We start from the raw sequence: 120170 nt of genomic DNA, 5'->3' as shown, positions 1-120170 counted from the left end.
ATATCTTATTAGGCTTATATGGCTGCTTTTGCATGCTGGTATATTGATTTATTTGAAATTTATGCAAAGAAATCTTAAAAGTTTGATTTTGACTCAAATATATCTTGAAAGTTTCATTTAATGGTGCAGTTGCTCTTACTTTTTACGTTCGGAATTTTAATTGCAAAGAGATACAATTTCATTTTGAGATTTTTTTTTTTTTGGAATCGCAATTATTGAATGAAATGTAGTTTTAAAACTTTTAATTGACGATTGGTCGGGGTAAGTTGTTTTCTTTCCCCTAAAAGTGCAAAGAAGATTATTTAATATTTTCGATAGCTAATATTTTTAACTTTTTTTTTTTTTTACCCTCGCTGTACTTATTCATTTATTTATTTATTTTTAGTTTAGGAAATTCGAAGTTTAAAAAAAAATGTCATGTACTGAAAAGATTGTCTGGATTATGCTTAGTTTGATGAATTTTCTTAGTGTTTTTCACTTGTTACTAGTAGCTATATTTTAAATTAATTGTTCTTTTAATCAATTTACGACAATACCTTAAAGATTTTAGCTGTTTATGTCTAGCCTGTCTCATAATTATTTGTTGTTTTAAGTTTTAAGCATTATTTGTCATTTCATTTTTGTCATATTTGTCAGAAGAAACAATTTGAATTAAACATGTACCTTCCTGGACTGTGTGTGTGTGTACAATAAGTTAATATTTAGAAATGCACTTTAACTATGCAAAGTAATGCATCTTTATTCTGAACATAGTTTATTTTTTAAACCATTTATACTTATATTTAAATTTTGGCATGCAACTGTTGCCCATAGCCAGATAATATATGTAATATATATATGCATGGTCATGGATGCATTTGCTGCTGCGTTGACACATTTGCTGTAGACATGTGCATTGTACATCACCAAATAATTGGGAATTAATATTAAACAACGAAAAAGTAGATTAATGAAAACAGTTCACCTTTTACTTTCATCATGGATTCATGATTAAAATCATAAGTCATTTGCACTAAATACCTTATTGATTTTCATACATGCAGGTAGTTTTGAGTTATGTGTACAGATACGTTGTATTTTTATCTTGCTATGGGCCATTCCACCGTAACTTGTGACTTTTTACACTATTTTTTCTTTTCAAAGTTCTTTTTCATTAGTTCAGCATTGAAATTTGAAGCTTTGGTTAATATTATCTTGTTTAACATTCTTTTATTAAACAATTACATGCACAGTATAACTATTCTCGGTTTTTTAAATTAAAAATGAATCATAAAAGATTGAGAATTATATTGTGCATGTAATTGTTTTGTAAGAGTACTAGCCAGGATTTGCACATATATATATATATATATATATATATATATATATATATATATATATATATATATCAGTCGATAAAAATGATAGGAGGAGATAGAGTGTGTTGGATCACAAGGCACATTGGAACTTTCTCAATAATTTTAATACTATTTACATTTTTTTTTTTTTATGACCGACAAATAGTACCACCTATGGTTCTACAAATACTGCAATGAAATCACATGATGGTACAGTTATATTGAACAAATTTTATTCCAGAAAGTGTTATTTTTGTAGAGTAATTTTCAGAAAACTAATTTTTTTTTAATGGTTTTCGTAAAGATTGTGGAGGAAAAAATTGAACTCCTTTCTTAAAGTAAGTTCCTTTAGTGCATAATAATTGGCAAATTTTTTCATTTTTTGTCTAAAAGAAAAAAAAATATGACAGCACTTTTTTCAGACCAAGAAAATGGGGTAGGCTGGTCCACTCTTGGTGGGGCACGTTAGACCAGACCAACCTACGCCATGTAATTTAAAAAATTTCTTTTTTCCCTTAAATCTCAATAATTATAACAATATTCTAAGTGTTTGTGTATTATACATTCATTTCATGTTACATACGTTTCGAAATAATAATCAAAACTTAGGGCAAAAAAAGCAAAGATATGTTTTATAATGAACAAAAATTATACTATAAAATAATTTTACCAAAAGATTTATTTCATATCTGTGCTTTTTTACTATTTATATTTTCAAATATACTTTTAAGTTTTTGCAGAAATTGTTTTCTAAGAGTAAAATATGCAATACATGCTGTAATAAAATCCCCGCATCAAACTTTTTTTTTGCTAAACAAGCATTCTATATAGAAACAAAATAATTGATTAAAGGAATGCAAAAATATACTTTTACTTAAGACTATTTAATTTTGATTTTGGAACACAAAGGTATGCTAACTTAAAGCTGCCAATTTTGTTGTACTTTTTCTTTGAAATGTATGGTATTAGCATAACAAGATTCTTTTCTTTTTAGAGTTGTTTCACACAATGCAATGAAGAAAAATATAGCTTTTTTTCCCTAACAAATATTGATGTAACTTTGCATAAAAGTAACATGAATTATCCTTCCAAAACCCAGTCCAATAAAAGTGCTACTTCCGAAGCTCAAGAAGTAGCACTTTTGTCTTCCCAGATATCATTTTTATTTAACATTAATCTGCATTAATTGTCTCGTGAATATTCAATAATCGATTTTTCTTTTGATTTTTAAAAAATAATTGTATACTAATGGTGAATGCTTATTGCTGTTTTTAAATAACATAATTTATCAATTAAAATCAATTTACTATGTTATATTGATCTTTAAATGTTATATTTATCACTCTACACACAACAGAGAATAAGACACCTACAAAGTTTGATAGTATTTATCACTAAAACTATAAAAAAATATGTTGTTTGAGTTATGCGGTCCAACATGCCCCACCAGGCGGACCAACGTACCCCATCCATGGGACCACTTTACTAGGCTCTGTTAAAAAATTAATATAAAAAAACGTTTATCAATTCAACACTTCCAAAAAAATCTGTGGTGTTGAGATGTGTTTAGTGAAACTTAGTGTAGAAAATCGAACTGCTCATAAAATTTTTTGATGAGATAAAAAATGATAAGTAAAAAAGCGGACCAACATCCCCCACCTCCCCTTATATATCACTATTATATCCTATATTTATTTTTTCAACTATGGTGTTTTCAATATAAAAATTGTATTAATCATATTAATATTGTTCATTTATTATTGAAAATAACCAAAAAGTTATGTACTTAATATAATATTCCTTTTACTTCCTTTTACAAAAAAGGAAGGATTGTATTCGCGAAAAAAATTTCGCTCAAAAATCGACCTTAATTTCTATTTCACTCAGCCCCGAATGAATATTGAGTTTTTTTTTTTTTTTTTTCCGACTCGACCACACGTGGATAAGTGCCTAAGAATGTATAGACATGCAAAATATCCATAATGACGATTCCTGAGTTAATTACAACGAATTTTCTCGTGATGTCTGTATGTAGGTACTTATGTGTGTATCTATGTCGCATAACTCAAGAATGGTAAGTCCTAGAAAGTTGAAATTCGGTACGTAGACTCCTAGTGGGGTCTAGTTGTACACCTCCCCTTTTGGTTTCATTCCTGTGTTCCTAAAAGGCTCTTTTGCACCTTTTCGGGGGGAAATCATTGTTAATTTCGATGTAAACTCAAGTGGTGCTATAGTTTGGCGAACACTTAGCGATATATCGGCAGTCTTTTGGTCGCCAACTTGGCGACAAATTTGGCGATTTTTTAAAATCTGTTTGTGATGTTTAGAGAGTAAACTATTGAATCACATTAAAATTGCCAGTAATGGGGAAATTATATTAAATTGGAATAAAAGGAAGTCATGTGATGCACACAACTCTGTTTTGTAGCATCAAAAGCTTCATGCAAATAACTATATAGCACAAATATTACTTGTAGGTAAAGTAACACCAGACTTTTGGTCACCAAGTTTTATCCCCAACTTGGCGACAAATTTGTTGATTTTTTTTTTTAAAAACATTTTTAAATCTGTTTCAATTTGGCCACTGTTGGTGATATTTAGGGAGTAAATTATTGAATCACATTAAAATTGCCAGTAATGGGGAGATTACATTAAGTTGGAGTAAAAGGAAGTCATGTGATGCACACATCAGCTCGTTTTATTTTATATTCGTAAAATTATTTGATGGAACAATTCAGGGTTTCCGCTACGGTCGCATTTTTCGCATAATTCGAAAACGCTATCTGAATTGCGAAAATAAAGCAATGTATTTTCGCTTTTTTGCTCAAATAAAAGATAAATTAGTTTTTTTAAATAAAGAAGAAATGTATGATCCTAGAGAGGAAGCGTGCATGGCGATAATGAACTTAATCTTTTTTAAATCTTAGCTAAGATGTTTAAACTACAATTAAGTTCCATAACTATTAGTCTTATCCAGCATTATGTCCCCCCAAAAACTGCTTTATTAGGAGGAGGGGACTGCAACGTTCTAAGCACCAAACATGTTTTCTTTTTTTTATTTTATGTTTTAAAAAAATTGCTGTTGTACTTATTTCTTCAAGGATGTCACAAATGAAATATGAATTTTATTTTCAACTGGAGATGAAACACACTGAGGCATATATAAATATATGAGAATGTGTAACATTTTAGCTTTTATGCTAAAGAACTTTTGAACCCAGCTTAAACCCTGGAACAATTTTGATTTGCATTCAAAGTGCTTATTGAAATAGTAAACGTTGGTCAGAAAAAAAGAAAATGTCTTATGACAGTGCACCAACTAATGCATATATTTTATTTTTGAATCATACAACTTTCTAAACATAGCAAACAGAAGAAAAATGATTAAAACCAATGCTAAATTAACTCTATAAAATTGATAAAAATGTAAAATCAAATATTAGATATAACACATAAATAATGAAAAAACCTTACCTTATAAGTCTACATACTGTAATAATAATATCTTACATAAACTGAGCATATGTACCTACCAATGTCATAGTTTTCCTGCAATCAATTTCATTTTTTTTTTCTGCCAAAATTATTCATGGTTGTTCTTCAATGTATGATTTAAATTTTTAGGAATCTTACTACATCTGAAAAAAATCTGCTTTAGTAGTTATTGATTTCTCTAGCATGCCCTTTCCCTACTGTTTAAAAATCCTTCCTTTATTTATTTTTTTTTTTTACCCTGTGACATTTCTTCCTTGGTTCAGATGTCCTGGCTGTTTTTGATGAGGTAACGGTTCTGGTTCCGGCCACTTCTAGTTTATTTGTTTATTCTATCTTGTTCGGTTTTTATTTGTACAAGGATACAGGTCGTACTTTTATTCATTTCATTGTACAAAATTTTTGACTGCTTTTTTACAGTGTAAAATACTCATGTGTTTGAGAATAATAATTTTCTTTTATAGAAAATGATTTTATAATAAAAAAAACCATAGTAATAAAAATTAAATTCATAGCCATAAATTAGCTCATAGCCATAAATCCATAGCTCATAGTCGAAATTCAGCAAAAGGCTGAGAAATCAAAGTTATCAATTTTATGCCTGAAACTAAATTTTATCTACCAATTTTGAAAGATTGAGTTGATTGCTGTAATTCTCCATAATTGATTGCAAATGTTCATCTGTTAATTTTCTCCTTAATTTTTTTCTTGTTAATGTTCATGTTCACAAATAAAATGAACATTGTAACATACATGCTTGCTGTTTCCCCTGAAGGTAAGGATTTGTAGAACCAAAGCCCCAATTCTCAGAAACTTTATCTGCATATATTTTAGAAGACATATTGACTTGCAGATTCAATTGTATGCTTCCAGGGGCTTGATTAACAGGGTCTCCACATAGTTTCTTTTTTTTTTTTTCTAGATTAAAAATATATCCATTTGCCACAAGCTAGTGTAGACAAAGAGAGGATTAAAAAAAAAAAGTTTGTAAAAATATTGTAACCTGAATGTCAACGCTAAGATTGCTGAAAAATTACAGATAGTCCCTAACATTACGCTCGACACGTGCCATCAAAGAAACGCATAAAAATGTGCCAAAATTGCTTTTTTTTTTGCATGTGTAAGTTGAGTAATCTTTGTTGGAGAAGCTGCTTTTCTTTTATTTTTTCTTTCCTGCTTTCTGAGCATTTCTTTTAAAAAGAATTATGAAAAAAAATTTTTTTTTTTTGAGCAATCATGATTGTTTATTGTCCTCACTTGACCGTCCTTGGCGTTGTGGTTCCTTTTTCAGCTTGGACCAGGGGCCTCTGCAGCACCGCCGTCCTCTGCAGGCGGCGCGGCTGCTCCGGTCCTGAGCTATCCACTTCTCCTGGTCGGAGGCGTCCATGTCCTACACACACACTCACATACACTCACACACGCCTACGTGCATACACACAGGCCTACGCACACACACAAGCCTACATACATACTTACACCCACAACTATGCACATGTAACCGCCCAGGACGAGAGGCAGGCTTGGGAGACAGGAGCCGTTTCTAGAAACAATAACTCCAATAAGTAGGGTCCTGTTGCAGTTCGTGATTGCGAAAAACATAACTTGAATTCAAATTCCAGAATTGAAATTAATTTTCTTTTTTTTTTTTTTTTTTTGAGCAATCACAATTGCTTATTGTTCTCACTTGACTGTTTTGATGTCCTTTGATTTTATTTTCCCACCGCCACCCTCTGCAGCATCACCGTCGACCGGGTCCTCATGATGCTGCTCCTATAGCGAAAGCCGTCTCCAGGTTGCATCCATGTCCTACACACACGCGCATACATACACAACTAAACACGCATGCACATACACCTACGCACACACACATTCATGCCTGCACACAGACACAAACACATATGCCTACACACACATACACATACCCCCCCCCACACACACAATACATTCATATACACAACTACCCACACACTTATGCCAGCACACAGACACAAACACACATGCCTACATATACATACCCCCTACATACAAACACACATACCCCCCACACACAAACACACACGCCTACATACACACACTCGTGATTGCGAAAAACATAATTTGAATTCAAAATGTCAAAATTCAAATTAATTTTTCTTTTTTTTTTTTTCCATTTTTCAGTTAAAGAAAGTTAAATGCACTCACTTGCTACAGGTTGTGCACCTCTAACAGGGGTCCATCCAGTTCTAAATTGGATCTTCTCAGCAGTCCCCTCACAAAATTTCACATCTTAAAAGTGGCCTATTCACAAAAATTTGCTTCATACAAGTATCCATTCAACCTAGGAGACTAATTTTATTCCATGGCAGAATTTTCCCCTAATATTTTGGACGATTTATTTTGCTTTAGTATGATTTTGAACTTCTTAATGAAAGAACAACATTAATTTCAAAATTAGTAAGTGATGCCATCGTTCTAAAAAAAAAAAAAAGCCAGGGTAAAGAAACAAGAAATGGCAAAATTATGTACTGTAATATTGTTTTGAAAAGTATGCAATTCAGTTTAATTATTGAACTATACTTTTGTTTATATACTGATTTTTTTTATTTTTTAGAATTTTTCCATGCGTTTCTTGGAATGTATATTTAGTTCTGTTCATATTGACATTGCATGAAAATTTAAATTGTTCATCATAATGAGTAAGTTGTAATATTTTATCATTACAAATTATAATTATCTTGATTTTTCATGCTTTTTTTCTGTACAAATGAGTTTACTTTTCACATTCTTATGGTCAAAGGTTTAAAATTATCAGTAGCTGCCAATGGCACCCAGTGTTTTTTTTTTTTTTTTTCCAAAATATTTTACATGGTTGCAATTCCAAATTATGTATTAGATGCATAAATCAAGCAAAGATTTATACAAAGCTATATGTATGTCCTTTCACTACTCGGCTAAGTTACCAAGTACCAATTATGTTTTAAGAAGAAACACCGACACACATGTGATGAATTTTGAACTTGTTGGAATAGTAGTATAGACCTCCTTGTCCATATAATAGTTTTTAAAACTAAATTCCTGCTGAAATTTAACTGAGCATTATTTCAAAAATTTTGTTTATGTCAAAAATTTTACAAAAGAATTATTTTTGAAATTAAAAATAAATAAATAAAAGGTATGATTAATCAAGTTGGAATTAAAACAAATTATACCAATCTATTATAGTTCTAGTCTGCCAAACAAAAATAATTTTTAAAAGCAAATAAAACAAATGTGCAGGAACACTGCAGACACATGTTTCTGCAGTGGACGTCACACACTTACAAGGAACGTCTTTTTCAATGCATAAAATGTGAGCTAAAGAATGTAAAGACATTCGACAAAAAAAAATCAGACTTTTGTCCAATGCCTTTAAATCTACGAACTCACATTTTGTGCACTGAAAAAGGAATTCCTTGTAATGCCAAAACACGTGTCTGCACTATGCTTTTGACGTTGTTTTATTTCCTTTTATTGTTTAAGCAAAGGTATTTTTATATTTCTAAAACTAATTTTTGTTTGTAGCAAAATTCCATTTTTAACATAAAAATTCCATATTTTCTATACTTACCTTTTTTGCACAATTTTTAACAAAAAAGTTATGAACTTTGAGGACATTAAAATAAAGATTTATTCCATTGAAGCATTACAAGTTTCATTATTCTCAAAATTTAAGTTTGACTTGTAAATTTGAATTGTAAATGATTGCAGAATATTATATATGCTTGCGCTTTTTTTATAAATTTTAATATCTGTCTTGGACAATATTCAATTTTTTGTAACTACTTGGTATTGGCCGAGTATCTGATCAAAATTTGGCCGAGTTCTCGGTACGTCTCTAACTTTAAAGTAGGGATTGCAGTACTGGACCATAAATTCAATTCTGGTATTCTGTATTTTTAAAACGTGATATCAGAGTACCGGTATTTGAAATTTCTCAAAAAATGCTTGAAAACATTGTTTTGTTGCCACATTTCATAATTTTGTACAAAAATTATGTTATTTATGAAGACGTATCGGGAACAAATATAAAATGAATGAACAAATGTCATAATAAAAAATCAATATTAGAAAAAAAACAATGCATCTATTGAATTGTCTCTAAGCCGGGAACTTATTTGGCGCTCAACTTTCCTATAGTTGAAAGTACTTTTTTTGAATTCATGCAGGTTGGTGGTGATGTTAACAATGCATGATACACCTCCTCTAATTGTCTAGAAGTCCTTTATCTTCAAATAACTCGGTCTCTTGCATGTTATTTTTGGAAAAATCCTTTTGTGTGTGTGTTTCTTTTGTATTGTGTGTACTATTATAATAATTTTTTAGAAGAAATAGCTAGTTATAATTTCTTTCTGAGAGGCAATACTTTTCCAATATTAACATTATTTTCTCTTGAGCAGGAAAGGTTTGTGTTTGATTTTTATTATTAGCCCTTTTTGGTTTGAAATTTATGATAAACTTGACTAAAATTGGTCTTGTTAGTTTCTCTTATTCATTTTTGCATTCTTTTTAAAATTCTTTAATTATAACTGTGTAAATATCTGAAAATAAGTTTCGAATGATTATGCTTAACCTTTATGCAAATTTTCTAGTCACTGTATAATTTTTAAATATTATCTTCTCAAGTCTAAAGCGAGACATGAAAACAAACCGATACCAGTGACAACAAATTACCATTTGTTTTACAAACAAGAAAAAGTTTTTTGTCAAAATTCAGTTCAGTTAAAACAAATATAAAGAAAATATCGTAGAGTGTTACCGCAATTGATGGTTAGAATAAATTATTCATAGAACAAATATATTCAAAATTACACTTGAAATTAACTTTCACAAAAGGGGAAGTAAATGATCAGGGAAATAGAAAAAATAAAATCAGGGCGCACAAAGATACGATTCATCTAGTTATGAAAATATCATTTTTCAATCTTTCCACTATTGTTTAATGATATTCAATTAGCTCGTGCTTTTGAAGCCAAATTTTTTCATCAATTGATTTCTTTTTAAATGATACGGAACTAAAATCATTAAGTTAAATTGAAAATTCTTTAATTGAAACTATAATTTTCAACTAATACTGAAAATACAGTATTTTCGTCAGCAAATACCGGTATTACAAAATTGGTCGAAATACCTGTATTTGGTGTACCCGTATTGCAATCACTAGCTCTATCCAAAAGTTCATGAATCAATGAAACGGCACCACCAGACTTAGATAAAATGAAAAGCTTTCTGCGAACACAAATCCTAACTGGAAAATTTTCTGCAAATAACTATTTTGCCTTATTCACGCTTTTATACAAAAATATAAAAAAGGGGGGGAGGGAACTTTATTTTTATTTATTTATTTATTTATTTTAAAATAGCATATAGTTTATGCTTACTTTTCATTAACTGAAGAAAACTGCTTAAACTATTATTTTTTGCTCAATATCAATCACATGATCATTATTATTACTTTCATTTTACAGTGAAAAAGTTCATGTAGATCTGATAAAACATGAGCTACCTGCTTTTTACTTGAAAATTTTATGAAGATATTTGATTTTGTACACAAATCAACAAAACTACTTATTTGTTTGAAATTAAGTATTTCTGCAAAAATAAATACTGTATTTTCTGCATGTTATCTGTCAAAAAAGTTTTAAATTAGTGCTCCCCCCCCCCCCCCCCTCTTTCTACGCCACGCATTTGAACTCAATTTACAGCGGGAGTGATCATTCCGTAGTCTGTAAAGTTGTTTATTTTATGCATTTGAATTTTCCCCTTACGCGATCCAGGCTGTGTAAAATAAAAAACTATACAGTCATAGTAGGAGCGGTCTCGACTTAATTTGCAACTGTTGACTCCTTTGTCTTTTAAGTAATTAGCGTACTATAATCGCGATTTCAAGAAGAAATAATTATTTTTTAGATTAATTTTGCATAAGATTTAGAAGAAACAGAAATAAAATGTGGGGTTTTAAAAAAAAATTCATTTTTTTTTAATTAACGTTAGTAGTGAAAAATAAATTTCTGCAGAGCCAAAAATTTTCTGCGAACGCCGTTCGCGCGTTCGTCTATATTATGCAAGACTGGGCACCACAAACATTTGCTTTCTGTAACAACGAAAGAAAAAGCCAGACCTGGAAAAACCAGCAGAGCTTCATAGAATACAGAAAAATCCTCAAAATGGCTCTTCCGTCTAGTACCCCCCCCCATTGCCATAAGTAGAATTATTCCATAATCCCGAATATAAGCACCCCTCCAGCCTCCATGTAATTTTTTCCATCCCATTTCCATAAGCTTTGGATTCTCCCATCTGCAGGTTATTTTTTTTTCTACCAAAAGAAATGAAGTAAGCAATAATTTAAAATGAAATGAAAAACAAAACAAAAAACTTGCCAAATTATGCAAATCATCGGTTTCAGAGATTTATTAGATCTACTTTGTCTCGACGCCTTTTGATGCTCTGCAATGGCATCAAATTGTTTCTTTTTTGCTTATACTTTTTGGGGAGTAAAAAAAGAAAAACAAGATTTTGACTTATACAGAGCAAGAAAACTTTGACGACAGTCATGGAATAAAATTTCGAATATTTTGACCCAACGAAATTCGTCTTATCGGAAATAAATAACATTAATTCTCCATTCAGTTAGACAGGAATAAATATTCAATTCGACTTATCAATGTTTTTGGATCATTGAAGCTCGACTTACCAAACTTTCACTGTATTTCTTCAAATCTTATTTTTGCAATGTCCTAATTTTACTCATCCATCATTCATCTGTAAGAAAAAAAATTTAAATGCTTAATGACTTTTAAAGGTTTATTATTATTATTATTTATTTATTGATTTTTTATGTGAGAGCATTAGAAGATATATTTTTCCATGCAATTTGAATGTAAAACTTGCATCAAAATATTTGAAAACTTTTTAGTTTCTGATCATTTTATCATTTGAGTGTGTAAATACATTGTTCAAATGTAAAACAAAGTTGTTAGTGAAATAGGAAAATGATTTTTTTTTTCTTACATACTATTAACATTTGTTTAAAAGTCTGGAAATTGCCCACTTTTTCATCATCTAATGTTTCAGTGAATGAATTTCTTGTGTATTTGTTTCTTCATAAAAAAAAGTGGCATGTTTTTCGGAACAGTTTATGATTTTTTTTTTTTTTTACAGAGTTCATGAATTTTTGATCATTTTTTAATCCATTTTGTCTTTTAATTTCAGGAAAAAAGTTTATCCATGCTCACATCTTTACTAGTGTTAAAAACATGACTTTAGATTATCATAGATAACTGAATTATTAATCGATAAAAGTAAATCACATATTAAAGTAATCATGCAGAACGGTACTTATCCCTGGATGGCATCTTCTTCTTTGACTCAGAAGAGCTGGCCACCTGGTTACCAGGCCAGCCTTACTGATCTTTTCTTGAAGAAAAATCCTTTGCATTTTGGATCTGGAATATCGCAATTAGCAGCTGCTTCAAATTATATAGAAAAAATATCAACAATTAACGAAGCTCCTCCAAAATGCCCACACCCTGATGCCAAAGATAAGCCATATCCATGTGATATCTGTCAGCAGTACTTAAATTTGTGTAATAGTCTTCGAAATGATGGTGCATCAACAAATGTAACAAGACCTTGTAGTAGTCCAGTAATGACAAATTCTCCCTCGGAAAGAAAACCGATGAACCTTATGCCAAATCCCAGTGCTCCTCCTCCCAATATTGTACCAACCAGTGGAATTCATCCTTCAATGAGTGTTCATCCTGGGGCTGCTATGATGCAAAATAATAAGCCTAGACCAATACCAACTAAACAGTTTCCTTGCCCTGTGTGTCATAAATTATTCACTCAGAAAGGTAATTTAAAAACTCATATGATGATTCATACAGGAGAGAAACCATATGCATGTCACGCATGTGGTAAAAGTTTTACTCAAAAGGGCAACGTCGATACTCATATGAAAATTCATACCGGAGAGCGAGAGTACGGCTGTGAAGCTTGTGGAAAGCGTTTCACTCAAAAAGGTAATTTAAAGACTCATATCCGAAGTGTGCATACGAAAGAGAAGCCTTTTGCATGTGGTTTATGTGGGAAATGTTTTTCCCAGAAGGGTAACATGCAGACTCACTTAAGAACACATAATAAAGATGATAGATTTCCATGTACACTTTGCGGAAAAACATTCTCCCAGAAGGGCAACCTAAAGACTCATATGGCTCGTCATGCTGGACAAATTCCAACAAAACGTCAGTTTGGTTCTCGTCTAGCAAATAGAACTTATGTTGGGCAGTTGGTGAAAGCTGGTCAGCCAACAGTGCCTCGTATGCCACCATTTCCAATCCAGCCATCTCCTGTTTCTTCTCAAGCTTCTACAACATCACCATTAAATTCACCAACAACACCACAGCCTATGCCCACTCCTAATCAGAATAATCATCCAGATATACGTAGTCCGCATCAAAGCATGGGCAATCCATATTCTGAATCTCCAATTGATTTAAAACCTCCTTTGAACTGTCATCTACCACTTTCAAGGCCTTTGTCTTGCAATCAGCCTCCTGGAATGAATAACAATTCACCTAGTCCGCACCCATCTCACCTATCAAGCCCTTCCCCCGAGGATGAACCAAATTCCCGACAATTTATACATAGTAAATTATTTCAGCATTCAAACGCTTTGCATAGTCCAAACTATATGAATGATCAATTGCAGGAAATGCATCCTAATAATAATTTGATGCCTAATTCTCAGCAGTCTAGGATAACTAGCCCATTACCTATCGGAACTCCCGGTCATGATCAAAATCATGAGCGTGATTCTCGACCATTTTATTCTGCTCCACCTACACCAGTTCCAGCTCCCATGACTCCGGTCTCAAGATGGCTTCCCCATGGCTCAGCTCGTCATTATGATTCTTTTCAATCTCATGCTGGTCTAGGTTGCTATAGTTCAATTACTCCACATACCACACCGCTATCTCGATTATCTTTACTGGCATCAGGCTCTATGAATTCTCAAAATGGCCCTATGAATTCTCAAAATGGGCCTATGAATTCTCATTCTCAGAATGGTCCCATGAATTCTCAGAATCATAATAACCAGCCACTTGAAAATGGTGATGAAATGGAACCCAAGGAAGCAGAGTCGGTTCAACAACATTCACAGGAGCATTTTCAATCTCCAACAAATCCCGATTTTTCTCAATTGTTGGACTGAAAATATCATGGTCTATAATAATTCTTCAAGCTTCAATGACTCCAGTTGTACAGTGTAAGTTATTAGTATTTATAAACTTACATGTACAGAAGTTTTAAAAATGTGATGCTTTGTCAAAAAAAAGAAAAAAAAGTTTTGTTTTTAACTGCTATATGTTTGAAACTGAAGTGCCACTGGCTTAAGCGTTATAAGTTTTGCTTTCCTTTTTTATAAAATAAAGGCAAATGCATTACTATGAACAGTGTTTGGCATGTTTCAGGCATGATTAAATTGGGTAAACTATTGATTTATAGTGCTTTTTGATTGGAAAGTTATTGCTGTTATTAAATGAAGTAAGTGTGGAATAGAAGCTAACTCATTTTTCCCCTCATGTTTTCCCCCTTCTTATTATTGAAATTGTAGTTGCTATTTTAAACCTTTTATTGCTTTGAGTAAATATATATTGTTTCCTGTATGTCGAGAAAGCATTTTTTTCCCTCTCAAAAATGAAATCCAATTTCTTTAAGAATCTCAGTATAGCCATTGAGTTCTTTTAAATTTAGTACAATAAGTCCTTTTAAATTACATTTAATATTAAATATGCTTACATTTTAACATCTTGCTTAAATAGGACTGGGTGATAATTGAATTTCTTCATTATGGTTTCTTGTTAATCCAAATACATAAATTAATTTTAATGTGTCGTAGTTTTTAACATTGTATTTTTTTCCATTTATTTTTATGCAGTTTTAAATTTTTAAATAAAAGACTATCATAGAGATAAATATGCTTGAAGGGAATTCTCTACTATGAACCCCGTTAATATCAGTAGTTTACTGAAATGCACAAGCTATTTAAGTTATTCAATTTTTGAACCTCACAAGAAACAAACAACATTTAACAACTTAGCTTTGTATCTATCTTATCACTTGCTCAATTTGATTTTTTTTATTCAAATTTTTTAATCAGACACTGCAATCTGCAAAGAAATTCTTTTGATAACATCTGTTGATCAGTTTTATTCCTCTTCCATTGAAAAGTTGACTTTTTCAACAACTTGGTCTTGTGTTTTTTGTGCTTCTTGTCTGTCTGTGTGTGTGGGTTTTTTTTTTTTTTTTTTTTTTTTTTTTTAATGGTGTTCCTCACTCCTAACATTTTTTTTTTTTTTTTTTTTGTCATTTTATTTCAATGTTTTGCATTCATAGATCTTCTTTGCTTGCGACTAAATCCAATTTAACCAATCAGTTTGCAGTTGAAATTTAGTTTAAAATAAGGATTCATGCTTGTTTACTCAGTTTATCTCCATGATACCTAATCTGTAAGATCTGTGATATTTCATACATTAAATGTGCAGGACTACTGATGAGATGTAATTTATACTTAACACTATATAGTATCTTCTTTGTTGTCAATTTGTCAGACTATGATATGATATATTCCCCAGTCCTTTTTAGTAACATCATTTTGAGGTTAGATTATAATTGTTAGATGTATTTGAAATTTACATTTTTTAATTTATCTTCTTGATCTTTGTTTTGTGAAACTATTTTTTTTTTAAATATTTCTAATTAGTTGAATTTTGTGAGTTTCATATTTAAGGTTTAAATGCTTTCACCCCAAGCCTATAATTATGTTCCTTACTAATGTTTGCCAAACATGTGATTACATGCATTGTTATGCTTTTGTATAGTTAAAAAATTGTAAACCTACAAAAAATTACGTAAATTATTTGTTAGCTTTACTTTTTCAATTTTCTTTTGTTTTAAAATCATGCCTGATGCTTTGCCCCATTTCGTGATATACCGACGAAATATATCATCCAGTGAAATATAAGCGTCTAATTTTGTAGATATTTAACCATAAGTTAGCACATCTGTAAATTGTTGTGTAGTCACTTAGCTTCTACTTAAGTGATTATAGTAATGAATACTACTATATCAAATATTTACTGATGTATAAAATATTTGAAATATGTGGTTAGCCTAATGAAATATGCTGGTGACTTCATTAAAATAGACGTGCTAACTTGAAATCTGGCTTCTGAGTTCCAGATATTTTTATCATTTTTGTTATTGCTATGGTGTGCTTGTTTCTTTTGCTTATCTTCATATTTAACAAGCTTTTAGTTCCTATTTAATATTTTGAATGTACATTTCATAAATTTAAAGGGTTTTATCATTTTGGAAATGGTTTATGTACTATATAAATATATACATACATATACATACTTATATATATTAATTGTTTTTTATCATGCTTCTGAGCTTTGCTTTAAGTAGTTGTTGAAAATGTTTTTAAATCATACATGTAGTTAATGTTGGATTTTTTCAGTGAAATTAGTATTTTGGAAGTGGAAATGAAGTGTATTATTACCTGTAAGGTATCTGCAATTATGAGTTATGCATGTGATGTAAAGATCAAAAGGAAATTGGAACTCTATGTAAGTTTTAAGCTTATAGAGTTAGCAGGGTATAATTGTTTATTTTACGTAATAAATTTAGTGGCTATAGCAATCTAAATTTCATAGGTGCACATGATGTTTTGAGGCACATTAATCATTGGATTAGAAATAGAAAATTTAAAAGTTTTAGAATTGCTCTAGAAAAATCATTTTAAATTCGTGTAAATGTTTTACTGTCAGTGATATTATACTGCTAAAGAATTATAATTGCTTATATTCTGCAAGTTTTTAAAATTGTTATCTTATGTTAAATTTGCACTTATAATATCACTGACATTAGTGTTTATGTGTGCTGTTTGTATATCTGATATTAATGATTTGAAATTAAACCTCTGTGATGTTTTGACAAAATCATAGTTATGATGCTATGACAGTTCTGATCGCATTACATAATTTTTTACAAGTTATGTAGAATTGATTTGTGAGACAGTTATTCATTTATGCAAGAGATTTTTATTATGTATCATTATTTGTACAAAAATTCTTTCCAAATATGAATTTAACCCTTGGCACTAAATTATCAATCAAAATTTTAAATATATATATATATTAATATTATTTTCTTTAATAAAATTTCATAATTTTTATTGTTCAGTATTATAACTTTTGTTGTATTGATGTTTTTAAATGCAGTTGTTTTTTGTTACTCTAAGCTAAACTTTTTAATCAAAATATTATTTAAAATCCTACCTTTTTGAACAATCAAATCTTCGTATGTATCATTTTTTGTTAACTTTTGTTGCTTGTTTTCTATAATTTTTTTTTTTTTTAATTTTGCAGGTTTTTCCCGCATTAATTTAGTTTCTTGATTCTAGTTCTCTTGAAAATTAAATACTCGATTGCAATAAATAGTTTCACATAAACTTCTGTCCCCCCCCCCCCTCTTTTTTTCTTCTTCATATCATTGAAGTGCAAACAACATTTCAATTTCTTAAAGAAAAGTTTGTTGCAATATTCAACAGTTCAGCTTGTAAGGCCTCTATTTTTACAACCGATAGTCCCAAATGCATACTTCCAATTGTGAAAATGGTCAAAATAAAGTGCAGAGTTAAAGTATTGAAAGTTTGAAGGAAAAAAGAAAATTAGTGAAAAATCTAATTTTTTATACCAACCCCAGGTCCTCTAACTTATAATTAAGGAAAAAGCTCCTTAGGAAGAAAATTCCAACCGAAAAAAAATTTGAAACATTTGCAGCCAAAACTCAAGGAGATTTTAGAGTTCAAAATTTTAAGGAACTACTCGGAAGATGAGATTAAAACTTATTACGCTTTCAGAAGAATAACAGGTTGTCAAAGTAGTAAAAAAGAATAGTATTCATACTTTTCAATTATGTTTTTTATGTATTGCAATTGAAAAAAAATGCAAATGTTATGCTATGATACACAAAAACACACTGCAAAAGCTCTTACAGTTAAAAAAACACATACAATTCAGGGGTGCCCTCCCCCCTAAATATTGCAAGGATTCCCCCCCCCCAAAAAAAAAGTAACAGCCACCCCTGAAAATGAGAAAAATACCCCTCAAAACTACCAACCCGTAAAATTCAATGACGCAGTCTGCACCATGACAAACCCCTTGGTGGGCACCCCTATACAATTTTAAACCCTTATTACCCGCTATATTTCCCTCCAAAAAGTGTTATTGAAAGTCAGTGTAAAGTGGTGTTAGTCACAAAATGCTGTGTCCATAGGCAACTGGTGCTCCAAAAAAGCAGGGAATCAAAAGAGGTGTGGGAGTTAGAGGGCTCCTCCCCCCCCCCCCCCAAAAAAAAAGTTGATTCTCCCCCCCCCAAAAAAAAGTTGATTCCCCCCCCCTTTTTTTTGTAAAATTCAGCTTTAATTTATTTGATTTTCACATTACTGATTAAGTGACCTCGAGAAAATGGAAATTTGCTAGAAAATTGGGATGGATGACCAACGCAGACTCCCTTCCAATTCTAAGTCCCATTCTTATGAAATAACATGAGAAAAGCTCATTTATTTGGAATTTTTAGTTTTTATTTTCGTAAAATCAATTAAACTATCTGTTAAAAAAATTCTCAATCATTTGTTACAACTCTGAAAAGTGAGGGGTAGTTGTCCCACTGTACGAACCACTATGGCTGTGTTTCATACTTCGGTGAATATTGGATATTGAGCATACCAATGTCAAACTTAATGCATTCAAATTGCTTTTTCATCTTTTAGGGGAAATGGGGACCATTTAAAAAGTTAAAATTTTGTACTTTTTCACTATTCTTTTTTTTTTCTTCTCTTTAGACTTTTAACATTTTAACTCTTTCTCATTTTGACCATTCTTGCAATGGGAAGTATGTATCTAAGACTGACAGTTACAAAAACAGAGGTACTTAAAGGTTTTTTTTTTTTTTAAGTGCATGCATAATTTAATGATATTTTCTCTGCTAGCTTAATATTACCCACAATTTGATTTGCATGCTCCCTCTTATTTCTTTCACTATGTTTTCTGATGTTTTACCTCCGTCCCCCCCCCCCCAATCCAGCAACCGTTTATTTGATTTTTTTTTTCCTCCTGCATGGTGTGCAATTTGATGAATTTGTAAAAAAAAAATTGTTGAGTGTTCCGAAATGCACTTGTTATTAGCTACCACATCTTGATTGCTTCCAAACATTGTTTCATTCAAGCCGATTTACTTTGTTCATTCTGCAGTCTATACCAAACATTTGAATTTAATTACGTTTTTATTGTGATATTTATCATTAAATGAAATTAAATGCTAACTTAATGCATTTCTATATATTCTTGGGTATGTATCAAAAGAAGAAAGGATTTACTATATCTCTGCTGTAATATTTTTAAGTTAAAAAAAGTTAATTATTGAGAGTAAACTGCATTTATGAAAATATTAGTTAAGTTTTTCTGTAATAAAATCCACTCGAATATTTTATCTAATATGGAAAAAAAGTACAGAAAAACAGTATTGTTTTTTATACATAGCTTTTATGCATCAAAATTATAGTTAAACATTTCTGAACTAGAGTTAAAGTGTAAAAAAAAAAATGTCTTTATTACACTCATTATGCAGCTATAAAGTTCATTTGTAGCTAGTCATCATAAATATTATAGCATTTAATTATTTCTTTAAATTTCTTTTATAATTTTCATTGCTTAGCATGGCTATTTTTACCCCTCGCTTTTCCACTTTGCTTTCTTTGATTTGAGTATAATATTTTGATCATAAATATCAGAAAAGTTTTTTATACATTCTACTTATATAAATAAATAGTTCAACTTCCTGTTTGCATCAAATAAATATTGATTTGAAGTAGTATGTTTTTTCTCCAAGCTGAAAATATTGCTCATATCTGAAGCTAAATTTATATGCAGGCTCCTTCCTTGAATTCCATTTTCTTTCTATTTTTGGTATAACTGTTAATCTGAATATTTTGTTTTCAGTTGAAAATCGAATGGAAATGCTAAATTATGAGCCCGAATTAAGACTTTCTCATAATGTGTGGAGAATCTTATGCGTGTCGGTTTCTAAAACATTTCACTACAAAAAAAAAAAAAAAGAACTATTGCTTTGGCGGCTTTTGACAGAGGATGGCTAGGATACAGGGTTGTGCAATTCCCACTCAACAAAAATCCTTTTGTAAGTGGTTCCCACGTAAGTCCCATATAACATTTTGGTCTTGGTGGAAAGTCCAGTTGTGGATATTTCCCCAGTTAAAACATTGTATAGGTTTAACGGGCTGTTAGTTTGGTTCAACAGGAGTTCAACTACCCTATATGTTATTGGCACTACATCTGGCGTCTAAAGAACTATAGAAGCTGTACACATTTCATTATTAAATATAGTATTATATTCTTTGTATTGGTTCTCATAAATTACTAATGTATGTGAATGATTTGTGAGAAAGAAAAGAAAATTCAAATTTGGAACATTTTAAATGTTGATAAAAATCACGCTTTTTTATGCTGATTTAAATTATTGAAGTCTGATTTACATTGCCAGAGCCGACACTATGACTTTAAAAGGCAGCAGATCTCGACGATTCTGCCCCCCCCCCCCTGATATTTAGTAAAAATGCTAGTAACAACTGAAATTCAAAATAAATTCCTTTCAGTAATTCAATCTCTTTAATAAAAAATTTTATATCTTCAAATTCTTTGATTTTATCTTTTCATTATTTTTTTTTTCCCCTTCTCCATCTTTATATCATTTTGCATATTCCTTTTAGCCGGTGATATATAAATGGCAAAATCTGTACCTCAGAGCCAGAGGGACGCAAGTCCAAAAATTGCGATTTTCTGTTTATTAGTGCATTGTATGTAGAAGCCTATTCCTCATCAAGCCGATGTTAACGAAATTCTTTTTAAAAAATGTTTTCAATTTTTTACCAGTCCTGTGTATGCGCCAGAAAAAAGCTTGTCCTCTCTACTGTAAAATTACCATAATGTGACTTACGTTCCTCTGGCTCTGAGGTACAGAAATTTCCGCTAGTTTTTTCACCAAATTTATAGAATTAAAACTTCAGAAAATATTTAAGTATCTAAATAGTGCATTTTAAAATTTTTCTTGATTGATATCATGTTTTGAAATGTGTTAACAAATTAATGCTCTACAAATTTGTACAGTGTGAACAAATAATTGAAAAAAACTTGTTATAAGTATATTTTTTTTTAAATAATTTGTGATGCTTTAAAGGTAGTTTGACTGTTTTTAGTGATATATTTTTTTATTCTGTTATATTTTGCATTTGCAGATGTATACTTTTTAATTGTAACTATTAATTAGTCATGGTTTACTTGCTACACAAATATCTTGTGTTATATCTGTTTTTTACTTTTGCATTCTGGTGTTGTTACTAATTATGTTAATGCATTGGTCTCTTTCCCTGTGATTTGTGTGCCAACTGTACTAGTCTATGGTATAGTTCCATTTGTCTAAGTTTTTCTGGAACAGAAAAGTACTAAATTTACAAACTTAGTCGGGATATTTAAAACTGGCAAATAGTTTGAAGTGGCCGATGATGATGCTTAATTTCAAGTGATTTTTCATATTACAAAATTATTAAAACAATGTTAATGTGTTTACATAATATTTTGTGTGTCCAAAAATACTTGTGAAATTAAAAACAAAAAAATGTCCTCAAAGAAAAACAAGATGCAAAGTCTCTTTAAACTCCTAATTTTGCCATTTATTGAGAATTTCCCTATTTTGTGTTGTAAAATATAGCTTGAGTTGGTAGTTGTCGATTCTAATGTCTGCATTTGAATCCTTATGAAGAGAGAATTTTATTTTTACTATGTGTGTTTCAGTTTGTACTTGTAACAACTAAAATTTTACATCATTTCAATTGTTTAAAATAGTTTTTAAAAGCATTAAAAAAAAATTGACCAAAATATATGTAGTGTTTTATTCTAACATTAAAAGTTTGAAACGATACTCATTTTACTATGTGCTGTAAAAATGTTCAACTAAGCAATGCTCAAATTTTAAAGTTGTTAAATATGCTTTCTATGCAGGGTTCAAATGTATCATGATATTTTTGAAAATATCCAATATTTTGATATGTATCGGATATTTTAATATATATATCCGATATCTTCAATTAGCACTAACTTAAGTCTTCAAAATAGTAAATTCATCCCCAAATCACTCTTTATCTTATATTATAATTACAATATATGTAGACTTCAAATTAAGACCTTTCATTATTTATGTGTAATATTTCATTTTAAAATTTACATCAATTTTTATGGAGTTAATTTAGAATTAGCTGTTTTTCATCTCATTTTTCTTTTGTTAGCTACTTTTATAGTTATATGATTCTTAAATAAATAATATGCATTAGTCGGTGCACAGTCATAAGACATCTTCTTTTTCTGAGCAATGTTTAATATTTAATTAGGCGCTTTTAATATGAATCAAGATTGTTACATTACTAATAATTTTATGAATATAAAATAAAAGTATAAAAGGGATATTATATTACTTTGTTATATTGTTGATGTATTATACTACATCTCAAAAATCTAGTACACAACTTTTTGGCTATTTTTAATAATAAATGAACAGTATTATTATGGGTAATATACTTTTTATATTGAAAATATCATAGTTAAAAAAATAAATATCAAAATATCATGATACTTTCAAAATAAATATTGGATATATATCATGATATATATCGGCAAAGCCTGTATGTATGGAAATTATTTAATCTTTATTACTTTATTAGTTTGAGTGTTTGGCAAAAAAAATAACGCTAAAATTTCAACAATTTTAAAAACGTTCATATTTTTTTATTTGTGGCATGCAACTTTAAAACTGCAAGATAAGTTCAATCATGTGTTGTAATAAAATACGCTTCTAGAGTTTGTAGTTAGGATAATAGTATCTCTTAGATTGAAATTGCTACTAATACTCTTGTTTTTGACTTGAATTAATAAATGTCAACAAATTATACATAATGGTTTGACTTGAAAACATTGCATTGATTCCAAATAGAAAAATCCCCCCCCCCTCCCCCCATCAACCTTAGATTCTCAGCCATGTTTCTAATCCTGCTACAAAGCTTTTATAAAATTTTAAGAGCCAACAGCACATGGTTTTAACTTTTTTTAATGTTTAATTTGACCTGATTTAATCTTTTGTTAAGGTCTAAATCATGCATGTAGTCTATGAAAAAAAAATCATTGAAATTTTTTTTATTAAATATTTGAAAAAAAAATTCTTTATATAGCTTATTAAAATACTTGATTATTTACTTAAATTTTAGAAATTTATTTCATAAGTGTTGGGAAAAGTTTTGGTGATAATGATGTTTTTAGGACATTAGTGTTTTCAAAAATATAGAAATGTTTTATTCTTGGAACAAAATGGACATAACATAGAAGGATCTGATCTGTATGTATATATAAATGCGTGGCAGTTGACTGTACAGTTTGACATGTAGATAATTGTCCACATTGGCAGTTTTTTAGCGAAGTATATTAATGTTTCTTCTTGTACAGTTCAAAATGAAGAAATGAAACTACAAAGTAACATCCAGCAGTGCCAAGGAATTTGTTGCAGTGTCTGTGATTTATCCGCTGTATGCTTCTTCAGTGTCAAAGTTTTTTGAAAAGTTCCTGTGTGCTTTTTTCCCCTTGTTTCTGGATTGGGTAAAAACAACTAGTATCATTTTATTTATCAGCTATTTTTGTGAAGAATGTGCTTGCCTTGTCTTTGTGATTGTGGTGTCTTTTACATCAGAAGCGATGTAGATATTGTTATGCATTGGCTGATGATTGTTAGAGGTGTACGATGCTATTGAATTGGTTTATTAGGTTATAAATTAAAAAAGTTCAACCTTAGTGTGTGTGTTTGTGGTTTTTTTTTTTTTTTTTTTTTCTTCAGTAATTTGAAATTTTCACCAACTGAAATGAGACAGTGAGAAACAAATGGGTGTTTGTGCCAAAATTAAAAATTTGAAGATAACCAGTATAAAGGGAAGGTGAACCATTCCTCTGTTTTGGGGGCAGTGGCTTAGCTAGGAGGGGCGATCCACCCCGGGTGGCATATTTTTAGGGACGGAGATTCAGCACCTGTTATGTTGATAAAAATATATATAAATTTGGGAATCATACTTGAAATATATTACTGGAGGTAAAGGAAAAAAACTTCTTCAAAATTTAAGGCTTTGTTGTCAGGCACGTAACTAGAGGGGGGCTGACGTGGCTTGTGTCCCCTTGCGCCACATTTTAGGGGCGCTAAACTGGCAAAGTAAATGCTCAAATTAATTTTTGTAAAAAAGAAAAGAAAAATTATATTACAAGTCCAAAAAAAAAAACTCTCAGTGCAGATGCAGGCAGAAAGTTTGCATGGTTTAATGTGGATAAAGACTGGTAATGATAGACCGAAAGAGAGTGAGGCGGGCGCAGTCAACAGCATGAAAGTATTTTCTTAGAGTGACTAGTACTTGTTATATCTTATTTAAAGAACCTGCCTCTCGGAGGAGGAATATAAGAACAAAGCTATGGAAAGTACGAAACAGCAGAAATGCTCAAATATCATTTTCTACAATTAAATGTCATAAAGCTGCTCACTTGATGTCTTCCTCTCATAGAGCTTGTCTACCCCACTGGCCTAAGGTAAAATAGTTACTGTTCCATTGGCCTAGTTTAGTTTACAATTTTTCTCATTCTTGGTGATAATGAACTACGCACTATAGTAATGGAGATTCAATTTAAAGTGCGAGAGGCTGCCCATTTTTCTTTAGAAAATCCTAAGGTTTTTAGAGATAAATTCAGCTAAGATGAGAAATTTTAGACTTAGTTTAGACATATTTTTGCCACCCACACAATATTTCAAATATGCTTAAATCATCTACTTCAATTAACGTGTTAGAAATCAACTATATTTTACACCTCTCAAATTTTGCTTTGATACTTTTGATGCATATTTATATTTATAGTAGAAACTCTTATCAGGCTCCCGTTTATCCAGACCTCCGGCTTATCCGGATCAAATTTGTAGAGTTAAAAAATATATTCACTAAAATGATAATTCTAAATTAATGATATTAAGAACGAAATTATAAATGTGCCAAATATTCGTTTATTTTGATTAAATGCACAACTGCTATATATAGGTCGTACAATAAATTATAGTCATCTAATGAACTACGTGACACATTTGGAGTGTCAGTCTGACACCACTGCAGCTGAACTATTAATGATCAAGTATTTGCGAGTAACAATCCTATGTAATTTTGCTCCAAAAGATCGTTTTTTGCTGCTAATAAAAGATAAGTCTTCTTATTTGCGAATTAATTACTGCTTATTATCCGTACTATCTGGATTTTCATTTATTCAAATTGCCTTCGGCCCAAGTTAGTCGAGATAAATATGGTTGTACTGTAAATGGAAATAACCTGGAAAGAAACTCACTGAAAACTAATGTTAATATGCTTAAGATTAGTATTTTTTTTTAAAAAAGTTAATAGAAAGAGTTTTAATATAAAGCACATTAGGTATCTGTTTTTCTAAAAATGTTTTTCAGATGTATGCTAAATACCAGAGGTGGGGAACATGCGTCCTTTATAAAAATTAACTCTTTTAGTTATTAATATTTAACTATGCTGATTGTGACAATTAAAAATGTTGCATATAAAATTTTCAAGGTAATGTTTAAGTAAGACAATCTATTCGATTCAAGCTATTGTAAGTTTTCGAATTAAAGTCTATATACTAAGTAGTAGAATTAATTTCAAGTGAGAAACAAAAACAAATATCCCATTTAATTTTTCATCGCAGTTAAAATTATTTCTCACGTTATTGCAACATATTGTTGGAATACTGTTATTTTTCTTACAAATTTCTTCATAGTAGTATAATATAAATACTTAAAAATAAATAATTGAAAACATTTCTGTTCTTTTTTTTCATTTGAAGTGGTAATTTTAAATTCGCATCTTAGTACTTTTGAAAAAAAAGTAACGTCAAAGAAATTGTGAAAAGATGCATGTGGCGGGCCTGCGTCCAGGAGACTTCAGAGCACCTACAACCTTAAAATTTTGTACAAAATTACTTCGAGCCCCAAGGATTTGAACCTGGGGTTGTTTACTTTAAATGTCTAATTAGTTTTTTTTTAATTAATTTTTTAAGCTAAAATTTTGTATAAATTGCCTTTAAAGGGATGAAAGATTTCTCACATCCCTTAATATTTCATGTTGTTCCAAAAAGATTTTTTCTGAATCAAATAAAGTTTGTAACAATTTTATCATTAAATTAGAACAGCAGCTATAAGGGTTTCTATTTAAGCGAAAAGTCCTATGCTCAGTCCGGAGCTGAAAAGCAAAATATATTACTACAGACCACGAACTTAAAAGCAGTTTTTCAAACGTACAAAACTGCCGTTTGGCAATGCTCCCCCTTAGTCCCTTTAGCACCAGCAGCTACAGCTGTGCAATAGGGTGGGGCGAAAAATGAAAAGTTTTTCCGATCAACTAGTAATAGTTGCCAAAAGTTGTCTTATGTGATAGTTAGCTAATGTGCAAAATTTGACGAAAATCGGTTAATATCTTCAGGGGGCGCTGCGATCGCAAAGTTTTAACATTGTTTTTTTCCTATAATATCATGGTTTCAATGTAAAAATCATGCTTTTTTCTAACTTTAATTTCACCTTTTTCAACTCTAAAGGACATGTATGTATTAAGAACATATAGAATAGCTTCCAAAAGAAATTTGGTCACTAAACGTTAGCATTAAAAGAAAGCAATGCATGGTTTTGTTGTAAAAACTCCGTAATTTGAAAAGACACTGCCTTCGAGCTCTTAGAATCATGTGAAATGCCATTTAAATACGTCATACAACCTTTAACTCTAACCGAGAAAAGTTCCAGACGTATTTCTACAGCATCAAGTGCACAGCACAGTGTATGTTTATATTTTCAGTGCATTGAAACGCCATCTCTAACACCATAATGAGCGGAAAACATTCGAAGGATTATTGTGCTGAATCAAAAGTAAAAACAAGGAAAATGTTAAAAGATTCCATTTTCGGAACACCAAAAAATTTGTCTGATTCTGTGTTACCTACGTATGAAGATGTATTTAAGTATTATTTATTTCTTGCACACGAAAAGAAACAGTTTAGTTCTTCCAAAGAGCCCACAGTGACTGAGATAGCAGAAGACGTAGCCACGAAGTTAGAAGAGATATGGCATCGTTCCTCTATTCCTATAGTTTCACATAAACGAATCGTTCAAATGATTCGACATTTTCACGGCAAATATAAAAACCTGAAGAAAACTATGAACAAAAAATCTGTTAAAACAAATGCGTTTAACGCAAAGATGCAGTTATTTTCATCCGAAGCTCGAGAAAAACTTTTCGACATCGCTTGTTGTAAATGCCGTTTCAGTGCGTGTAACTGCGACAAGACTCGCAAAGTTCCTTCCAAAGAACAACTTTTTCTTTTTGATCAGCGTGGTGATAGAAAAATGTTTATTGGAAACACTGATATTCAAACCACAAGAAAATTAAAACTGAGTTTTGAACGAAAAAAGAAAGAAGAATCAAGAGCGAAGAGGGAAAGCATAGTTAATACCCGTGAAGAAGGTTCTGAAGAAACAGAAATTGATAAAGAATATTCAATAGAAGGTACGGACGAAAAGGATCCTGAATTTATAGTTATAAATTATAAAGCAAGCACTTCGCAAGCAAGAGTCAGTTTGAACAAATTTTCTAAAACGTGTGACCGATACGGTGTTTCGAATAGATCAGCAGCCGCGTTGGCATCATCCATATTAGAAGACGTGGGCTTAATTTCTCCTGAAACATCTTCAAATATAATTGATCCAAGCAAAGTGAAACGAGAGCGTAAAAAAGTGAGAAAAAATCTGCAAGCTCATCACCAAGGGCCAAAATGTGCTGATGTACAAGGTCTGTACTTTGATGGCCGAAAGGATAGTACATTGTTCTTGGAACAATCTGTGTCCGGCAGTTGTCATCGAAAAATAATTATTGAAGAACATGTAACACTGGTTATGCTGCCAGATAATAAATACTTAGGACATATTTCGCCAAATCGATCAAACGCAGAAGGAATTGCAAACGGCATACTGGATTTCATTGTCGAAAACAAAATTGATATTACTCAGTTGTGCGCCGTCGGATGTGACGGTACTGCAGTAAATACCGGAAGAAAAAGTGGCGTGATTTTACGCCTTGAAACATTCTTTCACAGACCATTGCAGTGGTTAATATGCCAGCTTCATGGCAACGAATTGCTGCTTCGCCATTTAGTAGAATACTTGGATGGACCAAGTACTAATCCCCGAGGATTCAGCGGTCCTATTGGCAAAATGTTGATAGGCTGCGAATCACTACCGATAGTGAAATATAAAGCCGTTGAGTGCAATATTCAAAACATGCCAACTATCGACCGAGGGGACCTAAGTACTGACCAGAAATATCTACTGGAAATATTTGAAGCCGTTATTAGTGGCAACTGCTCCGTACACCTTTCTGAAAGAGTACCTGGTTCCTTGAGTCATTCTAGATGGCTCACGACAGCCAGTCGGATTTTGCGTTTGTACATCGGCACAGAATATAAAACAGCAAATTTAAAAATGCTTGTTTCATTCGTTATTAAAGTTTATACACCTTGCTGGTTTCTAATTAAGAGCAACTCAGCATGCAAGGATGGTGCACGAAACTTGTGGCACGTTATTCATCTGTCGCGTTATTTGCCAGACGACCTGTTACATGTCATCGATCCAGTCATTCAGCGGAACGCCTTTTTTGCACATCCTGAAAACATCTTGCTGGCGATGTTAAATGATGATCGAAGGCATGTACGGCAGTTAGCTGCTCGTCGGATTTTGAGAGTACGAGACACTAATTCTGTGAACAATAATGATATCCGTACTTTTACCATCCCTGAGCTTAACTTTTCTTCTTTCGACTATGTCGACTTGATCAATTGGCAGTGTGAAGAAGTGCTTATAACAAGGCCTCCTATAACAAATATACTAACTGAGGACGAGCTACATGACTTAGTGAAAACCGGAGATGTTCCTCATTTTCTTCAAAACATGTGCAAATTTCCTTGTCATACTCAATCTGTGGAGCGCTGCGTAAAGTTGGTGACGGATGCATCTCTGACCGTAAGTGGAATAAAAGCCAGGGATGGTTTCATTCGTGCACGTTTAGAGGCTCGAAAGGAACTGCCTTTCTTTGAAAGTAAAAAAGACTATTTTCGTAAAAGCTCTAACTGTGACACATAAATTTGTATCACGTATGTAGTGTAAATTTTTACAGATTTTTGAAATTGTTTATTATTGTTTCAATAGTGCTGTTTAATTTTATTTGCCTAATGTATTTGCATTTTCATAATTTTTGTGTCACATTTTGTAAAATTCATCAGTTTTTACTTAGTATTGTCCTAAAAGTCACTATTTTTTACTTTTTTGTTTCTTTTTAAGATGCTGGAAATATAAATAAATAACACAAAAGAACTTTCATTGTTTATTTCATATGCTTTCAGTGCATAAATAAATCTTATGAGTAAAAAAATGCCATGATTTAAGTTAACAGCATTATTTTTCGTATTTTAACCATGAAATCCGGGAAAAAATCTATAATAAAACTTTGTGACCACAGCGCCCCCTGAAGATATTATCCGATCTTCATCAAATTTTGCACTTTTGCTAACTATCACCAAAGACAACTTTTGGCAACTATTACTAGTTGATCGGAAAAACTTTTTATTTTTCGCCCCACCCTACTGTGCAAGTTGGTTCAAGTTAGTTTGAAACAAGGAAAAATACTCTTCAAAGCATTTTTTTTTTTTTTTCAAATATCATCTCATTTATGCATATTTCTATCAAATTATTTTTATAATTTCGGGGAGGAGTGGAATTGTGTTCAAAAAATTAGTTCTTCACTTAAACTCTATTTTCTATGGGAGGGAGAGGGGAATTTTCACTTGGTTCCAAATGGAACTCGTAACGTGTTTTTCAACCCGATTCTTTCTGACAGACGATTTAAATCTTCGCGAATCAAATAAGGATGCAAAGCAATCCTCGGGGGTTGGTAGCGAGCAGGGAGCAGAGCCACCTGATAAAAAAAAAAATAATGCAACAAGTTGTTAATTACTCCCTTGTGAAATACAAAATAGTTTTCCTTGAAAAACTTCGTATGTAAATTAATAAATAAAATATTTAATTATTTTTTCCCACTATCGAAATTTTAAAAAATGCAATCCAGTGATAAAACTGTATAAAAATTTATAACTACGTAAAATTCGCATTTATAGGCTTATCAACACATGCGGCCTTCTTATCTCTGCCTAATTTAAATTTATATTTTTTAAATAATTTATTTTTTATGGGGGGGTCACCGAAACGAGGTCTTGCCCCTGCTCGAAAATGACCTAGTTACGTCCCTGTTTGTTGTGACTACAACTACTGTTCTCAGTGTTCAAAGTTGAAATATTTCCGCGGTGAGCACCGATTCTTCCTCATTCCCTTAACGTCCATTAATAGACTTAAATTGTTCTTTTAAAACGTAACTTTTGGAAAATATTCGAGAAAAGAACCTGACTTCCAAACATCACAAAAGCTAAAACTGACATCAGTTTTGATGAAGATTCGGGAGAGAACTCCATGTCTCTAAACGTTACTCTTAACTGCAATTTTTGATGTAAATTTAGAACATTTCTTCGAGATAGGCACCTAACATCCCTAGCCCTTCCTTCGTTAGGAAGAATATGGATTAAATTAGTTCATTTTCTTCCTTAAATGAAGTTTTAAATTTGTTCAATAATTTTTGATGGTTTAATGTATTAGATATGTCTCAATGAAAGGGTGGCAAATAGAGGAACCGCCCGGGCGGCAGAAACTATAGCTACGTCACTGTTGTTACTAGTATTCCTGGTAGATGCATATATAGAGTACCAGTGCTTAATACAGAGTGATTTAGGAAAACTTTTCAATGAAAGCCCACCTAGGGCCGGAATTTTGAAGGCATTTTACTCAAAACTTGAAAATGTTCACTTACATCCATTTGCTTCACACTGCATCAAAAGTTAAATTGCACTCTCCAAACAGCCTTCTTTAAATACACTGAAACCTGCAAATTGAACCCTTGCAACACAATACTTTAGGATCAACTTATAGAGGTTGATGTAAAAGACAAAAGTAGTCAACTTTACAGGTTTTACTGTACTTTAACAGCATTATCTAGCCCACAAACAATTCAATTGTTGCACCTTGGATGAGTTGCCCAGATAGTACAGAGTAGTTGTAAATAGTTGTAATGTCATGCTCAGTTATTCTTTGAAATGACAGAGGAAGATTAGTGTAGCAGTTTGACTAAAAAGAGGGATGACATTCATCATTCATAGCTTGTTCTAAACTTAATTGTTAATTCTACTGCTAGAAATCCCTGTGGTTTCTCAAGTAGTGGCTGTAACTGACCAGTGTTTCTTAAATTACGTGTTGTTTTGTTTTTGGTAAGATATAATGTGGTCTATTGGTTGAGACTGCTCTACTTCACTGGAATTCTGGATTTGATCCACATATGGATCATAAGAAAGTGGTGCCCCAGCCCAACCCCCTAGCATCATTTTGGTGATCATTCGGGAAAATTCTACGCAACTAAATGTGCAACAGTACTAAAACATAGCAGACCAAATTTGCTGATTGAGGAAATTTTTCGAAGGTCGCAGTGACCCCCCCCCCCCCTTTCTATGCAGAGAGCAAGGAGTACCACAGCAATGGGGAAGCTGTGAATGAGAAGAAAAAGGTGGTTAGAACTTATTTTTGTATACCTATTAGAAAAAATGGGAATGGCTCTCAATATGTAAAGCAATGAGACCAAAAAAAGAGGCGTCTATAAATATACATAATTTATTAACTAAAATTTAAAAAAAGCTGCTCATGGAAAAGCATATCTATTTAAGAATACCTGTCAATTTTCATAAGGCTGCCACAGATATGTTAAAAAAGGGGGGAGGGGATCAAGTTTGCTACAGAACATACTACTGTTATAGAAGTTTTAAAAATACTGTTTTCATTGCAAAAAAGCAATTTTAAGTTTCGCCACCGGCAAACAAATCAAGTCAAGTTTCGTGATTCATTTATTTTAGCCAAAAACCTCTGTATGATTACTTCTGGATTTTTCAAAATACTTTTTAGCAAATGCAAGGCCATACAACAATAGAATATGAAACGATTCAGATTTAAATTATTTCAAAAAAAGGGAATGAAGTAAAAATTTCGAAAATGCTAATGATGAACTGAAGAAATCCCCGATTGAATTTAAGAATAAGAAACAAAATTAATCATAATTGCAAAAATAAAAAAATGATTTGTTATATTTCTGTGACAGCCTTGTACATAACATACCCAATACAGTACACATGGTTCTTAACTTTAAAAGTTTTTAATGAACATTTTAATAACATTGCACCATAATAGAATATTTTGTAAATTGTGTGTTAATAACAAACACCAGAACGTAGTTTAAATTTTGGTTTTGATTATTATGGGAGCAAACACTGCGTGTGAAATAAAAAAAATTTTGAGTTTTTTCAAGAAAAAAAATGTAGCTAAGATAAAAATTAAATTTTGAAAGCATTCACTTAAAAATATATAATAAGTTATAAAAATGACACTTAACATCAAAAGATAACAGCATTTTTAAGTTTTAAAAATAGCAATGATATTTTATGATTTTTTTTTTTTTCTTTTTTTTCGTATTGTAAAATAGTCAAAAATAGCAAATTAAGCTCAATAGAATTCTTTAAAACTTGGTCAATGACAAAAATAAGTTTATGTTCTAATATTTTTTTACAATAATAAGAACATTGATATCACATGAACAACATTTTTGGAAAAAAAAAAAGTACAACGCTTCTGATTTAGGAATGGTTTTAGAATTTATACTTTGACAGCATCCTAATCCTTGATGATGATGCACAATACATGCAAAAAAATATACATAATAATCTAAGATTATTACACCAAGCAATAGTTTTCAATTTCTTAAAATATGTGAACTGCTAAATGAAAAATTATCATATAAGCTTTGTGCTACAATATGATTAAGGTGAAAAAACAACGTAAATAAAGCACAAATATTCGAGAAAATGCAGCATATAGCTATTTCAAGGCTACAATGGAGCCTCTTCAACAGTGCAAAAAGCTCACCAACACAACCAGAAGTTGCGAGAGAACTGAACCAGTCTCTCGCAACTTCTGGTCAGTTCTCTCGCAACTTCTGGTTGTGTTGGTGAGCTTTTTGCACTGATGAAGAGGCTCCATTGTAGCCTTAAAATAGCTATATGCTGCATTTTCTCGAATATTTGTGCTTTATTTACGTTGTTTTTTCACCTTAATCATGTGAACTGATAGAAAATATTAAAACAAATACATGGTCATCAAATTATATGTGCATCTTTAAAGCTTAAATTTTAACCCTAGAATATTAAGTTCATAAGCATATTGACTTTTTCAAAGAAACTAATCACTTAAAATAACACACAAAAAAAAAATCAGAAACAAAGATTCAAATACTGGTTTTAAAATTTGATTAAAAAAATTTCCCTATTTATTTATGAATACTAGAAGCATCAATTTTTCAATAATTTGCTCCATGTTTAATACCGCTTGTTAACACCTTTGCTTGCTTGCTGGTGTCATTTCGAATTTTTGTAGGGGTGAGCCAAAACGTGTATACCCAATGTAAATTATACCAAAATACAACAAAACCAAGCCCAATTAAATAAAAGAAGTTTGATGTAATTAGAACAACACTAACTGTGCTGACTTCCGTCTGCTAGTGTAAAGTAGCATTTGTGTACTAACCTTTTTTTCTTTTTCTTTTTTTTTTTGAAAATATGAATTTCAAGCTGATAAAAATTGCCTTTGTAGCTCACATATACCACAAAAATATTAATCAAAATTTAAAAAAATATTTAGATGTCCTGTATGCGGCATAAAAATTAGTTTTCTTCAAAAATTGATTTTTTGTGCATGTTTTTTTCAATCAAATATAAATTTTAATAAAATATAAAGTTCAAAAATATGTTAGAGAACAAGTTTTCATTCAGAATTTGCAACTGAATAATAAAATAATAAACAACTTTTTATCAACTTGAAATTTTGAATTTCCAAGTTTCTTTTTTTGAATCGACCTAGTACCGAAGTGCTACTTCACATTTTCAGGGGCAAGTTGGGAAGGGTTGCTGCAGTTCAAAAATTACCTAAAACCAATTATTTTCATATAAAATAAGAGGTATAAGAGAAAAAGGAAAATATGTATTCATTTTTCTGGAATACCCTAATCTACATATCTGCATGGTAATAGTTATTTAAAACCCAATATTTTAAAATTGTAACTTGATTTGCTATATTTATTTAGATGCAAACAGTTTTGACAAACAATTGTTCTTTTTCATTACAAGAGATCAGATGAAATGGTAAAAATCAAAACTGTCATTAAAAGATAACATAAAATAATCAATAAGTATAATTACACTTGCAAAATTCATTCCATAAACATTTGTAGCTTGTAAAGAAGAATACATTGGATAATTAATACTCTAGGGCTAAGCACACGCAACATAATAAATTTTGTAATATGCATAATTCTATATGTATGATTGAAACAGAATAATAAAATTTATTCGTTGTAAAGGAAAATGTCAACTAAGAATTCTGCAAATTATGATTTATGTACATGAAATTTAATGGGAATTAAAAAGATGCTTTTAGCACTAGAATGAAACCAAAGTTTGATAAAAAGAGTATCTTGATTATGATGCAGAATGAACTAAACTATATCACAATAACAATCAATAATATTTAGCAGTATATCCTGTTACATAAGACTTAGTGTGCCCACAAAACCAGTAAAAATGTGGAAACTTTCAAAAGATTAATTATTTGGGAAAAAAAAAATTTCTTCATCATATAACTAACTATTGTTGTAGTGCATTATCCATCCATTCTGTGAGAGGGTGATTCCTTCATTGACAATTAAATTAGCAAGACAAAATTATCATGTCCAATTACACACCATTATCACAAAGAGAACTCTTCTTTATGGTTAGATTAACTATGGAAGATTTAAACTAAAAAAACTCAAATTGTGGCTAGACCTGTATCTGCGCACCCGCAGTGAGGGGGAGGGGCACATCCCTAAGAGTCCCAGCGGCCCAAGAAATTAAAAAAGCAAGTGAAAACAACCAGAGTTAAAACTTATTAACATTGCAAATATACACTGATGGCCTATGGGGAGAGTCCCCACAGATTTGTTGCAGAAGGGGGCTTGATTATGGTTCACATTTTTAATACCCTACAGTAAAATTCTACAATGAAAGCATTACTTTTAATGAAATTCGTTTTTTTTTTTTTTTTTTTTTTTTTTTTTTTTTTTTTTTTTTTTTTTTTTTTTTTTTTAAATGTATTGGCACAGAAGTTACTTAGATTATTTTGTCACTTAATGATTGTTTTATTTATTTTATTTTTGAATGGCACACTTTATCTTTTTGCATAGAAAATTCAATTTAATTCTTGAATAAGTTATTAAATTTAGAATTTAGATTAAGTTTAGAAAAGTAGGAAAAAGGCACCCCGAGTTTTATTAACAACTAGCCGGAAAAGTAATACTTTCAAGTTCACATAGCTTCTTTGGAAAATTCAAGACATAAATATTTTGTATCAAGAAAAAAGTAACAAACAAATGGAAGGAAGAAACAATAATAAAAGAACAAACATGCCGAACAAGAATCAATATAATGCCCATAAAAGACTAAACATATAATGCCTAACAAGAAGGGTAAATATAATGCCTGACTTTAATGTCAAAACTCATACATTAAACTCGGAATTTGTGCAGGTACTCAAAATACTTTTTTGATTTATATCTTGATGAATCAGTATCAAAAATTATTGTTTTCAGCACTTGATCACTACATTTTTATAGCATTGATTTCTATGTATTGATAAAAAGAAAAAGGGGCTAGGTGTTCATTTTGTACAACAGACAATTGAAGTACCTTTGCTCTTTCCCCTTCAATTGTTAAGCTTAAGAGGAAATAGAAACTTAAATTAGATTTGAGACTTGTATACGAAAGTTCTCATTTGCAGGAAATTTAGATGAATTATTGACTAAACAGGCTCATCATTTACGGAGGTCATCTCACCCCTCAACTTCCCGCTTTGGAAAATGTATATTTCCATGTAAATTCGCATGATTTTTGCAGTTTTTTTGGTATAATTTGAGTTTATAACCCTTTGTCCCCCCCCCCCTGGAAAAATTTTAAATGTTGGACCTGCCAGCCAAATAGAAAACAAAATTGACATTCTTATCATGTATTGCATATAAATGTGGGAAAACGACACGCATCAGTTTATAAATGAGAAATCATTTCTAAAACTCAGTTGCAAAAATCCAACTGCACAAATTTAATGATGATATTTCTTACTTTTATAAATCTCGGACTCAAGCTTCTCATTTCAAAATTTTCCAGGATGGGGGAGGGGAGCAAAAGTTAGGTACGTGATCTAATTATAAGGAAAAAAAAAAGCAGTCAAGGCCATACCCAGAAAATATTTCTGGGGCGAGTCCCACATTGGAAGGGAAGTATGTAAGAACAAATACATAAAGGAGACAATATAATCCCTAAAACAGTTTGTTTCACGTCAGGGAAAGTCTGGACCCCCCCCCCCCGTGTACTGCTTTGAGTGCAGTAACTTCTCCAAGTCAGGAGGCATGTTCCTCTAAAAGTACCTGCTGCATTTAGAATTTGAAATATTTGATAAAACAAAATAAATGAATTTCATAACACAGTCAAATAAATCCTTGTCATAAAATTTGAGAATGACATCAGAAACTCATTCTTAAAAATATTGCATTAATTCTTGTTAACAAAAAGTTCTTACATTTCATTCAGCATAAACAATTTAAATGGTTGGTCAGAGTACTTCTATTTCAATGTATAACAGCTAGAATGAAATAAAAGGCTGTAAACTAAAAACTTGACAGGCTAGGGAAAAAAAAGTATTTTTAAATTTGGGAACCGTCTCATACACTTGGATATTTTTATGTGTTTAATACTGAGAACAAATGAATAAAAAATACATAGAATACGGTTTATGGCTAAAAAAAGTTGTTTATTTTCATTTTAAAAATAAAAACTAAACAGTTTCAATGAATAAAATAAAATTCATCATAAACTTTGAACTACATTTTTTGATAGAAAAAAAGACATTTTTGAAAATCAGATAACATTTTCGAATGTAAAAATATTTTTTTAAAAAATCACAGTGCTGATCTGTATACAATTATTGAAAAAATATCACAAGGTATACCAAAAATAATAACATATTGGAGATTGCGAAATATATTTGAATTATTCCAGATTATAGGATACATAAACTAATGATTTTAGCCTCCTAAAATTTCAGTTTAAAAGGCATTGAATTAAGCATGCATTTAACTTATTCTCTGAAGAAGTATAATTATTGAATTTATTGAAATACAAAGTTTTACAACAATGTATAGGAAGCAAAATTATTCATTATGAGTCTCCTACTCATGCAGAAATATGATAGAAAGAAATATGAGGCTATATGCCTTAAGGACATGTGGAGATTATTAAAATTGATACTCTTAATTCAAAAGTTGATGCTGTGGATGATTCGATAAAATGATAGTAATATTATGTTAAAGAATTTTTAATGGCAGGGGTGGGGGGCATGGCGCAGACTGCACCATTGAAATTTTTAGGGAGGGTATTTTAAGGGGTATTTTTCTCTTTTTGGGGGGCTCTTTGTGTTATTTGAGGGGCAGGGTTTGCGCCCTTTCTCTTGGGGGGGAATGGGCGCCCCTGTTATTGGAATACATCTTTTCTATAAAAAATAAAACTTATTTTGTAAGTACTATAAAGAAGCATATTTTGATCACGTTCACATGAATATCCTTATTTATGTCAAGGTTTTTGAAGAGAAATTGCATTTATCAGTGTTAGAAATAAGCATTTGTTACGCCCATTTTGTGTCAAAAAGATTTGATCTGATGCCAGTGATGCCTAGATTTCCAACCTAAAAATGCCAAATTTGATATCTTTAGTTTTGGATCACATTGAAACGTGTTTCCCTTGACTCATTGAAAATGAGACGTGATTGACCTGAAGGATAAATTTAAAAAAGTAATTTTAAAATACGACCAATTTCATCTGCAAGAAAAAATCATTTTCTCTTGTATAATTTACATATCTTTTAAAAAATGCCATCTGCACCATGTAACATTTAGAAGGTTTTTTCAACATTCAGATACATCATAATTTAATTCACTAAAACTGGTACCTAGATTGTTCATTTTGGTTCCTTGAAACTTACACTAGGCATCACCATGACACCTAGATTTGAATTCTTATTTCTAACACAGCCATTTATGAGAGGGAGAAACAAGAAAAGATGATAACTACTTATGAGAAGTGATCACCAGCACCATCTGAATTAATTTTGAAGAGAAATGCTTTGAAAAAGTTCTAGCGCATTCCTTTAGCTAGAAAAAACTCCACTACCATCAAATTTGGCCAACTTATAAATAATATGAGTATTTTTTTAAAGGAATAGAAAAGAATGACAAATGTAGAAAAATAGAGAATTTTCAATGTAGAAAAAAAAAAGGGGGAGGGGTATGTGCAACACTAATATAAATATAATAGTGAACTATCAATAACTTGAAGACTCAAGGGACTGGTTAAAAACTTCGAATTATGGGAAATTTCTACAGCCTTCTCAAGAGTTTGAGACCCAATAAAAACTTTTGAGATAAAAGAATATTCAGGTTATAAGACTTCAAGTCATTGCGAGTTAACTTGTATTAATTTATCATATAAAAATATTCAAAAACAAGGGTTTCATTTTAGGAAGAATTCAATTCATTACAGTTTAATTTTTTAACTAATTTTTAACTCACCTTGTGTGACTTGATATTAAGGTTGCCACTACTACAGAAAGGGGCAGTTAATGCCAAGTTAAAACATGAAGAAAGGGGATTGATAATGGTTTTATTTTAGTCTGATAAAAAATAAAGAGAAAGTTATTGAAATGAAATGGATACTATAACAAAAGATGCAAAGTTAATAAAGTTTAGCATGTCACATTTAGTCTTTTTTTTTTTTTTTTCTTTGTAGAATTATGTCGTTTTTTAGGAATAAAGTCTTTGAGAGAAAAAAATAGAGACAAGGAACCTTTACAAAAGTAAAACCAAACTCCAAAGGGCTACTGTGCCCCCATCTGTTTTTGTCGTGGCATCTGATAATCCTGTTAATATGTCAGCCGAACGTGGAACCCAGTGTTTAATTCCCAAGCAAGCTTAGTATTCATTTTATTGATCCACTTAGGAGGTGAAAGGCCGAGTCGACCATGCCTGACCCAGGAATTGAACACAGGTCTGTTACATGAAAGCATGAAGCACAACCAGTAAGCCACTGATCTTCCATTACAATAGAATAAAAATGTATCTTAATTGGCCCAGGCTCCAAGTTTTATAATGCATTAAATGTCACATCTTTGTTGAATTTTATTAAAATCTATGAAAAAATTCTTATTATGAACTAAATTGGCTCTTATCTTATATATTTTCATTTTTTCTCTTTTGACTGTTACTGCAATATTAAATACAGTAGACTCTTGTTTTATACGGGGGTTATTTTCCACGGAAATCAAAACCGAGTAATTGAGACCTAATAATAGGGTTAAAATAGGGGTTAGGTTCAGTAGATTAAAAAAAAATACTTCATTCTAGTGATGACTAATTAAATAATAAGTTTAATGTACATTTACATCTATTTTTATGCACAACATGCATAAAGAAAACATAAATTAATTTTGTGTTGTTTATACAGAGGAGCTGGCTATAATAGTCTTTTGTCAGTCATTCAGAATTTTTCTCTGTAATTCTTTGCAGAGCATTAACACACCCATAATCACTTGCCTCATTTCCACCATAGAATCTTCCTTCACTAACAAATCAGAAAAATCATTTCTATTGCCTAGGAATGGCTCAAAAATTTCAATGTGAACGTTTTTGGTTGTGCATCACCGACGTCGGTATCCTCGTTGGTTTTGGCCTCCTTGAACACTCCTAAAAGCTCTTCTTCCAGTGAGTTCTGAAGTGTGTGAGTTTAATAACTTTACATCTGGAAAGAGCTCTGGAAACAATTGCATAAAATGTCTCCAGTGGCCCAAGCTCGATTATTAGCACGCCAAAATGCAGTTTATTATGTGTAATTTGCAATCTTTAGGAGTTTGGATTTTGAAAGAGGAAAAAATGTTATCTGTATGCATTAACGCATCCGAGTAAAATAAAATAAAAGTGTCAAATCTTAAACCACGTATAGTCAAAACCACATAAAATAAACCCGCGTAAAATGAGGGTCTACTGTACTCTTTATTTCTAACCTTATGTATCAAAATTTCTCGTTTGAACTTTAAAAATTGGTATTTACAGCATTACTACAATTTTTACATCAATTTTTTTCTTTATATGCTGAAGTTTCAACCACTAATGGAGGTATTGATCAAAGCATATTTTAAAGTTATTTATCTGATTTCTTGAATAAATGCTGTAAAAAATTACAAACATTCAGTTGACTGGCAATAATTGCATTTTTATAATGTACTTTTTAACATGCGGAAAATATTTTTCATATTATTTAAAATTCATCATAAAATAAAAAAATTTCATATCTCTCATTTCTTAGCTTCTACCAGGTAAATAACTTATCAACTTCTGTTGGCTGCCATAGGCTCAGTCAATGAATATTAGGGAGGGGCTCAAAGACAATGAGTAAGTAACCTTGCTCCCAGGTGTGTAAACAGAATCTCTCGGGAAAGGGTTAGTTCATAAAAATCCTATGACTGGTTACATTGCATGAGAGGAAGGGGATCCTGAACCCCATTGGTCCCCCCCCCCCCTTCTCCTCCCACCCACTAGCATAAATTTTGTTTGTAGCAACAGAAAATTTGACATGGGCAATAAAAATTTTTGCATTAGTAAAAGAAAAATCCCAGCCAATACAGTTATGTTTTTGCAATTTTCTGACAAGATAAAACAAGGGACTACAGTGCACTTTATATCCTCCAAGGTCTTTTATTTATTTTATGTATTTGATAAAAAACTTCTTTAAAAAAAATTAAAAAAATAGGATTGCAGTTTGAACTCAAAAATTATTTCAAACAGGTCTTCAGGAATCAGTTTTTAACTCAAAATAATATCTGTTTTTGGGTTTACACCACTCATGCTCAGTATGTAATATGGAATGATTATTACATTGTTAAGTCATAATCTCTGAATGCACATAGTCCTTCTTAATGAGTCTTTTACTGACTAGTATATATAAATCAAGAGACTATATTGCATAACTACTATATTGAAAATGTGTCTAATAGTATTTAACATATAATTGTCGAAATAAATGCTTCATTTAAAATGGAAATAAAAATGAATTACACTTTACATAATGTTTCAAAAAGAAAACTATCAGATCTGAATAAGATGAAATGCAATAAGTATAATAAAAAAGAACAACTTTTTTGATAACTACAACAACATTTAAATAACATTGAGCATCATAACCCTCCATCGAATTTATGAACACACGAGATTTTGTTAACAATAACATGACCTTAACAAGTCAAACATTTAATATAAAAATTCTAACAATGAGGATAAAATCATTTCATCATATGAACACATAATAACACATATAGCTGCTAAATTCAGATCATGAATATATAGTTAAAAACTAAGTAAAACTTGGATTCACAACTGACAACAACCATGCGTTTTAGCTTATAAACGTAAAAGGTTACTTTTGTGCCAAACGTAGATTTCATGACCACATAAGGACACAAATTTACAATGGACACTGCAGACACATATGTGTTAATTTTAGAGATTCTGTTGTTCAATATGTAGACATGGAATTGAGAGCAAAGCAGCTTTTGCACATTCTACAACATAAAAAATGAGTTTGAAATATCTTTAAAAGCTCAAAATCAAAATTAAAAAAACAAATAGAAGTAAAAGTTATAAACATATTTTGATGATAAAGGATCCCCTCTTTCAGTACAAAAGATCTGAACTTATCAATTGACAGATGTCTTTTTCTCCCTGAGCTCAGTTTCTGTATTGAAAAAAGAAAAGAGTTATTAAGCCCAAAAACACATGCCTGCAGTTTGTACTGTGCTAATCCATAAACTTACATATTTTGGACCCAAAAATTCGGTTTCCTGTGAGCTCAAAACATGTCTGTAATTTTGATTGTGGTTTATATCTAATGTTGATTTAGATCCCCGCAACGTGTGATTGACAACTTCTTACTTACTGTTTCACACAAAAACTGTGGGCATGTTTTAATTAACATGTTCACAAATTTCCTGCTTTCATTACAAAAAAATCTCCTAAGTTTTTCCTTAAGTGCTCAGCAGCAAAAAATGACCATAAAAAACACATTTACTATTTGAAATGAGATTGAAGGACTTGGTATTCAAAAGGTACATCAACACCCTTATAGCTAGTAATTTGCAGCCAAAAGAAGAAAAAAATTGAATTTGTGCCTGAATATGTTATGTGTCATAAAATCTACTTTAGTTTTATTGGGAAAGATAAAATTATTTGATTTCAATTCTCAATAAAAAGGAATTTAAGAAGAATCAAGCTTGAATCACAGCTCTGAAGGAACATCAGAAATACTCTTCTGTAGGAGATATCTTCAAAAAAAAAAAAAAAAAAAAACATTGCTGTAAACATTGCAGTCAAGTACACAAATGGCACATAACATTTCACACATTTTGGATGATTTTAGCAGCTGATTGGATGGTAAACACCAAAACGGAAAAATGAGCTTTAATTAGCTCTAGAGATTCAGCATCCTGGGGATAGATTTCAAGGTTTGAAAATTCATCAAGCAGACCAGGAAAAATACCACTATGTGATAAGTAACTTTCACTGGGTGACATAATAATATGCTTTTTGAAAATATTTCGAGGCAGTCCATTCGGATCTAGAAAAGCCCTTTCTAGCAACAGCAACTGATCATTTATGCCCCGAACAGTCATAGGGTCAGACAAATCCACAGCTTCCTGAGCAGAGTGAAATTTCATAGCAGCATTTGAGAAATTTTTGATAGCAAATTCAAGGTGATTCAAATCGACAGCATTATGTTCAACAATACCTTTCAGTTTCAAGCTCAAATTTAAGTAAAAATCTTGCAAGATTTGAGCGTAATCAAACAAATTAAAAGGTAAGAAAAGAGAGTCAGACAAATCTCTCAAGAGTTCGCCTAAAATTTTAACCACAGTAGCATGATACTTAAAAGTTGGATCAATAAAGTTCTTTACAAAATCAAAGTTATCAAATTCAGTATGGTGTAATGGATAGGATGAGCTGGACAGTGTGGAATCATGAATATACGATACATCAACGGCTGGGATGCCAGCATGAAGAAAGAACGGAGCGTAATTACCTCGCATGTCCATTTCTCTTATTTTTGGCCGAACCAACTGCATTGAACTTTTGATATAACTTTCTAGAAGGGTAGAATGATTATTGTGAGTCTGAGGCGGTTTGAATTCCATATCATCATAATCCTCAATTGATATTAATTTAGAAAATTTTGGATACAACAAATTTGACACATTCCTCTTTTTAGGAAAAGTAGCAAGCCATGAATCATACACAGTTTTAAAACCTTCTATTTTCTCATGTTCATTTGGATTGGAAACTTCTTTAGTAGCATTGAATATTGCATTGTATAAAAGTGGTGATGCAACTGCCCTAATGGAAGCATTGCCTGCTACCAAAATATCAGCGTTAATGTAAGCTACTGCTCTGCCATGCAACAATTTGAGATTTTCTTCAATCCATTCTGTTGAGCCAATCAAATTATGCTCTTCAGCACCCCAACTACAAAACAAAATGGTTCTACGGGGTCTCCACCCTTCTTTCAGAAGACGGCCATACACTCTGGTCAGTTCAAGCAATGCAGACGTTCCGCCAGCTGCATCAATAGCACCATATGCCCAAGCATCACGATGGCTGCCAATTATGACGTACCTATCCGGCTCGGTCTTGCCTCGAATTTTGCCGACGACATTGTAAATGGTTTTGTTAACGTATTGATTGTACACCTGCATGTGAATTTTCCATGTGGAATCCTTGAAGGATGGACCAATTTTATAAGTGAAATTAAATCCTCCCTGCCAGTCCTTTGGAGCATCATGATCCCCTAATGAACTTAACAGCTTATATGCATCCGCGTAACTTACCGGCTGCACTATCAACCCAGGAAGCAAAGCCGATGAAAGAGACAGACGGTTTGCGTCATGTCTTGCCGGATATCCTGGAGTCAAAGGGTCACCCGCTCCATTCCATAAGACTGAATCAGTTCTTGCTACATTTGGTGGCAGCCACCAGGTTTTGGGATATGGATCTGATTTTAGTATTGGAGGATTGTAATTTTCTGGATCTGGATATAAAATTAAGCCTGCGGCTTTGACTTGTTGTGCATTCCACACTATCTCATCAGCCGGCAATTTCCAATGCCTAGCAATGAAAATTTTCCCTTCAAGAGGAATACCTAATGCTTTCAAATGCTGAAAATCAGATGTTTGACCATAATTAACATATAATAAATTTCCAGAAACATTGCCAGGTTGTGAGTATGCACTGAATGCAGGATTTAAATTCTTTTTGCGAGGTGTATTGATAACAATTTTTTCTTCATTCAAATTGTCAGTAATCTTAATGACATTTGTCTTATCTTTGTGTGGATAACTTAGTAAAACATCATATTCAACAATATCAACAGAATCAACTCCATGATTAAGCCATTCTTTCTTTATATTTATAGCAAATTGCCGATCTGTAGAGCTGCCAGCAATATGTGGCTCCATGCTGTAAAATTTCATGAATTTTTCAATTTCTTGATTATTGATCATTTGGGAAATTTTCCTTCTCACATATGGATTAGCCTCCTGCACAGAGTGAAGTGCAACAGAAAGGGAGGGTACACATTCACTATGTTCAGAATGTGCAAAGTATCCAACAATTAAACCAATAACAGCCCCAATTAGTCCTATACCGACACCACCAATAACAAGATTTCTGTTAGAAACAACCCGTATGTCTTCGGTAGTTCTTTGGTAAATTTCGACATCACCTACCTCTTGATCCCCCCATGTTACTTGTTCAGCTTCCATACCGTCTTCGTTACGATATGGTCTATACTGCGCTGTCATCTTCATGAGCCTGAAGTCATAAATAAAACAAGTCGCCCAACAATGAGATGATACAGCATTACTAGTATCAAATAAACCGTTATATTAAATTAATATTCTACTTTACAACAACAATAGAAGTTGTTTCGTGTTGCGGGCGAAACGAGTTTTACTTGACAACACTATTTTACCTTGTTATCAAGAGAAACTACCATTTTAAAGACCAAATCGTTATTTGCCTAGACGCTCAAAACAAACTGACAACAACCGTCATTCACAGAAAATGCAGCTTTCACAGAGTTAAGTTGAGTTGACTACTGCTTCTATCGGATATATTTTCCCGTGCTTTAAACTAGATGGCGCCACTACTTAATTATTTTAGTTTTTAATTATTATTATTTATTTATTATGCTAGGCTTGGGCAATTCATTATGTCGCTTCCAAACACTTGATGGAGCCATAGAGTTTAACGCAGTTTAAACAGAGTTAATGATGTGCACTATTTCAGAACTTGTCCAAAGTCAATAGCACAAGAAGAGTCGTTTAAAAGAAAAATAAACTTAAAAGCAGGGTCGACCATAGTAAAATGTAGTGGTGGTAGGTGGTAGGTAGGTAGGTAGGTCGGAGCGACCTACCTACCTACCTTCCATGACCGTCATTTTCTAAAACCAATAATATAGAACTGAAGGAATTACTAGCTATCGCTACTAATTTCAATCAAGTACATTCCACGAATTTGCTTTAAATTAAGTTTAGACAGTTAGTATAGTCGAGGATTTACAGCATTACCCACTTTTTGATTTGAATTTAAGATCGCCCCTCCCTCCTTTTTGGAACTTTAATAATGTTTATATTTCTGTATGTGTCTTCCAACCATTTTCTTCCATGAACTACACTATACTGGTATTTATCGAAAAAAAAAACGGACATGCTTCGTTTCTTAAAGTCTCTTTTTTTTAAATTTTATTTTTATTACTCACTCCCCCGCCCATATAATGAATTAGTTATATCCTCCCCCTCCCCCATTATTGTAGGGATACACCCCTGACTTGAAAAATCAGACGCCCCCAAAATGGGGCAGCCCAGCACGGGCCTAGCTGTCTTCGATGATGAAGTTTTGTTTTTAAAACAACAGATAAAATTCTACCTAGTAAAACATATTTCAGTGAAATCTTGGAATTTTCTCTTTAATCGTATGAACAGAAAAGTTTGTGGACATTTTAAATGTCAAGAAAATTGGCGTATTTGATCTCGTTTTGTAAGATCATCTAATTCGGGAGAGTTCCTCAAGTGGCATAAGGCAGCAAACAATCAACAGCAGCGGAAAACCGTTGATTATAGTTTAAAGAAATTTTTTAAACATTTCATTTGATAAGTGACATATTTTGACCTTTTAGCCAAGATTATCCAAGAAAATTACATACACATTTTGGAACTTTCTTCAGTGCAAGAAAATTCAACCATGCTTTTGAACTTTTCACCTCTGTAGCCCCTTACAAAGTTGCTACCGGTCAATACAACACTATTTTTCCATGAAAAATAAAATAATGGATATGAACTGTTAAAAACTGAAAATAATTGGAGGTGCTATCCCAGAAAGTGGTTAGGTAGTGAAGGAAAACAGTGATCATGATTAGAGACCTATCCAAATTGCATTAATGAATTGATATTCAAACAATTTTGTTTGAAAATTTAAGGTAGGTAAGCAGTATTTTAATATTCAAAGATACCACCACGCACTTGCGAATCTGCTCAATAGATGGCAGCACTAAAAGTTTTGATTTTTTTTTCGCCTTACTTTCCCGTAAAAGTAAAAGAAAAAAAAATCATCTTAAAAAATGTAGCAAAAAAATAAATAAATAAAAAAGTCAAAAATAATTAAAATAATTAAATATTGAAAAATTAAAAATTGTAAAGAAGAGTTTTGAAACGTGGAAAATGTATCTCGATCTGTCGGTCTGTGCTGTCCCCCCTCCCCCCTTATAACTTTTGAATGAATAGTCCGATTCGAAAAAACTTTTCTTGGTCCAAAAGACCTTGGCATGGACCTCGCTCTCAAATTGCACTTTTTGATTTGAACAATTTTTTGGTTCAATCTCGAGCAATTTAAAAAAACTTTAAGGCAAACAAAGATCCTAAACTTAAAGGCGAATTTGCTTAAAACAAACTTGGTTGCAAAAAGATCTTGATGTTAAAGAATTGTAGAAAAAGTTTTCTTAAAAAAGGTATTTTTTTTTGAACAGTTCAAAAAAAATTAACAGAAGGAAGACGCGAAAATTTATTTTTTGGCACCAAAAAATTGAAAAGAAGAAGAAATGTACAAATGCGGGTGCGGTGTCGGAGGGGAAATGGGCAAGTCCCTACTCCGTCTCTAACTGCAAGAAGTGCTTAGTGTCGTCGACTTCGACTCCTGTACCCCAAAATCAGGCCTTTTTTTCCCGACTGCGCAGATTTGGCAGAAATGCAGACTCGGAGGGACTCCGACTCTTAGAATTTTAAAGTCTTCAACTCCCGACTCCGACTCCGGTTCCTTTATCCCAAAATCGGTCCGACTCCAACTTGGCGGCCCTGTTTCTTACCAGAGCTGTAAAGTCGTAGAAAAACCGACTCCAGCTCCGAGTCTGGGAATTTTAAAAACTCCGACTCCTTTACCACAAAAACGTCTCCGAATCTGCAAGCACAGGAAAGGATTCGGACTTATGAGGTAAAATGTCGACACCGACTCTTGGAATTTTTAAAACTTTGATTCCCGACTCTCACTCCGACTCATTTACCTTTTAAATTTGTCCGACTCCGCAATCCTACTTTTTACTGTGAAATAACCACTGCTGGTATGATTTGTTTTTATTTTCATTCTGAAGTTTTAATTTATTTATTCTATTTTTCAACGGGAAACAAAAAGGAAATTCGGAGTTCTTTATGTGTTTCTTACACGCAGTAGGAACCCCCTTCTACCTCCCTGGTTTCTTAACAAAAAAAGCAGTGCAGACTATTTTTTTATGGAGATTTTTTTTTTTCGAGCTGACATTTTATTACATATTTGTATATTTTCTAAAGTGTATCAATTTACTTTTTCTTTAATTTTTGGTAACGGGGGATAATAAAATCCAATACGTTTTATTTTAATCTAGAAAAAAGAGCTCTCTTTTTTTTAATTAAATTTATTTATTTTGATAAGCTTTTTATCTTTCATTCCTATTTTTATTAATGAAAGCTATTAAAGAACTTTAAATGGAAATAAATATATTAGTTGCATTGTTTAAAAGGTGCTACTACTTTATTTTTTCGTTCATTAATTTTTACATATCAATTTCTTCGGATGAGCGAAGCACATTTTCATTTTAGAAAGTAGGCTCGTTTAGTTCTAGACGGAACTTCTTGTTTTTCCTTTTGCATCTTTTTTTTTAGTTACATTCCTTTTTGAAGCCATTGTGATCAGGGCCAGATTAAGGCATGAGCATAGGGCACCAACGTTTTGGGAGCACCAAATCTGCGGGCAAAGTTTTAATTGGCAATTTTCATATTGCACTATAACAAGAAGTAAAAATTAAATCCAAAAAAAAGAAAAAAACCTTAAAATTTTAATCTCTTTCGCAAATCACAAAACCACCCCAAGTTTCGTGTATATTTACATAGTTATATAATAGATAATTTTGATATTTACGGCTTACTGCTATGAGCAAAGTTTGACGATGTGTTATGTGTAATTATCGTATACTACAGGGTTTAGGAGCGGAAACTTCCTTTTTTGAAAATGAAATAAAATATTTTATGCTATGTAAATGCCTAAAAAATTCTTTATTATTTTTTTCCTGTCACACATAATGGAAGATTATGCTTTGCACTGTTTTGAAAACAATATCTTGCTAGTGATATTGGCTGTTTCGGCTCGGATGCGGTTCTTCAGGTCCTCCAGGGTTTGTGGACGATCGTTATAATCCCACGATTTCAGATAACCTCACAGGAAATAGTCACCGGGGGCTAAATCATACGAGCGTGCAGACTAAGTCCCCAACCCATTCCGAACGAGTGGGTGTTAGAAAAACACCCCTACACAGTAAAAGCGTGATGCTGTCTCGACCAAAGCATGATGGCAACTGAAAGCGTAATGTAACAATACTTCCTTATCAGATATTTCCGTTGAGCCTCTTTCCCTCTGTGATGCTCCACTTTTTTTGCGCACCAAATTCAAAAAAGGAAGTTTCCACGCAGCACCCTACTGTGAAATACTTCTACTTTTTAAAATGAATACAATTGTAAAATAATGTCGCCAAATGTAGCATGGCTGTGTTAACACGCTAATATCAAAATATTTTGCTGCTTCGCTATGTAGAATAAGTGGAGGGGGAGGGAGCACCAAATCAATTTCGTGCCCAGTATCTTCCAAAATCATAGTCGGGCCCTGATTGTGATTGTTAAAACGTCAAGGACAGAATTAATAACATATTTCTGGACCCTTTAAGCTCATTACTAAGTTGCAATCTGATTCTGATTTAGATACCACTTCTGCTGCAGATGCATTCCTAGTCAGAAAGATTGCATAATCATGCTTTATAATAAGATCATAAATTTTTCTAGGGGGTTTCAAAAGGCAAGGTATCGATTACTGTGCCGCAGATACTCTGTATAAATAAAAAATCGCACTGACGGCAACAAAGATGATAAGAGCTGGAACCTCCGTGGCTCTGTGTTAGAAGCTTCGCCTGAAAGGCGGAGGTCGTATGTTCGATTCCCACCGGTGCCCTGGGTAATATTTCCTTCACGTGTGAAGTTAACCTTTCCAGCGCGTTTGGTCCTCTATGTATGTGATGATGTTAAAGCTCTGAATAAATAAAGAGAAAATGATCAGAGCTTTCAAACGGTTGATGGAGCTGGGTATCCATTTACAAGAAAAATATCAGTTAGAAGATGACTGCGTTGACGTAAACATGTAGCACGTCCCGCCAATGAAATAAGAAATGTGATACGGTTTTTGCGTTGGGAGGAATTTGGACTCCCTCCCCCTCTTTGATTTCCCGACTACGCGCCAAGTGATTTCCATCCCTTTGGATTTTAAAAGAAAAACTTGTGTGGTCAGCAGTTATGAATCAATGCTTCGGTTCAGAATGCCATCTTGAAGTGGTCGTTAATTTCATTCTTGACGATGCATTTCCTCCATGCCGGACTTCCCAATATTTCTTTTCAGGTGGAAGTTACTTGGTGCGAGATCGGGTTTGTAAAGCAATTTGGCGCCTTTGGATAGGCGCACCGGGCATTTGCCCAAATGCACACATGGCCAGTCCTATCTTCTGACCTGTAATATATGTAAGAATGAATTTTGAAAAATGCCACTGGTTTAACAAAGCATTTTTAATTTTCAGTTATAGGAACATATATCGCCCATTTTGTGGGGACAGTCCGTCAGCTTCCATTTTAAACGATTTGTCCCCAATGGAGTATACAAGGCGATCCAGGCGATCTAGTTCCATCTTTTCATTCAAAAGAAAATTCTAATAAACAAAACTATTAGTTTGTTAAAGGATTTTAAGCCGGTGTCCTTGCTCCAGGCGACAGGTGGGGGAGGGAGGGTGGCAAATTCACACTTATTTCTGTGTTTTTATAGTTGAACCTCAATATAAAAACAAGAAAAATGATGAGTGAGGATTCAAGATTTGCCTCGGCTAGAAAAAATTGTAGATCTGGCCCTAAATTTATTGCTCTCATTTCTAAATAAAAAAAATCCAGGAGCAAAAGGGGGAAAAAATCTTTTTGCTTATTTTACATAAATATTAGCGTCTGTAATGGCAACAGGTGAAGTAAAGTTATTTATTTACACATGGCGCCGAAGAAATTGCACGTGTGTGTAGAGAAATTGAAAACAATTCTTGTTATAGAAACTTTTAAATCTCTTATTTCATACGTTTTGTAAAGTTATTACTTGATTTTAATTCGCATCTCAATCGTGTTTGTTAAAATCACCTTAAACCCAACTGTTACATATAAAATAACAATATTTTTTGCAAACAGTTCAGGTTGCTGTAGTGGCAAATTTAAATTGTTGAAAATTTAGTGAATTTACCTTCTTGGTTTCTTTATTTTGAAAAAATAGTTTTGTATTTTGCTTGCATTGCAAGGCAAATCAGATTACTTTTTTGAAAGTGCTCAAGGTAAGTGCGTTTTAAAAGCTTGTGCAAATATTCTAATTTTGGAAACTTTCTTGTGTTAAAGATTTTTTATATTGAGCTGCTGATTTTATGATCAGGAAATAAAATCAGAAATACAGAAACAGTCTTAAATTCATCATAAAAGCAATTAATAATATAATTAAAGCTTATTTTTGCGAACGAAGCGTCAGTTTTAATTTAAATGAAAGTTATTATTTTCAGAACTGTCAAATATTAAAAACAACTGTCAGAGTAGGTAATGTAATTGTAAGAAAAGTAACTACAAGGGTTGGTAAGTTTGACGCAGGACAGTTTACTGTAGTTTGAACCCTGAAGAAATGAAAAAGTACCTAATGTGAAAAAGTAAAGGAAAATATTAAATGTTCAATCGCAAAAATTTGCACACTACTGTAAATCTAACATATTGAACTGTTGTATCTGCGATTGTCGTAAAATTGAAATAAACTCGAGGGAGTTTAATCCATTAATGCGGGTCGGTACAAAAATATATCAACTGGGAATTTTTTTAAAAATTCTTTGTTACAGGGTGCTATCAGCCCAACAACCAGAGTCAGATAAAAGTATAAAGTATCTGCGCACGAAACTCAAAAGTATCTGCAAGCTAATCATTGTCTATCACGTACAAAAAAAAAAAAAAAAAAAAGAAACAGGGAGCGGGGGGAGTGTCCGGATTCCAAAAAAAAAAAAAAATAATCATAAGAATAAATACTTGCAGGTATATGCTTTGAGGTTATAAGGAACTATTTTTCATGCCAATTATGTGAGCCTATGGATGCAAAGACCTAAGCTAAATTTCAAAACTTTAAAACTAAGCTTCTTTTAGCAGTCTATATTATCTAGCTATGAATACTACATTTTACATTAGCAATGTTAATTTTAAACAAATTAGAAATAAAGAAGGAAAACCTGAGTGATTGTCCCGAGATGCCCGTGCTCGCAACAAATGTATCCGCACAGCAGCGAATATATTCGCCTTACGCGCTTGCGTACATACTAACTATTAGTAATTTTTACAAATTAATTGAATAATATCAGTTTAAAACAAATTAAAAGTGAAAAATAAGAACTTGAACGATTATCGCAAGATGTGCGTGCCCACAGCGAATGTATTCACCTTACGCGCTTTCGTATATATTATCTATTTATAACTTTTACAAATTAATTTAAAATATCAGTTTTAAACAAATTAGAAATAAGCAGTAAGAATTTAAACGATTATTGCGAGGTGCGAGAGCACACAGCGAATGTATTCGCACAGCAGCGAATACATCCACCGAATGCGCGGGTGTACTATATACATCTTGTAATAATTTTTACAACCTAAATAAATAATATCAATATTAATTTGAAACGAATTAGAAGTAAAGATATTGTCTTTACTTCTTTTTCGTTTCAAATTGATCTTCAATTGATCTAATCTTTATCTTTTATTTAAGACTTTTGTACGATTATCGGACGATGTGCAACTCCACGGCGAATGTATCCGTACGTCAGCAGATGTATCCATGCACGGCGTGCGTCTACATTATCTAGCTCTGCCAACAACTAGGCATTTTACATAGCATTTATTTTAGCAATTTCAAAGTTTTAAAATTGTGATATAATTTAACAGTGTATTTGATTCAAATATACTTTTAAAAAGTTGTTTTTATATATGTTTTGTGTTGTATATTCACTTTTACTTTCAATGGTAGAAAATTGTACCAACCAGCAAATATGTAGTGGGCAGTTCTCAAAAGGTGGGAACAAAAAAGTTAACTTTGAGCAATTTCAAAAATTTTCGAATTTGACATCAATTTTGATTTTATTCTATAGTATGCATACCTAGAACACAATATATGAACATGAAAAGACAGCAGGTATTTGTAAAAATTGTTAATTAGCAAATTAAATCAGCAATCGGTAGTTAACAGATTTTGGTCATTGTTTTCCTGTAGGTAACGGATTTTGGACATCATCTTAACGTAAGTTTCACCATTTTTGACAATTGTTAATCTGATTTTTAACTTTTCCAATGAAAATTTTATTTACTACTTTTTAAATTTTGCAATTTAATAATAAAGAGGATATTAATGAAACACTTGAATGGCTATACATGCTGCTCCTTACATTTAATAAAGTTTTGGAATGATTTTGAAGAAATTGATGCAAGGTTAAAAAAAAAGCTTCAAATTAAAAATAATTTAATTGTAAAAAGTGACATCAGTTTTAATAATGAATATTTTTTCTAATGTCATAAGAATTAAAATGATGTCTAAAAGGTGATAAAGTCGCCAAAACTGGTACAGCTGACGATAAACTACATTTGTCAAATTGGAATTCCCCTCTGGTAACGTTTAGCTTATCGTATACTGTGTTGTCGCCAACGGAGGTTTGCTTGGCGATTTTAGCGCAAAATGGCTTTCGGTTCGATCATAAGCAGCCATGTTTCTACTGTAATTTATGTATTGTTCAATGTGTAACATATTAATTATGCAGAATACCAATGGATTAAAGAAGATAACATTATAATAACATTTTTTATTGAGGTTAGAAGACAGTAGATCATCAAAAATTATGAATAAATGGACAGAATTATCGGCGTCAAGATCATAACGCCATTTGGACATCTCACATGTATGTTGAAAAAAAATTATTTTTCTTCTAAGATACTGCATAAAAGCTTATGAAAACACTTTTAAACAATTAAAAATTGATTCCGAGGCTCGATAAACACCTTTAAAATGAAAACATCATATACTTAGTTCTCAAAAAATAGCATTGTAAATATCGTAAATTTTGGACATGCATCAAATTTCAAACTTACTATTTTCTAAAATCGTTTACAAAGTGAATAATCTGTCTTTACTTTTGTTATTTGTGTAAAATATTAACAAAAAATTATTCAGTGTAAGATTCATACCTTTAAATTTTTTTTGAAACATATGGAAATAATTTAAAAAAAATTTTCTTTAATGGTACATTTGCTCAGTTAACGTTTTGGTATGTCCAAAATTGCGCCTTTTAGCAAAGAAAATATTTTTTTAAGGGCATTTAAAGAGCATTTTTTCCATAATTTATGTCAATTCTTGTCTCTATACAGTATTATAATTTAACTCAAAAATTTTTGAGTTAATTAAAATGAAAGTTATTTGGTGTTGAAGCTTCAAAGTTGAGGTCTGTGTTTGCTCCCACCTTTTGAGAACTGCCCTAGTCTCAGTCTTGCTTCTGGGGCAAATGAACTGTTTGACCTAAAATGTGTACAAATAAGTGATACATTTTAAAGATTTTATGTATTTTAATATTTTTGCCAATTTGATTTTCAAAGTGTGTATTCAGAGTAAAACATTCAAGACAACGATAGCTTTTTCTATTTTTTTGAAGTTCGCTCCCCGCTTGAGCCTTTCAATAGAGCTGCAAGTGTTTAGAAATCTCAGAATATGTCATTGTAAATGAGTCGATAGTCCTTTATTTTGGACATTATGGACGCAAAAAGTTGATAAGAGGAAATTCTATGTGATTTGGATGTAAGCTGTGGGTTTTATTCTCATCATATAGACTTTTATTTCATGCGGTATCATATATTGCAGCGCCTAAACAAATTGGTTTTGGCTGACCTTTCACTTGGATTTTTTCAAAAGTACTAAGTACCAGAGGAAACTCATGTCATCATGGGCAATTTTTTACTTTTGTTCTTGTGCTAAAAGAACTTCCTAATGCTCATGGGATATGCTTTCAGCTTATGCATTGAAAGAGAATATACAATTAGATGTCCATTGAGTCCAAGAAATGAAGTGAAGAAACACACACACAATCAACCAAGACAGGCATAAGATGATGTGGCAATGTAGATAATGTTGTAAAATGGGAACAGTACTGCTGCATCAGTTACAAGTAATAAAGTATGCACGACATGATGTGAATCATTCAGTAAATAATGGGACTTATGAGAAAAATAATATAATTTTTCCTATGTCAAAGCTATTGAAAACACAGGAAAATGCGTCTGTAGGGCAGACCTTTGTGATCTGTAGATGAATACAGTATTATAATGGGGGGGGGGGGGGAGGGTCAGAAAAAAAAGTAGTGGTCATTTTTTTCTTAACCAATTTGTATAAAGTACTGTAAAAGTGCTAGCCCATATACTAGAATTTATGAAACAATGATTCACGGCTCACCCCAAATTGATTCTAATGTATAAATATGCAGTTTGAAAAATATTTTTAAAATGTAATTACCGTATTTTCGGGAATAAGCGCCGCATCGTAATATATTCTCAAAGAAAAAGGTTTTTTAATGTATGCGCCACATACGGTATAAACGCCACACCTTCCATAAGTGCGCACCCAGCATTAAACAACTTAAAAGCACAATCAGTAGTAAAGAAAGCTGGATTAAATGTAAGTAAACATTTTTTTTTATTTCTCATTATTTTTAGTTAACGATATAGAAATATTTTCAAAAATCCCCATTTTGCACTTTTGGCCTTCGGCATCCCTCGATTAGCCATCACTTTCAATGGTTAATTTATCCAATTTCCAACGGCAAACGCATCTCTCGTCAATGCCAAAATCTCTGGCAGCAAAATGATTTCCAGTTGCTTATGCCTTTATTACCTAAAACTTAAAGGCTGCAGTATAACTTTTCAATTGCTTAGGAGCCATTTCAAAAGCAACTCTAAAAAAAAATCGTAAAAAAAGATAAGCACGAACGACAGCAAAATATGCAACACGACAATGTGAGTGAATAATAAAATTAGAGCTAGGAGACAAGTTTCCCAATAGGTTGGTTGACCAAGCAACCCATTTTTGTGAGGGAAGTGGTAAATTCCCTTTACACAGTAAAAATCCATCCTTATCTCTTACTAGTACTTTTGCTGCCTCCTCTCCCAAACCCCTTCGCTCCGACGTGATAAGGCTTACTTGCCCACGTGTTTAAGCGTTTCTCTCCTCAGTGAAACATGTGCAATCGCTGGCTCACCTTCCCTCCCCCCTCTTTGCTTTACTTGTCGCCCAAGGTCGAAGGACTTCCTGTCCATTTGCTCCGACGCGATAAGGCTTGCTCGCGCATGTGGATCAGCATTTCTCTCCTCAGTGAAACACGTGCAGTCACTGACTCACCTTCCCTCCCCCCTTTTTTTTTCTTGTTGCCCAAGGGCGAAGGATTTCGCAAAATGAAAGCAAACGATGTGGTGCCATCTGTTAGCAGCATTTTTCAATTTTTTTTTTAACTTGAAAAAAAAACACTGTATCCGCCGCACCCGTTATATGCGCCCCACCAGCAATTTTTTTACTTTTTTTTTTGTATGTGCCACGGCGCTTATTCCCGAAAATATGGTACTGTTTTTACTATTTTTTAGTTTTAAATTTTTCTCAGTTCATATTTCATAACATTTTATTTTATAAATTGATCACAAAAATTATAAATTTTAAATAATTTTATTTATTTAAGTGCAAGCAATATTTTACAATAATAGATATTTATAATCGATAATCAATACAATTATTGGAATCAAACAGTAAATTTAAAATTTGCACAAAAAATATGTTCAGACTGCACAAACGCCGGTTGGTAGAAAAATCTACCATAAAAATAAAAATAGAAAATTCAACTAGAAAAATAAAATTAATATATGATGTGCTTACTAGACATAATATGAACAAATGCTAATAAAATTATCAAAATTTATTGTTTTTTTCGAAACCAACATTAATGGGTTAAGAATTCCACTGGAAAGTCAACTCTCCACAGCCAGCTTATTTACTTCTCAAGTTTGTTAGGGGTTTAAACCAGGAGGGCGAGGTTCATGATGCAAACTGCAGAATATATTTTTTTTTTGGGGGGGGGGGTGCAATTTGATAGGCTTTTTCGTGAGGCAAAGTCTGCAGTGGAAGGAAATCTCCAAAAGTCTGGAGGGGAAAAAAAAGAGAAAGAGATTTTTTGATGATTGTACAAATAAAATGACCATTTATTTTACCAATTTTAGGCGTTTGCAAATGTATATTAAGAAAGTAATAGTGCCCTTTTAAAAAATTGTTTATGGCAGACAAAAACAGAAATGAACACAAACAATTTATGCAATTTGTTGTATCCTTCCTTATTCATCTTAGTTGGAAGGTGGTGCGTGGGTTTACTTAAGTAACGAACATCGAAACCGCTTACGAACAACAAATACTTTACTCGCACAAGCACACAAAATTACATACATCCTAACAAAAAGTGAAAGCACTTTTCTTCCCAGTTACAGTTAGATCTCGATCCAGTTTACATTCTCATACAGTCACAGTTAAAGTTAATAGCATTAAGACACTACATCCCTCCCCCCAAAGTCCTTATAACTACAGATCAAGTCTCTTTGGAGGCTTTCTGATTCGAGTTGACCGTCGAAGCACTGGAGTTAGTTCAGCAGCTGGCAAGGGCTTGGGATCTGGAGCAGTTGTAGGCATTATTGTCTTTCTGGATGGACTTTTTGGATCGGGGTACACCACAGGTGAATTTGGACAAACATTGGAGCTAGCGGGTTCATCAGAATCTCGGGAAGCCTCGCAAACAGACTCCCTATTTGGCTCGGATTGAACCGTGGACGATTCCTGTACCCTGTATCTAGGGACTGTACTCTGTGACGTCTCGGACTCGGATACTGCAGTGTTGCGTATCTGGTCGATGTGTCTCTTCCATAACTGTCCGTTAACATCTATGGTGTAATGCAGGTGACCCTCACTACTGACGACTGTACCGAATTTCCACCTTCTATCTCCTTGGCGATAATTCCGTACGGCGACTCGATCACCGGTATTGAAAAATCGATCTCTGAAACAAATATCTTTTTTTCGTCTTAGATCTATCTGGTGTCGAACATCGGGTATGAGCAGATCAATTAATGTCCTTATCTCTCTCTTCATAAACATGAATGATGGGCTTTGTTGGGTAGTCATGTTTGGAGCTTTGCGATATTGCATTAAAAACGTGTTTATTTTTTGACGAAGGGAACCTGGGAAGTCAGACATCGCCCTTAGCGATTGTTTAACGGTATATACATACCTCTCTGCCTGACCATTACTAGATGGCTTATAAGGAGCACAAGTTTTATGTACAATACCATTGCATTTCAGGAATTTTTCAAGCTCTTCTGATTTAAGCTGCGGTCCATTATCACTGACAAGGGTAATGGGTAACCCATATCTCGAAAAACACTCTCTTAGGCATTCGTTGGTGTTTTCAGAAGTAATTTTCTTCATAGGAAATACTTCAAGCCATTTGGAGTACGCGTCCACTACGATAAATAACATGTGTTCGAAAATTGGGCCAGCAAAATCTATATGAATTCTCTCCCAGGGTGCACTTGGATATTCCCAGTAGTGTGTTTTAACTTTTGGGGGATCAGCTTTATGCTTTGCACATTCTGTGCAGCTTCTTACCATCTCTTCAATATCCTTATCAATATTCTTCCAATAGATGTATGAGCGGGCTATGCCCTTCATTTTCACCATACCCAGATGGTCTGTGTGGAGATCTTCAAGTACTCTTCTTTGGTAGCATTTTGGAATGCACACCCTGGATCCACGTAAGATGCATTCATCTTCTACAGCAAACTGGGCAGTGTCATCTCCCTTCCCTCTTACATGTTTCCCTGATTTTAAGGCATGATAGATGGGCTTTAGCTCTTCATCAAGCTTGGATTCTCTAGCAAGATCCTTTGAAGTAATTGGCAAAGTCTCAATTTGGCACATTTGAAACATAGATATTTCATCTCTCAGATCTAAATCTTCTGATTTTAAAGGAAGTCGTGATAAGAAGTCTGCATTACCATGCTCAGCAGTGTTCCGATATATAATGTCAAATTGGTACGCTTGTAAAAATAATGCATAATGCAATAATCTTGTTGCTGACAATACAGGAAGACCTTTTTTGCAACTAAATATGGCAACAAGAGGTTTATGATCAGTGACCAGAGTAAATCTTCTACCTTTTAAGTATAAATAAAATTTTTTTATTCCCCAAATAATTCCCAAGGCTTCCTTATCTATTTGAGAATATCGCTGCTCGGTTGGGGTCAATGTTCGAGATGCAAATGCAATAGGATGTTCAGATCCGTCGGGAAATTGGTGCGCAAGGACGGCGCCTAAGCCAACAGGTGAAGCATCTGTTGACAAGATAACTGGTAAGCTAGGATCGTAATGAGCAAGGACTCTGTCCGAACATATTTCTTTCTTGATTTTATCGAATGCTTCAGAACATTCCGCATCCCAATTCCATTGAACCCCCTTACGGGTCAATTGATGCAACGGATATGCCAATGTTGCAATATCTTTCGAGAATCGACCATAAAAATTTACAAGTCCCATAAACGACTGAATCTCTTGAACATTTTGGGGAGTTTTTGCCTTCATAATAGCTAAAATTTTGTCATCTGTTTTTGACAAGCCCTGAGCATTGATTTTGAACCCGAGGAATTGTATTTCACTTTGAAAAAATTTGCTTTTTTTATTATTTAACTTTAGGCCATGTAGCCGACATCTTTCAAAGAATTTTTCTAACTTTTCGCAATGGGTTTCTATATCGGGCGTAGCAATGCGAGCATCATCAAAAAATACTTCTACCCCATCTAAATCCTTAAATACAGATTCAATGTAGCGCTGCCATACCGCTGGTGCGGCATTCACCCCATACATTAAACGTTTACAAATGTAGAGGCCTTTGTGAGTGCTTATTGTGAGGAGTTTTTGACTCTGTTCGTGCATTTCCATCTGCAGATAAGCTTGACTAAAGTCAATTTTAGAAAAAACTCTACCCCCACTGAGTGATGAAAAAATTTCCTCTACTCGCGGCAAGGGGTATTGCTGGACTTTAAGATTTTTATTCAGCGTGACTGAATAATCAGCACATAATCGTATGCTGCCATCTGCCTTAACAATTGGTACTATTGGGGTCGCCCAGTCACTTGTTTCTGTTTTTTCTATAATGCCTTCCCTCTCAAGTCTATCGATTTCTTCTTCAACTTTATTCTTAAGAGCGAAAGGTACAACGCGTTGTCTGCAAAAAATAGGTTTTGCATCCGGCTGCAGCTCTAATTTGCATTTATAATTCTTTATTTTCCCAACACTTGAATTATCAAAAATATCTGCATACTTGTTAAAAAGTAATTTTAAACGATCATTTTCAGCTCCAGTTGTTTTGACATGTTTGATGCCTGCCCAGTCAATATTAATTTTGTGTAACCATTCTCGACCAAAGATTGTGTCTAAATCTTGTTCTACTAGGTAAAGATTTAATTCCTGTTGCTGATTATGATATTTAACATCTACTGTTACGTATCCCAGAGGTACAAGAGAATTTCCATTGTACGTCTTAAAAACTAAATTAGTAGGAGAAAGTTCCTTTCCAGAAATTTTCCGGAATTTTTTTATGCTCATGACTGATACAGTTCCCCCTGTGTCCAGTTCCATCTGCACTGGTGTATCATCAATGGAAACCGAAATCATTATTGGAGGTTGTTTTGGTTCCTCCTTTAAGTTTGACTTTAGTGTCACTTCGTACATGGGTACGCTATTTATATTGTTTTCCCCCACTTGCTTCTGTTTTACAAAATTCTTTTTGGTTTTGGGTGTTCTCTGGGCAGCAAAACAAGCTACTTTAATATGCCCTATTTTCCCACAAAAAAGACATTTTGCAGTCTTAAATTTGCATAAATTCGGAGAATGATCCTTCGAAAGGCATCTATAGCACGGTTTTTCAATTTTCACTGCCGAGTTTTGAACTTTCGTTTTGTTTACGGGCTGTTTCGTATAACTTTTATTTGAATGTATTACGTTCAATTTCGTACCAATAATAGCATTTGAGCTTTGAGAAGCTTTTTCCATAGCCGAAGCAATAGCTAATGTTTTAGATAATTCCAAATCATCTTCTTCGAACAGTCTATCTAAGGTTGTTCTATCCCGTAACCCACTTACGAAAACGTCTCGGAGCATTGTATTTAACATGTTTTTATCATAATTACAAGGTACCGCTAGCGATCTTAATTCCGCTATGTAAGCACTTATGCTTTCCCCTTCCTGTTGTTTTCTGTTTAAGAACATATGTCTGCTTGGAATTATGAGCGGTTTAGGATTTAGATGTTCCTTAAGAATATCAATAAGAGTATCGAAATCTTTTTCAGCAGGATTTTCTGGAGCAAGCAAATTTTTTAGCAAATTATACAACTTAGCCGATAGGCTAGAAATCAAGGTTTTACCTCTTTTAATTTCCGCAACATTCTGAATATCTAAAAATGCTTTAAAGCGCTCAATAAATGAATCAAATGATTCTGACGTTTCGTCATATTTATCAAACTGAACACCAGTTACTTTCGATTTTGAATCTGGTTGTTCTTTCGTTTGTAAAGCTTCCATAAGCATTTTATTTTGCTCAATTAATTGCTGAACTAGTTGCTCCATGACAGATTTTTCTCAATTAGAAATATATCAGAATTAATAATTCCTACCTTGAGCTGTCTTCAGTTTAATAAACCTAATCCTTACTTGATTTCGCACTCTTTATACTCTCAAACATCGTCGCCAGTTGTTGTATCCTTCCTTATTCATCTTAGTTGGAAGGTGGTGCATGGGTTTACTTAAGTAACGAACATCGAAACCGCTTACGAACAACAAATACTTTACTCGCACAAGCACACAAAATTACATACATCCTAACAAAAAGTGAAAGCACTTTTCTTCCCAGTTACAGTTAGATCTCGATCCAGTTTACATTCTCATACAGTCACAGTTAAAGTTAATAGCATTAAGACACTACACAATTTTTAAATGCTATTTGAATTAAATTTGCTTTATTACATTTAGTGTTTATTTTTAATGAGAATGAAATTCTTGGCAGAGTTTCATACATTTTATATTCGAAATCAACATTGCTGTGCAACAGAACTGTGATTTGCAATTTAGCTTTTTCGTAACCCCTTTCTACGGGTGCATTAGGCCCTGGGCAAACAGAAAGTATATTAAATACTTGTGCTGCAGGATTTAATTTATTGGTATGAAAATGCTTAAACAGCTCTCTATACAATGATTTTCGATTAAAGCATTCAGTGTTCTGTTAGTTTAGAAAACGGAACATTTCAGTATATATGCAGTAGACTGTTCCAAATTTTTTTTTCCAAAATCAACATGCATACTAGTTAAAGTTGTGCCAAATGACATTTTAAAGGTACGGTAAAAATTTGGACCAAATATTTTAAGATTAACAGACCTCTCATGAACATCCAAAATAATTTTTTGCCCCTTTTGGACACAAAATGGGCATGATGCAATAAATATTAAACAAAAAAGATATTTTTGTTGTTCATTAATTTGTACATCTAAAGCATAATAAAGTTTAAAAAGTAATGTTTTTCACATTAAAAGCAATCAGTTCTAGTTAATTTTAGTATTTTCAGAACTCTGAACCTCTTAATTTTAACCGCCGTCGTATGTAGCAGAACATTGTTGTTTTGTTCCTGACTTACTGTGTAGCACTATAGTTAAAATTGCATGTAAGCATTTTGTACACAAACTAAAGCTTATATTATTTTCATTTTTTATTAAGTTTTAATTATTTTTTAATTTTTTATAATTTAGTTTCATTTTAACTTATACAGCCTGAGTAAAAACTTTAAGGCCAGTAAAAAATATTGTGAATAATATGAGAAAATGGAGTTGAAGGAATTTTAATATTTTTGAACTAGCAATCATTAATGTTCATTTGAAAGTGTTGGATATAATTTTAGATGTTATAGAGCTAATAGCCTACAGCTAAGCTGAAAATTAGGCAACTCATTTCCAACTGAAAATTTGAGGGAGTGGTCTGCCCGAAGAAAATAAAACATGAATCATTCTTTACACTGAAAAACATTTATTTAACATGTATTATAAAATGGTTACATTACAATAGTCTGGTCCTCCGAAGAAAATTAAATTATGTTAAATCAAGAGATCTTACAATAAGTTCATGCAGGTGTCAAAAAGTCCTGTCGATGTTCCATAGTGAATCCCCACAGGTAGAAGGACGGCATCACAATCTCCCCAGAATTGCACGCTGGTCAGTTCACACCTTAGGAGCCAAGTTCACCATATCAGGGAAAAATATCGAAGATGGACACGATGCTTTTTCTTTGGAGACCAAACGATCCACTTAAATTGGACTATAACTTTTCACTTTTATGGACGTCATGGCAGCACGCGCTTCCAAAACTGAAGACATCAATAGCGAATCATTCAGAAAAGATCAGACCTCACCTGAGAGGCCAGTAGCAAAACTTATGAGGACATGGACGAACACATTTACAAACACAAACAACACAAGACGAGGAGACAAGTGAGAGAAAAAAGTAGCGATCGAGCTACGGCCGGTCCGAGTATTTATAGCCAGATCCGACCTTGCTCGTAACAATGTGACGTTACCTTATTTGCATATTGCAAGAACAACTCAACCCAAGAAAAACGCAGCTTGCAGGTTGCACAATTCTTATTTAATTTGACATTCAGCACCCAACACCTCAACATGGTTTTCTCATGTGATCGACATGTGCTTTGTCGGAAGTTTACCGACATCTGCCGAATGACGGCAACCAATCATAGCGTGCCACATATTTTTCCGAACACTTCCGATTCAAACTCGGACATTTAAGTGTCGGTGGCAGGTGGATGGGATTTCCCGGAATGGCAAAAGGTAAGTTACAATTCTTTTTTTTTTTTTTTTAAACAATATTGGTGAAATCCTTCAAGAAACAAAAATAAAGGCATTTAGCCCAACAAGTTCCCCCCTCTTGAAGGAATTTCATCAAAAACCACATTATATACATTAAAAAACACTTAACTACATTCATATTATATTTACAAAAGATACATTTGAAAAATAGTTCAAAAATTTGATACGCCCCCCTCTTTTAAGTTAATCCCAATTAAATATAATTTTACAAAGCTTATTTAAACAATTCTTAGATAGGGGTTTAGTGAAAATGTCCGTGATGTTTACATTTGTCCTCACATATTTAATCAAAAAAATCTTTTGCTCAATTAAATTTCTTAAAAAATGGTACCTTTCATCAATGTGTTTTGTACGGGAATTCTCAATGGGAGACTTAGAAAAATCAATTGTTGCAGTGTTATCACAATAAATGACTGTATCCCTAAGCTGGAGGTTTTCAATATTTAATTCACTTATTTCTGTAATTATCCTCTTCAGCCAGACCATTTCTTTTGCAGTTTCACCAAGTGAAATATATTCTGCTTCCATTGAGGATAACGCAACACATTTATGCTTAAATGTCCTCCAATTAATTGGGACCCGATCAATACACAAAATTGATCCACCCATTGAGACTCTATCTTCCCGATTAGCGGCGTAATCGGAGTCGGAAAATCCCCGTAGATCTACACTACTGATTGAGCTTAAATTTAGTTTGTATGATATTGTATATTTTAAATATCCTAGCAATCTTAATAGAAAATCCCAATGCTTCCTTCCGGGATTTGCTTGAAATTGGGAAAAAGTATTCACCGCATAAGAGATGTCAGGCCGGGTCTTTCCCGCTATGTATGCCGTACAACCCAACAAATTTCTGTATGGGAGCTTTTCTGCTTCCCTTTTCTCTTCCTCAGTTTTCGGGCAGTCGTCTTTCGACAAAACTGTACCCTTTGAGATTGGGAGGGTTGAATTTGGCACATAGTAATTGGAGAATAACCCCAAGACCTTCGAAATATAAGAACTTTGGTAAATAAAGAGGTTATTTTTATCTTCCATAAATTCAATCCCCAGTAGCTTTCTGGTTTTCCCCATTTCTTTAATATCATACATACTTTTAATTTCATTAATTACCTTTTTAATTAAATTTTCATTTTTTGCTAGAATTATTATATCATCTACATAAATAAGAAGAAAAGTGTCTTTGTCTCTATGATATACACAATTACATTCTTTTAATTTTTGAAAACCAAAACCACAAAGAACACTGTCTATTTCTAAGAACCAGTTTCTTCCGGACTGGTGTAGTCCATAGAGATACTTCTTCAATTTAGACAAAATTAGGGTAACTTTTACTGACAAAACCCTCTGGTTGTCTCATGTAGATTTGTTCCTCTAAGTCAGCATATAGGTAAGCAATTTTTACATCAATTTGCGAGTGACACCATTTTAAAAGACATATAAAAGTAGAAAAGAAAACTCTCACAAGTGAAAACTCAATTACTGGGCTAAAAACTTCAGAATATGACTCAATTGATTGACGGTCCCCCCTTACAACCAATCTGGCCTTGTATCTTACAATTTCACCCCTGTCATTTACCTTGAGGTCGTAGACCCACCTATTTCCCAAAATTGGTTTCCCCTCTGGTGGGGGTACAAGGTCCCACACCTCTCTTTGCTTAATGACATCTAATTCAGACTCCATGGCCAGTTTCCAGTTGTCCACCTCGGGGGTAGCGATACATTGCCTATACGAATTCGGTATAGAAATTTCCACTAAACTTGCTTCTTCACCTTCTCCCAAACTCTCACTCTCGTCACAGATTTCCCCTACTGTTGGATTTTTAGTTGAAAAGTCAAAAAGTTTTGGTTTATATTCTATTTTATTTTCACTACAATATTTCAAAACCTGTTTTAGTAAATTTAATCTTTTATTTTTACCGGCAATTGTATAATAAATATCAGTCCTATCCCCGGTCTTTCTCTTTTTGGCTTCTCTAACCCATTTAATTTTTTCACAGGGAGTCTGCTCAAAGCTCTCCTGGATTTCCTGTTCAAGTTGAACTTCACTTATAGGCCTGATAAAGTTAAATTTTCTCTCATTTTTATTTTGGACTTTTAATTCCCCCCATTTTTCATTTTCATTGAACTTTACGTTAATAGTCTCTGTGACTGTTCTGGTTTCAGGATCCCAGATTCTGTACCCTTTGGTACGTAAGGCGTATCCGACCATGATCCCCTTGGTAGCCCTCATATCTAACTTTTTTAGTTTAGACTTAGGCTGACCTACATAGGCAGTACACCCAAAAATACGTAGGTGCCTTACTGAAGGTTTACGCCCAGAAAACAGTTCAAAAGGGGTCTTGTCCATATTTCCTATTACTGTCCGATTCCTTACATAATTAAAACAAAGAGCGGCTTCAGCCCAAAACTCATCCCCCAATCCAGAATCATTGAGCATAGACCTCACACCATTCATTATGGTTAAATTGTATCTTTCTACTACTTCGTTCATTTGCGGGGTGTAGGAGTTGGTCCGCTCTATCTTTATTCCCTGATTGGTGAGATAGTTCTCAAAATCTTTGTTAACAAATTCTGTTCCGTTATCGGAACGGATAGCCAAAATTTTTGAGTTCAGGAATCTTTCAGTCCTTTTTTGAAAGTTGACAAAAACACTAAAGGCCTCACTTTTTGCTCTTAAAAAGAAAACATATGATTTTCTTGAGAAATCATCTATAATTATAAAAATATATTTCTTTCCCCCCAAGGACTCGGTCTGAAGGGGTCCCATCAGGTCCATGTAGAGCAATTGAAGTGCAGAGTTAGTACGTCTTTCTGGCATAGATTTAAACGAGCACTTCCTCATTTTTCCCAATTGACAAGGGTCACAATTGGGTTTTTGCCCCTTCTTAATCTCTAGTCCCTGGACTGTACCAAGTTTACTCGTTTTGGTGATACTCTCCATATTTATATGGCAAAACCTTCTATGCCATTTTTCCATATCAACACTGACCATATTGGCCCCTTCAGACGGGTCCTTGGTCTTATAAACTTTTGTATAATTAACATTTTCACAATCAATATAAAAATTTGGTTTAACATGATAAAGTTTATTTATTAAATTTGCTGTAAATAGTTTAACATTTTCTTGATTAAAAACACAGATCTTTCCGGGCAACCATTTGAGCTTATAGCCCTGTCTGTCTATACAAGAACCAGAAATTAGGTTGCGTCGCAGTGTTGGAGCATAGAAAACGTTATTGAGGGTGATGGTAACTAATTTTCCATCTGATTCAATTTTAAAAATTACTTTCCCAATGCCCTCCACTTGGCTCTTCACGTTTCCTACAGCTACCTCCATTTGTGTGTTTTGTACAGGCTCTAGCTCGGCAAACAATGACTTATCTCGACAAAAATGAGATATACTGCCGCTATCCAATAGCCATGTATCCTCACATTTTGGGTAGGTAGTGTTTGCAGAAATTTCGTTTTCATTTACTGAACAAAACATTCCTGCCTGAGGGTCTTCTTTGGTTTTGAATTTAAAATTCTTATCCTGTTTTACTTTGTTACGGCTCCAACACCTCGACGCAATATGCCCTTTCCTTTTACAAATGCAACAAACTTTATTTTTAGCAAGAAATTTACTCCTACCATTTGCCATTCCGGAGTTTCCGGGTTTTGAAAACATTGCCGAATTTTCTACATTAGGCTCTTCGGCCAAATACCTAATCCTACCTTCCTCAGCCAGTAGTTCGTCTTTTACTTTAGAGAAGGTAAATCTCCCTTCTTCCCATCTGTAGATGGCTTGAACAATACTGCTGAAACTTGAAGGTAAATGCCGTATCAATTGAAAAGTTCTGAGTTTTTCTTCCATAATATATCCATTTTCGACTAATTGGTTAAAAATTCCCCCCAACCTTGCAGCGAATAATCCCACCGTTTCACCTTCTTGCAATTTGCAAGAGAAATAGGATTCCCATAGTGCGGCTACTCTGGCCAAAGATGGGGGTTCAAAATTTGTCTTAAGGGCTTTCCAAGCTTCACTAGGATCTTCCAAATTATCAATTAACCTTTTTATGTCCTTTTCTAAATTTAAATAGATGATGGCTAAAGCTTGGCCACATCTTTTTCTGTCAGCACTAGTTAATTCCCCTTCTGGTTTCTTTTGGGTAATCTCCCATAAATCCCTTTCTATGAGCACCATTTTTATATCTTTGGACCAGGTAGCCCAATTATGGGAGCCCAACTTCTCAACATTTCTATAATCTTTCTCCATAATAAAAAATGATTCGATTTTCTCCGGGCAGGTCAACCACATGACTCTGCTACCACTTGTTGGATATAATTTTAGATGTTATAGAGCTAATAGCCTACAGCTAAGTTGAAAATTAGGCAACTCATTTCCAACTGAAAATTTGAGGGAGTGGTCTGCCCGAAGAAAGTAAAACATTAATCATTCTTTACACTGAAAAACATTTATTTAACATGTATTATAAAATGGTTACATTACAATAGTCTGGTCCTCCGAAGAAAATTAAATTATGTTAAATCAAAAGATCTTACAATAAGTCCATGCAGGTGTCAAAAAGTCCTGTCGATGTTCCATAGTGAATCCCCACAGGTAGAAGGACGGCATCGCAATCTCCCCAGAATTGCACGCTGGTCAGTTCACACCTTAGGAGCCAAGTTCACCATATCAGGGAAAAATATCGAAGATGGACACGATCCTTTTTCTTTGGAGACCAAACGACCCACTTAAATTGGACTATAACTTTTCACTTTTATGGACGTCATGGCAGCACGCGCTTCCAAAACTGAAGACATCAATAGCGAATCATTCAGAAAAGATCAGACCTCACCTGAGAGGCCAGTAGCAAAACTTATGAGGACATGGAGGAACACATTTACAAACACAAACAACACAAGACGAGGAGACAAGTGAGAGAAAAAAGTAGCGATCGAGCTACGGCCGGTCCGAGTATTTATAGCCAGATCCGACCTTGCTCGTAACAATGTGACGTTACCTTATTTGCATATTGAAGAACAACTCAACCCAAGAAAAACGCAGCTTGCAGGTTGCACAATTCTTATTTAATTTGACATTCAGCACCCAACACCTCAACATGGTTTTTCTCATGTGATCGACATGTGCTTTGTCGGAAGTTTACCGACATCTGCCGAATGACGGCAACCAATCATAGCGTGCCACATATTTTTCCGAACACTTCCGATTCAAACTCGGACATTTGAGTGTCGGTGGCAGGGATTTCCCGGAATGGCAAAAGGTAAGTTACAATTCTTTTTTTTTTTTTTTAAACAATATTGGTGAAATCCTTCAAGAAACAAAAATAAAGGCATTTAGCCCAACAGAAAGAGATAACGCAATGTTTAAGTTTTTTAAAGCATGCTTTTACCAGAAAAGTAGTAATATATTCAAAGTTAGCATTTCAGCATGAGCAACAACTTTAAGGCCACCAGTATTTCTTAAATACTAAATGTAGATTTTACTGGAATAAATATCACAGCAGTTAATGAGATTGTAGAAACCCTTCAACTTGTAGTTTTTTCATTAATTTCTTTGAAGTTTTGGTGCTCTTTGTGAAGATGTCCAAAGGTAAGAAGTTAACTGATTGTGAAAGAGGGCATATTGAAGCTTTTTTCCAACGGGGATGAGTAGCCATACTATTGTGAAAAAAATAGGAAGATCAAAGACTGTGGTCAATAATTTATTGAGATTGAAAGACAATTATGGTAAAAAAAATCCTGGTGGAAGACCTAGAGCTTTGTCCTTGCATGATGAAAGAAGTGTTTGCAAACTTACATCAACTGGGAAGTACTCAACCAGGAAACTTATTCAGGCGACAGGCTTAAATGTTTGTCAAAAAACGATATATAACACATTTAGAAGGTGTGAAAATTTTGTTTATGTGGCAAAATTGGCTAAGCCACAGTTACTGAATACGCACATAATAGAGCGTTTGAACTTATGCCAAAAAGTCATGACCTGGGATAACCAATGGATACAAACATTTTTTTCGGATAAAAAGAAGTTGAACTTGGATTCACCACATGAATGGAAGTACTATTGGCATGATTTACAAAGAGAAAAAGAAATATCCTTCTAGCGCCAATTGGGTTAAGGCTCTATCATGACTTGGAGGTGCTTTTCTTACAATGGTATGGGCTCAATTGTGTTTGTTTCGAGTAAAATGAACCCACAAGCATATCAAAATATCCTCCCAAGTCATCTTTTACCAAATGCTGAATTTATTGCTAGAGAAAATTGGAAATATCAGCAAGACAATGCACCTACCCATTCGAGTAACACATAATTGGTTCAAAATCAGCAATGTTGAAACTTTGAAATGGCCAGCTAAGTATCCAGATCTCAACCCATTTGAGTACTTATTTGGCGACTTAGTAAGAAAAGTTTATGATGCAAATGGGAGACATTTTACTTCATCAATAGAGCTGAAATCTACTTTCGAAGATGAATGGTATAAAACAGATCCTGAACTTTGTCAAAAACTAGTTTCATTTATGCAAACAAGAATATTTGAAGTAATTCGAAGAAATGGATCCCGCACAAGATTCTAAATGCTTGTATTTCTTTCTTCCTATGCTTTTTTCTATGTTGGCCTTAAAGATTTTACTCAGCCCCTTCAGGCTCAAATATTGATCTGTAGTATTTTCTGATGATAAAATAAATACAAATGATTGTTTTGTCGTTTTTTGCTTGTATTTAAGGTTAATAATTATCACTCAAATTATGTTTTGATCCTCAGTTAAAGACATGTCCAATTTCTCAAAAAAATTTACTAGCCGTAAAGTTTTTACTCAGACTGTATTTGAGCTTCATTTTAACTTGTAGTTAAGTTTTTTAATTCAGAATGAATTTCAAAAGCATCTCCTATTTTTGGGATTTAGGCATCACATACTAGAAATCCTGGCTTCTAATGTGTTTGAACTATTCTATCCACCATCAGGACTACAAATTGCCACTTTTGCTCAATTATATGACTTTTGCCAAGAAAACTATGAATCAATTGATAAACACACTCCTGGTTATGTTTTAAAAGAAAATGAAAAGCTGTGGTTATAGAATAATCAAAATCAGGTTGTACAGTTCCTTAGTCAACAGCTATAAGAGGAAATCCAACTTCATTGTGATTATTTAGATTTTATAAAGCTATCACTGATTGCTGTTAGTGAGGCTGATCACATTCTTTGTCATACTTATAGTTCCCCTGGTGCTTATCACCGGGCAAGATGGATGGCAAAAGGCATTTACTGCTTTAAGACTTTGTGCTTTTGCAAGGAATTCAATCTAGCATCATATGAGATACAAGCATTAAAAAGAATATGTCTGCTCATGACAACAAATCTATGTAAAAGTTTGGCCCCCAGTAGCTGCAATGAGCCACATAATGACTTACATCTTCTACAAATACCAGAACTATAAAGAAACTAATAGTAAAGTGACTCTTATAGCACTTAAAAAATTTAAAGGACAACTTTTGGTATCTAAGTGACAATTTAGTTGGATTAGGTTTTTCCTCAGATCTCGTGCCTCCAAAGAAAAATGCTACCATGGTTAAAGCTTTACAGCAACCAAAATCTAGAAAGGATTTTAGAAGACTCGAAGTCAAAGATATTAAATCTTTTCGGAGTGAACCATTTTCAGATTTTGTTACAGAACAGACTCGGAATCTGTTTTTTGTAATGAAATTTTATAGTAATTTTTCACAAGCTGATGTTCATATCTGAGCTAAAAGAAATGATTATACCCAAGTTAAGGAAGTACAGTAAAACTCCGCAAATTTGGATCCCGTTAGTCCGGATCAATCGATTTGAGATGTTTTTTTCATTTGAGGAGCAATCAATGAATTTCCATAACATTAATTTATTTTTTAACCCTCTCACGGGCAAGACTGTTATGTCGTTGATTGAGTTCCCTTGTCTTGGCAATGCAACTTTTGAATCGATTTTGTTTTCCTCAATAGGGGAAAAATTGATTGAAAAGTTGTACAGACTTTATAATATCAAAATAAACATATTTACTGTTTGTATAATTCTATGTGTTTCATGTAAAGGTGATTTTCAATAAGTATGTTTTACTTTATTATTTTTTTTCATTTAAAATTTTAATTATTGCTCATTATTAAAAGAAAAGTATAAGAGAAAATGTTTTTGTGTTGTGTAAATTTTATAAAACTTAGAGAAACAAAAATATTTCTCAATAAATTAGGCATTTAAAACTTTTAAGGGTGTTGAACTGTCACTTAATACTCTTCGAATGGTCTAAAATTTTGCAAGACAGTTATTTACATCAAATCACAATTATCCATGGTATGCGAGTTGAAATTCCATTTTTTCCCCATACAACTTTGGGTCAGTCTAATATGCAGAGACAACAGTACAGGATACTGAAAACATGGGCATAGCCAGAGAGGGGCAGTTACCCTCTTTGCTGAAAAAATCGCTCATACTAAAAAAAACTCATCATGTCAGTATGCATGTTTTTGAGAAATATTTTGTAGTTTTCATTTCTGTAGGATCTTTTACAACATTAGGTGTCAATCTGGCCACCTTGTATATGAAAGATACATTTGACCACCCATTACTTTAAGACTAAAAATATAGGAAATAATAATAATAATTAAAAAAAAAAACAATAAATAAAAATCTATGTCTGCTAAAAATTACAGAATTGAAATTTTATGTGCATTAATATTCTTTTTCTTCTTTTTTTTTCAAGGTTTAAAAATGATTAAAAGTACTAAGAAAGAGCCTACAAAAATAGGTATCTATGTTTTATTAATGCTTTTATTTTTTATGTTCATGTTGTACACTTTACTTAACGGGGAAACATGTGTGTCTGCAATAAAGTAAAATTCCCAGTAACAATCTTTGGGAGATACCTTCATTCAAAAGTAAAAATTGATTCAAAGAGTTATATAACTCTTAAATTCTTCTAATATGGTAATGTAATGTTAATATGAATTGATTAGGTTATTACCATTACAGTCATCAAATAAAGTATTTTTGTGTATGTGCATTTGACCCTCTAACTGTTTCCCATTTATTCAATTGATTTGGATTTTCTTTAAAAAACATGCTTAACAATTAATATATTTCAGACAAAGCTGCAGCTAAGCTGATAAAGTTGAGGAAAAAAAGAATAATTGTTCGCAATTTATCATTTAAGGTATGAAAATGTACTGTTACTTCTATCACTGTGTATTGCTTTTATGATTGTATTACCTCTTATAATGATTGTCACCTTTATATATATGGTAGAATCCATGTCAATTCAACAAGGGGCATAACTTGATGGTCTCTGATTTTTTTGAATTTAATTATGCAAAAATTCATAAAAAATTAAGAAATTCCTTTTTCTTTTGTTTTGCCCACAAAAATTCCTGGGCTGAGGTACAGACGCTAAAAATGGCGGTCCTGTCATGATTTCTCACTTGAATCGATTATTTCCGAAAGGGCATTAGTCCAACCAATGCAACTTTTCAGGAATCAATAAAAAGTGATTGTTTCATTCAGAAGTGAACTAAATTCTACAAAAATCTTTATGACTGATCTAGCCATAAGTAGGATCATTACCTCACCTTAAATTACTTTTCATTTCGTCGCTGAAATTAGTTAATTTTTTTTTTTAAATTTGGACTTATACCCTTTCTGCAATAAATATCCTGAAAGATTAGTTTACAGTGATGAAAATATAAATTAAGTGAAACAGATTTGTTTCAAACTGATTTATGTCAATAAAAAATAATATTACAAAGTGATAAAAATAATTAGTGAAGTCTGTATTTATAAATTCATTATCTTAATAAAATACATTCTGTATATTCATCTTTCTCTCGTTTTGTTTTAGTGAAATAATAAAGTCTTGTTTAAAAAAAGTACAAAAACTAACAAACTGAGATAAAAAGCAAAAGTTTTACTTGTGTATAAAACTATATTCATATTCATTAAATACATCCTCCACGGGAATCTTTTTTCTATCCTTCTCTTGTGTAGTTTAGTGTACCAAGTTTGATGTACATATTAGTATGATTATGTTCAAAATTGCACTGAATAGTCATCTTGATATTTATTATTTCTTTTAACAGTATGAAAATTTTCCTTTTATACTCAATGTTGGCAAAGGTAGTTCAGCGGACAAGCATTATTTTGCAACATCCTCTTGAAAAAACGTCTATAAAATGGCTAACAAAACCGTTCCTTTGATGTTCTATCGAATATTTAAACATCATAAATGTTGATAGTTGAAAACATTTGTCGCCCAGTAGAATCTTTATCGAAAATCTCAATTTGGGAGATGAGTCCTCTTAAAAAATGAAGGACACCTGTTTTAGCAGTTACAGATTTCATAGTTTTCAACAGATTTCATGGTGAATCTTGATGTAATTTCAGGATTTCACTTCTAAGAGATTGGAATTGATTTTTACATGGTTATAATCTGTCATATCTGTTTAACAATCGCTTTACCGTTACAAAATCCCAGTTGCAAAGGACAAACGAATGTCCTCTCAGAGAAAGTCATCAACAATCTTGTTAAATTTCTTCAGTGTTATTTTTAGAAAAAGTCTGCAGTGTTGTTCTTACTTTGACCAGCGTATATCTCACTGAAAGCATACAGTTTTTTGGCACTTCCTAGAGTGATGTTAATAAAACCCCTGAGAAATTAGCGAATTTCATTCTGATTCCGTGATTTCGAATCCCCCCAAACCCCTCGAACTGATGAACCTACCATCATTGAAAGTATGCTAGATCAAAGGAGTTATTTGTTTTTACTTCATTATGCTAAAAAGTCTAGTTCTTCTATGATCTTGCCACTGCATTTTACTATTTCTCCCCACGCGTTTAGTGCAGAAAGGGCATAAGTCTGGGACTTAAGCCCTTTCTGCACTAAACGAAAAATGTGACCCCTAAATAAAGTACTTTGTTGTACAAAAAATGACTTCCCTGCTACACTAGTCAATGTCTCGACATATAAGCATAGAAAAACCACAGCTAACTCAATTTTGAAAAAAAAAAAAAAAAATTTGACTTATGCCCTTTCTGCAATAATCGATTCACTTGGGATTTTAGTCAAAATCTTTCAAGTACATTATCTGAAGAATGGTAGAACATACTTTGTTTCGATTTGTTTTATTTAAAAGGATATTTTTTCTTGTTTAAAAGCATATGCAACATTTTGAAATGTGTGCTTTAGTTTTATTTCCACAGTCTTATAAAATAAAAAGTTTAAAATAATTTTTTAAATTTTTCTCAAAAATTCCAATTTTAAAAGTTTCCATTTTTTTACAGTATATTAGTACCACTGAGCACTAGGTTCCTGAAAAGGAGAGCTTCCACTTTTTCGTTTAACAAATTTTAGATTCATTTAAAGAAATGAGGGTTTTTAAGAAACTTTTTTCGTAATGTCAGATCTGAAAATTCCAAAATGATTTTGCAACAAATGACCAGAGAACACTTTTAACTAAGTTATATAGCGAAATTTTCATTTTCAGTCTCCACTTTATCCAGGTGTTTTATCATTTATGAAAACAAGAACGCGATCTCTAGCCTTTTTGCTGCATTTCCCAATCCAACCTTTCAGAGTAGCGCCAAAAGAATCGTTAAGCGTAATGCCATCTTGTTCTCACTAAATTTAATATCCTGAATAAAATGGCGATTTAAAATGAGATTTTCGCTATATGTCTAAATTAAAAGTGTTTTCTGGCCACTTGCTGCAGGGGAAAAAATTGAATTTTGAGGTCTCTGTGTGTGTGTGTGTGTGTGCCATTACGTAAAGAGTTCCTTAAAAACCCTCATTTTTTTCAAATGCCTCTAAAATCTGTTAAACGAAAAAGTGGAAACTCTCCTTTTCAGGGAACATAGTGCTCAGTGGTACTAATAAACTGTAAAAAATGGAAAATTTTAAAATTGACATTTTTAAGAAAAAGAAAAAAATTATTTTAAACTTTTTTTTTCAAGACTGTGGGGAAAAAAAAAAAAAACTAAAGTACACATTTTAAAATGTTGCATATGTTTTTAAACAAGGAAAAATATCCTTTTAAATAAAACAAATCGCAACAATATATGTTTTACCGTTCCTGAGATAATGTATGGGGTCTCCTAGACACACGCCCGCCACAGACTTCCTTTCAAAATTTTCTTTGACCTTACTTTTTTTAATATAAAGAGATAACCATTAAAAAGCTCAACTTGATGTGGCCCAGAGGTCAGGGTCGGACGGGATCCTCAAAAAAGCGCACACCCAGAGCTTTTTGAAGGTGCATGCCAATGGGGGGGGGGGGTGTAAAAGATATATACGATCATTTTAGAGGAGTGAATGACTGATGCATCATATGAGGAAGTGACAAATTTAAATAAAACAACAACTGAAGAAATATAGAAATGAGGTCCGACTTTTTATTAAAGGAGCTTAAATAAAAGTTAAAAGCGTTTCGAGTCGAAAGAGTGGAGAAAAAGGAGAATTTTTACCAGTATTTTAGTTTTATTATCGAATTCAAATCTTTTCAAATTTTGATTTATTTTGAGAGCTCAAGCACCATTTCTAACAGTTATTTAGATACCCAATTGTACTTTTTTTCCTTGTAAGAATAAAGGAAATATCAAGATGGCATCACAGGTTTTTATCCAAGAAGTAATGAAATAAGCAGAGAAAGACTGATACGAAACTTGAAATTGTAAAAGTTTTAAGATAATTAGTTATGTAGAGAAATGTGGGACAAAGTGAAATGGTGAAATATTTACTCCTCTTTAAGTGTCATTACCTAGTAGTATTTTAATTATGTAGTGACATATGTGTAGGTTATTCCAGTTAAGATAAAATTACCTCCGAAAATCAAACCAGATGATAATACAAGCAATTTTCAAAAATAGTTACTCAAATTGTAATATTTTGTTGTAAGTCAAAAATTATTTGAGAGCATCACAAGCATAAAATTAAAGCTTTTTCTATTTCTGCAACTGAGAAGTAAAAATCAAGCAGGAATAATAAATTTTGAAATCACTATGTATGAGTGTGTGTATTAATGTTACTATTAAGTGTATTTTGAAATTTATTTAAAAAAAAAATCTTTATTTTTTTTTTCTCTCAGGTATCAGAAGATGATTTAAAACAGATTTTTTCAAAATATGGAAATGTCCTTGATGTTAAAATACCATTAAAAGCAGGTAAAATGCATCACCTACTTGGGTGATATAATGTTAATAATGCCTTTGTGATTGTTATTGTTTAACATTTATCTCATATTAAAAAAAAAAAAAACTCCTTTATACATTTGAGCCTTATTTATAAAAATAGTCGCATGCAGATTTTTTCTGGAAAACAAATTATTTGCTCAGGTTAATTTTGCTTGTATATCCTTGCTAATAAAATTAATTAATGTCATTTAATCTATATTAGGGCCATTCGACGAAAAAGTCAATCCTTTGTCCCACATGTGAGTCCACATATTTCATTAAAAAGTAATAATTTTAAAGGTTAATGACGAAATTTTTTGAAGAAGAAATCAGGCATAAGTTTAATTTGTGAAGCAGAAAAAATTTGCTCATTGATATTTTAAAGTATAAGTTTTGATGAAATATATGAGGCGTCACATGTGGAACAAAATGACCGTTTTCAGTGGAATGGCCCAGGAATGTTCCCCAACCTTTCTTTTATCTCAGGTTCTGTACCTCATAATCATGTCTTATGGGCCAAAATATTTTCATTTATTTGAAAATTTTCTGGATAATATCAAAAGATATGGGGAAAAAAAAGAAAAAATTACAATTTTTGTTATTACTACTTGCGGCCTATTGTCTTCATGTGGTTTGCAAAAGTTTCTCAAAAATCAATTTCTGAGTGTTTGCGTCTAAATTTGTAATGTTATGACTATTTGCTTGCATCTAGAAAAATAAAACTTAAGGCAAGAAAAATGAAGCTTGGCAGTTATAAAGCAGAGAAGTAATTTGACTTGCTTCAATTCGGCGGGGAGGGGAGGGGGCTGTAACGTCATGGGTGCAGGACCTCCCTCCCATCTGGATGAAATCACCAAGAAGTTGTTTACTGGTTCATTTGCATTGAACTGTCTTATTAATTCTTCTTGTGTTGTTCGCGGGAGCATGCTTATAGCCCAGAAAATATAATTTAGACTCTTGAGTCTGTTGAAGGTAGTTTAACTTTACATTTGTAGGGCTCATAGTCCTCCTCTATCTCCTATATTTTTAATTTGTCAGATATTGTCCTATATTTTCTATATTTTCTTACTAACTCCTAAATTTTTTTCATGGGACCTTAAATGCTACCTAAAAATGCAAAAACCTTTGAACCATTTTTTCTTTTTTCTCCCTTGCACTGTGCACTCTTACCCTTTCTAAAACAAAAAGTGTTTTTTTTTTTTTTTGGCAAATGCCTAAAGCGATCAAGTAAGAACAATAAACAATTTGTAATTGCGCAAAAAAAAAAAAAAAAAAAAAAAAAAAATTATGAAAAAATTGATTTTTTTACTCTTTAAGATTTTAGAAAGGTTCAATATTTAAAGATATGTAGAATCTTTGTTATTTTTTCTTTTTAACAGAAAAAAAAATCTTGTTACATGTATTTTTATACATGTGTGCACATATATATGCACACATTAACTGAAAGTTATGAATGTTGGCTTAAAAATGCCATTACAGTGAGCGCAGGGTAATTGAATCAGCTGCTTTAATGAATCAATTTGTCAAAAACAACAAAATACAGCTTTAATATTAAAAAATTGCCAGATATTTGAGTAGAACACGCCGCTTAAATGAATCGAACATACGTGACTGACCATTTCCCACAAACATGTGATGCATTAGTGCAGTTTTTTTGTTCTTTGCCTTTGTTTAGTGAAATGAGTTTTTTTTCTGTGAATAGTGAAAGGAAGGGGAGGCAGAATGTTGCACACTTTTAGTGAGGGTTTTCTTAGGAAAAGTCTAACAAAACCGGCGATACAAAGGGAGACATGGAGTCGACATGACTTCTGTGCTCTCGGCTTTTTTATTGTTAGCATTGAAGCAATGAGGTTACGTTAAAAAAAGAGGTATGTTAAGAAAAAACATGCACACACACATTTTTGCTTCATTGAATCAAAATTGTTTTAAACAAACATGATTCATAAGAGCGGTGCTCACTGTAGTTGGATTTACTGATGATTTTCAAATTGTGCTCCAACGGTTTACTTTTTTTATTTGACTGTTTCACTTTCACAATTCCTGTAGGTACAAAAATTCATTTACTCTCACGTCTGTTACTCTTCACATTTCTATGACATCATGCAATATAGAATTGTATTGATAATGGCAGGGTTTTTTTTTTTTTGTGCACGTGCTCCAAACATACTACATCCTATATTTTTTCAAAATTCCTTTACATTTTTCTACCCAACTCCTATAGTTTTCCTTTTAAGCTCCTATATATTTTTCTACCGTACTCCTATATTTTCCCTTTTACACTGCTATATATTTTTTTCTCGCTTGCTATGCACCCTGCATTTGTCATTATCGTCCTCACTTTTTATTTGTTTTTCATGTGCATTAGCTCGGATTCGAACTACAATATCGTTGGAGGTAAATATATCTATAGTGATAACATTGGTGCCAACAAATGTATCATTTTTAAATGCTTCTCTACTTTACACTTAGCAAAAAAAAATTTAAATGATCCTCATAACCTGTTTTTAGGGTCTATGACTCATTCCTAGCAATCGGTTGATCTAGATTCTCAATAAATCATGGTTTGTTATAAAAGATTGCTACTGTACCAGATTCAAGCAGTCAGTGGTGGCGCTAGGCGTCAGCGACTGCGTACGGCCTCGAGCAGATAGGGCCTCTCAAGATTCTCAGAAGCAAATTCTCAAAAGTTTTAAGAAATTTCCATATTTTCACTTGAAGCTCTTATTAAATGCAACAGACACAAAAGTAATCAAAATAGTGTGTGCAGCGGAGACTGCACAGAGCCAGCCTTAGCAAATGCAGGACCCAATTCTGTCGGGGCCTGAATTTAAAATATTCAGTAGCTACAGCTTATTGATCAGCTAACTCTATTTCCCCCACCTCCATCCTATTTCTTTTCTTTTTTTCTTGTTTCCTAAGTTCGTCTAAAAATAAGAATATATTAAAAATCCTGCTCCTCTGAACACACACCCCTCCATACACATACACACACTGAAAGCATTATGGAGCTTCTGAAATTTTGTTTCCAGATCTTAAAATTCGCGATATTTCCAGCTTAAAGCCCCCAAATACTAAACAACATCGAAAATCGCTTAAAATTGTGTTTTTGTAGCTTGAATTAAAAAAATTACCGAGCCTAATATTACAAAATATGGCCTTACAATCGTATTTTTAAGGCTGGAATTTCAGAAAATATTCAGGCTAGGGTCCCCATACTGCCTTTCTTTTAAATCATTAACAATTAGGTTTTTTAAACTACATTAGCAAAAAGTTTAAGTGGACTGACTCCTGAATATAAAATATTGCTAAAGTTTTTAGGACCATAATTTTCAAAATTTTTCGAGGGAAGAGCTTCCTTCCTTCCCGTAAAATCTTCAAAGTTTGTCTAAAATTCTGTTTTTGAAACTTCAATTTCGAGAATTTGCAGGGGATTGATTTTGACCTATTTTTTTAAACAAAAGAATCGATCTGGGACAGTCTCTGACCCTAAAGTCAATAAATATGGCCTGTAATTGCATTTTAAGGCTTCAATTTCTAGAAATTTCCGCCAAGACCTCTGTAAATTTTTTCCCCTAACATCAGCAAAGAAAGCCTAAAATGGCATTTTTAAACTACAAATTTAAAAATTTTCCTGGACCCCCCCTTCTATGACGTCATTTCCCCCCTTCATTGTGCCGCCCCCCCCCCACCCAAAACATTTTTTGATTGCGCTACTAGTCACGAAATGTTTTTGTCCTAGCGATTAAGTGAATTGGGAACTCTAAGTGCCAATAGTTAGTACAAAAATTAATTCCATGAATTCAATGATTTGTCTGAAAATATTTTATGATTAAAAGAGCCTCGCAAAACTGCATCGCCGACGTTTACTTTTGCTCTCGCGCCACCACTGCAAGCAGTTTTGTTAAGAAAGTTAATAACATATTTTTTAAAAAAAGTGCTGAAAAATATGGAATATTTTGTTTTGTACATTTCTCTTGGTATTTTGAAATAGGTTCTATATTTAGAAATTGTTTTTGGATGAGTTTATTTGCTTCAAATATTTTTTCCCTTGCATCAGTGTTCTGTGCTTTTAAACTCTTACTATGTCACTGGATCTCAGTAGTTTTTTGTGTGATGTTAATGTTTATCTTTTTTAGATGGCAGAAAAAGAGGATTTGCTTTTGTTCAGTTTGATAGTACAAATGCCTTAGTAAATTCAATGAAAGATTTGAATTACAAACCAATTCATGGTAAGATTACTGTTCAGAAAATAAAATGATTAACAAACTGCCATTTTGTATTGCTGCTTAACCATCTCTCCATGGCACTGGAACAAAAAAAACGTGCCTATGAAAATCCCTTTTTATGCAACAAAATGTTTTGCTCAATTAGAAATTCTTTTCTGTTGTAGAATAGCCTGTTGGCATAGATTTTTATTAAAAAAAAGAAAACTGAAATAACTGTAGATTAACTAGTATATAAAAGCATGAATATATTTTAACATAATGTTTTGTTCCTTGAGTGCCTGCCAAGTGAAAAGGTTAATTTACTTTTTTTTAATTGATAAAAAAAAAGAACTTGATGTGAAATGATTCCTAAACAAGCTGATGTTTGCACCACATGACTTCCTATTCCGCCAATTTATTGATTTTTTATCATCACTTTCAGAAAAATGCCAACACCCAGGGGCAGATTCAGGGGAGGATCAAAGGGTCAGCTGACCCCCCTGTGACAAGAATTTCATCATAATTATTATTTATTAAACTTTAATTTCTTAGGTCCAAAAAAATATCAATGGAATCAATGTTAGCCCTTTTTCGCTTGGTTTTGACTTTGTAAGGTATTTCTTCTCATCTCGTCATAATTGACTGAGTTCGTTTACTGGGCTAGGGTTGTTTTGAGTTTTTTGTTCATTTTCAAAAGAACGATAATCTCTGAGGAGCTTAACATTTTTTCAGAGCACTCTTCCAGCTCAAACTGCATGTGTGTGTGGGCTATTTCCAACTATACTTGAACTTTCGTAATATAATCACGTTTAATACAAAATCATGGCCAAAACGAACATTTTATTCGTTAAGTTTGGTTTGCTCTCTTATTACATCAACAATTTCACGCATAATAGGTACATTAAATTGAGAATCTCGGCTATAAGACGGACAAAAATTTCTGACCTCTTTACTTAAAATGTTCGTTTTTAGAAACTATTCATCATTTTTTTAGGTAGTAGAAGTGTAAAGAGAAGAAAATATTAAATATTTTACATAGAAAATAAAGCCCGAATATATGTTTACCTGTGCACGTTTTAATTTACTCGGAGCTTAAACTGTTCATCTTCCACTGTGGATTACAACCTGTTCCGCGATGGTTGATTATTATCTTCCATTTTCAATATTTTCTAAACACATTCATTTATAAAAAATAACTGATTTACTTCTGAATGTACTCATTGTTAGTACACTATGTGTGTATTAGTAGTAATGTTTTTTAAATATTGGTAAGCATTTCTTCGTTTTTTCACAATATCACTCATTTACGGTTGTTACGAACAACGGCTAATAGATAATTCATAGATTTTTGACATTTCGTATTAACTGAGTTCAGCTGTATTTTATTCCTGTAATATCATGTTCAAAGCTTGCGGTAATGTGACCAGCCTGTCTGCTCGAAGAAATATAATTTTTGAAAAAAAAAATTGAGTGAAATATGATCCATGGCACAGGTTTTGGCAGTGAACAATTTAAGGGGGGGGGGGATTTGAATGAATTTTGATCTTTGAGTGAGATGATGCTCCGTAATGAAGGGGTGCTCCAGCACTCTTGGAGAATTAGCAGCATTGCTTACCTGATACTTTTTAACATGAGAAATATAACGCTGACCATTGAAACTTGACCCCCCTAATAAAAATTTCTGGATCACCCCTGCCAACTCCATAATTTTAACTTATTTTGGCGTGTCACTCACATTAAGGAATCTAACAACATTTCAAATATAAACTAGTTTGTTGCGAACCAATGCAAAAATAAGCGGATAATTACGTTTCTCAATATTGACTATTTTAGCGTGATTTCATTATCTCTAAATAGCACCAAATTGAAATCAAAATCAAAAGAAATTTTTTTTTACCAATTTGTCGCTAACTTGGTGGTACTGCGCCAAATTATAATATCACTTAAGTTTGCATTGAAATTAACACTGGTTTGTCCCCAAAAATGTGTAAAAGACCCCCTTTGGAGCATCGGAACGCAACCAAAAGAGCAGGTGCATAACTAGGCCTCACTAGAAGTTAACATACTAAATATCGTCCTTCTACGACATACTGTCTTTGAGTTATGCGAGATATGTGCTAACATACAGACGTCACAAGAAAAAGCATGGTAATTAACTCGGGGATTGTCAAAATGAGTACTTCGTACGTCCATGCATTTTTAGGTACATATGTGGAAAATCTCCATAAAAATCGTCAAGTATACCTGTGCGCAAGAGGGCGCTTTTCGATATGCAAATTTCCCACCTATCGGTTCAATTTAGTTAGATGTCTTTCTGTTCATGTATTTGTGGATTCGTGGCATTCGATAGCTTGATTTTTGTTGATGTTGGTCGTCTCGTGGCAGTTCGCATTGCAAGGGCAATTTGGAAACCCTTTCGTGTGTAGAATCCAAATAAAGTTAATCTATGTTTTTAGATAGTTGCCTTAGCATTTTCTTTATAGTGCATCGGCCGCAAGGTACTGCACAACCATTTGATAGTTAGAATTCGTCGAATAGTGATGTGCTTCTTATGTTATATTGACATCGTTGTTGTTTCATACCGTTGGACATAGTAACTGAAGAAATTTGGGTGAGTTATTTGTTTTCAATTTGTATGTCAATTAGTATGGATGCTGAAAAGATAAAAAATAAGCGTAGAGCGCTTAAATGCAGTGCCACTAAGTTCGTTAAAAGTTTAGACGTCACTTTAGTAAATGAAACTAATGTTCGTAATTTAGAAGTATTATACAATCAATTAATTGATAAAATTGACTGTCTTAAAGTGGCTGATAATGAGCTTCTTAATGTTATCGAAGCAAAAAATATCGAAAAAGAAGTTGAACAGAGTGAAGACTTCATGGAAAATTTAATCTTTTATAAATGTCAAATTACTCAAAGAATAGCAGCTCTAACACCTCCGGCTGTACCTCCTGCTATTAACCCCACTAATTTATCCAATTCAACATTGGAAACTAGTGGTCTAGTACATCAAGAAACTAGATCGTCGATTAAATTGCCAAAACTAACTGTTAATAAATTCTACGGTGACCACAGATATTGGCTAGAATTCATTAGTCAGTTTGAAAATGCAATAGATAAAAATAGCGGCTTATCTAAAATTGAGAAGCTTATTTACCTTAAGAATTTAGTAGGTGGTGCTGCTGCTAAAGCAATTTCCGGATTCGCATTAACAGAAAGTAATTATGATGCAGCCTTGGAACTTTTAAAATCTAGATTCGGACAAAAGAATTTGCTCATTAATGCGCATTTAGGATCGCTTTTGAACATGACTCCCATAAAAAATACAAGTGATACGAACAGTTTGAGAAAATTATACGATAAAGCTGAAACTGAAATCAGGAGTTTAGAAAGCTTGGGAATAAATTCAGAATCGTAGGGTAATCTCTTAACACCGATAATTTTGAAAGTATTGCCCTCTGAATTAACTCTTGAATTTAGTAGAAAGAACAAAAGTGATAATTGGGATTTGAAAGCTCTTCTTGAGTTCTTAGGTGAAGAAATACAAAGTCGCGAAAGAGCTCAATCTTTTCATTCTCCCATAAAAGAAAAACAAAATTCGACCCATCCGCTCTAAGAATGCAATCGTGGCGCTCCCGGGTCAAAATCTTTTACCAGAGATACTTTTCGAAAGCAGAAAAGTTACAATTCTTCAGCGGCTGAAATCTTAGTCAATCATACAGTTGCTAGTTCAAAATATGTGTTTTGTGGCTCGAACTTGCATGATTCAGTTTCGTGTGACTCGGTAAGCATAGAAATGAAATGGAATTATTTGAAAAGAAATAGACTTTGCTTTTTTTGCTTTTCGAATAGACGCTCAATTTCTTCTTGTCCAAAGCTTAAGAAAGAAAAAGGTTGTTTGTTTTGTGGTTTAAAATCGCACCCCAAAACACTTTGTTATCGGTTTTATCAGAATTCGGATAAAACAACTTTCACCCCGCCTCTAGAAGAATCTGATGATAATGTTACTAACGTTTCTTCTTGTCAAACTGAAAACAGACCGCAAAGGGTTTTATTGCAAACCGCATCAGCCGTTGCTCGTTATAATAATCAATATAGAAATTGTCGTTTGTTAGCCGACACAGCGGCTCAAAGAAGTTTTGTAGATAGCAAATTTTCAAGATTGTTGAAACTTCCCATCATTCGAAAAGAAAATCTTACAGTTTATTCCTTCGGAGATAAGTCTCCTATTGAAAAAACATTTAATGTAGTTAAAATAAGATTGGAAAATAAAGACGATCCGAATTCGTATTTGGAAATCGAGGCCTTAGAAATAGAAAAAATATCCGCGGCACATATTCCACTGCCTGCAGTAGATTTCCATTTATAGCAAGCATTTGAAAGGTTTGAAATTAGCTGATACTTCGAATAAGGATGCTAGTATTTCAGTTTTAATCGGTGCTGATAACTATTATGACGTCATGACAGGTAGAATTAAACGTATTAATTGGAAACTTGTAGCTGCTGAATCACTCTATGGGTGGTGTTTAATTGGAATATCAGGCTCTCCAAATAAAAATTCATTTGATTCTTTCGCCATGAAAGTAGTGGTTGAGGAAAACATTTCAAAACAATTAGAGACATTTTGGCAACTAGAAAATCTTGGAATCGAATCAGCTAACGATGATGTAAGTTGTAATGATAAAAATTTTTTACGAGAATTCGAAGATAGTATTCGTTTCCAAGATGGTAGTTGAACTCCCTTGGAAGGATAATTTTAAAGAATCGCTTGAAAACAATTACGAAGTGGCATATGAAAGATTTTCAAAATTGTGCTACAGGTTTCAAAATGATCATTCTTTGTGTGCCGAGTATAGGAAGGTTGTAAATAATTACATAGAGCAAAACATAGTAGAGCGTGTTCCTGAATCAAGTGTAGCAGATAGCCCAGAATTTTTTTGTCCCACAGGGCAGTAATTCAAGATGATAGGGTGTCTAGTAAGCTCAGAGTTGTTTTCGATGCATCTTCGCATAAAAAGGGCAAGTTTTCATTAAATGATAGTTTGCATATTGGACCTAATTTGTATCCTGATTTGTTTGAACTTTTGTTATCATTTCGAAAGCATCCAATTGCGTTCACAGTTGATATTAAACAGGCATTTTTGAATGTAGCAATTGACGAGTCAGATAAAAATGTAACAAAGTTCTTTTGGACTGAAAATCAGACTCTTTAGAAGTCCTAAAGTTCAATCGTGTTCTCTTCGGAATAAATAGTTCCCCCTTTCTCTTATGTGCTACTATTAAACACCATTTAAAGAAGTATTCTTCTATTTTTCCACAAACTCACGAACTGTTAAACAAATTTTGTTACGTCGATGACATCATAGGAGGTCAAAATACTGTTGTGTCCAGATACGCAACCAGTTTAGAATGCGTCCAGATTTTTAGAGAAGCAAATATGCCCTTGCACAAGTAGGCTACTAATTCGGCTGAATTGCGAGAACTGTGGGAGAAGAAGGGCTTTCTACTGAAACTTCATCGAACCCAATTGGTCAAAACATGATAAACTATAAAGTATTAGGCATTTCCTGGGACGCTGACAGGGATTTGTTTTATTTTAATGTAGAAAATCTGATATCCCTTGTATCGAAAGGAATTGATACAAAAAGATTCCTGTTGCAAGTTGCTGGTCGAATTTTTGATCCTATAGGATTTGTAGCTCCTTACGTAATTCGTTTGAAGATTCTCATTCAACGCGTCTGGGAAATGGATCTTCTTTGGGACCTAGAAATGCCCAAGTTATCAAAAAACCTTTCAGACAATGGTGTCTTGAACTGAAGAACTTAAGCTGAGTTGAAATACCTCGCTTTTATCATTTCACGGACTCTTACACAGTTGATGTGCAATTGCACTCCTTTTCGGATGCATCTAAAAGGGCCTACGAAACTGTAATATATTTTCGAGTCATTAAGACTGACGGGACTATAACAACTAGTTTTATCACTTCCAAGAGCAGGGTTGCCCCATTAAAGACTCTTTCTTTGCCGAGGTTGGAATTGATGGGAGCACTGCTTTCTGCTAGGTTGTGTGCTAAAGTCTCTAAAGCTTTAAAATTTGATAAGTCCTGCTTTTTTCATACGAATTCCTCTATAGTTTACCATTGGATTAGAGGGGAACTGTTGGATGTAATTTGAGGTTAATGGCCTACAGCTAAGCTGAAAATTAGGCAACTCATTTCCAACTAAAAATTTGAGGTTGTGGTCTGCCCGAAGAAAATAAAACATGAATCATTCTTTACACTGAAAAACATTTATTTAACATATATTGAGAAAATGATTACAACACAATGATTTGTTCTCCGAAGAAAAATTTAAAAAAAGAGATCTTACAATAAGTCCATGCATGGATCAAAAGTCCTGTCGATGTTCCATGGTGACACCTCACCGGTAGATGGACGGCATAGCAATTTCCACCAGAATTGCAGGCTGGTCAGTTCGTACCACGTGAGCAACAGTTCACCACATCAGAAAAAAACATATCGAAGATGGACACGATCCTCTTTCCCGGAAAACAAACGACCCACATCAGGGAAAATTATAACTTTTCACTTTGATAGACGTCATCACAACACGCGCTTTCCAGACTGGAGACATCAACAGTGCATTATTCAGGAAAGACCAGACCTCACCTGAGAGGCCAGTAGCGAAAAATTTATGATGACATTGACAAACACATTCACAGCACACCAACAACACAAGACGAGGAGACGAGTAAAAGAAAAGTAGTAGTGCCAAGCGATCGAGCTACGGCCGGTCTGCGTATTTATAGCCAGATTCGGCCTTTCTCGAAACAATGTGACGTTACATTATTTGCATATTGCCAGAACAACACAACTCGGTAATCACACAGCTTGCAGGTTGCACAATTCTTATTTAATTTGGCATTCAGCACCAAACACCTCAACATGGTTTCCTCATGTGATCGACATGTGCTTTGTCGGAAGTTTACCGACGTCTGCCGAATGACGGCAACCAATCATAGCGTGCCACATGTTTTTCCGAACACTTCCGATTCAAACTTGGACATTTGAGTGTCGGTGGCAGGTGGATCGGATTTCCCGCGCAAGGTTTTCCTCCCGGAATGGCAAAAGGTAAGTCACAAAATATTTTTTTTAAACAATATTGGTGAAATCCTTCGAGAACCAAAAATAAAGGCATTTAGCCCAACAGGAACCATCCTGTTACAAACCGTTCATCAAAAATTGGATAGAGGAGATTCAAAGACTGACTGAACCACCGAAATTTAATTTTTGTCCTGGGAGGGACAATTCAAGCGATATTGTAAGCAGAGGAATATCTGTTCGGGAATTGAAAGATAGTCAACTTTGGTGGCATGGACCACTCTGGCTTAGCCAAACAGAGCAGTTTTGGCCAAAAATAGAGGCCCAAAACGTCAGCAATCATGACCTAGAACTAAAGATTAAATTTAGAGAAGTTTCGCAAAATGAAGTAATCCTCGAAAATCGCGAAGAGCTCATTAACATTGATAAATTTAGCAGTTATCTCAAACTATTGCGAGTAACTGCCTTCGTATTTCGATTTATACGCAACGCAAGAAATACGTCGAAAAAGAAAGGTGCTCTCGAAACAGATGAGCTTAAAATGTCTGAAGAGTACTGGATTCAAGAAACCCAGAAAAAAGCTTATTGGTTAGAAATAGTCGATTTAGAACGATCTCAAAAAGTTAGCGATAGTTCAAAAATTCGTTCTCTAGTACCTTTCTTAGATCCCAGGAATATTTTGCGAATAAAAGGAAGATTAGATGAATCAGAATTTTCTCTAGACGAGAAACAACCCATCCTTTTACCAAAAAACTCTAAATTTTCAGAATTATTAATATTACATGAGCATACTAATAACTTTCATATCGGAGACACTTCCGAAAGACAGAATTGTAGAAAATCCACCTTTCAAAATTTGTGTCCTTGATTTTGCAGGAGCTATACTTTACAAATGTGATAAGGAAGTTAAAAAAGCTAATTTTGCAATTTTCACCTGTGCTGTAACTAGAGGAATTCACTTAGAATTAGTGTCCTCCTTGTCTACAAAGCATTTCTTACTAGCCTTTAGAAGATTCATTTCCAGGCAAGGTAGTTGCAGCGTTGTTTATTCGGATAACGCGAAATCATTCAAAGCGGCAAATAAAGATCTAATGTACTTCTATAACATTCTACAAGATTTGGAATTTAAAGATTTTATATCTTCACTTGGCATTAATTGGAAGTTTATCGTAGAAAGGGTGCCCTGGTGGGGCGGATTTTACGAACGTCTCGTAAAATCAGTGAAAGATCCACTCAGAAAAGTTCTCGGAAAAGCTCTTCTCACGTTTGAAGAACTTTCAACTGTTTTGACTGAAATCGAATACGTCGTTAATTCGAGACCTTTAACATACGTTACTGATAATTTTTCTGAGCCAAGTTGGCAGATAGGTATGTGCTAATATATCACACAGTTAGATACTTTTCAATATTTTTTGAGTCAGGATCTGAAACCTGGATAGGTAACAGTCCTGAGTGATCTTATTTTGGAGTTTCATTCTGTATATACAGTGAAACCTGTGTAAGTTGACCACTCGCGGTGCAGTACTTTAGTGGTCAACTTACAAAGGGTATGTTATAAGGTTCAAATTAGTTGCATATTGGTGGTCAAGATAGACAGGTGATCGATCAACTTACAAAGGTGGTCAACTTTGCAGGTTAATTAAATTGTTTTTCTATCTTTTTTGATAAACTTCTGTATTAGTATAAGGATTTTATTTCACAATTTGGTTGTTTAAATTCATTATTTATTTTCTCTCCATTCACTTTTATACATAGGTCGCCCTATTGCTATTGATTATGCAATTGATAAAACACAATACCAGCTGAAAATGCAAAGTGTGAAGATGGAAAAGGAAACTGTTAATGATGTGGATACAACTGAAATAAAACAAGAAGTTAAATCAGAATCAGAAGAAGAAGATGATGATGACAAAGCTGATGACGATAAAAATTCTGTGACTTCTGGAACAGATGAATCTGTTGATGAGAAAAGAGCAAATAAGTTCTTAAAAGAATTTGGAATGGAAGAGGACGCTGGAAGTGTATCTGATGATTCTGAGGGTATGAAAATGCAGATTATTTTAGTATCCACTTTTTTCTTCATATATTTCAATGAAAATTCATGTTCATTGTAAATATTTTATTGTCTTGTTGTTATATGATTATTAAAAAAAGTTCACTGTTTAATTTGCATGACTTTGTCCAAAACAATTTAAAAAATGATTTTTTGAAATTAGATATAATATGAGTTTTGTCCTAATCAAAAAAGAAAAGGAAAAGGATTTCAAGAACTTTTAAAAACAAAGAATAGACATCAAGACAGTTTAGTAGAGACAAAAGGTGAAAAAACATTTATTAGTGGCATTTCCTTGCCTTTTTTTTAAATTTAATTCTGTAGGCTTTCCCTTTTTTCCATGCATTGCAATTTAACATTTTCTTTGATGCCTACTTTATGTCCAAATATAGACAAATTTTGATTATTACTGTCATTGAATTCGGCATGCAAAGTCCTAAAGGTGGCTTAAAGCATACAGTGCGACGCAAAAGTTTAGACAATGAGCAAATTCACACAGATTTCGAAATCTATTTATTTAGTTTTCCTAAGATTACTTTAGTCTAAGGTGCTATGCATACTATATAATATTAATAGCAATGAAAAGTTGACTTGTGCATTTTACAAGTTTTTACATTGTAACAAAAAATTAACATTGTCTCAAAAGTTTAGACACAAACGGAAATAAAAATTAAATAAAACAGTTTTAAAACCTGCTTGTGCATCCATTCTTCTTTATGAGCTAATAAATATGAGTTTCCATCGAAGAAACTAAATCTTGCATGGTTTGGGGCTCAATTTCGTACCATACTTCCTCAATAGATCTCTTAAGTTCCGATACAGAAGTGTATTGTCTACCATTGCTGTAAACTTTGCGACACATGATGCCCCAAAGATTCTCTATAGGGTTGAGGTCTAGACTACACGCTGGCCAATTGAGAACTTTTATATTATTTGAATTTAATCAAGACTTTGTGTCTCCTGCAGTGTGAATCGAAGCATTGTCTTGCTGAAATTCCCATTGAGAACCCCTTATAAGCTCAGCTAATGGTAGGAGATTATCCTCTACTGTCTAAGTGTAATGCTGTGATGTTTGGCGACCACTGTTAAAGGTCAAAGACACTTGTTCATTGTAACAAAACGCTGCCGAAACCATCACAGAGACACCACCTTGTCGGCAACTAAAAAACATCTGGGTTCCTTCCGTAAGTCATGCCAGTACGATGTCGAGCCATCTGGACCATCCAGACTCCACTTTTTTCGTCGCTAAATATTACGGATATCTATTTCGATCCATATGACATATGATTTCGAGCCCACAACATTCGTTGTGATTTATGATGTGGCTTTAGAGCTGGTTTCTTTTTCATTTTGCAGTGAACCATCGTTCCTGTTTCCAAAATTCGTCTACGAATCGTATCCTTTGATACCGAAAGCCCCAAGGAGCTTTGAACTTCACGAACAGTCATTTGTTGGGTACTTGCTAGTCTTTGGATCTGACGATCATCCCGTTTATTCGTCACATGTGGCCTCCAAGATCTCCGTTTTGCTTTATAATTGCAGTGACTTGATAAAACTCGATAAATAGATTTCTTTGATCTATTAATAATAGCCGAAATTTCAGGAACAAGCTTACCTTCAGCTTTCAACTGCCAAATCTTAATTACCTCATCCACTTTAATCTGCTCAGCTCGCGGCATCTCGACTACCAAGTGTTATCGTTGGCAGACCTTAAGTACAAGAGGTCTGTGATGTCATCTCTTTTAAATTTGCATATACGAAAATAAATTCACAGAAACTTGTAATAGTGTCTAAACTTTTGCAACAAGCAAATTTCTATTTTTATCCAAAACAGTATTGTTAAAGCATATCAAACAATTTCATTTTGGTTATAGTATTTCAAAAGAGCTTTTAAATATGTTTGCAGAATTTTGTATTTCTACTATCGCAATTCTAAATTCTACAGGTGAAGAACGTCATTGTCTAAACTTTTGCATCGCAGTGTACATACCTGTTGTACAAATTTATCAATCCCAGCATTTTGTCCGTATTTGCAATGTTGAGATAAATCAGAGAATGGGAAAATTAATCTGTTGAAAAATTTGTTTTTTGCTTTAAAAAAAAAAAGTTCAGGCAACTGAATATCTAACAAGGGCATAAGAGCTTGTTTATTATTATTATTTGTTTTGAACTTTTTACATTATTGAATGGCTTGTTTGTTACTTGGTGGCTTATTTTATATTTTAATGCAATATTTTAATTATTTGGTGAACTATTTTCTCATTTTCTTTAAAATTTTATTCTTCTCTAAAGGCTTGTTTTGTTTGAAAGTCCATTCAAAATGAGAAATATTGTATGATATTGCCAAACAAGTAGTTTCCATGCAACTTCATTCAAAACAACAAGTTGCGTTCAAAAACGACAAGTTGCTTCTTGTTCAAGTAGACAGTGGACTCATTTCAAATTTAGCCGTACATTTATGTATTTCCCTGAATTTACCAAACTTATGAATTACTATTAAATTTTCGAGTTCTTTGAATAATAAGTTATGATATTTATTGCGGTAACATTTTACTTTTGGTTTACTGTTTCATTTAAATTATTTGCTAAGGTGCATTGGATTAAAAAAATTACATGCAAAAAAATTTGAAAATAATTTTCTCAGAAGTTTTTTTTTTTTTTTTAATACTTCAATAATTGATATTATTGTACAGTAAAATTTTGATATGTTTTAGATTCTGATGACGATAATGAAATCTCTGACAATGAAGCTGTGTCTAAAGAATCTAGTGCTCCAAAAAATCAAAGAAATTCTGGCAAAAAAATTTCTCAGGATGTTTCTGAAGGCAAAACAGTGTTTATTAGAAATGTCTCTTTTTCTACAACAGAAGAAGATCTCGAAGAACTTATGGAAGAATATGGGGAATGTGAATATTGCTTACTTTGTATTGATAAACTTACAGAACATCCAAAAGGAACTGCCTTTGTGAAGTTTAAAGAAAAGGATGCTGCTCAAAAACTAGTCACAGATTCTGAAAAGGTGTTTTTTCTCCCCTCAAATACTATTGTTTTAAGCTATAGTTAATTTATTCGCAATTTAAAGTTTAAATTAAGGTTAGAAAATTGATCTGTTGATAGTTTTTGCATTTACTCATGTTATTAGCTTTCTATTTAACTTTCTTTCTTTTTTTTGGGAATCATGCATTGCATTATTATTTCATTTTATCAAGGTTAAAATATACAATTGAAGGACTCGAAGTGATGCCACATGATGTGAATTTTTCAGTAGGCCAACTTCCAACTTATAAAAAATATTTGTAGATTTTTTCAAAGGTATTGTACTTTCTGTATTCTGCAATACTAAAACCAGATATGTTTTTCTCCAAATGACATAATCCATTGTCATGCAAGACCTCCCCCAGGCTTGGGCAGGAGGGAGCCAAGCCCAACTTGCCCTTTGATTCTTAGAATGTTGCTGTTTTATTGGTAAAACGGCGCCCTAAATGCCTTTTTGTTCATGAACTGGCACCCTTTGGATTTAAGAGTTTTAGTAGGAAAAGGAAGGGAGCCAGTGTGCATTACCTACTCATAAACTCAAATCTCGTGTATTTTAAAGCTTTACTTATTCATGGTGACGACAGATCAGGGAGATCAGGGAAAAGTCAGGGAACTTTTTCAATCAGGGAAAAAGGGAAATTTGAAAAAATAACAAAAAATCAGGGAAAATTGATTTTATGAAGAAAAAAAAATTTTTTTTTTTTGCTTTACAAAGTTAAGTACTATAATTCACTATGCATTTTTCACCAATTATCTGTTCAAAAAAAAAAAAAAAGTAAAATTAATGAGGTGCAATTATGCACTGTCGCATATTTGTGCATCTTTTTTCCTCAACGTCAAAGTACTGAATCTTACTTATTAACCACGAACTTCCTAAGATTGCTTCCATGTCTGTTAGGTTTATTTTACCTAGCTAGAAATTTCCTTTTACCCTTTCAATGCTACGTAATATAAACAACCATACAGGCAAAGAGGAAGCCTTCATTAATGCCTTAGCTCCTTTGCCTTTATTCCATTGTCTCGAAGTAATTAGCGTACTGTAATCACGATTTCAAGAAGGAATCTTTGATTTTTGAATTAATACTATAAAAGCTTAAAAGTTATTACTTCTTTGCATTTTTAATTTAATTGCTAAAAATGAACCTTCAATTAAAAAAAACTTTGTTTTTTGCCGTTATACTATTTGTTTTCACCGTAGATTATAAAGGTTTTCTTTTCTTCAGACTTAAGTCATTCTTTAATTTTGTAACCAAGTTGTATTCTTCTTTTATATATTTTGAAATTAACTAATTGCTTTTTTTTTCTTGCATTTCAAAGTTGTTTGTTACAAAAGCAATCTAAGATTTTTTTTTTCGCTACATACTGAAATCATTTGAAATCGAGTTAACTTGTGTATTTAAGTAAAAATCTTAATTTTTTTATTGTTAAAATGCTGTATTCATTCATTAAAACCTATGTTCTTGATTAGAGAAAAGCTCCCTATGAATGGATGTCAAATGGTTTCATCTGTTCTGCATAAATATGTCAATTAGTTATATAAAAATAACTACATTACTTCTATTCTTTCACTATTACTTGTTATTCTTGCAACAATTATTATACTGTTTGAAAACTTAGTTCAAAATCATTTCAATTACTTTTTAGTTTTATCATAAATACACATGTTTTTAAGAGTAATTTTAACAGTTTCTTAAAGTTCTTATGTTAAGTGGTATCTGGAAGTATTTATTTTTTTTTTTAATTTTCTATAATCTTTCCATGCAGAAAAATTTAATAGACTGTTTTGTAGGTTCCCTACCTAAAAAAAATTGACTTGATATGTTTTTTTAACAATTTTATTTAAAAAGTAGCATTTTTTAAAAATATATCTTTAGTTAAACGACTTTATACAACTTAAAACGTTTAAAATACTGCATTTTATACAAACATACAATGGATTTCAAGTAGAGCAAAGAAAGAAAACCATTATCATTGGGAACGTAAATCAGGGAAATTTGGTGAACTTAATCAGGGAAAAGTCAGGGAACTTTTTTTCACAGTTCCTGTCGCCACCCTGTTATTATGTTTATGTGCCTTCAACTGCAGATACAACTTCTGACCCGAAAGAGTTTGACAAAAAATTTGAGCTCACAAATCAAAAATTGAATGTAGTAAAGGTGTGTGAAAGTAAGTAATATATATTCAGGCACAAATAGGGGACTGAGGCTCTCCTCTGCTATCTATTTGAAATGAAAGGCCAGAAAATTATATTTTAAGCTATTTTTTGTAGCATTAAGGGGTATGTACATAATTACATATCTGCTGTTTTCCCAGTAGTTTCCTGGATTTTGAGCATATCTCTTGGTCTCCTGATTTTTATTAAAAATCTTGTAGATTTTGGAAAATCCCGTTTATTTAAGACATTTTATGAAAACAAAAGCCTGTTAAGTTGTTTCTTCTAAAGATTGTCCAGACGTATGTACTCCATGATTTGAAAGCTTCCTGCTAAAATTCAAACTTTAGTATATCAAAATCTAGCAACATTATCAGTGCTCATTAAGTTAAATAAAAAATGAGTGTTATCTATATGTTAAGCATTAATTTAACTCTTTTTCTTCCTTATATTATTTCAATTAATTATTTTATGCATATATGAAGTAAGGAACTTTCATATGATTATGCAGTAAACTCTCTATTATCGGCGTAATAAGGTGGCACAGTCATAGCGGATTAGCGAAAACTTTGGATAATCTGAATAATATGTAGAAAAGATTCTATTGTATACAAAATGAAAAATATTAATTGCACTAACAAAAATGAATTACACTCACACATGTATTTAAATTATAGCTAAAAACGTTGCTACATTGGATCTACTAACATTGAATGTAAAAGATATATATCTGTAAAAGCTAAAAACGAACTATAACACAATCATAAGTTTCAAAAACATTTAATGATCATTAAAAAAATTAATAAATTGTGAAAAGACCTGTGGATAATCTGACCGCTGATAATCAGGAGTTTACTGTACTTAAAGGAGCAGTAAAAATCTACTGAATTTCTTACTTGGAAGGTTGGCTGGTATGTAATTAGTATTTAACAATGTTATTTTTTGTATCTTTTTAGGATCCTGGAATCTTTTTAGATGGCAGGAAACTTACTTGTAATTATGCAATGTCTCGTGAAGATATTACTCAAAAAAATGATGCCACCAAAAAACCCAAAGATAAACGAAATTTGAATCTTCTGAAATGCAGTGTAATAATTCCAGGCTCTAAGGAAGCAGAAGGTGTGTCTCAATCAGATATGGCCCATCGATTGCAGGTGCAGTAGAACTCTGTTATGCCTCACTTTGATATGCAGTAGAATTGGTTACACCATGGCTGCCATCATACTTACTGTTATTTGAAAAAAAAAAAATATTAAGAATCCCCTGTTTTCTTTTCTTTTAAGAAATTTAAAGGCTTTTGGATCTTAACTTTTTTGTATGCAATATCTACTACTGTACTCCAAGTAGTGGTGTGATATTGATGACAAACATTGATGTTTGGAATTAAAACATTGATGATATTGATACATTAGCCAAGAAAACATCAATGTTTTCAAACGTTGATTTTTCAAAAAATCAGTCCTTTTAAAAAATATATTAGGTTTGTATTTGAATATATTGCAGAATAATATACGAGGGCCGATCTAAAAGTAAGGTTCCCATCAATTTTACAAATATATAGCACTGTCTATTCTCATTGAAATTTACATCGTTGGAAATAAAAATTTCTCTATTTTTATACATAATTACTATCTTTTTCTGTGCATTATTCTTGATGGTGCCTTAACTTAACTTCTGTATCGAGTGTCTCAGAATTCCACCGCCAGAGTGGGACATGACAGTCAACAAATCACTCCGTTCTTGATTGCAGTTCGAAGCTCAAGTATAGAAGTCTAGTGTTTCCTAAGTTTAAGAAACACTTTGATGGCCAACATTTCCGGAGCGACGACAATTTGAAAAAAGGGGTGAAACGCTTCCGCAACAGGTTGGCGGTGGAATTCTGTGATACTCAATACAAAAGTTAGGGCACTGTCAATAATAATGCACAGAAAAAGATGGAGATTATGTATAAAAATAGAGAAACGTTTTTTCTTTCCAAAGATATAAATTTCAATGGGAATAGACAGTACTGTATATTTGTAAAATTGATGGGAATCTTACTTTTGAATCAACCTTTGTACAGTTGACTTTCTGTTTAATGACTTTCAAGGGACCGCAAAAAATAGTCCTTAAGTAGAATGCTTTTAACGCTATAGTGGACCATTTGGTTCTGTGAAAAGCAGTCGTGAAATAGAGAAAGTCGTTAAATAGAGCGTCGTTAAACAGAGAGCCAACTGTAGTAATTTCTAACAAATCTTTCTGATTGGGTGATGGAATTAGTTTTGTATCAACGCCATACACTAATTTATAAAATATTTCAGAACTGTAAAGAAAAGCCCATGATAATAAATTTTAAAAATACATTTTGTTTCGTCAGGTGAGACAATACAAAACAATAAATACCTGATGCATAAATTTCAAGTACTAAACTTTGAAACATGGACTGAAATTAACAGGAGTAAGTTGGAAACATCTTTCGATTTTTTACCTTAATATTACAGGTCTGAAATGAGATATTTGACAAATAATACAAAACTAATTTGGGTATTAAGAATATTTTTCAAATTAGACAGCTTTAAAAATAAAAGAATGGAAGCAGAGTTAATAAGGCATAGTGATTGATTCTAAAAGCTTCGATAAAAATAACATCATCATCCCCCCCCCCCCAATAAAAGCACCCAACAAAGTTTTAATTACATTGGCCTGTAACCAAAAAAGTGATTACAAACCAATAACTGATTCTGTTACATTTTTGGATACTAATTTCAAGAAAATTTAGTAGTAGTCAGAAAATAAGTAGTTTGAAAATTCCATCACATACCAATTTTTCAAAAATTGAAATTTAGTTTTTTAAATATAGTTTTTTCAAATGTTTATTTAAATGTAGTTAATTGATATATTCAAGTCAGTAATAGATGATATGATTTGAATATAGTTGTTCGTGGCATTGAATTTGGCTTAAATTTTAACTTTATTGCATTACTGCTGTCAAAATGACGTTCGAAAAAAATGAAAAAAAAAAAAAAAAAACAGTTGTTTATCCTATAGATACAAAATCACGTCCAATCCACGTTTTTTGAGGTTCAACTGTATAAAAATTATTTTAAAACATTAACTCAAAACATGTATAAACCCAAGTACTATATGTTTATTATGTCTTAAGTAATTGATACAATATAATTGTTGTCATTTTTAAATGAATCAAAATTGGCTAATGTTACCAAATGACTCCAAACTCCATTAGGATTTCACTGAAAAAGTCTTTCAATAGCAGTATTGTCATTAGAAATACAATGGTGGTCAGAACTATAAGGACAGCAGAAAATTTCATGAAAAAAAAACATTGTTTCTGAAATAATTCAGTGAAATTTTTACACAAAATGCCTTTTTATACTAAAAATCATTGTGGACTGCTGAACATTTGAAAATACAAAATATAAATATTTTGCCATGATAAATAAACAAATGTCATTGTTCAGTGGTTGGAAGTAGCGCGCTACAAGTAGCGACGCTACTGTAGTAGCTACATTTTTGAGTAGTTTGTAGTGTAGCGCACTACTTTTTAAAAAAAGTAGTGTAGTGAGTAGTTAACTACAAAAAAATAGTAGTTTGTAGCGATTTCTGGAAACTACTTTTAAATAAACTGAAAAAAAAAATCAAGGTTCAAACGAATTTGACTGGCACAAATTTTACACAAGTACATCAGCGGATGCAATGAGAAATAAGACTCATAAAAAATACGAGCTAACCTCAGGCATTTCATTTTGACGCCATACGTTCTATCTGTTCGACGACATTAGTTTGTTTGCCATCGTAATTTTCATATTTCACCAATATTTATATTGAAAAAAGCACTTATTTTCGCGAAAATGAAGATATCGGTGATTTCGCGAGTTGAAAATATAGTGAATTTTATATGAACAGACCGAAGATTGAAAAACAAAAATTTTTAAGGGGGCTTAAATTTTCGACAGTATTCACCAAATAAAAAGAAGTTACTGAAACTGTTATAGAAAAGGATGAGATTGAACTGTTCTGTGGGACTTAAAATAAATGCGAGAATTACAGTGTATGAGAGTATGATAACGGATATTTTTTTTAGTGTCTTCTGATGAGCTAATTTATCAATCTTTTTCTGTTCAATCCTCTTACGGTGTGTTTGTGTATTAGGGTGTCCCCCCCCCAAAATCGAAAGTTGATTTTTCAAGTTGCACACTCTCTTATATTTTATCCTTTTACGTCAAAAAAAAAAAAAAAAAAAAAATCATATAATTTGAACAACGGCAACAAGTGCTGATTATGTCTGAAAGTGTGAACCAGCACTTGTGTAGTGCTATTCCAAATTAAAATAAAATGTTTTTTTTAGGAACTCAAAATTTTTGCTGATAAAACGTTGCTCCTATACCCCACACATGCACCACAAAGATATTTGTTCAAATTAAAAACCATTTAGATATCCCACACGTGGCCTAACATTTATAATTTTTTTCAAAAAATTAAGTTTTTGACTCACATTTTCAGATATGTAAGATTTTACGAAATTATTAAGCTGAAAAATATAAACAGTAAAGTAGAAAAGTAGGTAATTAGAGTTAAATAGAAATTTTTGTTTTCCTGCAATTTTTAAGCCTCCCCATAGTACTCAAAGATATGGATTTTTTCCAGGTTGAGTTAAATTTTTCGTTTAAAATATATTATTTTTTTTATTATTCGTTTGTAATTGTTGATCTGTAAATGTGTTCGCCAGTAAGTTTTGAACTTGATATTCTATTTAAATTTATATGTAATTTTTTGAAAGATAACTGAAACAAAAAAAAAAAATTAAATAAAATTATAAATTTTAGTTCAAGTGTGGCATACCTAAATGTTTTTTAATTTGTGAATAAATGTTCTTGAGGGACATGTGGGGTGTTGGGCACAGGGGTGACGCTTTATGAACAGAAATTTCGAGTTTCTAAAAAAAGGTTTTTTTTTTTTTTTCGATTTGGCCTAGCCTACCAGGCGCGGATCCACGGGAGGGGAACTGGGGGAACGTTCCCCCTCCAAAACCGCAAGCGTACCTAACATTTTTCAGAACAGAATACAGGAAAATTCTTCCGTTTTTTAAAAATTGAACTTGAAGAAAGGTTTCAGGAAAAGCGAGGAGAGAATTAAAAATCAGTTCTAAAGGGAAGAACCACGTGAATGCCCCCCCCCCCCCATCCGTTCACAGAAAACAAAATTCGAAATGGGCCTAAAACTGTTCAGAAAACAGAACCAGGGAAAGCAATTAGACAACAGCAAAAGGGGATCTACGTAGGGGAACTGGAGGAATGTTCCCCTCCCCGATTTTAGAGGGAGGGAAACATTGTCTCATGAATACCTAAAATTTTTTAGAACACAGAGCAGGAAAATTCTGTTTTATAGAACTCCAACTTGAAGAAAGGCTCCTGGAGAAGCGATTAGACAATACCAGAGGCAGATTGATCCACGGAGGGGAACTAGGGTAATGATCCCCTCTCCCAAAAATCTCATGTGTCCCTAAAAAGTTTTAGAACAGTGTGCAGGAAAATTCTTCTGATTTATAGAACTTGAAGAAAGGCGTAGGGAAAAGCGAGGAGAGAGGGAAAGTGGATTCAACGAGGGGAACTGGAAGAATGCCCATATCTAAAACTAAAAATCCCAAGTAAACCTAAAACTGTTTAGAAAACAGAGTAGGGTAGAACCACCAGATGTAGACACTTTGAGGATTAATTTTTTCTGTTTGTTCATAGCTTGAAGGGAATTAATGCAACAGTAATGTTAAAAGCAATCGTAATGAAAATTTTGAATCAAGGCTTCTCTGAAGCAAGCATGAAAGTAGCAAGCCTAAATCCTAGAGAAGAACAAGGATTAAATTTTAGTGCCAACTGCTTAAAGTTTTAGACACGTATATAGTTTTTTCCCTCTTAATACCGAGCAATTATATGAAAAAGTAAGGTTAAGTTTCGTGAGGGTAAAATTATTCTATTTCTGAAATACATTTACACTAAGAAGAATAAAATAACAGATTTTTTTTTTTTTTTTTTTTTTTTTTATATCAAGCACTTTTCATAATGCACTCAAAAGGACAAAATAACTGTTCTGGGTCAGAAAGGACAATTTAAGCATTCCTGTAGTTGTCGAAAATTCCAAGAAAATGACACCACAAACGAAGAAAAGTGCGGTTCTAGTCATTTCAAACCAAACTTTCCCAATAAGAAAAATATGCATGTTTCAACACTCAAAGTTATGAATGAAAGCTTTTCTTCATTTGTGGTGTCATTTTCTTAGATTTTTCGAAAACGAGAGATGCTTTGTCTTTTCTGACCCAGAAAGGATATTTGGTCCTTTTTAACCGACTTCAAAAAGGAGGCGGTTATCAGTTCATACCGTATGTATGTTTTTTTTTTTTTTGTTTGTCCACTCATAGCGTCTCACCTAGTGAACCGATTTTGATGATTCTTTTTTTGATGGATAGGGGATGGCTCAACTTAGGTCCCATTACTTTGTTTGACCATATTTGTTCTTTAGAAAAAAAGTTATGGGCAAAAAACAGTAAACTTTATGCTATTTCCCTATTAAATTGTAGCGAACTTCGCACTTTTCATCCGTGGATTACGGTGGCTCAGTGGTAGAATTCTCGCCTCCCACACGAGCGACCCGGGTTCAAATCCCGACTAGGACAAAGTGAATTTTACTAAAATTTCGTTTCTACCGTTTCCCGCATTTTCTCGAATGTTCTATTAATTTCTGTATCTTTCCAAGTCGCTTGAGTATTCGCTTCATTTGGCTTTCACATTATCTTCGCTATCTTCATCTCCGCGACAACATGAAACTCATTGTTATAAAAGTTTGGTGCCATATAAGAGTAATAGTAATTGTAATGATAATTTTGAATAAAGGCTTTTCTAAAGCAATACAGTGATATAGGGCCGAACTTCTTATTAGGTAACTTCTTACTTTTACTGAAATATCTACATTTACACTAAAAAGAATGAAATAAAAAAAAATTTGAAAAAAAAAAAAAAAATAGAACCGACTTCAAAATTGCTCTAAAAAGTGAAAAATAATTTTATTCTTTAAACACCATCGATAATACTTTTAAACATAATTTTTGAAGTTGGCGCAAAAACAAAAAGTAAAATCCATTGTAACCATGCTTCGTTCATATTTTTATCAAAAAATCATCCAAAGTTAGGAACGAAACATTTATATCGTTACTCAAATATGCTGTCATCAATGCGTAATGCATGTGGTAGTGAAGAAACTGGACCTGGTTAAATTTATACTTGTAGTTGAGTTATGGCTGTGAATGATTTTATCGATGGTTTTTGCGCCAACTTCAAAAATTATGTTTCAAAGTATTATCGATGGTGTTTAAAGAATAAAATTATTTTTCACTTTTTAGAGCAATTTTGAAGTCGGTTCTATTTTTTTTTTTTTTTTTCAAAATTTTTTTTTGAATGCGTTATGTTGTTCTGTTGCAAATCTCCGGTGTTTAGCAGCGCTAAACCAGGTCTATGAAATTCGTCACTCTCAAAAAATCCAACACCAACATTGGATCCGCCAAAACATCCAACCTTGAAAGTCCCAGACAATTCAGTATATGTTCGGGGGTGGCCTGATGGTCGGCACACTTCATACAGGTTGGAAAAGTCTTTTTTCCATTGCAATAAGTCAATGATTTTAGATGTCCACTAATGAGCCTAGTGATGGTCGTCTGATCTCGCCTACCCCACTTGAGAGATAATGCACCTCCCGGGCACTTCGCCTGGTACCAATTATGGGTAGGAGGGACAGTCCAGGAGGACTTTGCATCTCTTTTAGCCTTAGAAAAAAGCTCCAAGTAAGTCAAAGAATCAAATGCGTTATGAAAAGTGTTTAGTATTTTTTTTAAAAAATTTGTTATTTATGAAATATTATATGGAGCGTCACGTGTGGGACAAAATTACCGTTTTCCGTGGATGGCCCTTATTTGTTATGCTAAGTTATAAGGCTACAAAAAATAAATTCGAGTTCTTGGTCTGAGTTAATATTTTTCATCGTACTTAATTTTAAAGACTCATTGATATGGCACAATACAGCTTCCCAGTCTTAATTCACTTTATCCACTTTAGGGCCATTTCTAATCTCCCTAATTGTTTTATTTGCTTTTTGTAGTACTTTGTTTTTCATTAATCTTTTAAAATAATTCTTTTTGATCACAAGCCTGTTTAAACTGTGTTTTGTATATATTTGGTGTAGAGTTTATGGTTATTTATTTGGTGTCGAGTTTCTCATTATTTTTAAAACTTCTGCAATTCAGTGGCGCAACCAGGGAGGGGAATTGCCCGTGCCCCCTCCCATGTTTTTCATGGGAGGGGTTTCCATGTTCAAAAATATTTCTTACACTTAAAGGGAAGAGTAGAACGTACATTGGAAATCGAAGATATATTAATAAGGGAAAAAAAAAGAATGTCGCGAAAAAATCTAAATTTCTTTTGAAAAGATCCTTGAAATAAAAATTTTCAATCGTGACGGAAAATTGATCAGAAAGTTACATAACACACCTCCTATTTCTTTTAATGCTACGCTTCGGAAGTCCCCCCCCCCCCCCCCCAAATATTTAAAGAGCGTCTCAAATCTCGTATTTAGAGTTTCAATTGCGAAACATTTCCAGGGAAGAATTACCTAACACCTCGCATTCTAACAACATCGAGAATCGTTTAAGATTTTTTTTTTTTTTTTTTTTGGAGCTTCAATTTCGAAAAATTGCCGAACACCTGACGGTAACAAAATAATACGGTCTACTCACGTTTTTAAGACGTCAATTACGAAAAATTTCCGGACGAGGGCCCCGATTGCTCCCGTAGGAATCTGAAAATGAAAAAATTACAATTTCGAAAATTTAAGGGGGAGATCGTTTAAATTTCTCCATCATTGAATATCACTTAAAAACTTCGTTTTCTAGGACTTCAGTTTCAAAATATTTTTGGGGGAGAGCCACAGAACCCCACTGCTCGTAACATCATCAAATTTTGTCTATAACTGCATTTTTGGAGCTTCAATTTCAAAAAAAAATTGGGCAGAGGGGTGATCGATTTAGATCTATTTTACCAAACAATCGGTCGGGGGCTACCCCAAAAAGTACCATCTGTTTCTCTACCGTCAACAAATATCGCCTATAATAGTGTTTTCAAAACTTCAATTTTTAAAAATTTCCGCAGAAAGCCCGCCGAAAATTTCCTCTCCGTAACATCAGAGATTGTCAAAAACAGAGTTCTTAGAACTACAATTTCCAAAATTTTACGGGGGAGAACCCCCGGACCCCCCTGTCAGATAACGGAAATGTTAAGAATGCCCCTTCTAAAATTAATTTCTCGTTAAACCACTGCTGCAACGCAAATATTATTTTCTTTAAGCACTTAAAAATACAACAATGAACAAAACGCTTTTTTAAATTATTATCTGAGAATTATATTAGCAGAATTTTAAATACATAAAAATTTTTGATAGAAAGCTTGAACAAGCAGAGGATATGTTGTAAAGCTTTTTTTTTTTTTTTTTGTGTGTTTTTTTTAATGAGTAGTTTTATATAAAACATAAACATAACAGCCAAAAAGGTTCCCCTCCCAAATCCATAGTTTGGATCCGCCACTGTAGCCTACAAGTACTGTTTTACACTTTCAGGTGCAAGTCGGCACGGTTGACGTTGTGCAAATTATATGAAATTTTATTTCACGATTGTTTTGACGCAAAAGGAAAAATACAAGCGTGTATGCGACTTTAAAAATTGACTTTCATTTTTCGAGGGACAACCTATTGTGTATGCTTTTTATTTACTTATTTTTTGGAAAGTAGCGAAGTAGCGACTACATTTCAAAAGTAGTTTGTAGTTGCTACATTTTGAAAAAAGTAGTTGTAGTTGTAGTTAACTACATTTGTAACAAAGTAGCTGTAGTTGTAGTTCGCTACAAAAAAAATGTAGTTTTTCCAATCACTGTCATTGTTAAAACTGAACAAAATTATAAGGACAACGAGCGCTTTTCCCTGAAAAACCTTAGTAATCAGTAACATCCCACTTTTTTTTCAATCCCTTTATGAGTGTTGATGTCATGAAAGTTGAAGAATATTCTTGGAAACTTTTATCCTGGCTTTTTCAAAGGAGAAAATGAGTTCTTGATTGTTTCGATATTGAATACCATTTTTTCATATTTCAAGTGCAGGATGCGTGACTAAGTTTCCATTAAACTTAGTTCAAGGTTTTTTTTTTTGTTTTTTTTTCTGGCTACTACATTAACTTTACAAAGTAAGCATCAAAGAATGATTTTGAGGTTTGAGAGTTATATTTAAGCCAGCATCCATAATAGTAAGGATTGATTAAACACTATGACATAAATAGGTTGTTGTAGGTTTTACTTTTCAAAAAATTTCTTAGAGACAGCTTGAATGGAGATTGAAGAAGTTTCATACAATGAGTTGTGTTCAAGAGTGCCCATATGGGTGGGGGGCAAGTGGGAGCTGAAGCCCCCCCCCTCCCTTAGAATTTAGAACTTCCTTGCTTTTAGTACTTTTTTCTTTGCAAAAATTAAAAACATTTCTTCTTCAGCGGTTAATGAATAAGTTATTAAAAATGTCAAATTTTAATAACTCTAATCTGCACTGAAATCAGTTTCCATGGAGAAAATATCTTGCTAAACCATGGGGAAAATACCTGATTCCCCCCCCTTACAATTTTGCATGTGGGCCCCCTTGGTTGTGTTGCTTTAATTTGTCATGGACTGTCAGGGTTGTCACGTCACAAAGAAACCTGAAGAAACAGAAAATTCAAAAAAAAAAAAAAATAAAACAAGGATATTGCAGGGAATTTTATTGTTTTATTTCATAATTGAAAATGCAAAAAAAAAAAAAAAAAAAAAAAAAATAAAATAAAATAAAATAAATAAATAAATAAATAAATGAAATAAATAAATAAAATAAATAAATAAATTAAAAATAAAATAAATAAATAAAAAATATAAATAAAACACCCAAATATACAAAGTACCAAAATAATGATAATAAAAATAATAAAATTCATAAATATAAGAAAAAGCAGTAATTTTGCTTAAAAGTTCTTTTTTTCTGGTTTAAGTGAATACATATTAAAATGTAAATCATTAAAGATAAAATATTGTTTTTTTCCTCCTTTGAACTGAGTCTTGAATTTTATGCTAAATTAATTTAGAGCACAATGAATTTAGTCCCCTATGTTCATTGTTCTGCTTAACTTTTGCATTTTTTATCTTTTAACATCATAGTAATGAATGGCTAAGAGAAGTCTTTTTTTTTCTGTTATAAAAATTAAAACATTCAGTCACTATGCCATTATTTCATTTATAATGTATTTTTCTTTATTTCTTCTTATTTTTATTTATTTATTTGTCCTCCAACCCCCCCCCCCCCCTAACAAAACAGTCAGGATATTAGTGATCTTCAAATATCAGTTCTCTCTTTTGTAATGCTGCATATTCGTGTAGGGAAAACACGGAATTTTTTTTCCAGAATTGAGCGGCAACCCCGACTGTTGTATAAGCCTTACAAAAACTCCATACTTTATTCTTAAAATGAAAACTTAAATATATAAAAAGCACAAACCTACAATATTCTAAAACATTAGAAGTTTTCTAACCAAAAAATACTTAATTTATAGAATGATTTTTTGGATTTTTTTTTTTCAGCTTGAAATGTTTAAAAAGGAAAAGCTGAAGAATACTAATTTCTGTGTCTCTGATAACAGATTAATCATTCACAATTTGCCTGAAACATTAAAAGATGGTGAACTTCGTAAGTTGTGTAAAACAGCTGCAGGAAAAGGAGCTGTTGTTACAGAGGTTAGTTCTAATTTAATATATAGAAAAAAATATTTGATTCCTGAAAATTTTCAACTTTTTTATAGTTATCATTTTCAGTAATTTGTTATTATCTGTGCTGTGTTGAAATTTTGTGTGTTAATTTGTCGGGTTTTAAGCATTTATTTATTTTCCAGGCAAGGGTAATGAGAAATTTTAGAAACATTGATGCTAAAGGTGTTCCCACTTCGAAAGGATTTGGTTTTGTAAGCTTTGTACGCCATGAAGATGCTCTGAAAGCTTTGCAACATCTTAATAATAATCCTAATATCTTTACTTTTCATAAGGTAAGCTGCATTAACTTATTAAAAAATATCAGAACTTTGTATTCATTTGAAATCATTTGTGGTCTACATGTCCGAGACCGAGACCACTGAAAAATTATTCTGACTACCCTAGTGACGTGGATCGGGTAAATACCCAGTGGGTAGGTAAATATTTTTTGGGTATTTACCCGGGTATTTACCCAAGGCCTGGGTAAATACCCAAAAACTGGGTATTTTACAAAAAAATGCAAAAAGTTAATGGGAATTTTTTTTTTGAAATCTTAATATGAAAAAATTATTAAAACTGATACATATGTATTATTACACAGTTTATAATATTTTTAATTGAAAGACTTGATGAAATTATGAAAGAAATATATCATGAACCAAAGAATCTTTCTTTTCCATGTCATAATTGGAGAAGTATAAGCAATTCAATGATGAACTCCAGGATTTCAAAATCACAATCTAGGTTAGTCATATCCAAAATGAAAAAACAAAAGGAAGCATGAGGGATGTTTGGAAGAATAAACAGAGAAGTTATTAAGACTATGATGTATTTATTTTATTGCTGTTTAAGTGATAACGTGGCAAATATAGAAACAGTTTTCACATTAATAAGCAAAAGAAAAGATCAAAATATTGCTTTTTGTTGCCTTGCTCATTTGCATTCGCTCCCCGGTACTTCATGATGAAAATTTATTCAAACTGTTTTTAATACACCCAATTAGTGATGTAGGGTGGGAAGATAAATTTTTTTTTTCGGTATTTATCGGAAGGCAGGGTAAATCCCCTAGAAATTGCGCATTTTGCAAAAAAAATTTAGGTGGTGTATCAAAAGGTGTTTTTTTTAACATAAATAAAAAAAAAAGGAATGATTAAAAATATAAAAATTTATGTATTATAATTTTTTAATTAAAGGCTTAGTTAAATCTAAGGCTTAATGAAAAAATGATATGCAGAATACGCCTGAACACTTGAACTAGGTTTGAAGGAAATTTCTGTAAAAGATATAGGTAAATAAATAGTAATAATAAATTGAGCAACATTTTGATGTCATGCAGGGACAAATTACTGGGTTATAAAAAACTAGGACCTTATTTTATTTTTTATTTTTTTTTTTTTTTGTAACCAGTTAAGCTTTTTACTTTTTGTAGAATGGCTTTTTTATATCTGAAATTTGGCTATCAACATTGATTGGACATTTCCAACACATTTAATGTGAATATCATATTTGATTGCTAAGTTGTACCACACAATAATTCTTTAAATATGTGATCAAAATACAATTTTTGGGCAAAAATTTATTGTTTTGTATATGGTTGGTTATTTATATACATATTGGAATACATATAGAAAACTATTTTAGTTGAATATAAATTTTTTAAATAAATACCCGGGTAAATACCCATTTTGGGTATTTACCCGGGTATATACCCTGGGTATTTACCCCTAAAAATAAATACCCGGGAATTTTACATCACTAGACTACCCCAAACAGGGCTGCAGAGAGCCAAGGTGGACCCCCTTGTTAGTTGTGTTGCTGGAGCCCCCCCCCCCTAAAAAACAGAAGAAAAAGAAAAAACTTAAACCTGCTTACTAGAAAACTATTAACTCTATTTGAAGTGCCACAACAGTAAAAACCAAAAGTGTAAATTTTGCTTTTTCTTTTTATTTATGCTTATTATTTAAAAGTTCTCCTCCCCCGCCCTCTTTTCTTCCTTGTACTGTGGTAAAAAGTTTAACTGAATATTGAAGGTATGAAGTTTAATGGAAAATTGAGATTTACTTTGGGGTCAGGCCCGACAAAAGACCATGTTAGCCTGAGGAGGGGGGGGGGGAGGCATACTGACGCCAAAAAATTTAAAAAAAAAGAAAGGAATTCCTTTCTTTTTTCAGCACCTTCTTTTTACAGCACCTGTGGCGCTGCACTTTGGTACTTCTAAGAAACAAAATTGTACAGAGCTGCTGTAAGTGGCCGACTCAGTGCCACAGTTTTCTGTGTGTGATTTAATTCTGAACCTTGTTTTTTTTTTGTTCTTTTAATCATAATCTTATAAACTTATTGATGATTTTCTTTTTTTTTTCTTGTTGAATTTTAGAGGCCAATTGTAGAATTTTCCATAGAAAATAAAGTTGCTTTATTATCTAAAGAAAGAAGGAAAGAAAAAATTCAAATGAGAAACAAGGTACCATTTATTATAGTTTTAATTATTGCAGTCTTTCCTTCAAAATTATTATGGGTTTCAAATTTACTATACAGTCAAAAGAAATGCCACAATTTCATAGGTGTTCTATGCATATAAAACATAAATGCATGCAGGCAGAGGTAGTGTTATCAAGTTTTGAATTTACTCATCACACATGTTTGATGCAGTCAAATTCTGTTTTGATAAAGACTTTGAAAATCCCCAACTCAAATTACGTAGGATCAATGTCAACATTTGTAATTACAGAATTTTGTTACAGAGAAATGATTTCTCTGATCCTTCGGTTTTTTATCAAGACAGAATTTGGCTGTTTATGCTACTTTTGTTGCACCATCGGTATCAAGTCTGACATGTAAGTGTTCGCAACAACTTAATGCAGTATGTTTGTATTGATGCCAAAAGAAAACAAATTGTATTTGTAAACTAAAATAAGTGATACATTATGATCGGTCTGTCTAAAAACATTTTTTAAAAATGCATCAAAGTCAACACTAGTTTAAGCAACCTCTGTCCAAATAGATTGAGCATCAAAGCTCAATCTATTTGGAAAGAGGTTGCTTAAACTAGTGTCAAACTTGCCGAGTAGAAGAAAAGTATTGAGTCAGTAGATAAATTAAGCATATTTTTCAGTGTGTGGAAAATTTTTTCAAATATCTGGCTTGGATTAAACTTAAATATGGTGCAAAATTCATCATTATTGAACCCCCAACATTTTTCAAAGCTGAAGTATTTAGAATGTTTTTTGAGTGACATAAAGGGGGAAAGAAATTCATGGGCCTAATTATAAAAAATAATTTTTCCCCCCTATTAAATTAGCAGCTGTAAAACCTATTTTGTAGTGTTGTTAATTTTAGGTTTCAATACTTAATGTCTAAAAAACTGCAAAGAGCTGTAGTTGGGGCAAACCTAATCTGGCATGGTAGTAATGCTGTGATTAAAATTTCTGTACCCTTCACAATGCTGCCAGGTTAGGTTTGCCCCAAGGCACATCAATGTATCAAGGAATAGAAGAAATCTTGGAGTTAGAGGATGGAAAGCTATGCCATATAAGAAGTCAGGTAGAATTTTTAGTACGACAAGAAAAAATCAAAGATAATGTTTAGTGGGATAGGGAAAAATCAGGTAAAATGATTTTGCTAGAACTGTGGCCATACTGTTAGCACAAAATTCATCGCATGCATGAAGAGCAAAGTGAAATAATTTATTTCATTTTTTCATTCATTTACATTGATATTTTTATTCATTCTTTCATTCACTTAGTTTCTTATTTACTCACTCATATTTTTACTCATTAATCAATTAATTTTTTAATTTACTTGTTCATTTATTGTTTTGATTCTTTATTCATTCATTCATTAATTTATTCATTTAAAGAGAAATATTTTTAATGATAAAATATCATAATTCTGAAATTTGCTGATTTTTTCCTTATCCAGATTGGGAAGTATAAGAAGCATTCCTCTTCAATAATAAAATTTTTAAAAAATACAAATGCTATAATGAGATAACAGAAAATATTTTAATTATGACTTATCCACATGTGTCTGGCAAAGTGATGATTTTCATGTTTTTGTTGAAGGTACAGATTTACTGTTCCCAAAACTGAAAAATAACATTTTAATACAAGTTCTACTTTTAAACTCTCTTTAGATGCAGTAATTTTCAAAATAAATTTCAAATTTGTTCTTTTTGGAAATTGTTACCACTAATTAACTATTTCCCTTTGCCTCGCATTCCCCTATGTTGTTTCAAAATCTTTACTTTTTGATTTCTCCTCTTGTAGAGACGTACTGAAGAAAAGAATGAAAGAAAAGCAAAAGCAAATGAATCTGGTGAAATGAAAATGAACTCAAGTTTGAACACATCAGTTTCATCTAAAGAAAAAAAGGTATAATTCCAGCTTTTTTTCTGAGAAATTGTTTTTTATTCAGTGTTGTGTTTTAGTGTTTAATTCCTTGTCATTAGAGTGCAAAAGCTCATCTGATAATGAAAACTAAATACGAACACAAAGGCAGACACTGCAACTCTTGAGGCTTCCTTGCAATACTATACAGTAAACTCCCGATTATCCGCAGAATAGGTTGGCACGGTAACTGTGGATAAGCGAAAATCATGAATAATCTGAATACAGTCAAACCTCCATTTATCAAACTTTCACATATCAAAATTTTCTATATATCGAAATTCCAGCAAGTTTCTATGTTCATTACATAGAAAAATTGTTTCTACATATCGAAAAAATCTCTATATATCGAAATTTTTTTCGAGACATTCGTAGATTTTTTTCCACTTCAGACTGTTTGTCTCATGAAAAATGAAGGTTAGGGGAGAAAATTATGTTCATTGAAGGTTGCTACGAAACTCATAAGGAATCTGGGGTTGAGGGGTGTGTAGATAGGTCGTTTCGTTTTGGAGTTCTTAAATTCCCTCAAGTTTATTTCAAATCGTAGTTGTAACCAGTAACATTGTAAAATCAGTTTCAAGTTCACCCTTTTGTCTGTTGATTATCATTCTTAGTCTTTTTAGCTGCAGTAAAAATCATTCAAGCTAAGTAGATTGATTTTTTACTTTTCTTTCGATTACATTGTCAAAATGAAAATCCCCTAATGTTGTGGATCAAGTTGAATTGCAGAAGAATGAAGATGTATAAAGGCGCAAAAATGTAATTTCTGTTATTTTTTAAAATTATTTACTTTCATTTAATCCGATGCTCGTATCAATTAGAAATTGGGTTTCATACACATAAATTAGCTTTAATTTTAATGTTTTAGGAGACTTTTAGGATAAAATAAGATCGTTTCTATCCATCGAAATTTCTATATATCGAATTTTTTTCCTACAATTTGCTACTTCGATATATGGAGGTCCAACTGTAATAGGTAAAAAAACTATACTTAGTGTATAATATAGCTAAAAAATATTAATAACACTCACACATACATTCAAAGTATAAATAAAAATACTGCTACAATGCATCTACTATCATTGAATATAAAAAATATATGAAAAAACTAAAAGTGAACAATAACACAATCATAAGTTTTTAAAAAAAAATGAAATGACCGGTGGATAATCCGAACCGCAGATAATTCGATCGTTGATAATCAGGAGTTTACTGTTTTACATTGCATAGCTGAACAGTTTTACTCTTTCTGAACATGTAAATAAATTTGCATTGTTTCAGTTTTCATAGCTATACAGTTTCTTTATATCAGAAAAAATGATTGGAGATGAAATAGAAAAGGAGAGTCAGGAGGAATGGGACAGTGCTGCATTTATTCCGAAGTTAAATGTGAAAAAGCCTTTCCAGCTTGTCTAGTAAATGTAGCTGCAAGAGTCTAATGCTGCTGCGTTTACTGGAGAAGCTGTTAATAATTTTCATTTTATTTCAGCATGAATGCAGCTCTGTCCTATTTCTTCTGATTCTCCCCTACAGAAAAGTTTGTGAATATTCATGAGTCAATAAAGGATTAATATAGTTATGCAAAATGTTTCCAACAGGTGTCTAACAATTCTATGAGTGCCATTACAACACTAAATTTAAACTTTTTTGCATGTTTCAATTAGTTCTAATCTATAGAAGAATTGCCAGATCCAAAAGGTTGGGCTTCTTGTTTAACGGACATTTGGAGATTTTTGATTATTATTTATCCATAGACAAGACAACAACAGTTATTTCTAATATGAAAATACGCCTCTGATTCTGAATTGTATGATGAGCTCTCTCTATCTGGGGAAAGGGGGGGGGGAGGAATATATTGAAACCTATTCGTATACCCTTACTGTTACAAAGAAGAGCCTATTATTCCATTTTAAAGACATCTGTGGGAACGTTTTAGGGAATATCGGCAGAAGGCTACACACTCTCTCCTCTCCTTAATATCACAAAAAAAAAGAAACGTCTAGTATTGAGTTTTGGGAGCTTCAATATCGATACATTATTATATGGCTTACAATTGTATTGGAGTTGGACTTTGATCTGTAATTTTTCCGTGAACATCCCTTCTAGCATAATTTCAGATATCTAAAAATGTGCTTGAGGAACTGAAATATTGAAAAATGTCTGGATGAGAATTCCCGATCCCTATCCCTTCTCTTAACGCTAAGATGGCCAGCAAATGCTTTTACTGCTATTTAAAAGTAAAAATTCCCAGGGAAGGTCCCCAAAACTGCACACGTCCAAAATTATGTTTTTGGTACTAGAATTTCGGAAACTTTCCAGTGGAAATTATCCAAATGCCATACCTTCCTCATAAGTCATTAAAGATAGCTTACAATTTCATTTTTAAAATTTCAACTTAGAAAATTTTTTGGACAAGTTCCCCCAAGCTCTTTTTCCCTTCTCTCCTATCATAATCAAAGATCCTGTAAAATTCTGTTTTTAGAACAGTTTTGAAAATTGTCCCTGGACCACATTCTTTCCCCCACTGTTACCAAAGATGTCTTACAATTACGTTTTTTAGGTTTGAGTCTCGAAATATTTTCAGAAAAAGACCACAGTTCGTCTTCTCTCCCTAACATCACAAAAAACGTTTAAAGTGCATTTTTGGAACTTTGGTATGGAAACATTTCTATGGAAGAGTTCAGACCTCCCTGTACTTTCTCCCAATGTTATCAAAGAATGAAGATGATTAAAAATAGCTCTCGAGTCTTCAAAGGAAACAAAAGAGTTTGGTTGAAGTAGATAATAGATCTAGAATACTGGAAGAAAGGAAACTTTAAATTTTTTTTTTATTCTCAAAGCACTTTCAGCTTACATTTAATCACTTCTAAAAGATTATTTGCTAAATGAAAATACAGTATACCCTCGTTTTATGTGGGTTTATTTTACGTGGTTTCGGTTTTACACGGATGCGGTAATGCAACCGGATAAAATTTTCACCTCTTTCAAAATCCAAACTCCTAAAGATAGCAGATTATGCATAATCAAGTGCATTTTTTTATGCAATTGGTTTCAGAGCTCTTTCCAGAAGTAAAGTTATTAAATTCACACAGTTCAGAACACTGGAAGAAGATCTTTTAGGAGTGTCAAAGGAGGCCAAAACCAACGAGGATACTGACATTGGTGACGCACAACCAAAAACGTTTACATTGAAAATTTTGAGCCATTCCTAGACAATAAAAATGATCTGTCTGATTTGTTAGTGAAGGAAAATTCTGTCATGGAAATGATGCAAGTGATCTTGGATGCGTTAATGCTCTGCAAAGAATTACAGAGACAAATTCTTAATGACTGCCAAAAGACTATTATAGCTAGCTCCTCTTTATAAACAGAACATGAAATTAATTTATGTTTTCTTTATGCATGTTGTGCATAAAAATCGATATAAGTACACATTAAGCTTATTATACAATTAGTCATTATTAGAATGAAGTATTTTGTTATCTACCGAACCAAACACCAATTTTAACACTAGTATTAGGTCTCAATTTACGCGGCATTTTCGTGGAACATAACCCTAAACATTTACACTAGCTGATGTAATTGATACAATTCTGTTCTACATATGCATTTAATTTTAGTGAGAAAAGTAGCACATAATTCTATGGTGCACAGAGAAATTAAATTATCTTACAGCTTGTATTATCAGTGTTTTCATGTGGGATACTAAACATTAAAAACATATTTTTAAAAGAAAAGAAAAAGACATTGTAATGTAAATATTTTATATTTCTAAAAACATTTTGTGCAAAAACTTTTAAAATTTTAAATTTTCCCTGAGTGAAAATAAACTTCCCATGGAAAACAATTTTATGCCCGCAAAATCTGCGTTTTTTTCCGATCATTTAAATATCTGAATTCACCTCTGGTTAGAAGTGTTACAATGATTTTTCAACAAAGTTTTATGAAACCAGTAAATTTATACAAAAATAAAGTACTGGTTTGATAAACCAAATAATTTAATGAAATGGGAAGAAATGTTTTAGATAATTCTTTCAATACATATATGTATGTACATGTATAGTATTTCTATTTATAACACTTTTGTTTCTCAGGGCAAGAAAAGGAAGAAAGCAGACAAAACTCAGAGCAAAAGAAAGAATAAAGCTTTGAAGTTGCAATCAAATAAACCATTAGAAAAACAAAAATCAAGCCCTTCACAAATTGTGAAAAAGGTATATATTATAAAATTTTTTAAACTTTTTTTTGGAGTAATATTTAAAAGAGAGATGCTTATTTTAGTGCTTTGACACTTCAACTCTTGTCTGTGGCGAATTAAAAAACTGCATCACTTGGAAAAAAATATTTTAAAGAATTTCTTGAGAAGTTTCTATCACTTTTGTTACATAAAAGGTAAGCTTCAGTTAACATATGATTATACAGTGGTGAATTAAAAAACTGCATCACTTGCAGAAATTCATTTTAAAGCATTTCTCAAGAAAATTATCACTTTTGTCACATAAAAGGTATGCTTCAGTTAACGTTTCAATAAAAATTAAATCACCAATGATTAGAGATGAAAACAGTCCGAAAAAACCCGTAAAATTTTGGAGGAAAAAAGGGGAGGGGGGGGAACACATGTTTTTTTTTTTTTTTACGAAGGGGGAAAAAAAGTTTATTTCCTATTCAGAAAAATTGAATTTTTTCAACTTTTCAGGAAGTTTTAACTGAAATTTTCAGTTTTAACTTAAATTTTCAACAAAAAGTAATAAAATTAGTAGATCTCATGCTTAAATTCTGATGTTATTTCCTTCTCTCCCCCCCCCCCTTCCTTGTATGTTAAAATACTGTCTGACTTGTAACAATTTCTACTCAATACTTCTTATTTACAGTTAAAAGTTGTTGACATGTTCTCGTTTCTACTAAAAAAGTTTCAGACTTTCTTTTTAGGCTGTTAAGTTTCTTTCTCTTTCTCAATCTCTCTTCGTCATCTTCTTCTTCAAACAAAAATGCTTCAAGATTTTAGAGCATGTACAACTATTTTTTTGGTAACAAATATATACTGCATTTTTTAAATTAAAAAAGGAGCAGCGCTAAATGCACCATTTATAAAATGCTTTACCTTCTCTCTTTTAATCTTGATTTCGGAATTTTTTAAAGTAATTTATAGTGAGATAAATAAATACCTTTGTGCAGAAAAATAAAGTATGAAATAACAACGTCAAAAAGCACAATCCGACCACATCCTACGAAGGCTTTCGCCAAATGTCTTTTCATCCATAAGCTCATTACTTTTTGCATTGAAAAAGACGTTCCTTGTAACGCCGAAACACGTGTCTGCTGTAATCTTTTTGATGTTATTTCATACTTGAATTTTATTGTGGTTTTAAAAGAAAAAGTAATGTGAGAACAACTAAAAAGATACCCTAACAACCAGTTCTTTTCAGAAGCCATGTTGCACTTAATATGTCTTTAAACTGAATAATCTGGCATCTAAAAAAATGTCCTGACTCCTAACTTTTAAAAGTGTTTGTAGGTCTCTGCTCATCATCATATAGAAATTATAAAAACTAAACTTACAACTTTTTGTCAAAATTTTATTTTAGGTTTGCGTTACAAATTAGGCGTTGCCATACATTACAAATAAAATAAGCATTCATTTTATGATGCATAATATTGCTGATTATTGTTCTAAAGTTAAGTCCAGTCAGTATTTTAAAAAAAAAACTATTAGTATTTAATCAGCATTTAATAAATTTTAGTCACTAAAGTCTATTTTTGACCTTCCGAACAGTTTTATCCCCTGATACTTTCTCTTTAATTAAGTACATAAATGCAAGAAAAATCTTTGGAAATAGTAAAATAAATTGCTTTACATATTGAACTAAAGTGAAGCCCAACTATCATAGAAAAATTGTTGTAATTTTTATACATTACAGGCCCCATTGCTCACATTCACAATATTTTAAAATGTATTGTATTTATAATTGTGTGTATAATTTTCCTTTTTGGGTCCAAAGTTTAATGTAAGATGAAGTTAATATCAGAGCAATAAGGTATACATGATGACATTGTGTAAAATTTTGAGATGAGAAAAAATTTCTTATGTTTAAATTGTTATCTTTATTTGCTGCTTTTAACTTTCATCATAAGATCTTGCAGCATAAGTGAACTTACTTTCTATGCATGAAAAAAATTTGCTGATTAGTAATTAAAAGAAGCTTCTAAATGTGTTTTGGGTTTCATTAAAATATTTTTTAAACTTAAAATTTTCAGGTTTAAGTATACAGTTTATCGATATTTTTTTCACTTTGTATTTATATCAGATATATATTTTCATATATATATATATATATATATGATATATATATATTTTCATATATCAGATATATATTTTCACTTTGTATGATATCAGAAATTTTCTTGAAATTGTGTTTTCCCAGTGAGTTATCAAAAAAAAAAAAAAAAAAAAATGAAATACTGCTTTTAATCATTTAATAATATTTTGACCAGTTGCAAGATCTTTTAATTTATTTTCCTAGTTACAAAACTTTTTTAATCACTATTCACTAAATAAATATACTAAACTCACATCTTTCAGTCAAAATTTGTGCCAAATAAGCTTTTTATTATGTTGCTCCACATTACAAATAAAGCTAGCATCTATTTCACTAAGTATGATACTCGTTTTTGTTACGCAAAAGTTTGTCAAGATTTAAAATTTTAGTCAGTATTTAGTAAGTATTGGTCAGTATTTTATAAATTTTGGTGAGTAAAGTCAGTATTTTTGACCCTCCAAACAGTTTTACCCCCTGTACTTACAAACAAAATGTATTTAATCAAAGTATGAATCCTTTTAAATCTGTACCGAATTTTCCCTTTTTCTTTTAGAAAGAGAAGAAGCAACTTCCACAGAAAAGCAACCAGAAGACAGCAATAAACAAAGAAATCAGAGACAGTATATCCACATTGGCGAATAAATATAAAAATAAATTATTAAATAAATTATCTTAAGTTATTGCATTTTGTTTTTTGTTTTTTTTCTTGTAATTTAAAACATACTTTGATTGTTCAAAGGTCACTTACAGACTTGACTCCATCTTTAATGTTTTAAATTAAAAGTGCACAGTAAATAAAATAAACTTATTTTTTAATCAAAAAGAGTTATTCCTTATGTGTTGAAGTAATTAGATTTTAAACAATAGAATATGATTTTAAACATATTTTACAATTGTTATAATTTCTTTCTGAAACTGTTCAATCCCGTAAAATTTTAATTACCAACTTGCAACAGCCTTCATTAATAACATGCTCTGTGATGAATATGGGCTCTGCATCAGTTGTATAAAATCTTTTAAAGTGTTCAACTGTGAGAGTACTACTTATATTGCTACAGAATATAAGATCTTCTATATTTTCTATTTATGTTATGTTTTGCTATTATTTGTATAAGTTGTACATTGCTTCTGCTTATTAAAGTCTTTTATTCTAAAGTAATTGCATGTTCCCCAGCTCTTTTTGTCTTGTATAGTACACAAAGCAGGGCATAAAACTGGTCAGCAAAAGGCTGTAGAAGCCAGTATTCTTCAACTTGGTCAGTGTTTTCAGAGTTTTGTAAGTTTAGTCAATGTTTTTCTTTTTTTGAAATTTACTGAATTAAGGAATAAATAATGTAATTAATTTTCCTTAATAATACAATTTAAGGAAAAAATAATCACCATTATTTTTCCCATTCTGTGTATAAAATTTGTAAAGTGCAAAAAGAAAGTGTGAAATTGCCATTATTGAAACCTAATTTTGCCAACCTGTTAAGATTTGAAAAGAATCATTAGCTAATTAGATGGAAATGAAAACCTATTTTATAGCAAACTTCAGCGTCTTTTTAGTTTTCTGCTTACATATCGTCTCAGAGGAACGGTAAGATATCTTAGCGTTATTTCTGGGATTAAATATCTTACTGTTGCTCTGAGGCGGCGATATACTGCCGGACTAAGCGCGAAAGTGGTATCTGCAGTGGAGCTCAAAATGAGAAATTCATGATTAAAGTTTTACAACTCGTTTCTTTGATTTGTGACTTAATTAAATGTTCAGCTCACGG

General features: G+C 32.5%; 3 protein-coding genes across 3 annotated transcripts; 2 read left to right on the top strand and 1 right to left on the bottom strand.

Annotated features, from left to right (window-relative positions):
• Positions 1 to 12168: 12168 nt before the first annotated feature.
• Positions 12169 to 14440, top strand: LOC129226407 (zinc finger protein 628-like). The gene has a single exon (XM_054861007.1). It carries the CDS (start codon positions 12169 to 12171, stop codon positions 14056 to 14058), a length of 1890 nt encoding a protein of 629 aa, XP_054716982.1. The 3' UTR covers positions 14059 to 14440.
• Positions 14441 to 42760: 28320 nt separating this feature from the next.
• On the bottom strand, positions 42761 to 45464 carry LOC129225779 (putative N-acetylated-alpha-linked acidic dipeptidase). The gene has a single exon (XM_054860288.1). It carries the CDS (start codon positions 45276 to 45278, stop codon positions 42816 to 42818), a length of 2463 nt encoding a protein of 820 aa, XP_054716263.1. The 5' UTR covers positions 45279 to 45464; the 3' UTR covers positions 42761 to 42815.
• A 5611-nt stretch (positions 45465 to 51075) lies between these two features.
• LOC129225721 (RNA-binding protein 28-like) lies at positions 51076 to 119536 on the top strand. Its single transcript, XM_054860214.1, has 14 exons — positions 51076 to 51397; positions 72867 to 72911; positions 73249 to 73316; positions 77236 to 77311; positions 81457 to 81549; positions 90380 to 90664; positions 93392 to 93696; positions 96822 to 97019; positions 107544 to 107696; positions 107852 to 108001; positions 110083 to 110169; positions 111974 to 112078; positions 116188 to 116307; positions 118964 to 119536. The coding sequence occupies exons 2-14, from the start codon at positions 72875 to 72877 to the stop codon at positions 119084 to 119086; spliced, it is 1800 nt and encodes a 599-aa protein (XP_054716189.1). The 5' UTR covers positions 51076 to 51397; positions 72867 to 72874; the 3' UTR covers positions 119087 to 119536.
• Positions 119537 to 120170: the final 634 nt, after the last annotated feature.

The sequence above is a fragment of the Uloborus diversus genome, chromosome 7 (genome assembly GCF_026930045.1).
Source record: "Uloborus diversus isolate 005 chromosome 7, Udiv.v.3.1, whole genome shotgun sequence".
Taxonomy (NCBI): domain Eukaryota; kingdom Metazoa; phylum Arthropoda; class Arachnida; order Araneae; family Uloboridae; genus Uloborus; species Uloborus diversus.
This window is presented reverse-complemented; position numbering and strand designations above follow the sequence as displayed.

Excerpts from the sequence above, each read along its gene's own strand:
- LOC129226407 (XM_054861007.1), top strand. The coding sequence starts at position 12,169 with ATGCAGAACGGTACTTATCCCTGGATGGCATCTTCTTCTTTGACTCAG.
- LOC129225721 (XM_054860214.1), top strand. The coding sequence starts at position 72,875 with ATGATTAAAAGTACTAAGAAAGAGCCTACAAAAATAG. Across the intron at positions 90,665-93,391 it reads TGTATCTGATGATTCTGAGG|ATTCTGATGACGATAATGAA; the intron begins GTATGAAAATGC and ends GATATGTTTTAG. Across the intron at positions 112,079-116,187 it reads TTTCATCTAAAGAAAAAAAG|GGCAAGAAAAGGAAGAAAGC; the intron begins GTATAATTCCAG and ends TTTGTTTCTCAG.
- LOC129225779 (XM_054860288.1), bottom strand. The coding sequence starts at position 45,278 with ATGAAGATGACAGCGCAGTATAGACCATATCGTAACGAAGACGGTATG.